The sequence below is a fragment of the Puma concolor genome, chromosome C1, assembly GCF_028749965.1.
Source record: "Puma concolor isolate L17-30 chromosome C1, mPumCon1.1.hap2, whole genome shotgun sequence".
NCBI classification, from domain to species: domain Eukaryota; kingdom Metazoa; phylum Chordata; class Mammalia; order Carnivora; family Felidae; genus Puma; species Puma concolor.
In genome coordinates this window covers 82,542,541-82,686,719 of record NC_141674.1, presented here as the reverse complement: position 1 = coordinate 82,686,719, position 144,179 = coordinate 82,542,541, and the positions used below count along the sequence as shown (strand labels likewise).

The 144,179-nt window shown below is 35.5% G+C and overlaps 1 protein-coding gene across 6 annotated transcripts; it reads right to left on the bottom strand.

The window, feature by feature from the left end:
- Nucleotides 1-37,370: 37,370 nt before the first annotated feature.
- PTBP2 (polypyrimidine tract binding protein 2) lies at nt 37,371-116,600 on the bottom strand. 6 transcript variants are annotated; one of them, XM_086717637.1, is made up of 14 exons: nt 116,453-116,600; nt 114,725-114,755; nt 91,108-91,183; nt 75,672-75,844; nt 74,662-74,805; nt 68,862-69,026; nt 68,659-68,769; nt 62,693-62,888; nt 48,120-48,274; nt 46,622-46,655; nt 46,112-46,204; nt 39,309-39,525; nt 39,132-39,209; nt 37,371-38,956 (listed from the first exon to the last, which is right to left on the bottom strand). In XM_086717637.1, exons 1-14 carry the CDS (start codon nt 116,458-116,460, stop codon nt 38,824-38,826), a joined length of 1,614 nt encoding a protein of 537 aa, XP_086573763.1. In that variant the 5' UTR covers nt 116,461-116,600; the 3' UTR covers nt 37,371-38,823. The 6 variants fall into 6 exon arrangements, with proteins under 6 accessions (XP_086573763.1, XP_086573765.1, XP_086573766.1 ...); XM_086717639.1 differs by having other exon boundaries at nt 37,371-38,953; XM_086717640.1 differs by having other exon boundaries at nt 48,120-48,259; nt 116,453-116,599.
- Nucleotides 116,601-144,179: the final 27,579 nt, after the last annotated feature.

Genomic DNA, 144,179 nt, shown 5'->3' with positions numbered 1-144,179 from the left:
ATGTAAAGTGTACATTGTGGTATCTTAATATACTTATACATTGTGACAAGATTCACCCCGCCTAGTTAATACTTCCATTACCTCACATTTTTCTTTTTTCTTCTTTTCTCCTCTTCTTATACTTCTCCTCCTCCTTCTGGTGAGAACATTTAAGTTCTATTCCCTTTGCAAATTTCTATTATACAATACAATGTTGTCAACTAACCATGCTTTATATTAGATCCTCAGACCTTATTCATCTTATAGCTAAAATTTTGTATCATTTACCACTCTCTCTCTCTCTCACACGCGCACACACACACACACACACACGTATGCATAGGTGTATCACATCTGTTTTATCGATTCATATGTTGATAGACACTTAGATTGTTTTTGTATTTTGTCTATACTGAATAATGCTGAACATAGGAGTGAAGATACCTCTTCAATACCCTATATTTGTTTTCTCTGGATATATACCCAGAAATTAAATTACAGGATTATATGGGATTTCTATTTTTAATAATTTCAGGAAGCTCCATATTGCTTTCCATAGTGGTTGCACCAATTTACATTTCCATCAATAATGCACTAGTGTTCCCTTTTCTCCACAATCTCATCAACACTTATATCTCTTGTCTTTCTCATGACATCTTGAAAAGGTGAGGTGGTGGGATGCATGGGTGGCTCAGGCAATTGAGTATCCCAATAGGGATAAGGGTTTATCGATTTTGTGTATTTTTCCAAGAACCACCATTTAATTTCATTGATCTATTCTACTGTTACTTTTTTATTTCGGTATCATTTATTTCTGCTCTAATCTTTATTATTTCCTTTCTGCTGGCTTTAGGCTTTATTTGCTGTTCCTTTTCTAGTTTCTTTAGGTGTAAGGTTAGGTTGTGTATTTGGAACCTTTCTTGCTTCTTGAGATAGGCCTAAATATATACTTTCCTCTTAGAAAAGCCTTTGCTGTAGCCCAAAGGGTTTGGACCGTCATGTTTTCATTTTAATTTGCTTCCATGGATTTTTTAAAATTTCTTCTTTAATTTTCTTGTTAACCCATTCATTATTTACTGGCTGTTACTTAACCTCCATGTATTTGAGGGTTTTCAAATTTTTTCTCGTGGTTGACTTCAAGTTTCATAGCATTATGATCCAAAAATATGCATGGTATGATCTCGATCTTTTTGTACCTGTTGAGGGCTGATTTGTGACCCAGTATATAATCTATTCTAAAGAATATTCCATGTGCACTCAAGCAGAATATGTATTCTGCTACATTAGGATGAAATGTTCTGCATGTGTCTGTTAAGTCCATCTGGTCCAGTGTATCATTCAAAGCTATTGTTTCCTGGTATATTCTCTGCTTAGATGATCTGCCCATTGTTGTAAGTGGGGTATTAAAGTCCCCTACTATTATGGTATTTTTATCAATGAGTTTCTTTATGTTTGTTATTAATTGATTTATATATTAGATTTATATATTAGTTTCTTTCAAGTTGGGGGCATAAATATTTACAATTTTTAGATATTCTTAATGGATAGACTCCTTAATTATGATATAATGCTCTTCATTTCATGTTACAGTCTTTGCTTTAAAATCTAGTTTGTCTTGGGGCGCCTGGGTGGCGCAGTCGGTTAAGCGTCCGACTTCAGCCAGGTCACGATCTCGCGGTCCGTGAGTTCGAGCCCCGCGTCGGGCTCTGGGCTGATGGCTCAGAGCCTGGAGCCTGTTTCCGATTCTGTGTCTCCCTCTCTCTCTGCCCCTTCCCCGTTCATGCTCTGTCTCTCTCTGTCCCAAAAATAAATAAACGTTGAAAAAAAAAATTTAAAAAAAAAAAAATAAAATCTAGTTTGTCTGAATAAGTGCAGTTACTTTGGCTTCCTTTTGACATCAATTAGCATGATAGATGGTTCTCCATCCCCTCACTTTCAATCTGCAGGTTTCTTGTATCTAAAATGAGTCTTGGGGTGCCTGCGTGGCTCAGTTGGTTGAGCGTCCGAATTCAGCTCAGGGCATGATCTCATAGTTTATGAGTTTGAGCCCCGTATCAGGCTCTGTGTGGACAGCTCAGAGCCTGGAGCCTGCTTCAGATTCTGTCTCTGTCTCTCTCTCTCTCTACCCCTACCCCCACTCTCTCTCTCTTTCTCTCTCAAAAATAAAAATAAATAAATAAACATTAAAAAAAATTAAATGAGTCTCTTGTAGGCAGCATATCGATGGATCTTGCTTTTTCAGCATTCTGATTCTCTATGTCTTTTGATTGGAGCATTTAGTCTGTTTACATTCAGAGTGATTACTGAAAGATATGAATTTAGTGACTTTGTGTTTTTTGTAAAGTTGGTGTTTCTGGTGATGTTCTCTGGTCCTTTGTAGTCTTTGCTGCTTTGGCCTTCTTTTTTTCCCTCAGTTAAAGAGTACCACTTACATTTTTGCAGGGCTGGCTTAGTGGTCACGAACTCCTTTAGTTTTTATTTCTCTGGGAAACCCTTGATCTCTCCTTCTACTCTGAATGACAGCCTTGCTGGATAAAGAATTCTTGGCTGCATATTTTTCCCCATTCAGCACATTGATTATTTCCCACCACTCCCTTCTGGCCTACCAAGTTTCAGTGGACAGGTCTGCTGCTAACATTATGTGTCTACCCTTGTAGGCTAAGGACTTTTGTCCCCAGGCACTTTCAGAATTCTCTCTTTATCTTTGTGTTTTGCAAGTTTCTCTATGATATGTTGTAGTGTTGACCTATTTTTGTTCATTTTGAGGGGAGTTCTCTGTGCTTCTTGGACTTGAATGTCTGTTTCTTTCCCCAGATTAGGGAAGTTCTCAGCTTTAATTTGTTCAAATAAACCTTCTGCCCCTTTTTCCCACTCTTCTTCTCTGGGACTCCTATGATACAGATATTGTTTCATTTCACAGAATCACTAAATTCCCTAATAATTCATGATCTAATAGTTTCCTTTCCCTCCTTTTTCAGCGTCATTATTTTCCATAATTTTATCTCCTATATCACCTATTCTCTCCTCTGCTTCTTCAATCCTTTCTGTGACTGTATCCAGTAGGTTTTGCATCTCAGTCATGGCATTTTTCATTTCTTCTTGACTGGTTTTTAGGTCTTTGATCTCTGCAGTAAGGGTTTTTTGTGGTGTCTTCTATACTTTTTTCAACCCCAGCCAGTAGTCTTATGACTTTCTAAATTCTTAATCAGATATATTGCTTGTATCTGTTTTGAGCAAGTCTCTGGATGTAATACTTTCTTGACCTTTCTTTTGGGAAGAATCCCTCCATCTTGTCATTTTGGCTAAGTTTCTGTCCTTTGCGTATTTTGAAAGCTTATGTTCCCTGTATCTGAGAGTCATCCTATATTAAAAAGGGGTCATGCACTGTCCAGGACCTGGCACTTCAGCAAGTGTTTTTGGTGTATACTGTGTACATTCTGCTGTTGTGGTTTTGGCTGCTCTTTCCCACTGGTCAGTCCTCTGCAGATCTCTTCCTTGCTTGCAGTGGGGGAGGGGGAAGGAAAGTTGACCTTTAACTTGTTGTGTTCTGATTTGTTTGTTAAAGTAACCCTGGAAAAAAGTGGGGGTGGGAACCTGATCCCGAAAAAAGTAAAGGGAACAATAAAAACAGAATCAAAAAACAAAGAGCCTGATTCCAAAGGAAAAGAAAGGGAAAAAAGGAAGAAAGAAAGAAAAGTAAAAGAATAAAAAAGGCTGATCCAGAAAGAGAGATATGGAAATGAAAAACAAACAAAAAAACCCAAAACAAACAAAGCAAAAAAATAAGAAACTATAAGCTTGATTCCAAAAGAAAAGAAGAAAGAAAGAAAGAAAGAAAGAGAAAGAAAGAAAGAACTTCAGGTGTCATTTTGAAGCACTCGATTTTCAGTGCACTTGGTACATTGGCGTGCTGGCTGTGCTGGTCTTCTGGAGGAGAGGCCTCTTGCATTGGCTCAGAGTCAGTCTTGCTCCAGTAAATAAGCAATTGCCAGGCATGGGGGTGTGGGGTTTGGTGTAAGTGGGTCCTGCCTCCACTGGGGGTCACTGTTTTGCTCTCAGAAATCCCACCTTGCTTGTATTCAGGGTGAAATGGGACCACCCACTCTCTCCTCCCTGGACCAGGGATCTCACACCCCTCACTGGCCTCACAGAATAGCAAGGGCAGTCAGCTCACCCTGCACCACAACTCTTCTGAATTTTTTCTTTGGCGCACAGTAGGGATTCAAAACCTGAAGTCTTAAAACCCAGCACTGCATGGATCTGTTCCCCTCTTCTAGAATATAGCCCCTCCATACTGTGTCTGAAAAACAGTTTTACACCTGCATAGTGGATGGAATCTATGGTATAGCACCACTAAAATCAGCAAATGTTATAGTCCCTCTGAGTGCAACTTTGTTCCATGCTGATGAAAGGCCTATTGGTGTCACCTGCATGATCTTTTGTCCTTGGGAGGCAATATACCTTCTTCTAAAAACACCAAGAAGGGTAATGTTCTCTCCCAGTGTGCTCCGTGTATCCCTACACCATGCTGTGCACTCTAAAGCCAGCTACCTCCTCCCAAGGAGTGCACACCACAGCTCCACTCCAGGAAAGTCACACACTGCCAAAACCTCAGAGTTTGAACTACAAAAGCAAGCAAACAAAAAACCGATGGCAGTATTTCTTGCTCCCAGTCCATGGTCCAGAGAGGTTTTCCTCTTGTGTGAACTCAGTGGCACATCTTTTAACCCCTTCCTCTTTCTCTCCTTTTTGTCTCTCCATGGAAAGTGTTCCCTCCCCTTCACAGCAACACCGTTTTTCTCTCCCCAATTCACTTCCGCCCACCGACACCAGTTGTCTCCCTCTAGCCATGGAGATCCTTCTTCCAGTCTTCAGATCAATTTCCTGGGTATTCCAAGTGATCTGACCTCAATATAGCTGTTTTTTGAGGGAGGAGGAAAGCCCAGGGCCGCCTACTTCACCATCTTAACTCCTCTCCTAAAGATTTTATTTTTAAGTAATCTCTACACCCAGTGTAAGGCTGAGACTTACACCCCAAGATCAAGAATCACATGCTCTGCCAACTGAGCCAGCCAGGTGCCCCGTGCACTTTATTCTTTTTGAAGAAGTTGTGAATGGGATAGTTTTCTTAATATCTCTTTCTTATAGTTCATTGTTACTGTTTAGAAGCACAACTGATTTTTGTATATTGATTTTCTATCCTTTACTGAATTTATTATTTCTAACCGTTTTGTTTTTGTTTTTGTTTTTGTTTTTGTTTTTGTTTTTGGTGGAGGCCTTAGGGTTTTCTCTATACAATGTCATGTCACCTGCAAATAGAGACAGTTTTACTTCTTCCTTTCCAATATGAATGCCTTCTGTTTCTTTTTTCTTGCCTAATTGCTTTATCCAGGACTTCTAATATAATGTTGAATAAAACTGGTAAGAGTGGACATCTTTGCTAGTTCCTAATCTTAGAGGAAAAGCTTTCAGCTTTTCACCATTGAGTATTATGTTAACCGTGTGTTTGTCATATATGGCCTTGTTATACAGAGGTATGTTCCCTTTATACCCAATTTGTTGAGAGTATATATTATGATTGGATATTAAATTTTGTCAAATGCTTATTCTGCATATATTGAGATGATATAATTTGTATCCTTTGGTTAATGTGGTGTGTCACATTGGTTGACTTGCAAATGCTGAACCACCCTTCCATCCCTGGAATAAATCCCACTTGATCATGGTGCTTGATTCTTTTAATATATTGTTGAATATCATTTGCTAATATTTTGTTGAAGATTTTTGCATGTATATTCATCAAGGATATTGGCCTGTAATTTTCTTTTCTTGTAGTGTCCTTATCAGGTTTCGTTACCAGATAATGCTGGCCTCATAAAATGAGGTTGGAAGGGATTCTTCATCTTTTATTTTTCAAAAAAGCTTGAAATCCAAACAGAAAACTAGGAGATAGAGGAAAGAAGATACTTCATAGAGGAGTTTCTAAAAGGGCATGAAGAAGAGTATGAAGAATTATCCTTAAATAGAATGGATTTCTCTGAGGCTGCAGAGAAGGGCATATGTGATGATACGTAGGCAGGGAATTGAGAATTTTCAGTAAGTGATTTCTATTTTGATTATAAAGTTGGGATAGGAAATGGGAGAGGTATTGTAAGATCACTTATTGAGTGAAATAGCACATGTATTAGGGCTGTGTATGTGTATATATACACTTATTTATTTACTAAGTGGGGGGCTTGAGTAAAATGTGTTGAGGACAAGGGGAGGAAGAGTTCATCAAGGTCAATTAAAATGACTGATAGGGAGCATTAAGGACCAAAGTGAGTCCAGAAAGCTAAAAATTGTGAAGGCCACAATCTGATAGTTGTAAGCCTGTCTTCATCTTTAAATCCTCAGCCCAGCTGTGTGAATAGAGAAATATGATTATAAGACTTCATTAACAGTGTAGGAAAACATACTATTAAACAACGGATATTTACAGTAAGTTTTGGAGAGACTTGCCATTTGGATTCTGTCTAATATACTCTTTAAAGAATCCCATGTCTCTGAAACAACTGTGTAGTAATGTTTCAAGGAACTCTCTATCATCATTTTGTATTTAATGTATTCTAGGCCTCTGATGATATTAAGTTATAGATGTTAGATCTTAAAGTCCTGTAGAGGTGATTCTTGTTTTTTGGGTTTTTTTGTTTTTTGTTTTTTTTTTCCTTAGGCCAATCATGATTTTAGAGATAAAAGCATAAATTCTCAGAGTCATTAAGCTAGTTAAGTGTAGAGCCCATTTTAGGGACTCAGTTCTTCCAATCTAGATCAGTATTTTTCCCATGATATTGTAATTGCTTTCTTCTATTTACTGAATCTTTTTAGCGCTTTTTTCTTCCCAGAGATCAAATCTCCAAATAATTAAAAGCATTATTTGTTTTCACAAAGTTTTTAAAACTGAGCAGCATTTCTTATTTTTCTAAGATAGAGTGATGTTTTAGCTTCTTGGCAACTGCATGAGTTAATTATAGTAATTGTATTCATAAGAAAATAGATCTCCTAAATGGTTAAATGATCTATTCAAAGTCAGACTTAAATCAGTGGCAATACTAGCTCACTCTCCAGGATTTTTAAATGTGTGTGTATATTTAATATGTATAATATATTAATATAATATGTATTATACACATGTATATACACATATATACACACATATAATATATGATATATACACATATATCAAGTTCCAGTTTTAAATCTAAGAATTTTTCCTGATAGAACAAACATTTTGTAGATGGAAAAAAAATATAATTGAAATAAATAAATGTAATAAATTAAAAGCCACAAAGTCTTCAGTTTATATAAATAGACTTCAGTATAGAATTAAACGTCTCAATAAATAAGCATTTAGTTAGGAAGTATTTATTTACTTTTAGGTTCAATTAATCATTTTTAATTATATCTTATTTAATCAGTTAAAAAAAAGAGTTTAGTTTAATACAATTATCTATGGGAGAAAAATGCCCTACGTTTTTACACTAAGTAAAATCCTTCCAGTTTGTCCTTTCTTCCCCATTGATTTTAGAAATTATATGTTCATTTTAAACTCTGTTATTTCAAACAAGTAGTCTTTTTAGGCCTCACAAAATTTTGCTACATCAAATATAAATGTAATGGAACTAACCTATACTTCATAAGAAAAGGTTTAGAATTTGACAAAAGAACTTGCACAGGCTTCTAGGAACAAAAACAACATTTAGGGGTGCCAGGGTGTCTCAGTAGGTTAAGCGTCCAACTCTTGATTTCAACTCAGGTCATGATCTCACAGTTTGTGAGATTGAGCCCCTCATTGGACTGTGTGCTGACAGCATGGAGCCTGCTTGGGATTCTCTCTCTCTCTCTCTCTCTCTCTCTCTCTCTCTCTCTCTCCCCCTCTCTCCCTGTGACCCTCCCCACTCATGCACACTCTTTCTCTCTCAAAACAAATAAGTAAATAACTTAAAACACACACACACACACACACACACACACACACACACACACACACCAGTTAGATAAATGCACAGAGAAATCCTGTTTTATTTTCAGTATTTTGGTGCATATTTTTGAAACAGGTCAGATTCCTCCATTTAAGAAAAGTACTTTAATAGTAATAAATAGCAGCATGTAAATTGTTTATATAATCATGCTTTTTTTTTGAAAAGTTGTTTCAGTTTGAGAAATTAACAGAAATGAAGAGATTTGGTGTATACAAAAGAATTTCTTTTTTTAAACAAAACAGTATATAAGATTTTGAGCTACCAGTGAACAGTTTTAAAAGAGATATGTGTTTGTTCTTATTTTAGTAAATATTTGTCCTAACATTTTCATGGATATATCAAGTATTAGACTTGGCATCAGTAAATCATGGTTGTTATGATAATGAAGTTAATTCCACACTGGAAAACATTTTTATACTGAATATAATATTATCTCTTACCTCCATTAAATGGCTGAAAATCATCCATAACCACAGATTTTTTTAGTTAATATGTATTATATTCAAATCTTTTTACTACCACAGCACAACCAAAATGTGTGATATGCAGGATGTGGTAAACTTCCTGATGTATCTATAGTTAAATAAATGAAGATAAACATTTGATAAAAGTAGCAATACACAGAGTACTTAGCCTCAGAGAATGTTAATTGAAATTTATATTAAAAATAAATATATAGGCAATAAAACTTCTGTGATTGACTGATAGGCATTCCCCAAGAGTAATGTGAATAAATTTGAACCCCAAAGTCAGAGCAGGATTTTAGCACTGAATGATTTCCTCTGATAAAGTAGGTTTCCTGAGATTTAACTTGAGAATAAATGAAATTTCCAGCAGCTTCATTATAGCAATAAGACAACTTTAAGACAGTGCTTCTTGAAATTATAATCATGTTTGTGAATTTCAAACAAAGCTCATGTTGAAAATGCCTCAAGGTCATGATTATATCTTTTCCTTTAAAGTAATTTTAAAGATTGCATGAAAACCTGAAAGTCTATAATCTGAATGTTGTTTTGATGCCATAATATATATCTTAAAATATACTATCCTCAGAAAAACAGAATGCTGAGTAGGACAACTGCAAAGTTTTCAAATATTTTATAAATCAAATCACTATTAATATCAATTACGCACTGTGAGTAGTCAATAATGGTAAGAAATGCACAGTTACTGGCCCTCTTTATTGGTTTGAAAAGTATGCAGTAACTAATGGTGAAATGCTTATTACAAACCTGATAGTTATACAGGTATATATTAAGAACTGGCACAAAAATGATAAACTGAAACATAGAAAAGAGATTTTGAAGCAATTACTAATCAGGAAAAGATTCTAATAAATCAATCAGCATTAAGGTTGCTCTTCATCAGCTAGATTCATGGTATTGAAAATTATTTACATTTTTAAATGGCTCACCTGGCTTAGCAATGATATTCAAATAATTTCCATAATATCTCCTGACAAGGACATCTTAGAAAATTGTTTATTTAATTCTAAGATTCTAATGGAACAAGGAGGGTGTGGGGGAAAAATAAAAGAAGGAAAAAAACAACCCCACCAAACCAGATAAGAGGAAAATATAAAGGGAAAAATACCAAATCTACAGGAATAAAATGTTAAGTATCAGCAAATATAGATTCAACCTATCTACACAGAATGTAGGTATAGATGTAGAATTGTGTAATTTCTTTATGGTAGAATATCTGTAATTTACATCACTACAGAGTAAACACTGGTAGTCGAAGCCCTTTTTCATACAGTTGGTGCAAACCATATAGTACATAAGCCTATTTGTATTTTTTAGCCTTTTTGATTAGGATATATTTAAGTCTCAAAGAAGAACAAGAGAAGTAACAATACATCATTAATATTGCTTTCCAAAAAAACTAGTAATTTTTCTATGTTCTTGAAAAGCCTCTAAGGTATAACTGTGTCTAGCATTGTATAGTAAGTTCTACAGAGCATTCAAATTTTTCCCTGTGGTGGAATTTCATTATATTATACACCTTGCCAGAAATTACTTTCCAAATTACTCTCTGTGCTGAATTGAACAGAGAGTACATAAGCAAAGCAAGATAAGTTCTTCCAAGATAAAAGATCAAAAAGGGGGAAAACTTCTTAAGTGAATACTCATACTGTTTTCTTCTGCTGGGCTCTCAGAAGCATATGAAATTTGACTTAATCCCAACCCCCAGTGGGCACATGATTTGCTTGGACAAGAGGACCAATAGAACAAATAAAAATAAAAATCTCTTCCAACTCTCTGTACATGATCTTATCCACTCCTATTGCTTAAACTGTTATATATAGGGTATGGCCAAAAGACTTCCAGAATAGTATCTATACTCCCGTGCTTCTTATACGCTTTTACAACCTAAGTGGGCATTTCAACAGTTCTTTCAACCAATAAAACCATAATACAAGAGCTAATTCGTTTCCTACTGTTTTCTTAATACAAATAATAGCACAACACACTGGTTGTCAACTCTTCCTTTTCCTTCACATCCTTTCATTTAATTGGTTCCCTAGCCCATCTCTGAAAATATCTTCAAATTCTCTCTACTTAAACTGTCAGGGGTCAGAGCATAATCTTTGGCTTACAATGTTCTAAGAATTTTCCCAACTGATCTCAATTACTCCATATATATATATATATATATATATATATATATATATATATCACATCTTCCTTGTTCACTCATCTATCCATGGATACTTATGTTGCTTCCATACCTTGGTTATTATAAATACTGCTTCAGTAAACACAGGGGCACATACACATTTTCAAAATAGTGTTTGCATTTCCTTGAGTAAAAACTCAGTAGTAGAATTGCTGAATTATGTATTTCTATGTTTATTTTTTATATATTTCTATGTTTATTTTGGGGGGAACTTCCTACTGTTTTCCACAGTGGTTGCACCAGTTTACATTTGCAATAATTCACAATAGTTCCTATCTCTCCACATCTTCACCAACACTTGTTATTTCTTGTCTTTTTGATACTATCCATTCTGACAGGTGTAAGATGATATGTCATTGTGGTTTATTTTTTTATTTAAGTTTTTATTTAAATTCTAGTTAATATATATTGTAACATTAGCTTCAGGAGTAGAATTTAGTGATCATCACTTACATATAACACCCAATGCTTATCACAAGTGTGCACCTTAATATCCATCACGAGTTTAGCCCATCACCACCCCACTCCTCTCTAGCAACCCTCAGTTTGTTCTCTATAGTCAAGAATCTCTTATGGTTTGCCTTTCTCTCTCTCTCTCTCTCTTTCCCTCTCTTCTCTCCTTTTTTCCCTTTCCCATATGATTCATCTGTTTTTTTTCTTAAATTTCACATGTAAGTAAAATCATATGGTATTTGTGTTTCTCTGACTCACCTATTTTGCTTAGCATAATACACTCTAGCTCTATCCACATCATTGCAAATGGCAAGATTTCATCCTTTTTGATGGCTGAGTAATATTCCATTATATATATATATATAATGTGATACTATATTACATAATTGTATTATATAGTTATATATATATGTATATATATATATATGTATGTATCTCACATCTTCTTTATTCATCAGTCAAGGGACATTTGGGTTCTTTCCATAATTTGGCTATGACTCATTGTGGTTTTGATTTGCATTTCCCTGAGGATTAGTGATATCGAGCATCTTTTCATGTGTCGGCCAACTGTATGTCTTCTATAGAAAAATGTCTGTTCAGATCCTCTACCTATTTTTTAATTGGATTATTTGGGTTTTTTTGTGTAGAGTTGTATAAATTCTTTATACATTTTCAATACTAATCCCTTATCAGATATATGATTTGCAAATATCTTCTGTATTCATCAGGTTGCCTTTTCATTTTGTTGATGGTTTCCTTTGAGGAGCAAAAGCTTTTTATTTTGGTTTAGTGTCAATAGTTTATTTTTGTTTTTATTTCCCTTGCCTAAAGAGACATACTTAGAAAAAATGTTGCTAAGACTGTTGTCAAAGAGGTTACTGCCTATGTTTTCCCTGAGGAGTTTTATGGCTTCAGATTTCACATTTAGTCTTTAATCCACTTAAAGTGGTCCCAGATTCATTCTTTTGCATGTAGCTCTCCAGTTTTTCCCACACCATTTGTTGAGACTGTATTTTCCCTATTGTATATTCTTGCCTCATTTGTTGTAGAGTAATTGAAATATAAGCATCAGATTATTTCTGGACTCATTATTCTGTTCAGTTCATCTACATGTCTTTGTGTCAGTACAATACTGTTTTGATTACTATAGCTTTGTAGTGTATCTTGAATTCAGAGATTATAATACTTCCTACTTTGTTCTTTTCAAGATTGCGTTGGCTGTTTGAGGTCTTTGGTGGTTCCATACAAAATTTAGGGTTATTTTTTCTGGTTTTGCAAAAAATCTTATTGGAATTGTGAAAGGGATTGCATTGAATCTGTATATTGCTTTGGGTGATGTGTTAATTTTAACAATATGAATACTTCCAACCCAAGAGCATGGTGTATCTTTCCATTTGTTAGTGCTGTCTTCAATTTCTTTCATCAGTGTTTTATAGTTTTCAGAGTACAGGTCTTTCACCTTCTTGGTTAAGTTTATTCCTAGATACTTTATTCTCAGTACAATTGTAAATGCAGTTGTTTTCTGAATTTTTCTTTCTGCTACCTTGTTATTAGTGTATAGAAACACAACAGATTTCTGAATATTAATTTTGCATCTGGCAACTGTACTGAATTTATTTATTACTTCCATCAGTTGTTGGGTAGAGTCTTTAGGATTTTCTATGTATATATCATGTCATTTACATATAGTGACAGTTTTATTTCTTTCTTGTAAAGTTCATTATGTTTATTTGTTTTACTTGTCTGACTACTGTGGCTAGGACTTCAAGTACTATGTTGAATAAAAGTGGTGAGAGTTGACATCCTTGTGTATTTCCTGACCTTAGAAGAACAGCTCTTAGTTTTTTACCTTTGAAAATGATGTAAGCTGGGTGTTCATCATATATGGACTTCATTATGTTGAGGTGCATTCCCTCTAAAAATATTTGTTGAGAGTTTTTATTACAAATGAATGTTGAATTTTGTGAAATGCTTTTGCTGCATCTATTGAGATGATCATATAATTTTTATCCTTCATATGGGTTAATGTATTATGTTGATTGAATTTGCATCCTTGCATCCTCAGAACAAATTCCACTGGATTGTGGTATTATGGTAAATGATCCTTTCAATGTATTGTTGAATGCGGTTTAGTAATATTTTGTTGATGATCCCTGCATCTTGTTTATCAGGTATATTGGCCTATGATTTTCTTTTTTTGTGGTATCATTGTCTGGGTTTGGTAGCAGAGTAATTCTGTCCTTGTAGAATATATATGAAAATTTTCCTTCCTCTTCTATGTATATTTTTAATAGTTTGGTGACAATAGGTATTAACTCTTCTTCAAATGTTTGTTAGAATTCACCTGTGAATCCATCTGGTCCTGGAATTTTGTTTTTTGGGAATTATTTTTATTACTGATTCAATTTTGTTACTAGTAATTGTTCTGCTCAGATTTCTATTTATTCCTGATTCAATTTTGGAAAATTATATTTTTCTAGGAATTTATCCATTTCTTCTAGGTTTTCCAATTAGTTGGCATATAATTTTTCATAGTAGTGTCATAATCTTTTGTATTTCTGTGGTGTTGGTTTTTACTTCTCCTCTTTCCTTTCTAATTTAATCTATTTAGTTTCTCTCTCTCTTTTTTTTTTTTCTTGATACGTCTGGCTAAAGTTTTACCAATTTTGTTTTTTGTTTCATTTTGTTTTGTTTTCAGAGAATGAGACCTTGGTTTCATTAATCTTTTCTACTTTTTTATTCTCTATGTCATTTTTCTGATCTGATATTCGCAATTTCATTCTCCTATTAACTTTGGGTTTTCTTTGTTTTTCTTTTTTTAGTTCCTTTAGGTGTAAGATTATATTATTTAATCAATATTTTTCTTTTTTCTTGATGTAGGCCTATAATGCTATAAATTTCCTTCTTAGAACTGATTTTGCTATGCCCCTATATTTCGGACAACTGTGTTTTCATTTTCATTTGCTTCCATGTATTTTTTTTCTTTTATTTATTGGTTGGCCCAATGATTGTTTTGTAGCATGTTGTGTAGCTCCATGTGTTTGTATTTTTCCAGTTTTTTTCTCTTATAATTGATTTTCTAGGTTTATACCATTGTGGTCAGAAAGATACTTGATATGGTTTCTATCTTCTCAAATTTATTGAGACTGACACTGTGGCCTAACATGTGATCTATCCTGGAGAATGTTCTGTGTGCACTTGAAAATGTGTATTCTGTTGTTTTTGGGTGGAATGTTCTGTATATATATCTTATGTCCATTTGTCCAGTGCATCATCCAAAGACACTGTTTCCTTATTGATTGTTTTTGCCTGGGTTATTTATCCATTCATGTAAGTGGGGTGTTAAAGTACTATCATTGTGTTATTTTCCATTTGTCCCTTTATGTCTGTTAATATTTGCTTTGTGCATTTAGGTGCTTCCATTTTGGGTACATATATATGTACAATTGTTCCATCTTATTGAAGTGATCCCTTTATCATCTTGTAATGCCATTCTTTGTCTCTTATTACAATTCTTATTTATTTGTTTATTTTTATTGTTTTAGAGAATGCATGCATGGGCGGGGGAGAGGGACAGAGAAAAAGAATCCAATGCTTAACACAGAGCCTGATGGAGGGCTAGATCCCACAACCTAGGGATCATGACCTGAGTTGAAATCAAGAGTTGGATGCTCAACCGAATGGGCCACCTAGGTGCTTCATAGCCATGTTTTAAGGTCTCTTTTGTCTGGGGAGGAGTTAAGATGGCAGAGAAGTAAGGGGATCCTGGGCTTTCCTCATCCCTCAAATATAGCTGTATTAATGTCAGATCACTTGGAACACCCAGGAAATTGATCTGAGGACTGGAGAAGGATATCCACAGCTGGAGGGAGACAGAGTGGCAGGTGCAAGGTGTGGAAATGAATTGGGGGAGAGAAAAATAGTGGTGAAGCAGAGGGAAGGAAGCTTTTCCATGGAGATATGAAAGGGAGGTAAGAGGAGTCTAGAGACTGTGGCATCAGGCTTGCACAAGAAGAAAACCTCTCTGGACCATGGACTAGGGAGTGAGAGGTATCGAGTGTCACAGGTTTTGGCAAACAGCATGTGGAGCTCAAACTCTGAGGTTTTGGAAGTGTACCACTTTCTCCAGAGCTGAGCTATGGCTCCCACTCTTGGGGAGAAGGAGGGCACTGGCCCTGAAGTACATAGTGTAGTGTAGGAATCTCCTGAGTCACACTGGGAGAGAACATTCCCCTTCTGGAATACATTTGGAAGAGAGTATAATGCCTCTCCAAGGACAAAAGACCCTGCAGGCACCAGCAAAAGGCCTTTCATTGGCAGGGGACAGAGATACAGAGGGCAGAAACCTGGTTGCTCCCTTTTTCAGTGCCTCACTATAGATTCCATGAACCTTTCAAGTGTAGGACTGTTTTTCTGGGACAAAGGACATAAGAAACAGCACAGAAAAGTCTCTAATATTGGGAGGGGGCAGGTCTGCCAGGTCCACTAAGATTTCAAGGTTTGAATCCTACCAGAGTGCTGAAGATAAAACTTAGGGGAACTGTGGTACAGGGTGGACTGGCAACCCTACTTTTCTGTGAGGGCTTCCAGAACAGCAAGGGGTGTGAGATCCCATTTTCCTCCTCAATACTAACATGGTGGGACTTCAGAAAGCAACACAGAGGCCCCCAGCGGAGGTGGGACCTGCTTATACCAAACCCACACGCTGTGCCTGGCAACTGCATATTTACTGGGGCAGGACTGACTGAGCCAGTACAATGGGTGTCTCCTCCAGAAGACCAGAAATGGCAGCACACTGCATGCACCAAGCATACTGATCGTAGAATGCTTCAAAGTGTCACATGCAGTTCTGGTGTGAATAGGACTGGGCTTACTTTTATTCTTCTTTCTTCTGCCTCCTTCCTCATTCCTTTCTCCTCCTCCATCCACTCCTCCTCCTCCTCTTCCTCCTTCTTCTTTTACTTTGGAATAGGATTATAGTTTTTTGTTAGTTTTTACATTTCATTTTCGCTTTTATTTCTAAGACCAGGTTTCTTTTTTCTTTTCTTTTTCTTTTTTTTTTCCTTTTTCTTCCTTTTTTTTCTTTGGAATAAGGCTTATAGTTGCTTGATTGTTTGGGTTTTTGTTGTTGTTCCTTTCCCTTTCCTCTGTCTCTCTCTCTCTCTCACTCTCTTTTGATCAGGCTTTCTTTTTCCTTTATTTCCAGGCATACTTTAAAAACAAATAAAAGCTAACCTAGTTAAAGGCTCAAATATTTCCCACTGCAAGCAAGGAGAAAATCTGCAGAGTACTGATCAGTGAGAAAGAGCAGCCAAAACACAACAGCAGAGTGCACACAGCATGCAGGGATTCTCCTCAAAAGAAAAGTCAAGAAAAAATCATAGCCAGAAACTTGTTCAAAACAGATAAAAGCAATATATCTGAATAAAAATTTAGAGCAACAATTTCGAACTACTATCTGGGCTTAAAAAAAGTATATAAGAAACCAGAGAACCCCTTGTTGAGCGGATCAAAGACCTAAACCCTAGTCAGGCTGAAATAAAATATCCCATAACTGAAATGCAAAACTGACTGGTTACATCACAACAAGGACTGAAGAAGCAGGGGAGAGAATAGGTGATATAGAAAATAAAATTATGGAAAATAATGAAGCTGAAAAAAGGAGGGAAAGGAAACTATTAGATAATGAAAGTAGACTTAGGGAACTCAGCCTTCCATAAAGTGAAACAATGTCGATATCATAGGAGTCCCAGAGAAGAAGAGTGGGAAAAAGGGCAGAAGGTTTATTTGAAAAAATTAAAGCTGAGAACTTCCCTAATCTGGGGAAAGAAACAGACATTCAAGTCTAAGAGGCACAGAGAACTCCCCTCAAAATGAACAAAAATAGGTCAACACTACAACATATCATAGAGAAACTTGCAAAACACAAAGATAAAGAGAGAATTCTGAAAGTGCCTGGGGACAAAAGTCCTTAGCCTACAAGGGTAGACACATAAGGTTAGCAGCAGACCTGTCCACTGAAACTTGGTAGGCCAGAAGGGAGTGGCGGGAAATAATCAATGTGCTGAATGGGGAAAATATGCAGCCAAGAATTCTTTATCCAGCAAGGCTGTCATTCAGAGTAGAAGGAGAGATCAAGGGTTTCCCAGAGAAATAAAAACTAAAGGAGTTCGTGACCACTAAGCCAGCCCTGCAAAAATGTAAGTGGTACTCTTTAACTGAGGGAAAAAAAGAAGGCCAAAGCAGCAAAGACTACAAAGGACCAGAGAACATCACCAGAAACACCAACTTTACAAAAAACACAAAGTCACTAAATTCATATCTTTCAGTAATCACTCTGAATGTAAACAGACTAAATGCTCCAATCAAAAGACATAGGGAATCAGAATGCCGAAAAAGCAAGATCCATGGATATGCTGCCTACGAGAGATTCATTTTAGACATAAGACACCTGCAGACTGACAGTGAGGGATGGAGAACTATCTATCATGCTAATGGATATCAAAAGAAAGCTAGAGTAGCCACACTTATTTCAGACAAACTAGATTTTACACCAAAGACTGTAACAAGAGATGCAGAACATTATATTATAATTAAGTGGTCTAGTCATTAATAATATCTAACAATTGTAAATACTTATGCCCCCAACTTGAAAGAAACTAATATATACATCAGTTAATAACAAACATAAAGAAACTCATTGATAAGAATACCATAACAGTCAGAGACTTTAATACACCACTTACAACAATGGAAAGATCATCTAAGCAAAAAATCACCAAGGAAACAATGGCTTTGAATGACACAATGGACCAGATGGACTTAACAGATATATGCAGAACACATTATCCTAAGCAGCAGGATATACATTCTTCTTAAGTGCACATGGAACATTCTCCAGAATAGATCGCATACTGGGTCATAAAACAGTCCTCAACAGGTACAAAAATATCGAGATCATACCGTGCATATTTTTGGATCGTAATGCTATGAAACTTAAAGTCAACAACGAGAAAAAATTTGGAAATCCTCAAATACATGGAGGTTAAGCCAGGAAATTAAAGAAGACATTAAAAAAATACATGGAAGCAAATGAAAATAAAAACAGGACAGTCTAAACTCTTTGGAATGCAGCAAAGGCAGTCCTAAGAGGCAAGTATATTGCATCTCAGGCCTATCTGAAGCAGGAAAGGTCCCAAATACACAACCTAATCTTACACCTAAAGGAGCTAGAAAAGGAGCAGTAAAAAAAAGCCTAAAGCTAGCAAAAGGGAAATAATAAAGACTAGAGCAGAAATAAATGATAGGAAAACAAAAACCAAAACGAGTAGAACAGATTAATGAAACTAAGAGCTGGTTCTTTGAAATAATAAACAAAATTGATAAACCCCTAGTCAGACTTCTCAAAAAGAAAAGGGAGAGGACCAAAATAGATAAAATCATGTAGGAAAAAGGAGAGATCACAACCAACACCACAGAAATACAATTATAAGAGAACAGTATAAAAAATTCTATGCCAACAAATTGGACAATCTGGAAGAAATGGACAAATTCCTAGAAACTCACGCACTACCAAAACTGAAACAGGAAAAGAAAATTGGCACAGATCCATGATCACAAAAAAAAAAAAAAAAAAAAAAAAAAAAAAAATCAGTAATCAAAAGTCTCCCTAGAAACAAGAGTACTGAGCCAGATGGCTTTCCAGAGGAATTCTACCAGACAAATAAAGAAGAGTTAATACCTATTCTTCTCAAATTGTTGAAAAAAAAAAAAAAAGAAAGAAATGGAAGGAAAATCTCCAAACTCATTCTATGAAAACATCATTACCTTGATTCAAAAACCAGACAAGACCCCACTAAAAATGAAAATTATACGCCAATATCCCTGATGAACATAGATGTAAAAATTCTCAACAAGATACAAACAAATCAAAATCAACACTACATTAAAGAATTATTCACCATGATCAAGCGGGATTTATTCCTGGGCAGCAGGACTGGATTAATATTTGCAAATCAATCAACGTGATACACCACATTAACAAAAGAAAGGATAAGGACTATATGATACTCTTAATAGGTGCAGAAGAAGCATCTGACAAGCATCCATGCTTGATAAAAAACCCTCAACAAGGTAGGGATAGATGGAACATACCTCAAAATCACAAAGGCCATATAATAAGACTCACAGCAAGTATCATCCACAATTGGGAAAAACTGAGAGCCTTTCCCATATGATCAGAAGCAAGACAAGGATGTCTACTCTCACCACGACTATTTAACATAGTACTGGAAGTCCTAGCCACAGCAATCAGACAACCAAAAGGAATAAAAGGCATAAATTGTCAAGGAACAAGTCAAATTTCCTATTTGCAGATGACATGATACTCTATGTACAAAACTCGAAGACTACACCAAAAAGTTGCTAGAATGAATATGTGAGTTCAGAAAAGTTGCATGATATAGAATTAATGTCCATAAACCTGTTGCATTTCTATACACCAATAATGAAGCAGCAGAAAAAGAAATCAAGGAATCGATTACACTTATTATTGCACCGAAAACAGATACCTAGCAATAAATCTAACCAAAGAGGCAAAAGATCTGTACTCTGAAAACTATAGAACACTTATGAAAGAAATTGAAGAGGACACAAAGAAATGGAAAAGCATTCATAGATTGGAAGAAACATTGCTAAAATGCCTACACTAACCAAATAATCTACACATTCAACGCAATCCCTGTGAAAATAATACCAGCATTTTTTCACAAAGCTAGAATAAACAATTCTAAAATTTTTATTTAACCACAAAAAAACCCCAAATAGGCAAAGCAATCCTGAAAAAGAAAAAAAAAAAAAAATGGAGGCATCACAATTCTGAATTTCAAGCTGTATTAAAGAGCTGTAGTCATCAAGACAGTATGGTACTGGCACAAAAACAGACACGTAGATCATGGAACAGAATAGAAAACCCAGAAACGGACCCACAAGTATATGGTCAACTAATCTTCAACAATGCAGGAAGGAGTATCTAATGGCAAAAAGAGTTTCTTCAACAAATGGTGTTGGGGAAATTGGACAATGACATGCAGAAGAATGAACCTGGACCACTTTCTTACACCATACACAAAAATAAATTCAAAATGGATGAAAGACCTAAAGGTGAGACAGGAAACCATCAAAATCCGAGAGGAGAACATGGGCAGCAACCTCTCTGACCTTGGCTGTAGCAAATTCTTACTAGACATGTCGCCTGAGGCAAGGGAAACAAAAGCGACAATAAACTATTGGGACTTCATCAAGATAAAAAGCTTCTGCACAGCAAAGGAAACAATAAACATAACTAAAAGGCAGCATACAGAATGGGAAAATATATTTACAAATGACATATTTGATAAAGGGTTAACATCCAAAATCTATAAAGAACTTATCAAACTCAACACCCAAAACCAAATAATTCAGATAAGAAATAAGTCATGAATAGACATTTTTGCAAAGAAGACCTACAGTGGCTAACAGACACATGAAAAGATGCTCAACATCACTCATCATCAGGAAAATACAAATCAAACCATGATGAGATACCACCTTAAACCTGTCAGAATGGCTAAAATTAACAACACAGGAAACAACAGATGTTGGTGAGGATGTGGAGAAAGGACACTTCTTGCACTTTTGGTGGGAATGCAAACTGGTGCAGCCACTCTGGAAAACAGTAGGGAGGTTCCTCAAAAAGTTAAAAATAGAACTGCCCTATGATCCAGCAACTGCACTACTATTTACCCAAAAGATACAAAATACTGATTAGAAGGGGCATGTGCACCCCAATGTGTAGAGCAGCATTATCAACAGTAATCAAACTATGGAAAGAGCCCAAATGTCCACTGACTGAGGAATGGGTAAAGAGGTGGTGTGTGTGTATAATGGAATATTATTCAGCCATCAAAAAGAATGAAATTTTGTCATTTGCAAGGACGTGGATGGAGTGAGAATGTACTATACTAAATGAAATAAGTCAATTAGAGAAAGAAAAATACCATATGATTTCAGTCATGTGGATTTTAAGAAACCAAACAGATGAACATATTGGAAGAGGGGGAAAAGAGAGAAGAAAGGGAAACAAACCACAAAAGACACTAGTGATAGAGAACAAACTGAGTGTTGATGGAGAGAGGTGTTTGGGAGATAGGCTAGAGGGGTGAGGGATATTAAGGAGGGCACTTGTGATGAGTACTGGGTGTTGTGTGTAAGTGAAGAATCAATGAATCCTACTCCTGAAACTCGTATGGCACTATATGTTAACTATACATTTTTTTTTAAGTCTATTTTGTCTGATACAAGTATTGCAACTCTGGCTTTTTTCTTTCTTCCTATTTACGTGGAATATCTTTTTCTCTTCATTCAATTTCAGTCTATATGTGTCTTTAGGTCACAAGTCAGTGTCTTATAGGTAGCATACAAATGGGTCTTGGTTTTTTTAATCCAATCTGTCATCCTCTATTTTGTGATTAGACCATTGATATTTAAAGTAATTACTGATAGGTATGTTTTTATTGCCACATCTGTCATTGTTTTCTGCTTGTTTTTGTTGTTCATCTCTATTCCTTTCTTTTGCTATTCTCTTATTATTCGATGGCCTTTTTTAGTGTTATATTTGTATTCCCTTCTCTTTATTGTTTGTATATCTATTATGGATTTTTGGATTTTGCTCACCATGAGGTTCATATATAACATCCTAAATATATAGCCGTCTGTATTGACAGTCATTGAGTTTCAAACACATTCTAAAAGAACTTGATTTTTATTTTCCCCTCCACATTTTATATATATGTTGTCATATTTTACATATTTGTATTTTTTGAGTCCCCTTAAGTAACTTTTTAGATATAATTGCTTTTACTGCTTTTTCTAACCTTCATACTAGCTTTATAAGTGCTACACTACCTTTCCTGTGTGTTTGCTTGTACTTATGACATTTTTTCCTTTCCTAATTTTCTTATTTCTAATTATGGCCTTTTCTTTTCTATTTTAGGAAGTTCCTTTAATATTTCTTGCAATAATGGTTTAGTGATAATAAACTCCTTTAACTTTTTTTGTCTGGGAAACTCTTCAACTCATCTTTAATTCTGAATGATAACCGTACCAGGTAGAATATTCTTGCTTTTAGTTTTTCCTACAGCACTTTGAAAATACCACAGAACTCTCTTCTGGGCTGCAGTTTCTACTGAAAAATCAGATTATTTTTTATGAGATTCCCTTGTATGTAACTAGTTGCTTCTCTCTTGCTCCTTTAAAAACTATGTTTAATCTTTGACATTTTAATGATTATGTGGTATGTGGACCTTCTTGAGTTCATCTTGTTTGGAGCTTTCTGTGTTTTCTGAACCTGGATATGTGTTTCCTACCCCAGATTAGAGTTTTCAGTTATTATTTCTTCAAGTAAGTTTTCTGCCCTTTCTCTTTTCTCCTTCTGGGATCTCTATAATGTGAATGTTTGCTTGATTGATGTTGTCCAAGAGATCCCTTATTTTATTCTCATTTTAAAAAAATTCTTCTTTTTGCTGTTCAGATTGGGTGCTTCCCATTATCTTGTTTTCCATATCGTTGATCCAAGGTTCTGCATTTCCTAACATACTATAGATCTTTTCTAGTGTATTTTTAATTTTGGTTATTGTATTCTTCAACTCTGATAGTTTTTTCTCTTTGTTGAAGTTCATCCAGTTTTCTCTCCAGTCTGGTGAGCATCTATATGACCATTACTTTGAACTATTTATCAGGTAGATTGCTTATCTTAGTTTTGTCTGGTTCTTTTTTTTTTTCCTGAGTTCTTATTCTTTCATTTGCATATCTTCTTTCATAGAGCATAGTTCTCTATCTACCCGTTTTGCTTGACTTTGTGTTTGTTTCTATGAATTATGTGGAACAGCTATGTCTCCTAAGCTTGAAGGAATGATCCTGTGTATGGTCGTCCCATGAGTAGACTATATGTGCCTGGTGACTTTGGGGAGATGTGGCTGACATGGGTTGGGTGTCCTAGGGCACTCTGTGCTGGAGTTTTCCTGGTGGAATGGCTGCAGCTGAAGCAGGCATGGGTTGTGGCACTCTCTATGCAGGGGACACACTGGCAGGACAGCTGAAGCTGAATTGGGTACAAGATGAGGGAGGGATCCTGTGGCTCTTCATACAGAGGGGGCCCTAGAAGGACAACTGAAGGTTAAGGGGACATGGGCTGGGGTGCTCCTAAGGCTTTCTGTGAAGAAAGCAACCTGGCAGGACAGCTGAAGCTTAACTGGGTACAAGACAGGGCTCCCTGAGGCCACAGAGCCCCTATTTAAATATTCACAATTTCTATCTATAGGGAAGATTAAAATCTTCAGCATGAAAGCAGAAACTTACCAACTTTCCTAGACTTATCTCTCACTACTCCCCACCTCTCATACTGTTTCATCAATACTGCACTATTCACATACGTGGAAAATAGCATGTCTTTGCATTACTCTGTGCCTCTACACAAATCTTTCATCATACCTAGGATTCCTTCTTTATTCATTTCTCCTGGCAAATGCTTACTTACCCTTTAATTCTCTAGTCAAATGTCACATCCCTTGTGACATTAACTTATCTTTCCCATGTGTTCTCACAGCACAATTATATATACATCTCTATTATAACCATGGCAATATGGTTGTTTCTTCTTCATTAGAGTGTGGGTCATTTTTGTAATTTTTGCTTAAATAGAACAAATCTGGCATGTGCAGTGATAAACGGTTAGGAGAGACAAAATACAAGTATGGGCTGAGAAATCAGGTAAGGATTTCAGTAGTACAATTCAGTTTTAAGAATAAATACAAGTCAGGGAGTCTGGCTGGCTCAGTCAGTAGAGCATGTGACTCTTGATTTCAGGGTCATCAGTCTGAGCCCCACATTGGGCATAGAGATTACTTTAAAAAATAAACACAAGTCCAGGCTAGGAACAAAGAAAGTTAGAATATCATGACAGGACAAATGTGTACCAAAAGTGAAGTTATGTTAAATGATCTCTCAGTATTTGCTGGAGGCAAAGTTGGAAATATGCAGAAAAAGAGAATTGACCTTGATCCATAAAATGATTAAAAGATGTTGCAAAGGACTCAGATAAGTTGAGCTATTATTTAAAGGTGTATGATTTTGTTCAACTATACTTGGTGAATAGAGCAATTTAGATTTTGATATGGATATGAACTGGGATTTGGGCAGGTATGGCATAAGTAGACAAGTATAAGGAAAATGAAGATTTTAGTGAGAGCAGTTCAGATGACAGTTCTTGGTTTCAGATGAGGTAGAACTGGGAAGAATCAAGGCACACAGGCTGTTTTCAAAAATCACATATACAGGGACTAAGAAATTAGAAGTTGCAATTTATGGATCTAATAGATATTTATTAAGCATTTACTATGTGCCAAATACTATTTCAGGTATTGGAGATACAGCAGATTTTTAAAAAGACAACAATCCCAAGATATTTGTTGAAGTTCAAATTTTCAGAGGTAGTTTTGAAGATTTAAAGATCAGACACATCATGGGAAGGGATGACTGAAATGTTGTGGTCTGAGTCACTAGAGTTTAGGGGAGCAAGAAACTCTAAGGAAAATATATTCCATACGTTATAAACATGGATAGGAAATCAATCAGGACAAGTCAGCACTTGGGAGGTAAGAAAAAAAGCCAGGTGCCAAGTCTTCAATGAATGTGAAGGAGTTAACAGGAGGCTGCTACACTGTAGAGATGGAAACAGGCAGAAGGCACAGTGAGATGCAGAAGTTTCATTAGAGTAGTCATGTTTACTTCAAAGTAGAACATGGAGAGAAGTGGAGGTTGAGAGAAAAGAGCATGCCCTACCTTCTGGCCCTGTGGAATACATGTAAAATGAGAAGAATCAGGTTTTAATTAAGGAAGTGGAAAAAGCATTATATGAACTCTCTAAGGCTTGTTGACCATGGATTGAGGAGTGAAGTGAGGGTTCGCACTGAAAAGAGCAAGCGCAGAAAACTATGAGGATGAGTGTATTGCAAACGATAAATGACATGAGGACTTTCACTTTGGGCAGTGTTCAAAGGATGGCCCTAGCAGACTCAAGTGTTTCAAAAAGCATAGGTACAATAGGTTGAGTCCAGGTGCTAGACAGAGACTTCCTAAGTTAGATTTCTAGCTTTACCACTTGTATATAAACTCTATATGACTTTGGAAATTATATACATTATGTAGAGCTTACACAGAGCAATTCTTAATTATTAGCTATTATTAGTGTTCTGAAGCCTGAGGAAGTTGTGGGAGGTTAGTGTGTGATATAGTCACAGGCCTGTTTTATAACTGGTATAGGCTGAGGCCCTAGAAAACAAAGGTCTGATCAATGTCAACAGACACTGAAATCAATCTAAGGTCCCTGGTGGAAATGGAGGCAAGGGTCTTGAGAAACTCACAGAAGACTTGAGGCCTCAGTACACTGATGTCAGTAAAAACAGAAATAGCCAGCTTCAAAACTTAGTAGCAAAGAATCCCATCACCTGGACTCTTAACATACTCTCACTGAAAAGTGAGCCTAGTTTTGGGTTTATTTGCCCCATCACCTGCCTCTGAACTCTAGAGCCTGAGGTAGCACAGTGACAAGACAGGCTTAAAAGTATATGGGTTGAAACGATTCATATTTATGGAGGCATATGATAGTTATCATCAAGGTCTGTAGGCCAAGATGATGGTGGATTAGCATTTAAAACAGTGGCTCACGGGGCGCCTGGGTGGCGCAGTCGGTTGGGCGTCCGACTTCAGCCAGGTCACGATCTCGCGGTCCATGAGTTCGAGCCCCGCGTCAGGCTCTGGGCTGATGGCTCAGAGCCTGGAGCCTGTTTCCGATTCTGTGTCTCCCTCTCTCTCTGCCCCTCCCCCGTTCATGCTCTGTCTCTCTGTCCCAAAAATAAATAAACGTTGAAAAAAAAAAAAAAAACAGTGGCTCAGGCTTTGCCATTTACTATGTGATTTTGGTAGTAACATCTGATCCTCACTTTCTCTAATGTGGAAATTATTTACTTCACACTGCTACCATAGGAATCAAATGTACAAATGTATAAAAATCATTTCATATGTAAATGTTACTAGAAAATCTTTTTTGAATTCTGCCGATGATTTACTACAGGACCACAAATCTAGACCTATTGGACGTTAGAATTGTGTTTTCTGTCACCACTGCTCCAACATTTCCTAAATGTGTACTATTTCCTAAAATCCCCCATTATCTGAAAAGGGAAAACAGAATGTTCTCATGCTTGACCTGTGGGAAAAAGATGGAGGACAGCTGAGAGAAAGTTCAGGCTATCTAGTGCAAAAATTCAGTTAGACCCTATGATAAAAAGATTTACATCCAAAGGACATAAAAAATGTTAATGTGTCAGGGGTAAGAGTTATACAGATAAATAACCAAGATGGATAGATTCAATAAAGATCTTTTCTTCATCTTTCTTTGAAGAGCTATCATACAGATAATTTGCTTTTTAGTTATGGTTGTATAGACAAATTAAAGAAATTTGTCTTCTTTTGGTGCTGTGAATCTAGCAGTTAGATTAGGTCCATGGTTAGCTCTGACCATGTCTTTGTCACAGGTTCTTAAAGAATACATAACATTTTCTCCCTTCCCCCAAAGGAAGAAAGGGCAAGAAAAGGCTCACACTGATTTCAGATCTCCATGCAGTAAAGTGTTGATTGTTGTGCATAGATACAAAACTGGAAAAAGACATACCTAACCATGTTTGTATTCTTTCAGAAGTTCTGTTACACGTTGTATGACTGCTGCCTCTGTATCTTTATAAGCTGGATTTCCTGTCATTTGCTTGCTCAATGAATTTATAAGGAACCATGTACTTCAGCTCTCCAAACCCATCATAAGACAAGATTCTAACTCTTGAAAAAACAAAAAATTCTTGTGCTAGCATATAGTACTTGTGTATATCATGTTCAGATTTAGAATTTAATAAAAAGTGAGATGGCAAATGAAAACAAAATTTGGATTAATTTTGCCAGTTATTATGCATTTACTAGGCCACATGTTAGACCAAGATGGTCTAACTTCTCCTTAGGTGAAACACTATTAAACTATTTACAACTAAATTACATCTGTTCAGTATGAAGTCATTTAAAATACATATCAAAAGTTTGACAGTCTTTTGGAGTTTCTAAACTGGAATTTGGCCTGGATATCAACTCTATACACCAATCCAATTAGGAATAAAATAAATAATACAATAAATAAATAATAAAATAAATAATAAAAACAAAGAGAAAAAGATACTTGAGGGAGAGAGCATATAGTAGTAAGGAACCTCTCTACAGAGTTCCAGGTTAAGTATGGTAACTCAGTGATCAGAAAGAAAGCAAATGCTGGGGCACTTGGGTGTCTCAGTCGGTTAAGCCTCCAACTTTGGCTCAAGTCATCATCTTGCAGTTGTGTGTTCGAGTCCTGCATCAGGCTCTGTGCTGACAGCTCAGAGCCTGGGGCCTGCCTTAGATACTGCATTTTGCTCTCCCTCAAGGGTGAATAAATGTTAAAAAAATAAAAGCAAGCAAATGCTAACACAAGTATTTCTGGCAATTCTCTTTATCATGAAGCTCAATATTCCCATAGACATCTTGTTTTCTTGATTTCAAATAATTTTCATTAAACTCAATTACATACAGCTTTTGTATACAAAATGATAAGCCAGAGTAGATAGCAAATTCAGAGGCACAAGTGGTAAAGAAAAGTATGTTGAATTTTCAATCATTAAACTGGCTTTGAGTATGGTTGTAAACTCAAGAATATAATGCAAGTATAATTTTACTTGAACTAGTTAAAAGATAAAGTATGGTTAACATACTTCTATTAGGAAATAATATTTAAATTTTCTGTGAGACTTCAATTCCTTTTTGATTAAAACACTTTTATTAAGGGGTATTTGTCTACACCAATTCTTTTGACAACAAAATTGGCATTTCAGATTTAAAACTTCTATATTACTTAAGAGTAGGGATTCTCAGAGTTCTTCAAACCAAATAGCAGTCTAAACAGCAAAGGAGAGTGAACCGATATTCCTGGATTATCGTGATGCACAACCTATAATGGTCCTTAAAGCATGGTGGCTAAAATACCATGGTTGCTTTGAAATTTCATTTTAAATCTTACGTTGTAATTTATAAGCTTTATATTTGCATTCTTCTAATGACAGAACATGATATGTCCATGTTTAATGGGAAAATATTTTTAATTACCATTTACAAAGACAATCCAAAAACTTGCAGCATCCCATGGCTTTGTCTAATCCTTATTATATAGAAAAAGCATGGGCATAGGGTTTAAACTGTCAGGATAATGCATTAGAGTAAGCGTCTTTTTAATTTATGATATTCAACAAAAAATACTTTTGGAAGCCTTAACTTTGTATTCTTTAATTCAGTATCATTTTGTTTGAGATTCTTAGATAGAACGGTTTAAATAAACTCAGTTTCTGTGTGACTTTTTTAGAATCAGAAAAAAAAAACTTCATATTTAAAAGAAGTATTTTTTAATAAACAGGGTAAATTTACCAGTTTTGTCACATCAACCCTCTCTCCTCTCTCAAATCCATTTTACCAATAATTGTGTTTAAAAATCACTGGTCTTAGATTCCAAATGCTTTATTTACCATGGCCCATAATCTGGCCTCTTACTATCATAACGCGTTTCTCTACTTCTTCTGTCTCATAATCTACAAACTAGTCGTGTTAAATTTATAATTTCTCTAGGGTGCCATAAACTTGATTCAGGTGTCTTTCTTTTAAACATACTATTTTGGGGCGCCTGGGTGGCGCAGTCGGTTAAGCGTCCGACTTCAGCCAGGTCACGATCTCGCGGTCCATGAGTTCGAGCCCCGCGTCAGGCTCTGGGCTGATGGCTCAGAGCCTGGAGCCTGTTTCCAATTCTGTGTCTCCCTCTCTGTCTGCCCCTCCCCCGTTCATGCTCTGTCTCTCTCTGTCCCAAAAATAAATAAAAAACGTTGAAAAAAAATAAAAAAAAATACACTATTTTGTCTTCAACCCTTCCCTTCCTCATTCCTCCCTCCAACCCACCTCTTAAGTATAATTACCTCCAAGAATCCTTACCTGATAAAAGTTGAGTACGATATATATGATAGCACCCAGTAGTTTCTCCATAAAACTCATTAAACTATGTAAGTGCTTATTTACTTATCTCACACCAGATTGAAAGCCCCATGATATGAAGGAACTGTGTTTTATGTGCTGTTTCACAGCATCTAAGATGGCACATGGTTAGCATGTAGTATTTGTTGAATGAAACAAATAAATGAATTCTCAAGAGGCAAAAAGATGTTAGCAGATAAAGTAGAAAATCCTTCTAAAATTGACTTATATTTCTAGTTGGTAGAAATCATAGTTTTGGGGGCTAGTATTTCATTTGAAAGCACAATACTGGATGTTTCATACTGACAATATTTAAAACTGGAATCTCTCTTTTCAGGTGCTCTCCTGTAGTTAAAGATAAATAAATTCAGTTATTTAAAAACACACAAGTGGTAATAACCACAGAAACTTACATACATTGTGTTATTACTCACTGTAAAGAGCATGGGCATTGAGGTTTAAAAATATCTCCATTAGCTCAGAAAATTTTTTATAATCACAACACCTTAAAATTGGCCCTTTTGGTAATCTTTATACCATAAGACATTCCCAAAGCTCTATTTCTACAGGAATTGGTATTTTATAAAGTGCTTGCATAAATTATCTTGGTTGGAACTAAAAACAACCCCCTGAAACAGAAAGAATATAGATGAGAAAATGGGCTCAGATAACTAACTGGCCTTGCTCAAGCTACCATGATCAGTAAATGGTGACGCCCAACATCAAGTCCTGTTTTCCAATGTCTATTGTCTAATATTTTGCCATATACTGTCTTGTCATAATGTGAATTAGACTAGAAGCTCCTTGAAAGTAGATAGTTCTACTATAACATAGCATAAACATTTCCAGAAACCTCCACATCATGCAAAATCACAAAATAAAAACTACAGGGCTATGGGAAAAAAGGGGTTTGGAGAACAATACTCAAAAACTTCATCAGAAACTTTGCCAGAAAAATGGCAGTTTTACATATGGTAAGTGATTAAAAAATATATACTGTTATAAATAGGACTTTATTTTGAAAAAGACTTTACATTGCTTTTGTTCAAGTGGGGATGGCAAGCAGTTTGGAGCTCGTGAGTTATTATTGTACAGTGTTGGTTACCTCGAATTGGACAAAAAGTTGACACCAGATATGGGTTAAGTGTGGTACCTAATACATGTGGAGAACTGAGGTATCCAATAGATAGATATCTGAGGAGTGTACATAAACACATTTTGTGTAAATTTCTACACAGATGGTTTAGCTGGGTGCAGCTTTTTGCTTTCATCAATGTTTCCCATGATGAAATTGCACACATGTAAATGTGAAATTCACGTAATGCTTAAATTATTCCCTAACACTTATCAGATATGTTGGAAAGTTGTTATAGAACTGACTGTATTGTGGTTCTATTTATTTTTGAATTCCCTGTAATGCACATAGCAAGTGTCCAATAAATGTGTTTTGAATAAGAAGTCCAATGTAATATTTAGGGGAAAAACTTCCATAAATGGAATGCAAAAAGTCTTTCCCAAGCAATGGAAAAGAAAAAACTATCAATAGGATGGAACTGTATTCCACATACATCCCCACAGTGAACATCTGAGGTAGATATTATCCCCACTTTACAGATGGGACAGTTAAGGCTTTTAAAGGTCTCACTGCTACTGGGTAGCAGAAGATAGCTTGAATACAGTTTAACTGAACATCAATGTCTACACCTTTCCCAGAATAAAATATAAATACCTCACATTATAAAATTCCAAACTTATGAGAGAACTACAGTAATGTTATTATCTCCCCTGGAGCTCTTTCACTTACATCTTTAAAAAATATAAGTAATTATGCCTTTGAACATACATGTTTTACTTTCTAGGTATCATGACTAAATGAACTGGAATCACCTTTTAGAATTTTACAAGTCTCCTTAAAAGAACTCTTTTAACAACAATTGACAAATTCCCCTCCACCAGAACTGAACAGTGATAAACACACCAATGCTTCCTTCGTGTTTCTGGAAGACTTCCTAGTGATTTGAATCATCTGGAATTGTTACGATCCCAAAAACTAAAAGAGCAAAATAAAATTAGTTTTAGGAGCAAAAGGAGTTTAAGCTGAACCAGACAAAAATAGGAAAACATCTAAATATTATATACAATGCACTATCATTTGTCGTTCATTAATCAGAAAAAGGAGTAATGTTAATTGGTTGGTTATGGTTATAAAAATGAAAGTCACAGGAGCAAGAAGCTTAATCACAAAGAAGAGAGGAGGGATGAAAAATCAGAGAAATGAACAGTGTAAATGACAGCTAAAGCAGCAACAAGGTTTAGAGACAGCAATAGGGGTGGTAAGCAGGAAATATTTAGCAAGACAGGACACTGTAGAAAACAGCTAGCCAAAAGAACACTAAAAACTATACTAAGGGTAATAGTCCCCGAGGGCATGCTATGACAAAGCTAAATCTCTGTTTGTACCACAGCTCTAACTATGGAGAGTACCAGCAATATCACTCAATGAGTGTTAGGTATTTCAACTATGAAACTGCTATCCAATTGGGAGTCGGGAAATGGATTGAAGCAGCATTCACTGAGTAGAAAAGCTGTCTATTTACTGAAATGACCCAAGGGCATCATTTTATTTTACCATTATTTTAATAGGGTCAACACTTAAAAGTGTTACTTTCTAATCATTTAAAATCAATTCACATGGAGTTTCTTTCCCTGTCCAGCTAAATTTGATGTTTAGTACTAAATTTAAAAAATTATATTGATTTCTACTATTAGCTTTTATTAGCTATTAACTTGTACATTATAGTTTTAATTAGCAGGCCTCTATGTCTTTTAATTGTTAGGACACACTGGAGAACTGGACTGGGAACCCAAGGACCTGTATTCTAAGTACAGGTAAGTCAATATAAATATGTTGCTAAACGATTCATTTGACCTCTCTATAAGTTTGTATTTAAAACAAGGTTAGAAATTATATACATTTGTATCTCTACATATAGATATATGTATACTACATGTGTACTATATACGCGCACAGACAGTCCTTTTCAGTTTTACAATTATTCCTTAGTGTTACTAACAATATGTATCTTTCAGCAACTTAAAATACCAAAAATGTTCAACAACTTTCACATCAGAAAAAAAACCACATATTTTAAGCTGATTTTTATGACTGAAAAAGTATATTCTAGAGTGCTTCTCAAACTTTAATGTCCAAATGGATCTCACCTGCCAATCTTGTCAAAATGTATTCAGCGGGTCAGGGACAGGGCCAGAGACAGTTTCTAATAAGCTCCCAGGTGATACTAATTGTTGCTGGTCTGGGGACTGCATTTTGAATGGCAAGGTTCTAGGATCTGAAGAAACTGTAATGCTGACTAGTGAGGCTAGCCCAGGTATTACAGACTAGCAACTATGACCAGGAATCAAACACTACAAGGAAAATATACCAGAGAGTCTCATGATGATATAGATATGGGATTTGTATTAGTATGGAAGGTGAGAAGTTGTGGAGGAACAAGAAAGGCTAAGTTGGCAAATGAAGCTCAATGATGGGGGCTAGTCTTCTTTTGTTTGTACATTTGAAATGTTTCACAATAAAGAGTTAAAATTCCTGGACTAAAAAATCTTATATAACAACACTAATGCCAATTAAGGGAATGAAAACAAAGATGCCAAGTACTCTTTCCATTGAAACAGGAGGGAGGCAGGAAGCTGCAAGGGTAGCTATAATGGGAAGCTAGAAAGGATGCATTTGTGTTTAAGACTCTTACACCTAATTTCAGCCTTTAAGATACTAACAACAGTTGTTTACTTTTTACATCTTTACATTAAGAGAAAGTTGAAACTCTAACAGCTTACTCAACATTTATTGAAAAAGAAGTGATTTAAAAGCCTTCAAAACTGGTTAAATGTCATGAGATTTTATAAGGGGAGTATCTGAATCTTAAAAAATTATAGTTTATGTGTTGGACAACAAAATATCATCCCAACATCATGAATAATGGGAGTATTTGCAGTATTTAGATAGAAAAATAAATTTAGGGGCGCCTGGGTGGCGCAGTCGGTTAAGCCTCCGACTTCAGCCAGGTCACGATCTTGCGGTCTGTGAGTTCGAGCCCCGCGTCAGGCTCTGAGCTGATGGCCCAGAGCCTGGAGCCTGTTTCCGATTCTGTGTCTCCCTCTCTCTCTGCCCCTCCCCCATTCATGCTCTGTCTCTCTCTGTCCCAAAAATAAATAAACGTTGAAAAAAAAAAAAAAAAAATTTAAAAAAAAAAAGAAAAATAAATTTAGGCCATAGAATACACAACAAATTCCCTTTGAAAAGCAACCACTGAGGGGCGCCTGGGTGGCGCAGTCGGTTAAGCGTCCGGCTTCAGCCAGGTCACGATCTCGCGGTCCGTGAGTTTGAGCCCCGCGTCAGGCTCTGGGCTGATGGCTCGGAGCGTGGAGCCTGTTTCCGATTCTGTGTCTCCCTCTCTCTCTGCCCCTCCCCCGTTCATGCTCTGTCTCTCTCTGTCCCAAAAATAAATAAAAACGTTGAAAAAAAAATTAAAAAAAAAAAAAAGCAACCACTGAATAAAAAAACACCACTAAATTCAAGGTAATGATTGAATTACCTTGTGTAATTGAATTATGTTGGGTAGGGACTAGATCAAGAAGAGGTAGTTCAATCTGTAATGTTTTATCTCAAATATTAAAATTATACATAAAGTATGGAAAATGTTGTCAAAAGAATCAAGTGCTAAATGCATAGGTGTTCAATACATTTTGTCTGTATTCTTCTGCAGATTTGAACACTTGTTTGTCCTTAATGTGAACAATCTGACACTTCAACATTTATGCTTTTATTCGCAAAACCTAAAATGCAAAAAAAAAAAAACCTGAAAAGGTGTATATTTAGGAGAATAAAGAACTGTAAAATTAAGATTTTTTTGATGGGGCGCCTGGGTGGCTCAAACGGCCAACTTCAGCTCAGGTCATGATCTTGCGGTTCATGGGTTTGAGCCCTGCATCGGGCTCTGTGCTGACAGCTCAAAAGCCTGGAGCCTTTGGTTTCTGTGTCTCCCTCTCTCTGCCCCTCCCCCACTTGCGTGTGTGTGCTCTCTCAAAAATAAACATTTAAGAAAATTTTTTTCTAATTAACTGATACACAGATTCCAATACTGTGGCTTAAAATCAAGATTTTCTAGAAACATTTAACTACAATAGTATACAATGTATACTCAATTTCACTAAACAATACTCAGGATTCATGAGATCAAGACCCCAGAGTTGGGCTTTGCACTGAAAGCACAGAGCCTGCTTGGGATTTTCTCTTCCTCTCTGCCCATCCCGTTCTCTCCCTCCCTCAAAATAAATAAGCTTTAAAAAACCCAAACCAAAACACTCAATACTATACCCTCTTTTCCTGAATGAACATGTTTCCAGATTTATGTTCTATTTAAAATATTAAATCAGTGAGGAAACTTTAAAGTCCTATGCTACTCATGAGAATATCCTTTCTTCCTTTCATAGGCTTTACGTGTTACAATTACCTCCACGTTTCACAGCAACGTTTAAAGTTGTACACATAAAAAAAAAGTTTTAAGCAGAGCCTATAATTATAAATACATATCTATGTTTTTTTTAATGTTCATTTATTTTTGCAAGAGAGAGAGAGGGGATGTGAATAGGGAATGAGAGAGAGAAGAGAATCCCAAAGATTCCACGCTGTCAGTGCAGCACCCAATGCAGTGCTCGAACTCAAACTGTGAGATCATGACCTGAGCTGAAATCGAGTTAGACGCTTAACCAAATGAGCCACCCAGGTACCCCTACATATCTATGTTCAATTACATAGATATTATTATAGTAATAATAATATTACTGGGATATTAAATAGTTCAAACAAAATACAAGGCTAATAATAATAAATCCAGTCTCCTTTCATTTGGCTTTGGGATGCATTATATATTTCCATTCTCCATTCTTTTGTTTTACCAGGCTGACACTTAAAAAATAATTTTAGATCATTAAAGATACTTCCCTGTGGCAAAAAAAAAGGCAGTAGGGTAAGATTTATTGTGGATAAAGTTTACTACTGGCAAATCTGGCAGTCCTAAAACTCTGGTAGTGTTACATTTTCTCCTATATAAGCAGTTTACCAATTACACAGTATTTCTGCTTTTGTTTGAACTTCACAATAACCCTGGTGAGGTGGGCAGAGCGGAATTACAGTCTCCACTTTATAAAGGCTACTGAGGCTTAGAAAGTAACTTGTCCCTCTAGAAACTATATGGTGATCCAAATAGAACTACAGGAACAAATTCAGTTTATTGTAATTTGATTAGACTAACCTTAAATCTTAAACTGCCTCAAAGAAGCATCAGTTAATATATTCCTAACGTAACTAATAGAATGATTTGTTACCCTTCCTGGTTAAGTCAAACTATTCTTAGCGACTTTCAAATGCTAAATTCCATTTCTATCGGTTAAATATAACATTAGATATACATATGAATCCATTCCTTTGAAACCCATTTCCAAATAAATATTAATATCAAAACCAAGTTTTTCTAGCTCAGTTACAGAAAAAAATTCTCTTCCTAAATCTTCAAGGTAAGGCCTCTATATTAACAAGCAGCTAAGTCTTAAGAACACTTCCCTGTTAGCCAGCAGTTCGCTGTAAAAGACTGCAGCATATAGTGGTACTACTAGTGATGACCATGACTGGGGTTAATTTAATGTACCAAATTTTAAATATTCTAGAATGTCAAAATTACCACTTCACGGACTTGGTGCTTTGGAAGGAAGCATGGATCACAGTGTACTCTTAAGAGACTGAAGAATCTGCCACTCCCTGGGTGGGAAGAACCTTGGTTGCTAGTCATGCCTGATCAGAGGTATTGTGAACTCCCCCAGCTCGGCAACTGGAGCAACCCAGTTCCTACGTGCATTTCAGGACTTCTCTTTCTTCTTCCAACTCAAACTTCTCTTCTCCAACCACAGAAAACTACTTGAAACGTGGCAAGTACTTACTATCAGCTGTTTCGACCACCACCCAATAATTCTGAGAAAAAGTTCAGAGAAACTTTGTTCAATTACGATTCATTAACCATGGTGTTGGGTTTTTTATACACTTTAGGCACATCTGTTGCTCAGAGTGCTTTGGTAACACAATCCTATTTTAGGAAGAAAAGACAGAAGGAGATCATCTAGCTTCTAAATAACCTCAATGTTGCTCACTCACATGTAACAATTATTTTTATTTACTATATTCTTATTTCTTGGAGAGGAGTGAATTGTTGTATTAATATAGCACATTTAAAGTTTCCTCCTACTCCAATTGTTTATTCTCCTAAAGTAGGAGTTTTGCATTAATTCTCAGTTACTTTATAACAAAACAAATCTATGCAACATGTATAACTCCAAAGTTACCTGACACCAACATACCTACTTTTTAAAAGTGGCCAAAAATATGCTGGGTAATACAAATAGCACCCTAACTGGACTCCTTTAAAAAGTGAAAATTGTAACATCACAAATTACCCTGAAGTTTTTAAATAACCGGGCAAAAGTAGACTATATGTTACTGTTTTTCCCAACAATATCTAGTACCTTTTGTTAAAATCTCACAAGGTAATCTAAAATTAGTAGGAAATCTTTAGCAGACACAAAAGATGAGAGATGAAACTGCAGCGAGAGAGCATGGCAAATCCAAAAGGTCTAGTAGTGCATAAATCTACTGGAAAAAAAACAACAACAACAAAAGAGATAGAGAGAATTAACAAGATACAATAATAAAAGTTATGTCTTTAAAGCAGATTATAACAGGGTGGGAAATGTTTAATATGTGTCCTCCTGAAAAGCAGTTACTATCTTTTAAATTAAAAAAAAAAAAAAAACAGCTGGTATATTTTCACAGCATCTAGATTTATTTATGGTATAAAGCCATAGAATTGTAATATTATTACTCCTTTCCCACCCTGGCAGAGAATAAACATGAATTCAGAAGCACAGTGGAGTGAAAACAAAGAAGAGGAGAGAGAAAAGGCAGCAGAGAAAGACAGAAAAGGTGAATACAGAGCTACAGAAGTGTTTATTGAGCATGCTACAGAGGTAAGCAGAGTACACACAAAAGGAAATTAAACAACCATCAAACCTCCCAACTTTGTTAGAAAATTAATTTTTAATTGTGCCGCTTTCAAACTATACTGAATTTTACATTTCTAAAGATGTAAAAACTCAACTAATAGAAAATATACATGACCATTCTGTCTACATAGATAACAGAATCTATGAATCTTGAAACTAAGTACATCAATTTCAAAAAGTATTGGTCATTTAAACAGAATCAACAATTCAGATTGACAAGAACTGTTCAAATTAATTTGACCTGTAGATTCTGAGCCATGTTTTTATTAAAGTCAGATCTATTCCTAAATACAAAATATTTTGAAGATTTATTAAAACTGAATATTACAATGCAAGGTAAATTAAGACTAAAGGCACATAAACTTTGGTCCCACCTGGTTGTCAGTTTTAGAAAACTGCCACAAAATTAATCTTCCTGCAAATTTTCGCAGTACACTTTCTTTATCTTTGAAAAATACATGCACCAGTTCCTGAACTAGCTAGACCAGTCTGCACATGCTCAGAAATCCACAACCATATTCCAAATCTTAATTACAAACTAAGGATGGCAATATATATTTAAATGCACGTAAGTCATGTCAACTTCAAAAACATCTACGAAAAATATTCAGCCACAAACAAGACATTACTTAGTGCTGACATTTATATGATACGTCCCACAAGAGTGTGTACAAAAAGGTTAAGATTCCACAATGCTTTCCACATAGGGCTCAAACTTACAGAAATCACTTTGTTGTCTTAAGAAATTAATACTCTGCATCTTGTTAATTTTAACTAATGCCTACATTCATAACTGAATCTAGACCAGAATTGTGAGATACAAAAGGCCAATGTTTTTTTAAAGCAATAAAGCCTAAGGTAGTAAAAACTAAAAAATGCTGCTTTAATTCTCTCAGTATCATGTATCTTATTTGAGTAAATAGAAAGAAATGTGACAAGCCAATAATTCAAAATAAGTTCCAAGCAGGAGAAACAAAAACTTAACCTTTTTACACACCCCTGCCTAAACATATGGTAATTCCCATATAACAATGTGCCCTAGACAACCAATTCCTTTTTCCTAGTAAATGCACAATAGCAACACTAGTTTTCCTTTTTAAGGCACGTATGTCAACTAAGTTGAAAAAGGAAAGTATAATTAAACTAAAAATTTAAACAGACAAAAATAATGGCTTCCCTATAGAACAGATGAAATATAGCAGTTAACACTCTGCCTTTATGTATGCCATTTCATTTTATAACCAAGGAATGATAACAGCATGAAAAAAAAAAAGGAAACAAAAAAAAAAAATCAAACTCTGGTCCCCACTTTTCTGAACAGTCAATAGGTGATGACACCAAACAATGTGATACACCCTCCATCTTCACCTCCCCCTTTTTAAATTGTTGACTTGGAGAAAGACACTCTCAGATGATGGTTTTCACCAAGGTTATAATTATGAAGATCAATCAAGGCCTGGATAGCTTCTTCCACTGTTGCCATCTGAAGAAGAGCCATTTTGTGATCTCTTCTGAAACAAAATTATAAAATTAGATACTTCATAAAAATTAGGAAGGGCTTAAATACTTGAATTTTTGCCCACTACAGAATCAAAAATTTCCATAAACAAAAAGAATAAAAACTACTTGAAGAAAATTTTTAACTTCTATCAAGTCACTAATTTAAAGATAAGAAAGCTTGCTTACTGAAAAAACTTAAATGCTTTCACAGTGCCCCCAGTGTTAGCAAACAGTGTTCGTAGATCCTCTTCTGCTACTGAAGGACTAGGAAAATTGGATGGAAAAAAGTAAAGATTAATAATAATTTTCAAATTTTATTTCTAAAATGTATACCCATTAAAAATCTCCAGCTGTAATACTTACGGGATATTGGATAGGTGTAGGGTTGCAGAAGGAGGAAAAATGTTCTGAAAATTTTTGGATCCAGGTTTCTTAAAACGATGCAATGGGGAATTACCAAAATCCTTTGTTAGCCCTTGATCATCAAGTCCCTCTCGAGGTAGTTGTACAGTCTGATGTTTAGACAGAGTAACACGAATAATTTTGCCATACATTTTCTGTCCATTAAGATGGTTCATGGCTATAAAAAGAAAAAAAAATGCCTATTAAAAAACAATATTAACAAAGTTCAAAACAAAAAGAATTCTTCTTTTGGAATAGCTGAAATAACTGAATTCCATGATTTTTAAATAAATCTTTTTTTTTTTTTTTTTTTTTGGTTAAGCTTATTTATGTTGAGAGAGAACATGAAAGGGTGAGGGGCAAAGAGAGGCTGGCTCCATGCTGACAGTGAGGGGCTGGGACTCACAAACCATGAGATCACAACCTGAATCAAAACCAAGACTTGGACACTTAACCTACTGAGCCACCTAGGCGCCCCATGATTTTTAAATAAATCTTGAGTTTTCAACAGTCACTGGTGACAAGATGATTTAAATTTATTTGCCCTAGACCATTTTGGCAAAAAAGCCAGCCTCTTTCACAGAATGCAAATCCTCATTATGAATCTTCTCTTCCTTGTCAATCCTGATAAATCATATACTTAGATGCCACAGAAAGAAACTTAGTACTCATCTGTAACAACTTCTCTCTCCTGCCCCATAACCTAACTGCCAAGTCCCACCATAATCTTTTCTTCCTAATTATCTCTCAATTCTCTACTTTTCACGGTCACAATTTTTTGATCTGCTAACTCTGTCTCCCAATTTGTCTTCCTGTTGGGATTTTTCCCTACTTTTTTCAAATGCATCCTATTACACAGAGCAGCTGGATGACCTCTATAAATTGCAAATCTCTTGTTATTACCTGCTTAAAATCCTTAGGGTCAGACTAGGAAAGGTATAAAGCCATGTTGAAGAAATGAATTTGGACTATATCCTGATCTCCCCAGCGTCTCTGAACATATTTATTGATGATATACAAAACCAATTACTTTGTTAGTGCTGAGAATCAAGTGGTAAGACAAGAACCATCTCACCCCTCATGGAACTTACAGTATTTTAGTACTGTACTCTTTGAACTTTACCCTCCAGCTATACAAAACCCTATCTTCCTTGAAGCGCCAATTTTTCTTACCTTTTAGCCCTGTGTGCATGCTGTTCTAGCTACAATAATTTTTCATCTGGTCATTATCCCTCCTAGTCTTTCTCACTGTTCTTCTCTGGAAAGGTTCATATTCCCCATGCAGCACTCTTTTCTTCTTCTTAAATTCATCACAATTTATTTTAATTATCTAACTACTCCTCCTTCCGACTGCAAAGGACATGAAGGTAGGAACCCCGGTCTCTATCCCAGCACAGTGCCTAACACAGAACATTATTACATGCCTACTTTCTGTGGTAGCACTTGGGTTATTTTTAAACTAAGCGAACTGGTCTGAGGTTACAGATAAGTTACATGTTTTATGTTTTACTCACTAGCCACAACAACTTACGACCATTTTATAAGTCACATACTTTAAACTGAAGGTCTGATTTGACTATTCCAAGTTTGTGTATTAACAGCAGAGAGATAAAGGCAAGGTGGAAGAAAAGGGAAATGAGGACAAAATCCTACTCACAACAGTACGTACACAGTCTGACACCAGAGATATGCCCAATTTATTAAATTCAAGCATCTTTTCCTACTTACTCACATAGAATATAAACCAGTTAAACCAGTTAAATATAAAACAGTTCTGAAAAGGAAAATGCTGTAGAAGTGTTAAGGTACCATTCAGAAAAGATTCAAAAGTAAATTCTTATTTCACTTACAGCTTCCCTAATTTGTAAAAACAAGTTTACTCTTCCCAATTATTTTACTGTGGTGTTATGTATTTGTAATTTTCTTTAGATTTGCAACTGAGGCTAACAGAAAAAAAAAAAAATCTCAGGCCTGAATTCTTTCTCACTTGTTTTACTGCATTTCACATATACTTCTAAATTTTCACTTACAAAATCAACTGCATTATTCAGAGATGGTACATAAACTCCTTTTATAAAACTTATTTGATTTAGAAAATATTTTCAAAGTTCTAGAATTCTATTGTTTTAAGTGAACAGTACTTTGCTTATGAAAAAGTGCTGCTACATCATATAAGGCATGGGTTATAAGGAATGAATCTGGGAATGAAGTGGTATAAAGAAGTAGACTAAGGTTGTTATAAGAAAGCTATCTTTGTTCATCTTCGAAAAGTCATGAAAAGACGGCATAAACAGCTGAGCTTTGAGATACTGAAAAGCAGATATAAGAAAACAATAAAAAGTCCTAGGAATAGCACCTGCATCAAGAGGAGATGGATAATAGACTAATGGGATTAAAATAAAGCAAAATAACCAAAAAGCTATCTCTAGAAGTAGTCAGGTAATGAGAAGTATGTCGAGTCAGCTGACCTGACAAAAGAATATGAAGTGGATGAGGGCCGAGGTTGAGGGGTAGAATATCAGGGTTTTTAAGTATTCAAAAAAAAAAAAGAAAAGAAAACCTTGTCAAATACTAAGGCATACATAATGATTAAGCAAAAAGCAGAAGAGTACTTGAATTACTAATTTAAGATGAATCAAGCTTAAATATTGGGACTCTGATATCTTGAAGCCTGTTACAAGAAATATGGCACAAATGGACAAAACAATCAATGAACGATAAAAGAGAAAAAAGCCAATGTCGCACAGTGGAAATGGCACTTTGGGTTGAGTATAATTTTCTACTTTTCTCTTAATCTCTGAAGAAGATATTAATGAACAATGAGAAGTTAAGATGGTTAAAAAAAAGTTTTATATATATATAGAGCGCGCGCGCGCGCCACAGGACAAGTTTATATGTGGAAATAGAGCTATGTCAACAATTATACCCTTTATAATTCAAAAAACTTAGGTGTGTTGCCTCTCTCGTTATTCCAAAAAATGAATCTTAACATCTATTTGTCTATTTTATTAATCTATTCAAAAACCCAGCTTCTAGCTTTTCTTTCTTTCTCTCAACTGTCTTCTATACCAGTGATTTCTAGTCTGGTCTTTATCTTCTTCTTTCCTTGGGTTTACACCATCATTCTTAAAGTTAACCTCCTGTCACAACACTGCTTTCACTGTACTACACATACCTAATTTTAGTATAGTAGTTTCAATATTTTAGTTTTAAGTATTCTAAATTCTTATTAAAGTAACTTCTTTGATCCATGAAATACTGGGAAATATAAGTGTATCTTTTTGTTATTAGCTCTAACTTGACTGTGCAACAGTGAATATGGTCTACATGATACTTCCTCTTTGCCTTATGGAGGGCTGCTTTAGTAAATGTTCCCTATGTACTTAAAAAGAATGTGTTACATGTATAATTCTATACATGCGTCATTTGTGTTGTACCATTTGTATCCTTGTTGATCATCATTTTGTATGCCTGAAATAATTCAGAAAGGTGTGTTGACAATTCTTCCTCCAGTTCTATTCATTTATGATTTACATATTTTGAGGATATTTCATTAGGGGCACACCCACATAAAACTGTTTTGTTTTCCTGGTGATCTAAATTAATCTAAATTTTCTATATCCCTTTACTTTCAATCTTTCCAATTCTTGTGCTTTATATGCTTCTTGTAAAGAACTTTTTAAAAATCAGATCTGACGACCTGTCTTTCGACTGATGCATTTACTACTTTACATTTGCTGTTGTTGTTATTATTGATGTATAGGGACTTAGATTCTATCATAATTTTAAAATTTACATTTTCCCCCATTATACTCCATACCATTTGCTATTTCCCTCCATTGGATGGGGGGAATCTCTTGAAATCTCAGCAATACCTCTAAGTGTGACTTAGAGTTCTTCACTATGCATGACAGTTCCTCTGTGAAAGCCAATATAGACATACACTTAAAAATTGCTCAAATATCATTAACACTAGAGTTACAGGATTTCCACGCACTTTACAGTACACTTTGACAGATGTAATATAGTGGCTAAAGGTCTGTTATAAAGAACTAAATAAGTTTACTTTTGAGATGGCAGTTGTATAAAAATACTCTTTGGTATTTTGTTAAAATTCTGTTAAAGTTCATTTAGGATAACACGTTACTCTTAAAACAACAATTTAAGAAAACGCTAAATTAAATAAGCCATGGTAGAAAGATTATTAAAGAAACACCTTAAAGTTTGCAAATTTTAAAACTCTGGTCTAAAATGATTTAGCATGGCCTCTGAGATTTGCAGCAATCTCGTTCACATTTAAACACTACTATCTCTTAATGTTCTTTATTTCCCCCATACTACTTCCTAAACATAAAAATATCTGCCTAGGGGCGCCTGGGTGGCTCAGTCAGTTGGGTGCCCGACTTCGGCTCAGGTCATGACCTTGCGGTCCCTGAGTTCGAGCCCCGCATCGGGCTCTGGGCTGACAGCTCAGAGTCTGGAGCCTGTTTCAGATTCTGTGTCTCCCTCTCTCTCTGACCCTCCCCTGCTCATGCTCTGTCTCAAAAATAAATAAATGTTAAAAAAAAATTAAAAAAAAATATACCTGCCTATACCATAAAACAATGAGTGTTTCCAAATAGAGTCCTATGAAAACCAAAGGGAGAACAGGGCCCCAAAACAAAGCATACTAAATTTTTTAAATTCTAATTTTTTTCAATAGCACACCTTAGTTTTCTGTGGGATTTGAGTATGTGGGTGTGTATTTTAAAGGCATTAATGGTGTGAATACATATTTTTCTGGTCATATACTTCAAAATCTACCCTAAAAGCAATGAGAAAAAATAAATTATTTGCTATTACATATGGTTTAAAAACTACAAATCATGCTATTAGACAGTCAAGGCTCTAGTAAAATATAAGTACTGTTACGCAATGAGCTGTATTCTCCAAAAATTCATATATTGAAGCTCTAAGGAGATAGTGAAGGTTAAATAAGGTCACAAGGATGAGGCCCTCATCCAGTAAGACCAGTGTCCTTAGAAGAAGAGGAAGAGAAACCCAGAGAGCTCAGAGGAAAGGCTATGTGAGGAGATGCAGAGAAGGTGGCCATTTGCAAGCCAGGAAGAAAGCCCTTATCAGAAACTCAATCTACTGGCACCTGAGAAAAAAAATTTCTGTTGTTTAAGCCACTCTGTGGTATTGTTTTAGCAGCACAAACTGATGTAAGTATAGTAAAAACTAAAATGCCACTTATTTAAAATAGTCATTTTATATATATATATAAAATATCCAGAAGAATTTGATTAAATTCTACCTGAGGTACTTCTTAACCATGATAACTGTAAATCCTTTACATGAGGGTAATGTCATCCACAGCTCACACAGTGATGAGAAAAAAATGAAACATTTGAGAAATATTTTTTTAAATGCTACTTACAATGTACATAAAAGCAATGCCCATGACTACCCTTACCAGAGTACAGAAGTATACACAGCAGAGGGAGAAAAAAAGATTTACGAGGACACCCAGAACCTGATTAGCACTTTTTTACAGATCTTTCATTAAAGACGGGTATCTCCATTTTAAAAAGCAGAGAGCCAGAGGTCTAGTTTTATACGTTGTCTGAGCTACCATGAAAGCTGGTAAGAAATAATAAAATTCAAATTTACTTCTATCTGATACCAAATGCCAAAAGGTCCATATGTCATGTTCAAGTTTATGACCTTCACTGGGCATAAGAGCAAAAATACACTAGTCATTACGTCGTAAGTGACAAATTTCGAAATTAACAACGTGAAAACAACCAACCTGAGGCACCGAATGTCAATAAACAGAATTACAAGCTAAAGATCATACTGATATTTACAGTCTTATCACACTGTGAATGTGTAGTTGTATTCCAGATTTGTGATCTGACTTTGTGTATGAAGGCAAATGATGTATTAATTTAATTAAAATACTTACCTAAGTTACGAATGTAAGTGTAATTTGACTACAGTACATTTTAAGATTCCAAAAGGGATTAACAATGGTGTATTGTATGTAGCACAAGGTTTTCATTTTGTAAAAACCTAGTACCCCTAAAATATGTTTTCCATGTGACTCTTTCTATTAAGTTTAGCAAAAATCTAGGAGAATTAAGATAACACCATATTAATCAGGACTCCATGGACTATATTTAGCATAGTAGTTAACTTCTATCACAGGGAGTAAGTAGGAATGAAAAACACTAGGGATCTTTAATACAAATGTCATAATTCTTTTTTTTTTTAATTTTTTTTTTCAACGTTTTTTTTTTATTTTTATTTTTGAGACAGAGAGAGACAGAGCATGAACGGGGGAGGGGCAGAGAGAGAGGGAGACACAGAATCGGAAACAGGCTCCAGGCTCCGAGCCAACAGCCCAGAGCCTGACGCGGGGCTCGAACTCACGGACCACAAGATCGTGACCTGGCTGAAGTCGGACGCTTAACTGACTGCGCCACCCAGGCGCCCCACAAATGTCATAATTCTTATGTGAAATTATTATTGCAATTCTGGAGCCTAAACCTTCTTCCACTGGATTGTACTTGAGGAATGGTAAGAGGACAGCAGAAAACCACAAACATATTCATCATGCATTAAAATACGAAAATTAACGTGCCATTTTGAGCCTTGGCTATCCAAAATAATAAATAAATGAATGAATGAATCAGTAAATAAAGGTTCTTACTGCCATAAAGGGGTTTGATTTTATTAACAGATTCAGATTTATAGACGTATGGGTAACTGTTTAACCTTACCAAGCTGTGATTGGTTTCCATCAGCCATCTGTATCAGAGCACTGTCTTTCTTATTGTACAAAATCTTCACACGCTGCACATCTCCATAAACACCTTTTTTGGAGCCACAGAGAGGTAATCCAAAAATGGAATTAATGTTACATGCAAGTCAGCTGAAGATTATCTTTCTGACATAATAATGAAACATTCAGACATCAACATGATCACTCATTCAAACTCATCATTCTCACAAATGAATAAAGAAGATCAAGATTTTGAACAGTGAATTTTGAAAAGAATAATTTTTGATAAACCCTCAAAGCTATGTGAATGATATTAAATTAAAGACCATGCAAAATAAATCAGCATGCATTAAAACAAATTTTGTGTCTATGGAGAGTTTTAAATAGCAAAGAAAAATAGCAAAAGATTTACTATTCAACTTTAAGCCAAAGTGCTAGCTACAAATAAGAATTAAGGTGAAACAAAAATCAAATCAATAATAAAAGTATAGTGCTAACAATAACATACCGAAGAGGGTAAACAGACTTTGGGGCGTAACCATCTTTAGAAGGAGAGAAGAGCAAGCAGCGTAAGACAAGAAGAGAGAAGAGTCGAGGAAGAGCGGAGATGAACAGATCATCCATAACGAAGGGTGGTTCCCGCAGAATGGTGAGGTGGTCATGGATCATGGTTCAAGGCGGTTAATTGGGGCAAGTTGGTCCGAGGAACATTTGTTCAAGCACAGAAGCATGAACATAGGGAATGGAGACAGGGAATGAAGACAAGGACAAGGAAAATAAAGGATAAGACAGGGAAGGGAATGGGCATTTGGGAAAAGACAAGGAAAGGGAAGGTGAACACACAAGGAAAAGGATGAAATGGGGAAGGGAAACAGCAATGCAGAAGAAAAAAATAAGGAATTGGGGAACAAAAAAAAAATAAAATATAGGTCAGTACATAGGAAATGCAGGAATTTGGTCAGAAAATGGTTGGTTTATGTACTGTACAAGAAAAACTGAGTAAAATGTAGTCATCCAAGACAAATATGGGTAAAGTACATCTATATCAAAGAGTAAATTACAGCATTTCATCTCAACATAGGGAAGGAAAGCATGCACAGGAATTTTAAACTTTGAACTTTAACTGCATAAGCATGGCTGGTTATGAAATGCAGGCAAAATTCTTAAAAGAAAAACAAAGGCACTCTGATTCAAACATTTTAGCATGCAGAACTGTGAATGACAATAGTATCAAATGATAAAATAAGCTTAATGTTCGTATTAACAGAGGCCAATTAAAAATGAAACAAATATTCAAATTAGACATTGTAAACTGATACACTGAGCTTCCCACATTTCATACCAGCTTTCATAGCAATCAAAATAAAATATACCAGACATAAAATGTACAACTAAAGAAAATAACTCAGCAATAAATTTTATTTAACAAGGGGGAGGGGGAATAAAGTTGGAAAATATTTTTAGAAGACAATGACTAATAACTGCAAAGAAAAAATTACTAAGAAAGACTGGAAGAGTGCCTCGTCAAGATCTTTGGAAGAACCTTCAAAGAAAAATGTATTAGAGTAGTTCACATAAAATAAGATTTAAAAAAATGCAATGACACATAAGCATGAAATGAACAAGCAAATAATTAGAAAAGGCAAAGAACAAAATTGTTTTACAGTTAAATCTGCAAATTAGATCACATTTGCCTTTGAGAACAACAGAAAGAAAAAGCCATACTACAGTACTTCACCATATTTTTCTTAGGAAAAATAGGTAGTTAGGTTAAAATAATAATATAATAATAATAAATATATATATATATAAAGAGATATGACTGCCTAGGGAAATATTACCTAAACAAATACATAGATTTTATTCAGAAATAGAAACGTACAGAAAATACTTTGACTAATGAATGTACATAAAAAGAAAGGCAAGTGCAAAATGAAATAAACATGAGAAACTTTCACAAATGAAATGGAGTTAAAGAATAAACATTACAAAATTATTTTACTAACCTCTTCATTTAAATTGCTAACCAACAGGACTGTATTGCCACCAGCTGAGACTCCAGGCATACCCACTCGGCCAGCAGCAGCTGCAGCAGCTGCTGCAGCAGCATTTGGAATAGCCAAAGGACTCAGAGCTCCTGGAACAGCTGCAACAGGAAGCCCTAATTTTAAAATAAAGCATATTTTACGAAACACACACAAGTCGTTTACAAAAACCAATTTAAGCACGATGGCTGCATGGCTTACGGCTGACCATTCCAAATGGTTCCTGAAAGTTAAGTTTTATAACATTTAGAAAAATGGTTTACTGATAATGCATCAGAGAAAATTAACTGGTTTCAACGAAATCATTAAATATTAGGGCTAAGGTACATACCTGTATGTTAAAAAATTAAATATACCATATTCCATCTCCTATGAAAAAGCAAACAAAGCATAAAGGATGTAATATTTCTAAATCAGAGATTTGAAAAATTCACTTCCACGGTTTATAGCAAGAAGCCACATCTAAAATAAATATCATCTTCAACAAAACAGTAACTCACACTTTTTTCTACAAGTGCTATCATCTTCATAAACTCATACTTGAAACCGGACAGCTACAGCTTATGAAACAAACCGTTAAGTCCTTCAGTTCTTGGAGACCTATCACCCTGAACATCATTATTTCATTCAAATGACTTAAAGAAAATCTTACAGAAGTTTGTTTGCCTTAATTCCATACTCAAGCAGTCATAATGAACACAACAAATTTCTCAAACACATTTCCCCAGTAGAAGGAATGAGAAAACGTCACCGTATCCACACAGGCTTTCTCCTTCAGTATTTTCCCACATTTTGCCTACCAGTTTTAACATTTCCTTCTCATTTCTATTGTTCTATTTTCCAGTCTTACTGTTGTTCTATCATCTTTAAGATATGCCAGTCTTCACTCTAGAGAGAATTCTCTTTTGTCTCAGCATCTTTTATCCACGTTCCAATTAAAAGAATGAACTCTAAATCCTTTCATCCCTGAAATTCTTACATACCAGCTGATTCCTCAATACATATTAGTTCACTAATGAAGTAAATTGTATGTTACTTTTATTCTTCCCATGAAAAAGGAAACATCCAACCTACATGAAGTTAATCCGTGACATACCTGGATCAAAATGGCCCTTTGTACTGTTGTCCCAAAAGTTCATGTTTTATTTCTCCTTTTCTCTTTCCATCAGCCTTCTTGTCTATGTCATAAGGATGTGCTGTTGCCTTTGGTTTCAGATCTCTCAATATTTTAGGCAAGTTTTTTTTTTTTTTTAAGTCTTTTTACGTTATAGAAACTATGATGGCCTTTCACTGACAGTCTAAAAGGTTAAGATTCACAATTCTTAATCTCTTCAGTTTCTGACTTCTAATTTTTCCCTCCAATTTCTTTGTATCTCTGCTAAGCACTCCAACAGTGGAAAGATATTTTTCTCAATCTTTCTGTGGATAAGCTTATTTTAGTGCTTTTTGCCCATTTTTTGAGATTTCCCCCTTTTTTATTTCTCCATCTTATTTTTTAGATTCTACTTTTTGTGATGGAAAATATCCAACACATAGAAAAAAGAGAGAGTCTACAATAACAAATCCCATATACCCATCACACTGGTTTACCAATTACCAACTTATGGCCAAACTTGTTCCATCCATTCACCCATTTTACTTTTAAAATAGAAACTTCTCATGTTCTTTGATTCCTTTTTGGATCCATCGGTGTGAATCTTTTTAACCAATTATTCTAAAGTGTTACAAACTTCCCTATGTCAAATACTATAGCCCTCTGATTACACTTCATAGGTTGTTTCCATTTAACATTCAATAGATATCTTAATTTGCTGCCAAAGGCAAGTATGAGGATACATTCCCAATTCTTAGATATGCACTGACAGTAATTTTGTTTTTGAATACTGTTAGAAAGTGACCCCTCATCCTTTCTTTAAATATAGTATTCCTTAAGTATTTTCAGATAGCTGTGGCTGAATGTACATACCATTCAACTAAAGTTGACAACACAATTATTTCACACTGGCAGAAACTCCAGATGCAGGCATTACACTGTCAAATTATTTCCTCATTTCCCTGACTTTAATTGGCTACTTTTCAGGGGAAAAAGTAACTTAAAATTCTGTTAAGATTCTTGGTCTTAATGGGATCCAGTCCATGGCCCAAAACAAATACTATCGAAAATACATGGTATGCAGAAGAGGTCAATATCAACCCTCAAATTCCCTTTTAGGAATAAAAGACTTTTTTTTTTTTTTAAATCCATCAAAGACATCTGAAAGCAGCTCCTTTCACAAAAAATTATATCACCTAAATTTCTGGTTTTTCAATTCTACCAGACAAGAAACAATTTTCAGGGCCCACTAAGCCAGAAAAATTTAACTGAAGAATTAGTTACCAACATTAATATAAAAATGACCTAATCCCTAGCATCTTCCCTGTACATCTCTACTCTTCACTGCCATCTTGTTCATTAAAATACTATTTATCTACTAGAATAGTCTTAAACTTTGTATCCCACAATGAAAATGTTCTTTTAGTCTCAGGACCCCTTTATACTCGTAAAATTTACTGAAGAATACAAACAGCTTTTAAATGAGTTGTATTTAACATATCAGAAATTAAAGCCAAGAACTGTTTTAAAAAGAACAAGTATACACGATCACATATTCTATTATCCTTTAAAGCAATGTATGCTAGTGAGAATAAGTCAAAAGACAACATTTTAGTAGTGTTATGGATATATAGTTTGGACTTTGTTAGAAACCCTAAGAGGCCTCCAGAGATCTCTAAACATTTTGTGAACCACTGCCATGTATTCTTGGTATGATGCTTTGTACATCTGTGGTTATCAATAAATAAGGAATTGGAAAAAAAAAAAAAAAAAGAATTCACTTCCAAAAAAGAAAATGCTGTAACATATGATAGACGTGCACACACACACACACACAAAAGAATGAGACATGCAATAGATTACACAGTACTGACACTTCCAGGATTAAGTTTGAAGTCCTCTATTACTCATCTTTCCTTGTTGACATTTGAAGCAATATTATTAATTCATGAAATATAAAATATCAATCTACCTAAATTCAATATATAAATCTAAACATGACAGTCTAAGCTTAATATTTCATTTTTTCAAAAAAGCTTCTTCTGAAATACACCTCTACAATGTCAATATACAATTCAATGATCTAATGAAAACTTCACCAATATACTCAAAGGTGATAGAAAATTTGTTCAAAGAAACTTCATTCAAGACATAATGGTTTTTGAAATACATTTCTTATTGAAATCTGGATGTTATAATGGAGTAACTTGGTGGCACATTATTTAAAACATGAAGACTTATCATGGAAAAATGATCACTGAGAATTAAAAGAGAACAGAAATTAATTTAAAATGGAAATTGAAAAAAAAAAGTCTAGTCTTTTTTTAGTGTGACAGATCTGAGAGACTTTTTAAATGCCAGGGAATGCCATCTTTTAACAAACAACATTACACTTTGGTGAAAATAAGACTGCTAATTTTCTAGTGAGAAAATGGGCTCAAAGGAGATGCAACTACCTCCTTCTAGTACGGAGGTAACAGGAAACAAAAAGTGGAATGTAAGCTGTTGAGATCTTCACTGCTGTTACTACTATCCAAATGATATGTCTCCCCACTTTTCTATTTATCACCAATCTGGGCCACTGTGCTATGGCAGGTGATAACGTTATTCTGCCAAATCATCTTTCTTCATTTTAGGTAGCCCAGGGTATGGCCTAAGAGTACTTTAAGAGATGAGGGCAGTCTGTCTTTAATGCCACTAGCAAGTAGTTCTCTTCCACTATATCCTCCCCCAGGCTGATACAAAAGCTTACTTAAGCCATCTTTACATAGTTCTAAAATCACTGGAATTAGTCTTGAGTTTTTACTGGACTTTTAAAGTCTCTAACGACAGATTCTACAATTAATTTCTCAGTACACTCTTCTCTGAAAAATTACTATCAGTCAGGAAAAAAAAATTTCGGTTTAACCTAAATATCTTCTACATTAAAAACAACCTACATTGGGGCGCCTGGGTGGCTCAGTCGGTTGAGCGGCTGACTTCGGCTCAGGTCATGATCTCACGGTCTGTGAGTTCGACCCCCACAATGGGCTCTGTGCTGACAGCTCAGAGCCTGGAGCCTGTTTCAGATTCTGTGTCTCCCTCTCTCTGACCCTCCCCCATTCATGCTCTGTCTTTCTCGGTCTCAAAAATAAATAAAAAAAATAAAACGTTAAAAAAAGTAAAAATAAAAATAAATAAAACCTACAAAATATTTCATGATGCACTATTTATTTACACAATAAATTCTGAAAAATAATTCTGTATATTTATATTAATGTTAACTCCTAGTTGTAAATCAACAAATTTACAATCTCCCCTTCATAAAAATTACATAAAACATGTTATATACATTGGCTCCAGCAAATTATTTCTAGTTGTAGAAATACTTTTAATTTTAATAATGTACATCTTTAGCTATGGCAGCAGGTATGCTGGAAAAAAATATTGACACATGTTCATGGTGAGACATAAAAATGCCTGTTCTACTTCTAGGATTGTTATAAGGATAAAATAATGTCAAAGAGCTTCATAAACTGCCACACAAAGGTGTAACAGGAATCCTTTTCATATAAAGTGATCTTCATCAGGTGGGTCACCCAGATATTTTGAGTTGACTCAGCAATTTTATAGATTTCTCATGTTAGTTCTGACACATTACTAACCCTTCCACCACTGAAATGGATGAACACACAGCCATGTATATGATACAGGTTCAAAGTCCAGTGGGATGAAGTGATATTACTTATTTATCTTAAGGTCACACAGACATCCTTAATCTTGCCCAGAAGAATTAAAAAACCTATTTTTTTATTTTTTATATTTAGTATGTATGTATGTATGTATGTATGTATTTATGAGAGAGACAGGGTGTGAGTGCGGTAGGGGCAGAGAGAGAGGGAGACACAGAATCTGAAGCAGGCTCCAGGCTCTGAGTTGTAAGCACAGAGCCTGATGTGGGGCTTGAACTCACGAACTGTGAGATCATGACCTGAGCTGAAGTCGGATGCTTACTGACTGAACCACCCAGCTGCCCCAAAAAACTAACCTTTTTGTTAACTTCCTTTAAATCATTTACAAATTTATCCATGGTTTTTAATAAGGTTTTTATTTTAGAACAGTTTTAGATTTACAGAAAAACTGAAGCTTCTACAGAGTCCCTATATAACCTGCACACTTCCTTTTCCCATTAACATTTTACGTTAGTATAATTATTGCAATTAATCAACTAATACTGATATATTATCAACTGAAGTCCATACTTTGTCAGATTTCCTTGGTGTGCATCTAATATTCTTTTTTGTTCCAAGATCCTCTAATACATTTAGTCATGTCTCATCCCCTTAGGCTTCTCTTGACTTGTCCTTAGGATTATTTTACCCATGATTTTTAAGGATGCACAATTTGTTTTATCCCTTTATTTCCCATTCTAAAACTTATATCCAAAGTCCATTAAATTATTTCTCTTGGTCTTACTTCTTTACCCTGTTTAGGACATCTGGTAGTTTTAAGTCTCACATACTACTGAACACAGTATATTGGAAGGGCCTTCTAATTCATAAAGTATTGGGTTTTCGGTGGGGAGGGAGGTTTTAGAACATTTTATTTCCTGATTTGAAACTAAAAATTTTGCTTTTGACAAAAATGAGAGACGCTATTCTATCCTCAATCCATGCCTCCTCTTCTACAAACCTACCCTTCAATTCCTTATTGTGCCTGCTGGAATCCATTCTTTTCTATCATTAACAATCAAATTTTTCTTTTTCAACGTGTTCCTTAGAGAAACTTTTTAATTAAAAGCTTGCTTTGTCCTCATGGAACTTCTCTTATAACCCTTTCAAAAAGTCATTTTTACCTCCCTAAACCCTGCCCCAAAGGAAAGAGAAAGGATTTATTATTCATCATTCTACCCCACCACCCAGTGTTTCTTTCAGACTGCTGTCCCACCACCATCAATTAAGACAGCTTCTGCATGAAATCATTTCTCATCAAAACAACCATCAGGTTACTGGGACATTTTCACTCATTATATAGACTTTTTAAGCACCTGGCTTTATTCCTCCTCCTCTCTCAGCCCCTATTATCACCCTGTGATATGTCAAACACTCTGGTCTCACAATTTCTTTAAAACTTCTACTTTGATAATTTTTACATCAATCCATTTCAGCAACTTCTCTTGCTACATCTTTTTTTCTTTTTGTTTTGCCATCCATTTCTAACATTTAAATCTCCTTTCCCGACTTCATTCTTCCATCTTTCTCAATTCTACCCCATACAACCACTGAATCCACTTGTGGCCTTTATTTATTTTAGCCCTTTCTATTCTTCCTGGACTTGACTTCACAATGTAGCCTAAATTTCTTTGATATTCTTCAATGCCAGACTTGGATAAATCCAATCTTGTACTCTGGCTAAACTTTCATGTGGTTAAGTATTAGAGTGAACACAGAACACATAACATACCCCAAAACTGATTCACAAACATTTTGTTATTTAACATCAGCCAACTTCATCTATTTTCAAGAGTTCTCTACAAATCCACTAGACTTAAGTTCAGAAAGTCTAAAATTGAGATCAGAATCCCCTCAGGTTTTCCAACCAATTTCAGAAGTCCTCCCTTCCTTCATCTGTTTCCCCTTTTCCTTTTTTTCATAAAAACACAATGGTGAGAGGGAAGAATATAGACTACACAAATGACAACTTCAGTTCTGGCTCTAGCTCTGCCCCTACATTGTTCCCTGCCCCCCCATTTCTGTGTGAGCTTGACAATAATCCCTTGTAGTTCTCACAGTGATCTAAACAAGTACCTCTTTATTTTTTAGGATCCAGCATTTTCACTATAATCTTGAGCCAATACACTACAATCAATTCTGGGACTTAATTCTATCTCAGCTCTCATTACTTCTTTTCTAAAAGAAACATCTTAAAGACTGAGAAATTAATATTTCAAAAATTCAGCCCTGAGAAAATAGAGGATAGTTCAATAATCCAAAGACTCAGGATCATTTTCTAAGAATGCACACATAGGGAGATAGGCATGTTCAACCGTAGTTTCTTACTTCTTAGATGTTAAGACAGAAATGAAATGAGAAAGCCAAAGATATGGGACAGTGAATTAGAACAGATATTCTCGTGTGATTTATGATTTATGTCTAATATGATAAAATACTGCTTTTCTAATTATATGGTTTTTAAAAAAATTTTGATGTCATGATATTCACCAATACACTTTAAAGATTTATGTAGTTTCATATTTCTGGGAAATATTTCTAGAATGTGTGTGTACTTGTAATTATCTTAGTCTTTGTTGGGTGATGACTTGCAAATGTGTCTGCAGTAAATGAGTTATTTGGCTTGATTTTATGACCAGAATCTTCTTTGCTATAATTCAGTCTTATAATGGAATATTATAGACAGGCTTTGCTAAAATTAAGATTCTGGTATTTAAGTTTTAATGTGTATTTTGTAAAAACATAAAAATAGAAATTCAGTTTGCTATATTTTGGATCCACTTTTGAACGGATATATGAACAATACTTTGGTTTTTGCAATCATATAATAACCAGGTTCAACACCTAATGGGCTGGGCAACAAAAAGCCAATGTCTTGGCAACACAAAACACCTTAGTATAGGAGGGACAAAAAGGAAATTAAAACTATAGGACTTACATATTTACTATATGTATGACATTATTCTATTTTAACTCCATGGGGGGGAGTTTAGTCAGACTAAGAGGCCCAACTAATCTACTGCATATTTTATTCAATTGTCTGTTAGGAGTATGAACTCTGGAGCCAGACTGCCAGCATCCCTGAATACCTCAGCCACCCACTAATTATAAGAATCTGAGCAAACTGCTCATCTTTTTGTATTCCAGTTTCTAAATCGATAAAGCAGGCGGACAGTTAAGGGTTAACTTCATTTACGGACAATGTGAGGACTAACTCACAAGGGTTAGGAACAATGCCTGGCACATAACGCATATTCAATTAATGGCTAGTGATTAGTATCCATATGCATCAGACAATTTCATTCTAAGCCATAGTATTTCAAATATTTTTGCTACAAAATAAATGAAATGAACTGCAGCAATATAGGTGGAATCTAAGTAACTACTTTTAAACTAATAATTTTCTAAATATTTATTCCTATCATGGGAATTACGCAAAAGATCTAGGCATTTTGACAGTGGAGCCATATTTTTCTAGGGAAAGCAAATAGTGTTAGGAAAAAAACAGCTGATCTCTTCTGTCAATACCCATCATCCAAAAAGACCCCACTTCTTAGAAAGTGGTATAAAGTATCCTAAAGACTCCTTTCCACAAGGATCTTTTTAAAAAAGTCTACTTAATGGCCTACATCATAATTAAATGAAATCAGACTAAGCTCTGAGGCTACTGAATGGTTCAGAAAAAAAAAAACACACACACACACACAAGAATTTCTAAATAGCATTCAACTTTGGAAGATACTGTAACAACCTAAATTTATTAAGTAATATCTAAAAGACAATAATGAGTATCTTATTTTAAAACCACACACGGGAAAACATGGGCATCACTTAAATATATTATAAGAAAATAGATGAGTATTGGTCTATTGCTCATTGAGACATACTAATTAATTTCCAATTTGTCTGGGTAGTTTTCCCCCTCATCACCCTAATGAAACAGCATATTGCAATGTTGCATAAAAGATGTTTGTTTTTACTGCATATCTTATAGAACCATATTAAAAATGTATAAACAGACAGACTGCACATACCCACAGATACAAGGAAAAGAACACCTAAGGGATGTTAATCCTTTGAGAAAACAACTCACACTCATATCTGCGGGTCTTTTTTCCCTCATAAGTAGCTGCAGGAGAAGTGATTTATATTCTTTTGGTATTTAGTAAGGAAACACTAATGCTTCCCAGTTCTTTATTTTAGGGTGACGTATTATTTTTGGGGAGAAACATATTTAAATTTTAATTAGTTCTGTTTAGTCCTTATCCACCACCACCCTTTTCTTTTTTTGGGCCACTGGCTACGACCAAAATAAAAAATTATTATTACATAAATAAAACTGCTCACCTCTGGGCTAAGGCCATTATCTCAAACCACTCTGGGGCTACCAGAACCTACAGTTTCTGAAGTTTAAAGCAGAAGCAACCTACAGTTTCTGAAGTTTAAAGCAGAAGTTGGGAAGAATCTAGGTTGTACCCATTCATAAACTGGTTTAAATAATTAACAAAAAACAAAAGCTGGGCATCAATTTCTTCCACCTAAAACTAGTAAATAAATGCAAGAATTTAACTGTCTAGAACAAACCAATTATAAGGTAAACAGCCTTAGTTGATGAAGGAAAATTCTACAAAGATTTTCAACTAATTAATGGAAAGGGATATGTGAATGGGGAGGAGGAAGGCAACATTTGCAACCCCCATATAGAATAAATTAAGGCAGCAATCACTGGTAGATTCTCAAACCATTAGATCAATATAATGAAGGATCATAACACCTAAACTACAATCTATTTTAAAACATGACTAAAAGTGGGATAACCAGATGTTTTATGCTTCCAATAGACATACAACATGAAACAAGAACACCTATGAAGTATTCCTATGAATATCCTTGAGAAATAGAAATAACAGAATCTAAATTTAATCAAGCTTTTGGAGTTAACTTCTGGTTCACATGGAAACAAGTTAAGATGACACTACAAAAAAGAGCCACACCAATCCAGACTGTAGGACTTTCTCAAAATAATTAGGTTTCCTCATTAAGTCAATGGATCTGAGGGTGGGCATGAAGGGAGAGTACTACTACAGATTACCAGGGTCTTAAGAGAAATAACCAGATGTCATGTATGGCCCCTGAGAGGATATTCTGAACAAAGCAACTCTTAAAATACATTTTTTGAGAAAACCGGGGAAATTTGAAGATGGATTGAGTACTCAATGACATTAAGAAGTCACTGTCAAATTTGATGGGTGTGATAATCATATTATGGTTTGGTAAGAAAATGTCATTATTTTAAAGATATTATGGTAATGTTTGAGATGGCATGACATGATGTCAAGGATTTGCTTCAAAATACAATAGAAAAAATGATGAACAGATAAAACAAGTGTGGAAACTATTGAATCAAGATGATGGGAATGTAGGATTCACTATACTGGTATATGATGACTGAAATCTTTGATAGTAAAAAGTTTTTAAAACCTACCATATGAATAACCCATTCGAAAATAACAAAAGCTTTCAGAAATTACTTAAAAATAATTTTAAAAGAATATTTTAAAGTTTACTTGTTGATTTTATGCATCACAAACAGGAAAAAAACCTCAATTTAACAGCTAGACAACATTCTAGCAGAAAAATGCCAAAATATATTTATTTGGCATGAATAAACAAAGTATTAAAATACTGTTCAATAGCTATAAAGAATTTTTTTTGAGAATTCTGTTAACTTTGCTAAAAAGCTAAATTTAGCATCTAAAAATTACTAACTTTTCTCTGTATTTATCAACTCCACTACACAGTAAAACCATCTTGGGATCTTGAAAAACCACAAACTACTGGGACACACTCCTCATTATTTTCAGTGTAAGGGTAGGGCTTGGTGATTTCGACATGCAGAAAAATTTGAGAGACACTGTCCTACAGAACTACAGATTTACCTTTATGAACAAATGTTTGTTAGATCGGTCCTCAATTATCAATTATTTTGACATCAACAGATTTCCTATAAAAAGTTTTGTATTGCCTTTTATTAAGGCCATATGAAGAAATGGATGACAATTACTTTATTCAACTCAAAACGCATGGAAAGCTCTAAAGTACTTTGTACACAGTACCTTCCCTAAATTTTTAAATGTAGACAACATGATCATGAAAAATTACTTCTAGCAATTTTTCTAAAAGTGATCCGCCCCTTAATAAATTAAATACACTTCTTAAACATGATAAAATGATCATAGTAACGACGTCTCAATTTATAATCTCAAGGATTTTTATCACCTTGTTCTTTGAAGTAGAATACGTGAATAACTAATAGTCTGCTGGACTTGTGATTATGTATTTAGATGTCAGATTTCTAATTATTTACAAAGCACTAGGTCTCCCTTCTTGAAAGAAGTACATTTTCTGAGACACTGAGACACTGTAAGCCCTAGCACTAAAAGAAAAAGAGAAGCCAAGTATAACTGCTAGTCTTAATAAACCATTATGTAAAATAAACCAATTAAAATGTATAATATTGATTCCAAATTCAGCCAAATCCTTAGATATAAAATTATACGAGGTAAAGTGAATTCCCTAAATATTTGCAGAAAATATTTAGTACTTGTGTTCTTACAGAATCTTCGAAATAAAGGGTCATCTATCAATTATTTCATTTTGAACAAGTACTGCTTGAGGAAGTCTCAGCAGGAAATGGATCAATACCATCAATACCAGTTTGTTGTATGTTGAAGTCACCTGACATTAAATATCATTGCAGGCAAATAAACATAGAAAAGATTTAGTTACCATTCCAGAGGGCATGACCTTACTAAAGTAATATTGGATGTTGCTATAAAGGGTGCCTGAAAGCTACTATAAAAGGCAAAATAGTAAGTGGCTCCTTATAAAGATGACAATATCCACCAATGTGGGGGAAAAAATTAACTTCATGTCCGATAAATAGATATCTTTGGACTGAGATAAATTTAAAAATAATTTTTCTATAAACTGGCTAGTGTAAAATACTGTGTGAATCAAGTTGAAGACTCAGCTTATATGAAATATGGATAACCTTAAAACACATTTTACATGTACATCCCAATAGAAAGAAACCAATTCAGAGACTTCTGTCTAGTAAGCATTTAAAAATTACAAGCTAGCTCATAATAAAAAATTAAAATAACCTGACACATTCTTATCAAATTAATATCCAGTAAATCAAAAAAATAATACTCAATTTAAAAAAAGTGGAACAGCCAGCCTCATGTACCATTCATATTAGTTTAATATCACCTTTCTAGAAAGAAATTTGCAGTAAGAATCAGGAGTCTTTAACACTTTTTTTGATTTAGTAATTCTAGCTCTAGGCATCTAGTTTAAGGGAATAATTTGAAAGACAAAAAGTTATGTACAGGGTATCTGTCACATGCCATATATACTAATAAAAAGTATAGAAGAAGATTCAATGTCCAACAAAGGTACTTTCAAAAATATTAAAATTAGTTTTCAAAAAAATTCTTACAAAATAACAATTAGAACATATCACAAAACTGCAGTGTGATTTTAATTTTGTACAAAAATACATATTTACATAGAAAATAAGAGCAAAAATATTAACAGTGGTTACCTCTTGTAAATGATCAAAACTATCAGAGTCCATTCCATTATCTGATTTTTGAATCTTGTAACTCCCCTAACATTCAAAAAATACCTGGGGATACTTAAACAAAACCCAGTTATAACAAAATGCAAAACCACTGAAATAGATAAACGATGAAATCATTTAGTAAAAGGTGAATTCACGTATTTCCACTACAAAACATTTCCTTTTTCCTTATCAAGCACGAGTGCAGAAACAAAGATATATTAAAATAGTCAAAACAGAGCGAAAGAGATGACACTAGCCACATTTATTAAGGAGTGAACTTTACTCATATGCTTTTAGTGCAAAAATACACAATACCTGAAAAATGGATAATGAAAGTACAGAGGAAGACACAAGTTAATTATGCTAGTGCTTCATATTTTTTATGAGAAAAATGTTTTACTATTACTTAAAAAAAAAATTTCATCAGGGCTATGAGGTTACAAGGAAAACAGTGATGAACTCCCTAGAAGAATCTTCATGACTTCTAACCTGTATTCCATCCAGAATCCAAACACAGAGGCACATCTAACTATACCCAAATGAGCACACACACAAACTCCTTAAGAGTCCAAGCAACTGATTGTTATGGTCCTATGCTTGTCACTAGCTGGAATTTCTTGGTATTTTACCCTTAAATTGTTCAACGAGTTCCATGTGAATTTTTAAACTTCTCAAAAAAGAGACGTCATCTGCTTTTGTTATTTTAAGGATTAAATAATGTGACTGTACAGTGCGCCTAGTAGAATGCCTAGGACCTAGAAGCTACTCGATAAATGTTGATGTTTTCTCTTCTGTAAAAATCATATCATTTCTATCAGTAAAGAATTGGAAGAATCTACAGTAAGGACTATAATCAAAGATCATGTATCACTCATTGTCTCACTCTTGCCTTTACCTTTAAAATGGTACATTACGAAATAATCAATTTAAGAAGCCAAGTTAAGGGAGTAAAGGCTTAAAGTAGGCCCACACTGTGATAGAGATTCTGTCAGAAAAAAATATTACCAACCTTAAGACTCTGTTAAAGTCATGATAGACAGTTAGGGCTTGTGCTAGATGTGTTAGAACATTAGAATAAAGGGTCAGTTTGGTCTGAAGTCACCAGAATTAATTTCAAATGTCAACTGCTTCTCTTGTGCATTAGGGTGTCTCTGTTCACAGATGTATCACTTATACTGCACTTTCAATGGAAAACACCATTGTTACATATCCACAATAAATATAAATCTATTTATAAGAATTACTTCATTATAATATGCTTTTTCTGACTGAGGGACACAAACTAAACTGTAAGAGCTAGTTTTTAACTCCTCAATCTTGGGTTCCATATGGACACACTCTGATTTAAAGAAAATCTTACAAATATCAAATGTCAAGAATTTCTGAAACACAGCAAATAAAACTAAAATTTCATCCTAAGTTATAAATCACTCATTTTACTTACAAAGTAACATTTTCCCTTATTCTTCATTCCCTATTATCTTCATCTTTACTCCATCAACTAGTTGTTGCAAATTTTTGCGTTTTTTTTTATGGGAGGTGACTCAAATCCATTGTAGAACAAGGTGAAATATAAATGATTGAGACAAAATGTGAATACCAGAATAAATTTTCATAGCGAATTCTTCGTTTAAATTGTTTTTTAAGAGACAGATTATAATATCATTGAAAAAACCCATATGACTAATCCCATTACATGTTTCACCTGTTCACTTTTCACCATTTCTGTGCAGTGCTAAATTAAAGCAATCAGAATTGCTAAAGACTAAAGAATATGCACAAAGACTCTAGACATAGACCAAGACAGTGTGTAATCAAGTTTAACGTGTAAATAACTCAACAGTATTTCTTTATTAGAGCTCTTCTTTTATTTTGACAGAGAAACTGAGGATGATGAAAGGAATATAGCTGATAGAACTGTAATTAACACTTTAAGCTTTTCTCCCAACAGCATTCATATACATCATAAAAAAAAAATAATAACCTAACACAATTTCTTAAATTCCAAAATGGAGGATTTATTATACTTACTGTAGTTTTAATAGGCACTTTCCCATTTGGCAAAATGGGAGAAAAGTGGTATAGACAATAAAAATCATACCTAAGAGAGAGGTCTCCTTGGCAAATGCTGCAGCAATAGCTGGGTCCAATGCAGGTTGTCCATCCCCAGATGGAAGATCAGGTCGAGTATAATCCCTACTTTTATCATTGTTGTATTTTACATTCAAATTCACAAGTTTGGAAAAATCAATCCTTAGTGTACAGCAAGCATTATAAATATTCTGACCATCTAGGGCCTGTAAAAGTGAATAAAGTATATCAGCAGTCTTAAGGAATGAAAATTAGCAAGAAATAGGATTTCGACAATAAAACCCAATATTGAAGACCTGCACATAAAAGCCACCAGGAAAGGGACCAAGTATCATGCATCATTCTTCGTTATCCCAGCTGTACATTATTTGTTTCCACAAATACTATCTTCTTTAAATAGAAAGTGCTACTTAAATCTAAAATACAACCAGTTGAACACATTTGCTAATGCTTTTAATTCAAAATATCTGCAAATAATTTAAAAAAATAAACAAGGATGACAGTCCTGTCAAAGTCATACCATAATAGTCTGCATAATACTTTAATTTTATTATACACATTTTTTGCTGGATGGCAGTACTTAGAAGAATTGTTAGAATTTTGTAAGGTAACTTTTGTTTGATGACACATTTTATGAAGTGCCTCAAGCCAAGTAAGTATCACTATACGGCATAATAGCAAGTCCCATAAAACGGGGCAAAAACTATTATTTCCGTAACTTGAGGTGTTCAACCTGAATCAAAATAACTTGAATTAGAAAATCCAACATCATCCCAGGAAAGCTCTGGAATAGAAGAGTACAGGCTCTAGAGCTGAAAGTCTACATTCAATTACGTCATACTGAGCAAGTTACTTAACCTCTCTGAGTATCAGGATCTTTCTTAATCTGGAAAACAAAGATGGTAATGGCTGCCATGATCCTCACAGGTTACTTTGAGGATTAAACAAAAGATCACATATGTGTAAGTATAATGTGAGTTATAAAAGACCATGCTGCTGTTATGATTATTATGGTTTTTTTTTCCTGCTCCTATATAATCACAATTGCTACTCCAGCTGGATGTAAGCCTAGAAGAAACTAAAGAACAAGGGAATATATTAATTTTTCATTAGAAGAATAAACATTTACTGTATAAAACAATAGTTCAGAAATGAAGAATGTTTAGCTAAATCATCATGAAAATGAAACAAGTTCTTCTGATAATAGATCAATAGAGTAAGCCTGATGTTTACATAGACCAAGATCCATTATATGTATACATCTAGAACTATAGTACTTTAGTAATAGACCAGCATTTTTTTTTTTTTTTTTTTTTTTTTTTTTTTTGCAGACTTTTGAAGACTGGACTGAAATATATATGAACCTTGGGACAAATTCAAGAGATTGTTGAATTTTTCCAACACTCACTAATGCTCCACTCTTAATCTGTTTTTTTATATAGGCTTCATTGTCTTAATAAGCATAAAAGTGTAGCAACTGAGGGGCGCCTGGGTGACTCAGTCCATTGAGTGCCTGACTTCAGCTCAGGTCATGATCTCATAGTTCATGAGTTCAAGCCCCATGTTGGGCTCTGTGCTGACAGCTCAGAGCTTGGAGCCTGCTTCAAATTCTGTGTCTCTCGCTCTCTCCCTGCCCCTCCCCTGCTCACACTCTGTCTTCCTCAAAAATAAATAAACATTAAAATGTGGCAACTGAACTACAAAGTTTAGAACCAATTCATTTTGTAGTATACTGAGATATACAAGGATGACTGCAAAACAGGAAGAGATCTGTAGCACAGCAGGTGATGTTCCCCGCAAGTGCTAGGAGAGTTGTGACACAGTATGAAAGTTCTAATACCTACAATGTGCTATACACCGTGCTATGTTCTAGGAATATATGTTCTAGGAACAAAGCAGAAGAGCCACCCACTCTTATAGAACTTATAGGAAAACAAAATATAGACATCTCACAAGTAATTACAAATTTGATGTGTGGTAGTGAGAATAAAGGAAGGGATGTGATGTAGCTGGAAGTTTACGGAAGACTTCTCAGAGACTTCTAAACCTGAAAGAGGAAGACAGGTAGAGGTGGACATAAAAAGACAAAGAGAAAGCAGTAGAAGGAAATGAAACATCAGGTTCTAAGCCTGAGAAATCAGAGAAAATACAGCATATGCAAGCTATTTTACAAAGTCCAATATAGTTGGGGTGCCTGGGTGGCTCAGTTACTTGAGTGTCCAACTCTTGATTTCAGCTTGGGTCATGATCCCAGGGTTGTGCAAATGAGTCCCGTGTTGAGCTCTGTGCTGAGCATGGAGCCTGCTTAGGATTCTCTGTCTCCTCCTCCTCCTTCTCCTCCTCCTCCTCCTCTGTCCCACTCCCCCACCTACGCACTCTAAAATAAATAAAAGGAAAAACTTTAAAAAAATTCCAATTTAGTTAAAAGAGGAGAGATGAGATTGGAAAGACAAACACTGAGGATTGCTTTAAAGTTCTGTAAGCCATGTTAAGGGCTGAGAAGTTTATACTAAGGACAAAAGCCAGTCACTGAAGGGCACTGAGAATGGAAGTAATAGGACTTTATGTTGAATCATCCTTAGTGCTCGGGAGAAAAATAAGTGTAGGGGAAGAACTCAAAGTGGTGAGGTGAGTCAGAGGCCTTCTGGGATTCTTGGACTAGCTGTCCAAATCACTCTGCATGAAAAGGAGTGTGTCAGAATCTGTATTAACAGCGCACTAAACACACTACTAGAAGTATGCTGACTTGTATTTTAGCAAACACTCCTGGTACCATCAGAGACCAGCACTTTGAATAACACCTGGTTTAGACGAGGGTGGTGTGCAAGAGAGCTGGGAGACAAAAGGATAGATTCAACAGAAATTTAGGATGAGAATAAGATTTGGTGGTAGGATGAAAGGAAGAGGAATAAAAGACATGTTTTCTGGCTTGTTACTGACATGGAATTCGAACCCTGAGCTTTTTACTGACACAGGTGAGGAAGGGTTTGGTTTTTTTTGGGGGGGGGGGGAAGAAAGGCTGAGTGGGTAGGTGACAGGAGCTGAACTGATCACACTAAGTCTGAAGGTGCTTAATGGTCCACTAAGTTCCTAGTCTGGGTCTCTCAGAAGAGATCTGAGCTAGAAAGAGCCACGTGGGCAAGTCAGAGTCATGAAGGTATAATTGAGCTATGGGAACAGGTGAAGTCCCCCAGGCAGAAAGAAGGGAAAGGGTATGATGAGACAAAGAGAGGTGGAACATATCTAGGCAAGAAGTGTTGAGACCAGAAGAGAAGATTTTAAGAAAGAGAATGGCTCACGCTGTATCAAAGGTACCTAAAGGGTAAAGACTGAATAAGGCTGGTGAGATTTACCTACTGTAGTGATCCTGGGGACACTGGGAAGAATAATTTGAGTAAATCGGGGCTGAAACCAAATTATAGTAGGTGAGGAAATAAAAAGGGAAAAAGTATACACAGCAAACAAAGAGAGCTTATTTAGTAGGTCTGGCTATAAATGAAAAGGGAGAAGAAAGGGTGATACATATGTGGAGTTCAGGGTAAATTCACTCAAATGAGAGAAATTTAATGATGCTTGTGACACTGGTGACAAGTAGCCAACACAGAGAAAAATGTAAGAGAAAGAGGGGATGAACGATAGTGCAAAGTCTCTTGAAGGGGAGAAGAAGACAGGATCTGGTGTTTACTTGTCCTAAAGTTATCTATGCCTTTTATTAGAAGAGAACGATAGGTGTGGTATAAGTGGATTTTGTGAGAAAAGCTGATGGGAGTTTCCATCTGATACTTTCTATTTTTTCTGAGAAATAGTAGGCAAGCTCATAAGGAGGAGTGAAGAGAGTTGGTAGACTAATTTTCTGATACAGTCTTTGTGAAAAATGGGACAGCATGCTGGAGAAATGTGGTGACATTTGTCAAGCAGAATAGAGGGCCTATTTGTAATTAATGCTGATAAACTTCAACTGGTATCAACTGCTAGATTACAGGATATTCTCTAGGTACACCCAACAGTCTGGATACAGGCATGAAGAAAGATTACTAGAGTCATCAAAAGTATATGTTTTAACAAGGAATCTGGATTACAAGATAATGGGGCAAGCAAGTTCGGGAAACGACCTCTTTTTTCCTTCTCTAATAAGTGAAACAATGTTCAGTTCAGATACCAGAATAGTTAAATAATGAATATTAAATAATTACTTAATAACTCCCTCGGAATTACAACTGTAGATCTTTGTAGAGAAGACATGATTGAGTGTAACCCTCACAAATACTTGATGCTTATTATCCTACACAGACGACTGGTTAAATTTAAACCTCAAATATCTGATAACATAATTAAAGTAGAATCTTTTGTTCTCATTACTATAAATTACCTCAGACAAAACACATAAACTACTTTCCCCATTGGATTATACCCCAAATGCAGTGTAATTTCAAATTAAATTCCATTCCATTGCCTTCTACCAAATACTCTCCCCTCTCCATCAGAAAGGATGACAAAAAATATTCCACATTAAGAAAAACATGCACTATATTTAAATATTTGGAAGTTGTGAGAAGTGCCATAAACATCCTGGCTTCTAGACCGTCTGCTACTGATCAAACCTCATACCACATGGATTTTGGTTACTCTTTAAATATAAAATATCTCCAAAGTTAGAGGTCAGGGACATGTAAAGAGAAATCAATATTTTTGGAAAAAAGAATCCCAAGTGTTAATGTATGCCTGAAAAGGAAAATATAATAACATTAGATCATGTAACTTAAGAACAAGTGAGTAGCAACATACTGGAGAAAATCAGACTGAAAATATGTCTACCTTACATATAGTGAACATTGTAAGTAATTTACCTCTTTAAATATTAGCATCCCCTTGTAACACAAGAATAATTCCTGTTCTGTTGACTACATATTAGGAAAAAAACGAGATAACAGCACTTGGTAAACATTTCAATTATGCCAATATAAACTGTATAGCAAAAATATCTGAAGCTATTTTTGCTCCCCAAATGACATGCTGAAGTTGGAAACACAATGAAACAATCAAAAATGGTCTGGGTTCAATACAATCTATCTTGATCTAGAGGAAGCACTGAAGTATTACAGACCATAATTATTTGAAAGTATGAGTAAAAGGGAAAAAAAAAGAGGTAAGACAGAAGGTAAAGGAAGAGAAGACAGCTGATGTAATGGTTTAATAATGAATATTTAATCGTTTAACAACAGAATAATAATCACAATGAGATAACACGGCACGAGACGTTAAAGAGCTAGAGCAAAGGTAGATTTAAATACGATACACAAATAGAAGATTAAGGCAGTTGGTAGCAAAGATATGATATGCAGTTTTCAATAGTGGTCATGATATGGGAAGATATTTTACTTCTTTTAGTAGTTTCTTATCCTCCATATATAACAACAAAAAAACGTAAATGATGTGACTAAAAAGCAGATCAGGAATCTATTCAAAAAAGCAGTCTTAAAAAAAAAAGGCTTTAAAGAGAGTATTAAATATACTGTAGTCTTAAATACACTGAGAACTTATCATAATATCTGAACCACATGTGTGATGATTATTTCAGCCCAAGTGTCTTGATAGCTAAATTAATTACTCTGAAACTCCCACTGGAAAACATTCAAAATCTTTACTGGTGTTCATGCACAATATATCCTGCCATATCCTCAGGAGCATAAAACTTTGGACCTAAATCAAAAACGGACAGTAATAGAAATCAATATTATAGATAACTATAAATAGAACTATCCTTAGAAATAAACATTTCTATCACAAATACTAAGCTTTTCTAATTGTACCTAAATGACACCAATTTGTGCCATCTACAATGCTACATGGTACTGCCAAGTTATGTTCATATTAGTAACATCAGCAATATATGTGTTTATGTGTACCCACCATTGAAAAAGATCACTATCTATAAAAAAAAAAAAAAAAAAAAAAAAAAGCAAGCTCCAGACTTACTAGTTTTGCTTGTTGAGCATTTACTGGATCACCATACTGGAGAAGAGCCTGAAACTGGTTATTTTTTGTAAATGTGATGATCTTTAATACAGCACCAAACTTTGAAAATATCTGTTAAAAAATTAAAATCAAAATATTATTTATCTACGGTTATCTTTATTTCTCCAATTTATAGGTAAACACGAAAATTAAGTTAAACTTACTTGGTGAAGAACATCAAGTGTTACAGGGTAGTACATATTGTCAATAATTATTCTAAGCACTGGACTCTGGGCTGGAGTCACTGCACTCTCACTAACTGTGGTGCCACTAAGAGGCGTATTTGCTGTCTGGACAGCTGTCACAGCTTGAAGAACTGCTTGAGCACGCTGAAAATTAAAAGATAAGCACTTTAGAAACACACTCCGTATTTTCATTTAAACTTTGCTACATGTTACACTATTAGTTCATTTTTTTCCACAACACACACAGATTAAACAAAATTTAACAATCATTCAATAAATACTTTGGAGCTCCTACCATGAGCCAGGTATTATCGGTTTATAATTCAAGTATCCTACTGGTATTTACTTCAAAACAATTATCTAAGGTTTGGGACCTAGATAATTGAACAAACGAAGAAAGGCAACGTAATTTATTTTCAAAAGAACAAAATATAGTTTGGCAGATTCATAACATCAGAAAATGTTTTAAACAGAAACTTTTAGAGAATAAAACTTCAACTTAACATTATTCACTCCATAAAAAAGGTACCCAGTAAACCTCAGCAAGGGGATTACCAGATTATCCAAAAGAACTCCTGTAAAGTTTATTATTTCTAATACAATCTTAGAGGAGGAATATTCAGGACATATATTAAGTCTTTTTCATAGTAGCATAACTTCTAAAATACTACTAATTAAACCAGACAAATCAACGACACTTAAGACACATCTTAATTTCTGAGATTTTAAAATGTGAAAAAATATACATACTAGAGTATTACTACTATGATAGATTCACCAGTAAGGAAATAGTATTTCTACCTATCTGGGGTCAAAAAACCTACATAAAGGCAAATAATTGTTAAGTAACAACAACAAATAGTACTACATTGTTTTACAGTTTGAAAAAGCTGTACTGGCAGATGAACAGGAATATAAACTGAGCATGATAAATGAAAAGGAAGGCGAACACAAAAGATAGGAGAATAAACAAAACTGGTAACTTTGAAAGCACATATACTATGGTAGAAATAATTTTGCAATCCGTGTGTCAAATCAACACAATATATACCTTAAACTTACACAATATATCAATTTTTATCTCAACAAAGCTGGAAACAAAAAAAAAAAGTCATTTCATTGACATGTCCCATAACCAGGAGATCACGCAGTTTGGAATTCAGAGACCACATGCCCATCTGGTCAAAAACCTCATTATTTAAATGCTAATTAAACAATAATATGACCTACAGATCTATATATTGGCTGAGGTGACTTCAAGTATTTTAAGTAGTGTACTGCAATATTACTTCCTTCACTAGTGAAGCATGTCCTTACATACATTTATGTTATTGCAAGCATGGAAATATCACAACTTAGGAAAATACTAACATCTCCTACTTCAAATAATGGAATGTCTTTTTAAAATAGGAATCACATGATATACTATCCAAATGGAACAAAAGGTTAAAAGTTTCCTCTGCAACCCTGTCACCCTGTATCCTTTCTCATACCCATTCCATACCGATATTATCATGGGTACCCTTCCATATATCACCTAGGTGTGTGTGTGCGATATGTCTATTACATACCTTTCCCCCCAGTACTATTCACTTTTCTCCATCTTCTCTTTTTAGCTTAGGTTTTCTACTATCATTAACAAATAACTTTCCATATTTTTTTTAACTGATGAAACAGAGTTGGCTTGCCAACAAAGATTTTAACTGAACTTAGTGAACTATTACATATACATATAAAAGGACACAGATCCTAAGAGTATACAGCTCAATAAAACATCACGAATTGGACATATCTGTAAAATGACTAGATAAAAATAGAGCATTGTCAAAACCCTAGAGGCCACATTCATGCTTTCTCCCAGTTATATAAAATGGCATCATATGTGTTCTACTTTGGTCTGGCTTCTTTCACTAAACATCATTTTTATGATATACATCCATGTTTTGCAAGTATAAGTAGCTTGATCATTCTTTTTGTATTCTAAGAAATTCCAACAAATGAATATGCCACGACATATTCTACTGCTGCTGAACATGTAGATGATTTCTAGTTTGGGACTATTATGTATTAGTGTTCCATGAACTTTCTCATACATATCTTCTGATGCACATATTACATATTTTCTCAGGTATGTAACTAGGATAGATTTACTAAGACAAAGATTATGTATATGCTCAGCTTTACTACATATTTCAAGTTTTTAAACAGAAGTCTACTAATTTACATTCTTAGCATGTATATATGAAAGTTCCAGCTTCCCAACCTTGTTACCAACATCTGGCATTACCCATCTTAATCATAGGCAATCTGACACAGTACATGGTAGTAGCTCAATGTGGTTTTAATTTATGTCAAAGTTTCTTTTTTTTTTTTTTTTAAGTTTATTTATTTATTGAGAGAGAGAGAAAGAGAGAAAGAGCATACACATTCACATGCTAGCAGGGAAGGGGCAGAGAGAGAGGGCGAGAATCTCAAGCAGGCTCTCCACTGGCAGTGCAAACCCCAACATGGGGCTCAAACTCCTGAACTGTGAAATCAGATCCTAAGCCAAAACCAAGAGTTGGATGCTTAACTGACTGAGCCACCCAGGCGCTGGTGTCAAAGTTTCTTAATGCAAACCTCACCCACACTGTGGATCAAAAGATGGCTTTCTAGAGGAAACTAAAGGGAGACCTGAAGATGTCTACCAACTGGCCATGTGAAGTGTGGGTTGGAAAAGTGGCACAAGGGTAGGCAGGCCTTAATATTCCAGGCAAGAGTGACATCACAGAAACATAGTGGCCTCAAAAGACTGGAAATAAGAGAAAGCATGCCAGGTTGGAGGATTTACAATTACTTTTGGGTAGAAGCACAGGGAAACATACAGCCGTAAGACAGAAATAGTAACCATCTCTTCTGAAGAGCTTTATCCTGAGCATGAAAAGGATATGGCTGCAGGAGAGTAACTAAAATCAGATTTGTCTGTTTTACAAAGGTATATACATACTTAGGGGCACCTGGGCGGCTCAGCTGGTTAAATACCTGACTCTTGATTTCGTCTCAGGTCATGATCTCACAGTTCATGACTTCGAGCACCACATGGAGCTCTGCACTGACAGTGTGGAGCCTGGTTGGGATATATATTCATTCATTCATTCATTCATTCATTCATTCATTCATTCTCTCTCTCTCTCCCCCCCCCGTCCCTCCCCTACTTGCACACACTCTCCCCCACTCTCAAAATAAATAAACCAACTATTAAAAAAAAGATATAAATATATATATTTAGAGAGAGGGACGGAGTGGGGGGAAAGAGACTAATAGGGAAGGGGAGAGGGGGAAGTGTAGGGGAAGGGGAGAGGAAGTAGGGAGGGAGAAAGAATTCAAGAGGGGAAAGCAAAAAAGCAGATCAATAAGACAGCTGTTACCACCGTACAGCCAAAAGGTAACTGTGTCTGAGCTACTAAAGTAGCAAGAAAGATGATGAAAACTAGGCAGATATTAACAAGGGTGAACTGGTAAGACTTGGTAATTTGAGGAAGGATCATGGAAGAATTCAAGGTTGACTCATATTTATTGGACTCTCTTCTATTTATGAAAGCCCAGAAAAATGCATATAAATGAGGTGATGGGGATTAAAGAGTACCCTTATCATGATAAGCACTGAGTAACATACAGAATTGCTGAATCACTATATTGTACACCTAAAACTAATTAACACTGTGTTACCTACACTGGAATTAAAATTAAAAATAAAAATGCCTATAAATTAATACAACATGGAATAAACCCAAACACTGAATAGAGAGAATGTTCTCATTAGCATAGAATACTTTTACCAAAATTCCTGGAATGCAGAAAATAAATGGAAACAAATGGGAACAAAGAAAGCTTAGTGAACACAGAACAAACAGGGTTTGCACTGTTAACCGCCACATTATGTCAGATTAGAAACTGGCAGAGTCCTAGGACGAAAATCAAAGGGTTAATGGAAAGTCTGCGTAATGAACAAATTCCTCTTTCTCCCATTTCCTCATCATCTCTCTCCCTTATCATTAAAAAAAAAAAAAAAAAAAATTCCTCCCTTAAAAGAAAGAAATTCTAAAGAGAGTTTTACAGGCCCAGAGTAAGGACCTCTTTGGTATTTATGGGATCCCAGCTCAGTGTCCAAACTCCTTATTTTACTCTAGAGGAAAGCATACCAGTCCAATAAAACCTAATTGTCCATTCTAAAATATATAAACACAACTGGGGGGAGGAAGACAGACAGATGGACAGAAGATAAACATTAACAGCTAACACTGAAAGAATGAGATAATTTAGATAGAGTGAGGTATTTTTAAAAATACTATTAATTAGTAGTATCCTTAAAAAAATTGTGAAATCACAAAACACTGACCAATTGTAACCTAAAAAGGATTATCAAAAAAGATTAAAGGGCTTCTGAAAATTAAAAATACGGCTGCAAAAACAATTGTTTTGTTTTGTTTTCCCAACACAAGCAACTGTTGCATTGATTGTTCCCTATGTCTGGAATAGTCCAGGCCAGAATAGTGTATTTATTTCCAAATCACTTTGAAGTTTGTTACTAAAATGTCACCTGTTCATGGGGTTTTCACTAAGTATTCTATTTAAAATTATAAATCCCCTTCCCTTACATGCATTTGTCTATAGATGCCTTATCTTTTTTCATGTTCCCTGCAATGGAATCTTTTAAAATGAGAATGCATTCACAAATTACTTTACTAAAAATACTAATATATAAATAAAATTGAAATACTGAATGCCATTTTAAATTCTGAGTAAAATAAATATAGAATATCTTCCTTTGGCATATTTCCTCATGATAAATTCCTAGAAGTACAATTTCTGGTTCAAAAGGAATGAAAATTATTACCAAATTAAAACAAAACCCAGCTGAAAATTCAGCCTTGTCTTTAGACAAAAAATTTTAAATATTTATTTATCAACTATCAAAATGATCTGGAAAGGTCAGTTTTTATGAAGGTTAAAATATATGAGGAATTATTTTCCATTACATTTTCAGTAAGACAAACAGCCAGTTTATATTTTACTGAAACATAAAACATATAATTAGCTAAAAACTGTATTAAAAGAGCTAAAAGACCGTTCCTTAAATGCTATGTTTTTAGGTCTAAAATCATTCCTATACTATTTAAAAAATATATACATATTAATTTTAAATAATTGGTATCTGCTACATCACACTGAAAAAAATTCAATATATTCATATATTCTCAATTCTTACATTCCCAAACACCCCCACTCCCACCAGAAAACCATTCACACATCTTCAATAAAAATATTTCCATAAGACCTATAGGTCTTAAGTTTCTTATAGAAATATTTTTATTTCTAACATTTTTATTTCTAATTTTAGTTATTAATAACTAAAGGTATTAAACATACCTTAAAACTCTAAGCAACAGACCTATACAGTTTACGCTAATAGTAAACCCAATCTCATGTACAGTTTCTATACAAAAATTTGAACTTGCAACATGAAAATGAACATTTTGACTAGAACCTTAAAGCTTTGAAAAAATATTATTTACTTCATCAAGCACCAATTTAAAACATGCACATAATAGACTTCACATATATTTTGTAAATTAACATAATATTTAATACTTAGGGACATACTGCAAGAAAATGTCTTTAAAATAACAAGAAAATGCCCATAGCTTCTGAATGGTTAAAAATTTTTACTTTCTGTTAATATGTTTCAGACTCTTAATATGTCCTAGGCCATTTTATTTGTATACCTACACATACTCACTTGGTTTAATGTATTATCTGTTTTTAGTTCTTTGTGATTGGAGTACTGGATATAAATTGGTTGGTTACGGAGATGAGGTGTCACAGCAGAATAGTAATTAACCATAGTAATAGCGGCTTCCTCTGTTGCTAGTTCCAAAAATGCCTGAAAATTTAAATAGCAAATATTTTAATACCATGAATTATATTCAAATAAACGTAAGTATCTGTGTAATATATTCAGTTAATGAGAAAAATCAGTACAAGACTATAACCTTCCCAGTTACATTTAGATATTCAATAAGTTATCCTTACTTATCCTTATTTTCCATATACCACAAATATAGTCCCCCAACAAAAGCTAAAGAAAATAAAATCTAAACGTTTTCTAACATCAGAATTTTACCACTCTTAGAGACATAAGAAATCTCAGTCATTTTTAAAGCAGTATAACTCAAGAGAGAAAGAAAAAAATTAAGAATTAAATATCAGATTAGTGACATTCATTATATTTAAGAGCATGTTAAATTTCATAAGTTCTTCTAAATGATATCATTAGAAATTTTAAAGCAAAATTTTAATATGCCAGGGCACCTCTGCAACAGATACATTTATTAAATGAAGAGTTATCTAGGATTAATGACTATTTTCTTCTAATGCTATCAGATAAACACTTCCATGAGATAAACTTAAAGAAGTTGCTACTAGTATCCACACTGTTTTCTGATATCAAAGCCACAATAAAAGAAATATTTCATTTGTATTTTCCACAATCTCATTATAACAACTGTTCAATTAGAGTCTAAAAGTGAATTCAAAAGGCGAAATTTAAAACTACAGTAATTCATTCATTTTGGCTCCCTAGTATTAATTTCCCAAACACCATTACCAGGAAAAGTCAAGAACTTCTGTCATGCTCTTTTACAAAAGTCAGGACCTACTATATTCTACCCTTTTATTAGGAGATAGCTAATTCACACACACAGGATAGCTTGGGGCTTAACAGTTTTCTAAGTCTTGAAAGAAGCATACCTGATTTTTTCCTTTCAGCATAAGGATGTTGGTCACTTTACCAAAAGGTAAGCCTAAAGCAATAACTTCAGTTTCTGTCACTTCACCAGGTAACTTTCGAATATGAAGTACACGAGAAGGAGCACCATCCATTTTATCTTCTCCTTTAAATTTTTTACTATCATTACCATTGGCTGAAAGACATTTAAAAAAAATAGTTTATTAATTTTCCCCATTTGTGTAAAAAAAAGAAACCCCACAAAACAAAGTTTAAAAAAGAACTTAATTGAGCCCTGGGTCACATTGGGCTCTGTGCTCACAGCTCAGAGCCTGGAGCCTGCTTCGCTTTCTGTGTCTCCCTCTTTCTCCACCCTTCCCCCGCTCATGCTCTGTCTCTCTCTGTCTCAAAAATAAACATAAACATTAAAAAAAAATTTTTAAAAGGGCGCCCGGGTGGCTCCGTCCGTTGAGCATCCGACTTCAGTTCAGGTCATGATCTCACGGTTCGTGGGTTTGAGCCCCATGTCGGGCTCTGTGCTCAGAGCTCAGAGCCTTGGAGCCTGCTTTGGATTCTGTTCTCCCTCTCTCTCTCTCTCTCTCTCTACCCCTCCCCTGCTGTGTCTCTCTCAAAAATAAACATTTAAAAAAAATTTTTTTTAATTAAAAAACATAGCTGAGTATACCTGAATAATTTCTAAAAATTAAAAAACTGGGCTTTCAAAGGGAGAGAGAAAAATCATATCCACCAATTATTATCAAATAAAATTATGTTACCAATTAAGGTAACTACTGGGTAAATGTTTCTGAACAGAGTGTGTGTATGTATACACACACACACACACACACACACACACACACACACACACGTAAAGAGTAATAAATGACAAGCAAAAATTAAAATGCAATTTCAGAAATTTTCCAATCGCTAAAGAACACAATTATCTTACAATTTAGTCATCTTATTACAGACTAACAGAAATACAAAAAGTGTGAAATATTGACTTAGCAAAAATTAGGGTGATAAGAAATTATTAATGGTTTAATTTGGAAAATATTGTACTCAAAAAGTGGAATCAAAGAAGGCAATGCTGTAAAAATAATCATGCAGTCAATCCACATGACAGCTTAACTACAATGAGTCTCTCCTAATTTACTAATATTATCACTTAATCCACCTAAGTATTTTGTCACCATCAACATCTATATAAAACACTCATGGACTTCATTAACTTACTGTTATTCTGACCTTTAAAATAAACTGATATATTTTTATCCAACAAATTAGTTACCTGCCTTTATTCCAAAGCCTCACCAAAAATAAAAGTCCTACTAAAGACCCAAAATTGGTGATATTTTATGTAAAACTGAAGGACTTGCTATCTATCCAATATTCCACAAGAGTAGTTCCTAATTATCTAAAGACTAAGGGATATTTCTGAAACTAACTAAAATGAAGGATCCTCAATCCACTGAGAAATATGTATACTCCACTTGTGTATAATTTTAGGTACTTCATGGTACTCCCCAAATCAACACTACCCATAAACATTATATGTGTGTGTTGTGTATGTATATATATTCAACAATATCTATAAAATTCTAAGATCAACTTGATCTCTAAGTGGCTTTAAAATTCACTTACACACTGATTCTTTAAGAGTTACTGAGTATCAAAAAAAACCAGTTACTGAGTGTCAAGAACATGTTTAGCACTGTTTGAGGCTCTGGGGGATACAGCAGTGAACAAAATGATCAGTAAGATCCCCAATGCTCTCTTACAGTCTAGTAGGAGAGGTGGACTAACTTACATGAACAAAATATCTCTTATAGTGATTAACTGCTATGAATAAAGCAAAGCAAAATGTTGTTGATTAAAATGGACTTAGCAGAGAACTAGAAGAAGGTGGTGTGATAGTGACTTTATTGGATGATTAAAGAATATCTCTAGGAAATAATATGTGAACTCACTCGATAATTAACTTATTAAGTTAAATTTAAGTCATATTTTATGCTAAGAGCTTTACTGAAGTTTATATACAGGAATGGCTAGCCAATGCCTTTAGAAATCCCCTTTGGATGGCTTTGTACAGAAAAGTAGTAGGCTCTGGCCTCTGGATATATTACCATGAAAATCTTGGTGGCTAGCTCCTAATCACTCCAGAAATAAGAAAAACTAAAGGAAGCCCTCTATACTTCATAACTAAGGATGGTTTGTACATGCACAAGCATCTGAATATATTAGAAAGAAGAAAGAGGCTGAATTTTCTCTTTTGTGGCATTTTATTGAACAAAATCATGACTGGGTCTGTTAGCCGAAAATGTAAGTAAAGCAGGAATTTAAGGAATTTAAGGATACATGTATACTTTAAGACTTATAATTGGCATACAAACATATACTCTTATGTAAGACTACAGCCATTTCTTGGCAAAGCAAACGGAGTACAGAATCCTGATAGTTTGTGTTCTCATTTGTTCATTTGTTGGAATAACAAGAACGAATACTTCATAATCCAATCTAGAGCCCCAGGAGTTATAGGTTATGGTATCAGTAAATTTCAGTTTTTTCCTAATTTAGTCTGTCCTTTTCTTTCTGGGGAAAAAAAAGCAAAAAAAAGTACATCACAATAAAGATACTATCTATTACTGCATACATAAAGGCTTCCCTTTTTAAATTATTTTTAGAATATGATCCTCAAAAGGTTAACAGCCTGCATTTTCCCATTATAAAGAAAATAGGATAGTTTATTGTTCTGGATTTGTGTTGGGTAATTCCTGGGCAGTGTGAATTGTGAACGTTAGTAAAACAGTTAAATAATATGGGAAGGTTGGAATCATTTTGAAAAGTCAAAGAAAATAACCTTATTTTTTGAAGCTACTTTTCTTCTACATCAATATTTAACATTCCCTGCAAATTAACTACATGCCAAACACTGTACAGCTCTATAGTACAATCCCATTTATGGATAAGAGCTAGTTAAGTCGACCAAGGTCAGACATTAAGTAGTAAAAGACAAGAAGTAATAGAAAAAGACTGAAACTCAGGAAATAGGACTCCATGGCCTGTGGTCTTAACCCACCACACTATACAAGGATCCCAAAGACAAATATTGCATTATACACAATTGCCAAGAGAGGATCTGTCCTTTTCTTCCAAAGACCATGTAACATCAAGACTTACACTTTTGTCACACTCTGATATTCCCTCAGTTAGTTAATAGTTTAGAAGGGGTAGCTATTAAATATTCATACTTTAGTACTAAATATTCATATTTTGGTGTGAAATATTATTAAAGTTTTCATTTTAGATAATGAGACTATGAGAACATGAAATTGGGAAATAAGGACTTCTTTAATCATATGACTAAAGCATACTTTCATCTATAAAAACACTCCAGCCCTAGAAAAGAAAAAGGGCACAAGAAAATATATAGCCCTTAGCTTATAAAACACATAGGCCATTTATTACCCTATCAGAGAAGTAAGGAAGATTGGGTCTCTCTGGGTTCCAGATCTAGGATTCTTCAAAGACAAAGAATAATTTGAACCTCTTTCCATGATCTTTTCCCTTCCACTCCTCAAGTAAATCCAGAAACTTCTGGTTTGTGTATGTAAAACCAGTAACAATTAAAATGATTTCTACGAACTGAGGCAACAACAATATAGTAATACTTTTATTTATGCATACAGGTTGTATATAAATTGCAGAAACCTTTAATATTATTTTCCATATATTATTCAGCCTTCTTAAAGCCTTTTGCTTAAGATGTTCTTCTCAAATTTGAAACAAAACAATATGTAAAAATATGCAAAAACTGTTTCTATTTGAATACTTCCTCTGCCAAATTCAAAAGTGGTTTTCTACCACAATTCTAAAGTGACCATGTTCATTCACCTTTAATCAGTCTCTTTTTCCCCTTGACTGACCTTTGCTTTTTACTGGTGTTTATCACAGTTTTCACGTAACAGTCTCACCAAGATTCTGGGTAATTTGTTAAATCCATCCATGGCCAAAATACTGTAAGCCCTTTCATACTTACCATATCTCTGTTCTCACAGCACCCCTAACAATTCACATCTAGTTTTTTTACTTCCCTGACTCACTGTATAGTTGTTTGAACTTTCTGTTAAGCACGCATTCCCAGTAATGGTGGGAATTCCTCAAGCTGTACTGGCCCCAAAGTCCTATCTTTACTTGCTCATGTAAAACCTGGGTCTCAAAAACCACCTGCTCATTTAATTTGTAAATCTATTACCTTAGTCCCACTCATTCACCAATTTTCTAATTCTATACTTTCAACTGCATCAGCCTGAAGTGCAACATTACAAAACTTTATACTTCCACTTATTTATACAGTAGAAACTATTTAACAAAAGATAAGTACATTCTCATTCTCTGAAGTCTTTCAGACCCAACCATGTATAAAAAAGCATTGGTAGCATCCTTATCGAATGTGAAACTGACAGGAAAAGCAGTTTCAATTCCAATCAGTTTTAGTTAAGGCTTCAGGGCAAAGCATGTTATAAAAGCTGTTGGCTTTAGAAAAATAAAAAATAAAAATAAACCTGAGTTACGAAAAATGAATGCTCATATTCTTTACATTCCTATCTGGGAAAACAGAAAACCCAAAGAAGAATTAACCAGAAATGCAGGTATATACAGAAAGACACTTCTGTTATTCTGCTAGCTGTTTAGTCAGGTCCAACAGCCACCACACAAAAAATCTTAGATTTAATGTAAAAACTGGCTATAACTCTGCATTTTCAAGAAGCTGCACTGCACAGCCTACTTGCCAGAAGTACCTTACGCATGAGCTAGGAAAAAATAGAAGGCTAAACTAGAAGACTCATGTGCTGGAATACTTCAAAGCATTATAGCAAAATGAAAATGAAATGGCATTATATAAAAATGTCTTCACATAAAAATTAAAATCTCAAAGAATTCTGAGTAACATATACCAGAATCTATGGGATGATTTCAGTTTTTTCACATAAAGCAAAATATATCACACTTTTAACAATATTTAAGTCCTACTATTATAGAATAACAATCAGGATTACTGGCAGAAATATGTATACTTTAAAGGGACAGTCCATATCCAGAGCTATGAAGAAATGACTCAAAAAATTAAAGAGACCATATTTTACAATTGTCAAACCTCCTCTCCAATGAAAAACTAGTTATTCTTTTCAATAAAAGCCAAATCCAATACTAGTCAGAGCCAGGGTTTTTTTATTTTTTTAATGTTTCACTTTTATTTCTGAAGGAATATATTACAAAATATTTTTTAAAAAAATTTTTTTAACATTTATTTATTTTTGAGACAGAGAGAGACAGAGCATGAACGGGGGAGGGTCAGAGAGAGAGAGGGAGACACAGAATCTGAAACAGGCTCCAGGTTCTGAGCTGTCAGCACAGAGCCCGATGCGGGGCTCAAACTCACGCACCGTGAGATCATGACCTGAGCTGAAGTCGGCTGCTTAACTGACTGAGCCACCCAGGTGCCTCTATTACAAAATATTCTTAATGCACGGACTTCTTATTTACCTGAGACTAAAATTCTAATGACTTTAACTTTTCTCACTTCTAAATTTTTTTTTTTCTGACACAAAAAACTGGCATGTATATAGAAAGAAAGTCTGGACAGATGAGGGAAAGGCCACTGAACAGACATTTTTAGAAACAGAATTCTATAGTAAAGTGATTTTGAGGAAACATTTTGGATAAAGCTGGAATAGAAGAATGAAATCCTCTTCTGTATCTGATAATCATAAAAGTTTCCTTGTAATACTGTCTGTAAAAGTACCTTTTTGAGACACTTGGATGACAATGGCATTTTTTTTTAATAAACTTTTTTAATGTTTTATTTATTTTTGAGAGAGGGAGGGAGGGAGGGACAGCATGAGTGGGGAGGGGCAGAAAGAGAGGGAGACACAGAATCCCAAGCAGGCTCTAGGCTCAGAGCTGTCAGCACAGAACCCAATGCGGGGCAAGAACCCACGAACTGTGAGATCATGACCTGAACTGAAGTCAGTTGCTTAACCGAGTCACCCAGGTGCCCTGACAATGGCATATTTTTCCAGGCAAGTAGAATTACAAGTTTTTAAAGGTCTTTAATGCTGTTTGCTCCTATAAGCAATCATATTCAAATTGGGGTCTGTGAGATCATATACAGACTCTCATCTTTTTTGTTAAGGAAAAAACATCTTAAAACTCAGGGTTTCCAATGTGAATGAAGGCAAAATAAATTGAAAGCATGTAAATTTCTTATGTTAAAACAAGGCTTTAAAGGGGCGCCTGGGTGGCGCAGGCGGTTAAGCGTCCGACTTCAGCCAGGTCACGATCTCGCGGCCCGTGAGTTCGAGCCCCGCGTCAGGCTCTGGGCTGATGGCTCGGAGCCTGGAGCCTGTTTCCGATTCTGTGTCTCCCTCTCTCTCTGCCCCTCCCCCGTTCATGCTCTGTCTCTCTCTGTCCCAAAAATAAAAAAAAAAAAAAAAAAAAAAAAACGTTGAAAAAAAAAACAAGGCTTTAAGGAATTTTATTCCATCAGAACACAAGACTCAATCATTCTTTAGTCACTGAAGTACACTGTCTTTCCTAAAGATACTTTTAAAAAGATAGTAACAAATTATTGTTTCTTTCCACCAAAACCCAATCTCCTTTTCCATGATCTTCCCTTTGTTAATGGGACTATCATCCATCAATCTAGTGATTATCTAAACCCAAACGAATACTTCTCCCAAACCAGTCTACTTCCAAATAACTCAGAAGTTCTAATTTCTTGATACATTATTTCTTCCATATTCTAAGAACCTAAAATTCAGAACACCTTAATATCTCTGGAGATGACAGTACAGTGTTTGTCTACCCTGTGTACAGTAGTAACCCTCACTCCATACCCCACGAAACACACATGGAAGAAAAATCTTTTCTAAAATGTAAATGTGGTAAAGTCCAAGCTCCCTAACATAACAAATCAAATCTTATATGCAAACCTCTACCTATCAGAACTCAACTTTAGTCACTCCCATCTCATATTTCACATTCCAGCAAGATAAAACTAGGACTAGCTCATAGTTCCCAGAAGTATTCTACAGTTTCAAACGAATTCTGGACTTGTTTGAAAACTCTGTAAATCCATATAGAACATGTCCAACACCACAGAGAATTAATTCCCTTGTACTTCCTGTTCATCCGAACACCCACAGGCAACCCTTATTCTGGCTACTATACTAAAACTTGATTATCTGTTCTTTATAAAAATGGAATCACACAGTGAGTACTCTTGTGTCTAGCTTCTTTTGGTTCATAGAAGGTCTACTAATATTCACTCATGTTTTTGTGTTAATAATCATTCTTTTGTTATGAGTAAGTAGTAATCTACTGTTTGATTATACTACAATTCACTGACATTTTCCTATTTACAGACATGTGGGTAATTTCAAGTTTGGGACCATCATAAATCAAGTTTTTTATACACATTTGTACAAGTCTTACAGTGAACATGTTTACACTGGGTAAAAACCTAGACCAGAAAGTACGAGGTCATAAGCTGTGTTCATGTTTAACTTTATAAAATACTGCCAAAGTTGTTTTCCAAACTATTTTACACTTTCACCAGCAATGGCAAGTTGTTCCAATTGCTCCACATCCTTCCTCATCAACATTTACATTGCCAATCCATTTAATTTTAGCTTAAATTCCAGTGGGTGTGACATACCTCACAGCAGTTATAACTTGTGTTTTCCTGATGACAAATATATTATTTTCGTGCATTTATCAACCATTCATATACCTTCTTTGGTCTATTTCAAAAAAAATTAGGCTGTTTGTGCTTACAGATGTGAAAGAATTCTTAAGCTATTTTGGATAGAAGTCCTTTGTCAGATATATGCACAAATAATGTGAATATTAGGATCTTTTCCCAACCCGTGCCTTGCCTGTTCATTGTCTTAACAGTGACTTTTGATGAGTTTTTCATTTAGATGAAATGTCTAGTTTATAAATTATTCTTTTATGGATAGTGGTTTTTGTGTGTTTTCTAAAAAAAAATCTTCATTTACCTGAAGGTTAGATATATACTCTATATTTTTTCAAAATGCTTTATGTGTTTAGTTTTTTAGGTTTAGATATACATCCATCTAACTTTTCTGTACAGTATCAGGTAGTTTGTTTCTTTTTTTCATATGTGTTTCTGTTTTCTGGCACCATTTCCCCAAATGAATGACCAAGGCACCTTTGTAAATAATCAGTTGATCATAAATATAGGAGCTTCTTTCTGCACACTATTCTATAAATACTAATCCTGCTAATATTAAACTGTTTGATTACCACAAATTTACAGTGAATCTTGAAATCAGATAGTGTCACTTTTTTTTTCTTTTGGAAAATGGTTTTAATCTAGGTCCTTTTTTATTTCCACATAAATTTTAGAATCAACTTGTCAATTTCAATGTAAAAGCCTGTTGAGCTTGACTGACTTATAGATTCAATTCCATCCAATTTGGGGGAAAATGACATTTTAACATATTGAGCCTTCTAATTCATGAACATGGTTTCTTCCTCATTCAGGTCTTTAATATCTCTTTGTAGCATCTTATATAGTTACTGGTATACTTGTCTCCCAAATTATTTGTTAAATGTATTCCTTGATATTTGTGTTTCTGGTATTTCTGTAAATGGATTTTTTTCATTTCATTTTCCAGTAATTTGCTAATAATATCAGGAAACAATTTTTGTATACTGAACTGGCATCATATAACCATTCTAAATTCACTGATCAGTTCTATGCACCATATTTTAGATTCCTTTGGGTTTTTTATTTTAAAAATTATGTTTTTTGAGAAGATAGTTTTACTTCTTCCTTTCTAATCTTTATGCTATTTTATTTGCCCTATGTAAACAAAAAGCAGGAGAAAATGTGAAAACAGACATTACTTCATTCCTGCTTTTAAAGAGAAAACATTCAATATTTCACCATTAAAGAATGGAATTTGTTTTAGGCTCTTACTAGATGTCCCTCACTCAATCTGTGGAAGTTCCCTTACCAGTTTTCTGAGTTTTATCATGAATGAATGCTGTATCTGTCCTATTGTATCTGTCCTATTCTCCTATTGACATTTTTTCCCCTTCATTCTATTATTGTGATAATTTACACTGAGTTCACTTTGAAATGTTAAACCTTACAATCCTTGGGTCCGCCTCAATTAATAATCATGAATTATCATTTAGAAACTGCTAGATATGATAATCTAACATTTTGTTAAGAATATCTGCATTTATGTTAATGAAAAATACTGGTTTGAAATCTCGATTTCTTATATCCTCTTTGTTAGGTTTTGGTATCAGTCATAGCAGCATCACAAAGTGAATTTGGAGTATTCTCTGCTTCTCTTTTTCTAAAAGCAGTATACTGAAGATGGCTATTATTTCCTACTTTGAAGTTTCATAAAATACAACAGTGAAACCACCCATATCTGAGTAAACTCACCTATGAGTGAAATCACCTATGCCTGGAGTAATCTTTGTGAGAAGATTACTAATCTAATTTTTATAATAGACATAGAGCTAATCTGTATATATTATGGAGTAACAGTTTATGTCAGTGTTTTGCTAACTTAGGTTTGTGAAGGATCTTGTCTATATCACCTAGGTTGCTGAATTTATTGGCATTACTACTCTTTGTAGTACTGCCTTATTTTCCTGTTAGTTTCTATAGGATCTGTAGTGGTACCTCTACTTTCATTCCTGATATTGGTAATATAGCTTTCTTTTCTTGACAGAGTAAACTTTTTAAAAAAATGCTTATTTGAGAGAGACAAGGAGAGCATACATATGTACAAGCAGCGGAGGGGCAGACAGACAGGGAGAGAGAGAATCTCAAGCAAGCTCCATCCACACTGTCAACGTAGAACCTGACACAAGGCTTGAACTCCTGAACCATGAGATCCTGACCTGAGCCAAAATCAAGAGTTTGATGCTTAACTGACTGAGCCACTCAGGCACCTCTAAAGCTTTTTCTAAAGTAGGTATTTTCTAATATGGGTATATACATAGACATATTTTCCCCATGTACTTTCTCAAATGAGCCAACAAATTTTAATATATTTTCACTTTCATTCAGTCAGATGCCCTTTATATCTTCATGTATTATTCAGAATTGTGTAGTTCAATTTTCAAATATTTGGTGATTCTTACTTAAATTCTACTATGATCAGATACTATATAAGCTTTCAGTCATTTGAAATCTATTATTTTATGTCCTAATATATAGTCGATCACGGTGCTATATACACTTGAGAAGTTTTTCTGCAGTTAGGGTATAGTTTTGTGAATGTGAGTTAAGCCCAGCTGAATGTTCAGCACTGTTCAAATCCTCTATTTATTTTAAAGATCTGTCTTATCAATTACTGTAAGAAATGTTAAAATATCCAACAATGATTACAGACTGGTTTCTCTCTTTAGTTTTACACATACATGTATTTTTTCATAAACTTTGAAGCTCTGTTATTACTGGTATAAAGTGTAGTGCCCTTTAAGCACTACAAAATATGATATTTTTATATCTGGTAATACTCCTGTCTTGAATTTTACTCTGAGGCTAATATAATCAGATGAACTTTCTTGTGCTTGTTGTTTGCACAGAATATTATTTTCAATCCTCTTTACTTTCAGCCTATCTGTGTACTTCAACCTGACTCTAGAAGATACTGCAGTCAGACCTTGCTTTTTAATCCAGTCTGACAATCTTTGCCTTTTAATTGGACTTCTTAGACCACTAATGTCCAAAGGAAATATTCTGCAAGTCATGTAATTTTAAATATTCTATTAACCACGTCAAAAAATGAGGAGTGAAATTAATTTTAAGAATAGATTTTAGATCAATGTATCTGAAATATTACCATATCAACATATAGTCAATATTTTAAAAAATGAAATATTTTACATTATTACTTTTGATACTATGTTTTTGAAACACAAAGGCATACATCTCCACACATACATCTCCATTAGGAACAGCACAGTTCATGGCCTCATACAGCTAGTGGTTACTACAGCAGATTAAAGGGTTTTTTGGGTTTTTTTGTTTTTTGGTTTTTTTTTGCTAATTTACATTTACACATTTATGTTTAACATCTGTTTATTTTCTTATTGCCTGGTGTTTTCGTGGTGTTCTTCTCTTGCACTGCACTAACAGAATATTTGATAATATTCCATTTTAATTCCTCCATGGGCTTTTTCCTTTTAAACAACCTTTCTGAGGTATTATTCACATGCAGTAAGCTGCATACATTTAAAGTATACAATTTGACAAGTTCTGACATATGCAAACATCCATGAAATCTTCACCCTAAGAGAGTATATATATCATTCACCCCTAAATTTCCTTGTACCCTTTGCAACCCATCCCCCTGGCTCCTCCCCACCCCCAAATCCAATCTGCTTCAGTTTGTATCTCCTTGGGTTTTATATAAATGAATTCATACAGAATGTACTCCCCCTCCCCCATCGATTTCTTTTACACAGTAGCATTATTTGGGTATTTATCCCTGCTATTACATGCATCAATATCTTATTCCAGGAGTGGCGGCTCAGTACAGCATAAGACTCTTGATGTTGGGGTCATGAATTCAAGCCCCACATTGGGCAGACAGCTTTCATAAAAGAAAAACAGCTTATTCTACATGTCTGAGTAGTATTTCATTGTATCCAAAGGAATACCAGGCCAAAATTGCAATCTATTTATCCATTCATCTGTTGATGGACATGTGGATTGTTTATGGCTTTGCTTATTACAAACAAGCTATTATGAACATTCAACTGAGTTTTTTAGTTTTTTGGGTTTTTTTTAAATGAACATATGCCTTCATTTTTCATGCATAAATGCCTAAGAGATAAACAGCTGACAAACGTCATTTGGTAGTTTAACTTTTTAAGAATCTGCAAGATTATTTTGTCCAAGTAGTTCTTCAAGTTTACATTCTCACCAACATGAGAGTTACAGTTCATCCACATCCTTTCCAACACTTAGTATGGTCAATCTCTTAAATATTAGCCATTATAACAGGTGCGTAATGTTATCTCACTTCAATTTGCATCTAATGATTAATGACATAGAGCATCTTTTTCATGTACTTATTTGCCATATGTTTTTGCTGAACTATCAAGTATTTTTGCCAATTTATTACACTAGGTTGTTTGTTGCCTTAAGTTTTAGCATTTATACAGTCTGAATTTATATATATTCTGGATCAAAGTTCCATATGCTCTGTAAAGATATTCTGCTACTCTATGGTTTGTGTTTTCATTCTACTATCAGTATCTGCAAAAGAACTTAAGAGTCTAAAAGCTGATGAAATCCCACTTGTTCTTTTATAGTACTTTTGGGGTCCTATCAAAGAAACGTCTGCCTAATCCAAGGTCACAAAATTTTTTTACTATGTTTCTTCTAGGTCCACTCAGAGTTAATTCTTCAATATGGTATGGGGTACACATCCAAGTGTGTTTTGGTGTTTTGTTTTTGGTTTTTGCATACAGATACCTTAATCAAAAACCAGTTGTCCATAATTATGTAGGTTTATTTCTGGATTCTATTCTGTTCTATTCATCTATTTATCTTTCTTTATACCACTATGATACTGTTTTGATTACTCAGCTTTATTGTAACTTGAAAACAGGGAATCAGTCCTCCCAACCTTTTCTCTATTCACTTTTAACTGTACTTCTTTGTATGTTTTTTTAATTATTTCAGTATGCAACCTTAATAGAATCTACTTTAAGTTAGAGTTAATATTCTATCACTTCATGTAAATAAAAACCTTACAACTGTAAAGTTCTATTTATCTTCACTTAGTGCTGTTGTCATATAAACATCAACACACAGTCTGTGTGTTCACTCACTAATATTTTCCTTTATAGCTTTAAAAATATCTATAATCCTTGTGTGTTAATTCCACTATCTAGGTCATTTTGGTGTCCGCTCCTGTTGAATGCTTCTCTATTAGATGGAATGTTTTCATGCTTCTTTCCATAATTTGTAATTTTTGATGGTACGGGGGATATTATGAATGATAGTTCACAAAAAAAGACTGAGTCATGTCTTCCTTAGGGGGTGTGGTTTTGTTTAGGCAAGAAATTAAATTACTGGTGATCCTTATTGTCTTTTCAGGCCAAACTATCTAGCTTCTTCACTCTTCGTTTTAAGGTTGGTGCTTAGTGTAAGGGGTGATCCATTCTCTTAAGGACTGGGCTTTTTGTAGTCTAAATTGAATGCCTGAGGTTCTCTCCAAGATGTCTGCATTCTGACTTCCCAGAACTCCCAAGATCTCAGAGCACTACAGAACCTTGGGAATCACCACTTTAGCTCTCAACCCCAGAACAGGTCCATTCTGACAGATCATGCAGAGTTCTCAACCTGTATACAGGCAGCCCAGCTATTATTCAAAATTCTGAATCAGGTGAATCAGGTGAATTCTGACCCCTGCAAAATGCCCAAACCCCTGGAGAGCTTCCTTTTTCAGGACCCTTCGCAAATCCCAGATGTCTGAGCAGCTTTGAATTCCAGTCTGTCTTTCCAGCTCAGTGAGACCTCCATGCTCTGCTTAGATTCTCCTTTCCTGTGCTACAAGAATAGGGTAGCCCAAGGCAGAAAGCCAAAGCGATCATTCAACTCCCCTCATGGATTTCCCTTCTCTCAGGGATCTTTATCTGGTACTGTCTGCTCATCAATTCAAGACAATATATTTTATACAGTTTTGTAGTTATTATTTTTTTTTGGAGGGCACATGGAAGGAGAAGGAAAGGGTGCTATCAGTTATTCTGTCATAGCCCTACATACTAATTTTTAAAACATTTCAACTATTCATCACTATATGAATTGTTTTAAAAAAATCAAAGTGGCAAAGCAGCGTTAGACATTTGAACCTATTTGTTCAATTATTTGTACACAGTATTTTGACTATCAAAATCATGGCCTAGTGATTTTGTTTTGTAATCACGGAAAAGTCAATAATAATGATGTGTGGGCAAATTCATTATCACATCATTATGACTATGTTAAGTACTTCATTATAGTTTTTACTTAACTGAACTGCCAGGCATATGTATGTGTGTGCCAAGGCGCACCTATACATAAGCAATGGCTACCTGAAATAAATCAAAATGCTTCTAGTTTTTTACAATCCTTTTACTACCCAAAACAATTAATTCCTCAAGCAAGTAATTCAGGAAAGGGTTCAGAAAAAAGGAACTTCGGTTTTAGGTAAACAGTGTAAAATGCAGGGGTACAGGCAGAATAATTAATTCATCGTCATTATCATCATTATCCCCATATCAAATTTTGATCCATAAAACAAGAGTCTAAAAATTAGTTTATATTTGTTTAGACAGACCTTACAAACAACCAACTTTATTTCAGACATATATACAATTTAAGAAAAATACCCTATGAAGATAATATGGAGAAAACATTAAAAAACCCAATTCAAAGAATTAAAATATTGTTATAGCAAAGAAAAAAAGGTTGAAAGCACACAGAAAAGAAAACTATCTAGCTCAATCTTTTGACTTTTATTTAGTTGGGCTTTAGAGCTTGTGGGATAGAGAATACTTCAAATATAGTAATTCCCTTTATCTGCTGTTTCACTTTCTATGGTTTCAGGTACCAGTAGTCAACCATGATCCAGAAGCAGATGACCCTCCTTCTAAAATACTGTCAAAAGGCCAACAGTACCCTAACACTGTATCACAATGCCTATATATCATTCACCTTGCTTCATCTCATCACACAGCCATTTTATAATCTCACACCATCACAGGAAGACAAAGGGTGAGTACAATACAATATTTTGAGAGACAGAGGGAGAGAGTATGCACATTCACATAGCTTTTATTACAGTTTATTGTTATCACTGTCCTATTTTTAGTTTTCGTTAATCTCTTAATGTGCCTAATTTATAAATTAAGCTTTATAGATATGTATGTACAGGAAAAAACACTGTATATATAGGGTTTTGTACCATCTACAGTTTCAGGCATCCACTGCAAATCTTGGAACACATGCCTAGGGCGGTGGGGGGAACTATTATAAAAAATTTTTCTGTAAGACACTCAAACACAAAAACTAAAAACAAAAGGATAAAAGGGGCAAGAATGAGGGGACTTTTAACATGAAAGGAAAAGGTTATATTTTTGTGATTAAAGAAAGGGCGAAAACACTTACTACTTGTCCACAAAAGTCACCAATTTTAGGTATTTTACTTGACACATATATACTCTAGTAAAACTTCCTCTGTAGTGTTTCAACAGAAACATTTTTTTTCTCCAACAGGAACATTTAAAACATTTAACATAAATTATAAAAGGCTATTCTGGTAAAGCAGACTAAATATTAGTTTTAATATTCTGACCCATAAAATGGCAAATAATTAAATTAAACACTGTTAAGAGAGTAACACTTACCTGTAACCACCATGCTGCTCATATTAGAGTTTGGACTACTGAGAACACTGCCTGAGAGTAGTTCGTCAGATCCTCTCTAGAAAAAACAAACACATTAACATAAGTTATCTTTAAATTTAAAAATATTAATCCATCACTTATCTGTATTTTCCAAGTATTCACTGAAAAACAAATGTCAGGTGTTACATACACTATTGGCAGTATTTTAAAATATTTTAAAAGTTTAACCACTAAAATAGAAAATTAACTTTCTTGTCAATCTCTCTCTTTTCCACAAAGCCAACAGGGCTTCCTTTCTTCCTTTCACCTAAGTATTGGCTCACTACCAATAATAAAAATGTTTCCAAGCTTTCTTTTTTTTCTTTTAATTTTTAAGAGCAGCTTTAGGTTTGCAAGAAAATTGAGAAGGCAGCCAACAGAGACTTCTATTTACTCCCTTCCCCCATACATACATAGCTTCCCTCATGATCAACAACTCCCACCACAGTGGTACAGTTTTTACCAAGGATCAACCCGCATGGACACATCATAATCACTGAAAGTCTGCAGTTTACCGGAGGGTATTGATGTTGTACATTCAGCAGGTTTGAACAAATGTGTTAGGATGTATTTCTATCATTATAATATCATATAGAGGATTTTCATTGACCTAAGAAATTCTCTGTGCTCTGCTTTATTCATCCTTCCCCAACCCCATCCCTGGTAACCACTTAAGCTTTTACGGTCTCTAGAGTTCTGCCTTTTCCAGGACGTCATATAGTTAGAATCATACAGTATGTAGACTTCTTAGAATGGCTTCTTTCATTTAGTAACATGGATTTAAGGCTCCCCCTTATCTTTTCTTGGCTTGATAGGTCATTTTCTTTTACTTCTGAAAATTATCCCAGTGTCTAGACATACCACAAACACTTTTGGATGCTCCCAAGTTTTGACTATAAGGCTGCTATAAATATCTGTGTGCAGGGTTTTGTGTGTACATTAAGTTTTCAACTCCTCTGGGTAAATACCAAGATGCACAATTGCTGGATTGTGTGGTAAGAGTACATTTAGTTTTATAAAACTGCCAAACTGTTTTTCAAAGTGATTATACCATTTTGCATTCCCACTAACAACATATGAAAATTCCTGTTGCTTCACATCCTCGTCAGCATTAAAGATTGTCAGTGCTCCACATTTTGGCAATTCTGATAGGTGTGTATCTTGTTTTAGTTTACATTTCCTCAATGACATATTTTGTGGAATATCTTTTCATATGCTCATTTGCCATCTGTACGTCGTCTTTGGTGAAGTGACTATTACGATCTTTGGTCCATTTTCTAATTGTTTTCCCACTGTTAAGTTCTAAGAGTTCTTGGTCTGTTTTGTCCTTTATCAGATGTATCTTTTGCAAATGCCTTCTCCAGTTTGGGGCTTAGCTTCTAATTCTCTTGATACTGTCTTTTAAAGAGAAGTTTTTAATTTTAATGTGGTCCAGCATATCAATTATATTTTCATGGACTGTGTCGTTGGTGTTATATCTAAAAAGGCATCATCATACCCAAGATCATACAGGTTTTCTCCTATATTCTAAGAATTTTACAGTTTTGCATTTTACATTTAGGTTTATGATATACTTTGAGTTAATTTTTCAGAAGAGTGTTAACTGCGTCTGGATTCATTCTTTTGCAAGTAGATGTCCAATTATTCCAGCAGCATTTGTTAAAACGCCATTATTTGCTCCACTGTCTTGCCTTTGCTCTGTCATCAAAGATAAGCTATGGTTACAGGGGGCTCTATACTAGGATCTCTATTCTGTTCCACTGACCTATTTGTCTATTCTTTCACCAAAACCACACTGTCTCAATTACAGTAGCTTCACAGTTAAGTGCTGAAATTGGGCAGGATCAGTCCTCCGATTCTGTTCTTCTTCAATATTGTGTTGACTATTCTGGGGTCTTCTGCCTCTCCACAGAAACTTTAGAATCTGTTTGTTGATATCCATAAAATAACTTGCTGTAATTTGGACTAGGATTGCACTAAATCTGTACGTCAACCTGGAAAGAACCGGTATCGTGACAATACTGAGTCTTACTATCCACAAACATGGAATATCTCTCCATTTATTTTGGTTTTTGGTTCATTAATCAGAGTTTTGCAGTTTTCCTCACATAGATCTTCTATATATTTTGTCAGATTTATACCTAGGTATTTCACTTTCTGCGGTTCTGTCAGTGATACTGTGTTTTTAATCTCAAATTGCACTTGTTCACCACTGATATATAGGAAAGCAGCTGATGTTTGTATATGAACCTTGAATCCTGCAACAGTGCAATTATTGCTTCTTAGTTCTAGATTTTTTTCAGTTCTTTCAGATTTTCTACATATACCATGTCACCTGTGAACAACAATTTTATTTCTTTCTTGATCTGTGTACCTTTTCTCTTTTCTTGCCCTACCACATTAGCAAAAGCTTCCAATAGGATGTTGAAAGGAAGTGATGAGATGGAATGTCCTTTCCTTGTACCTAATCTTAGAAAGTGTTGAGTTTCTCACCATTAAGTACGATGTTACCTGTAGGTTTTTTATTTTTTGTAGATATTTTTCATCAAGTTGAGGAAGTTCTCATCTATTTCTAGCCTTTGTCATAAGTGGATATTAGATTTGTCTGTCAAATGTGATTTTTCTTTTTTCAGTCTACTGATGTAATAGATTAACCTAGTTTTCATTGTTTTTATGACAAGTATGCAATATTGCATTAGGAAAAGGGGCTCTGTAGTCTAGTTTCCACCTACCAGCTATGTAACTAGTAAATAACTATCCTAAGTTTTAACTTCCTCATTTGTAATATGGAGAAAGTATTTACATTAAAATCCTTGGGATTAAATGCTGTAACACACAAACAGTGGTTACCAGACAGTGTGCCTAGCCCACCGCAGCAGTGTTCACTATAATATTCCGAAGTGTCAACCAAGCACAGGGTCCATATATAACTGTTGACTAATGAATGAATGCTGATTATTATTAACAGTTGCCCAAGTTCTCAGAAAACACAGACTCCCATACTTTTCAAAAGTATACTTGACCTGTTTTCATGTATATATATATTATTAGTTTACTTTTTAGATGTTTGCGGGAGTCATAATCCTTCCATACCAGTGGGGGTTCATAAGTAACTCTGGAGATAAGGGGTGAGGAATCTTAGGTCTTCTGAAGTATAAAAGCCTGTAATTCTGATGTGTGGTGTGCAGAACACTCTCCTTCCTACAATGTATGTTCATTAATGAATTTTTTTTTTAACATTCTATTTGTGGTCTTGTTTCTCCCTCAAATGATTTCACACATGCTGCTAAAATACAGTAGGTTTAACAGCCTTCATAACAGAGTCAGTAGAATATAAAATTATTTGCAATTCTTGATATTTTTACCAAAATTACTGAAAATATGTTTATAAACATTATTTTTAAAAAAAGTTATGGGGTGCCTGGGTGGCTCAGTCGGTTGAGCGTCCGACTTGGGCCCAGGTCATGATCTCACAGTCTGTGAGTTCAGGCTCCGCGTTGGGCTCCATGCTGACAGCTCAGAGCCTGGAGCCTGCTTCAGATTCTGTGTCTCCCTCTCTCTCTGCCCCTCCCCCGCTCATGCTCGCTCACGCTCTGTCAAAAATAAACATTAAAAAAAAAAATTTTTTTTTAAAGTTATGTTGGCTTTTCCACTGAATATAAAGCTTACCACTACTATGCCCAATATAAGTGATTCTATAGTACTAATAACGTTAATGTTTCCACATTAACTGATAGGACAATTTTATTTGCTATATCTTGACACTGATGCTTAACTTGGAAAAGATATAAAATCAAATGACTCAACAGAATCGTGATTGATGGTTGTTCCACAATACTGGCTATGGAAACAAACTAAATTAGAACTTAAATTCGGAATAACAATCTCTACTAAAAATACATATTTTTATAATTAATTCATCTAAGATGGATGTCAATTGATTTTAGATTCCGTTAAAAAAAGAAATGAAGTGTTAAGATACGCATTGATGTGCTTTTTAAAATCTGACCACAGAAACTTTTTCCTGTATAATGACCATTTCATGAGAAATTAGTATCCCACAAAAACAATCAGAAAAATGCTAACATGGAAAGATACAACTTATACGTCAAAGAAAAAATAAGCGTAAACATATAGGATAAGTATAAAAGCACATTTAAATGACATTTTACAATCATTCCAGTATTTGAAATTTTTTAAATTTTATTATTAGATATTATGTTCATCATAATAGTACAATCCAAGTACCATCCATCACTCCCAGGTGGAAGAGCTGCTGAAACTACCAGGAAGGCAAGCAGTAACTGGAGGCTGAGACTGACAAGAGTCCTGGACTCTGCCAGGTTTCAGGACTAAGAACTGCCCGAAGACTTTCTTTTCTGGAGAAGAAGGAACCACGACAGAAAGTCATGGGGCAAGGATGCCAACATCAAGTTCCTGAGAAAAACTAGATTTTCAGAAAGGAAGTAACTCACTCACATGACTATTCCTGGTGTCCTTGACAAACCTCAGGTTGAGAATGATCAAAGGAAAAAAATGAAACAAGACAGCACAATTATACATCACCAAACCATGCAGACAAGAACAAAAGCTTAGGAAATAATGAAGCCACAAGATGAAGCTGGCCTAGTGAATAACCTTTATGGAACAAACTGATACCATTTTAAGCCAGCAGGACTTTGGCTTATGAGAAATAAACTTGCCTATTTCTGCCACTATGTTCTGCATTTTATTACAGTAACTTAGCCTTCACCCTAACACATATTTACCTGTAATGTGAAGAAATGGCACTGCCATTTTTATTTAACTGGTTATCTCTATAAGGTCACAAAAATTGAAACTGATCCCTATCTAATACAATACACAAAAAATAGTAATTTTCTGATGGGTTACAGACAAATGTAAGAGGCGTTAATTTAAAAATTTCTGTAACGTATGAAGATATCTTTATGACCCTCAGGTCATGTAAGGACTTTTTAAGTTATAACACAAGAAAATGAACCGTGTGAGAAAATACTCCTACAGAGTGGCCACAAAATTTCTCTAAAAGAAACTGTATCCCAACAACAGATGAAAACATAAAAACTATTACTAGAGATGGCTTTAAAGATTTCCAACAATCAACAGCAAAGATATCAATAAGAACAAGGCAAAGATTCAAATGGTGGAAAAAGAACACATAAATAATTTTAATTATGATGGCAATGGGAACTCATGGCCATATTAAAACTCTATACATTAAAATTAGCAGTTTTTATTCATCAAAACACAGTATTAAGTGAAAAGGAAATCTACAAACTAGGAAATGATATGAGTAACATAAATAACAGAGAATCAATAGCAATACATAAAAAACTATAAAGTTGGTTAAATTCAAATTTTTATTAGGCAAAGACATAAATAGAGATTTCATAAAATTTCACAAAAGAAACACTAATGACCATAAATATGTCGGGAGAAAATAAAGATGTAACGCCTCATTAATAATTAGGGAAATATAAAGAAAGACCAAAGAAATTATTACATACCAAGATGGCAAAAACCAAGTAATTTAACACTTGACCAAGTGCTGATGAGAATCTGAAACAGTAAGAACTCTTGTATACTACTGTTAACATTAACTGGAGCAAAACACCGACAAATAATCTGTACTACCTTATGAAGTTTAACACACTGTACATCCTAGCAATACTTGTCCTTAGATATGTACCCTCAAAAACTTTTGCACACATGAACCAAGTAGTACAAGTATGTTCAGAGCAGCATTATTCTTAAAGTCAAAAACAGTAAATGACCCAGAGGAATTCCAACAAGAAAAGAGATAGATCAGGGTATTTTAAAAGATGAATACTACATTGCAAAGAGTTACTACATAACTATATACAAAAGCATGACTAATAATTAAAAACACTGTTAAAGTAAAACACAAGTGAGAGAAACAGAAAATAGGCATACCATTTTCACAAAACTAAAAATATAAAACAATACATTTTTGTCATTTACATGACAAAATATGAAAAAGATAAAGTAATTCTGGGCAGTCACTACTCATAGCAGGGTAGAGGGATATTAAAAGGAACACATAAGCATATAAAACAGCACTGAAAACATTCCATATTAATTAATTCCAAATATTAATTTAGAAACTTCAAGTCCAAAATGATGCAAACGTAAAGTTCTCCACAGTCCAAAATTTGTCCTTAAATTCAATACAATTCCTTTCCAAAAATGTATATATATCTACATTTTTATTATTCATACAAAACAGAATCACACCATACCTGCTGCTTAACACCATTCTCCTTTCATTTAATAAAACAGCTTAGAGATTTTTTAAAAAAAAGATCAACGCTACTAATCTAGTTCATTTTATCAACAGCTTCGTAGCATTCTAGTATATTAGTATACTACGGTTTTTTAAATTCTCCAACTGATATGTTTCAGTTATGTGCAATTCATCCTTGTATTTAAATACCTGTCAAAGTCTCAAAAGCAGATCATAATCTATGTAATGAGTAACTCAATAAATTCCATAAAGAAGAAATTGTGCAAACCATATTTGCTCAAACAGAATAAGATATTTTGAGGGGAAAAAAACTGAACAAAATTCAACTGTTTTATTTTACCTTTTTTTTTTTTTTTTCCAAATAGAGAGAGATACAGTGGGTAAGGGGCAGAAAGAGGCTCGATCTCCGGACCCTGAGATCATGACCTGAGCTGAAATCAAAGAGACACTTAACCAGCTGAGCTACCCAGGCAGCACTCTGAAAATTCAATGTTTTAATCAGATGAAATTTTGAAATAATTCCTATATAACTTGGATCAAAATGAGAATATAAACTTCAAATGCAGACGATTATAAAATTTTAGAAAGACTAGTTACCCCATTTAAAAAATTGGGCAAAAGATTAATATGAAAAGCTGTTTAACCCTGATCATAGAAGAAAACAAATTCAAATTAATACTACATTTAGGTGCCACCTCATCTATCAGACTGGCAAAACCCCAATCACTAAACAATATACTCTATTCAACAAGCTATCGGGAATGGAGGCACTCATATATTTTCTATACAGCAGTACAAAAAAAAAAAAAAAAAAAAGACAAAAATTTCCCTGTACAGCCATGGAGTGATCTCCAGGATAAACTTATCATTAAAAAGGAAGTTGTAGCTGTTATAACCTGTATACACTGTCACTCTCTCTACGGTGATGGGAAGGAGAATGTAGGAAGCAATTCACATTTGTTTACATTACACAAAAGAAGGATAAGCCAAAAAATGATGAAAATGACACCTATAATGGGATAGACAAAGCAAAGGAGAGTGGACAGGAAGTATTAACCAGACTTCTATAAATGTAGTTTATTTTACTTTTGATTTGTGAAAATTTAGCCAAAAATGTTAGGGGGGAAAAAATCCCTAAAAATCAAAACCAAATGAAAACATGAAACCTATCAGCTTGGTAGTAGAACCACACACAGAATTCTTTCAATAAACTTTGATATTCTGTTTTTATACTATAAGGACAAAAATAACTGCAAAGAAAGTTTAAACTGTATTCAGTAATTATAATGTCAGTGTAATACTGATGTTCCTTTTTAACTAGTGTATATATATGTACATATATTACAATTTTAATGTTAGCAAGCAAAATTATTCAATTTATACAAGAGGTAGAAATATAAAATCAGAAAAGTAAAAACTGTAAAGTTAAATTGGAAATAACAAATGAGCTCACAATACTATGTCTCCAAATTATTTGCTAGCTCTGTTCACTAAAAGGGCTTTGAAGTAATGACCACCTAACAGCAATTAGCACCTTTGCACCCACGTTACTGTGGTCTCTTAAGGACCACTACTCACCCAAAGAAACCAGGATTTTTTTTAAAGAAATGGCTAAGATCTAGAACAAGAAATGATACTTCAAGCAAGTAAGTATCATAGCTACTGGTGTTATAAGCTCTCAATAGCTCGAAATGAAAAATTAAAGACTTCTTAAAGAATGATCATTGCAATAAGACTGGGAAATAAATGTAGAAGCCTGTTTTCTTATAAAAAGGGAATTCCAGTATGACAAAATACTGACGTAAAAAGTTAACAGAAAAATCTAAAATAGGCGGGGGCGGGGGGAGGAGTGGATCACCATTTTTGCAATACCCAACGAAACTGCAATTATTAACTAATAAAATCAAGAAGGTATGAAAGGATAATGGGAGCACTATACTGGATACATCATGCTAACCAAACCTGAACCTCCTGATAAACGTTAACGTCACAAAAAGATAACGAGATATGTTCCTCCTGGTGTGATACAATAGGAAAAACACACAGTGCATCTACAAAATATTCCTGCTAAAAATTAAACCTGAATCTGATCAAGCCTCACCTCAGGAAATAGGACATGAGGAACATGTAAAACAATGACATGGAAGTATAATCACCAAAATCAACAAAGTGGAAAACCGTACAGAATAGGTGACGCAGTTTCTCTAATAAGCAATAAAAGAAAAAGCAATAAAGGGAATGGAAGGTAAACTGATTCATAGTTATCTTTATAGAGACTTAAAAGACGTTACCCAAACCAGCATACTGACTTTCCTTGGATCCTGATTTGAAAGAGGAAAAAAAGACATTTTTTTTTAAATGTTTATTTATTCAGAGAGACAGCACAAGCAGGAAAGGGGCAGAGAGAGAGAGGGAGACACAGAATCTGAAGCAGGTTCTAGGTTCTGAGCTGTCTGCGCAGAGCCTGACACAGGGCTCAAACCCACAAACTGTGCGATCATGACCTGAGCCAAAGTCAGACACTTAACTGACTGAGCCAACCAGGCACCAAGACATTTCTGAGGCAAATGGAAAATTCTTACTGCTGAAAATTAGATATTAAGAAATTATTTTAAATTTTATTAAGGTATAATAATGGTATCAATATCATCCTTAGGAGATTATTATGTTAGAGACACACGATAAAGTATTTAGTGAGGACATGAAATGATCTCTGAGATTTACTTTAATATTCTCCAACAGGAAGGATTTGTGTATTACTGTACCATTACCATTCACACTACTTTTTATGTATCTTGAAAGTTTAATAATGAAGTTTTAAAAAAATTTAAAAAGGGAAAAAAATTGACACAAATAAATGGAAAGACATTCTGTGCTCCTGGTTTGGAAAAAAATCAGTATCATTAAAATGTTCATACTACCCAAAGCAATCTACAAATTCAATGCAATCCCTATCAAAATTCCAACAGCGGGGCGCCTGGGTGGCGCAGTCGGTTGAGCGTCCGACTTCAGCCAGGTCAGGATCTCGCGGTCCGTGAGTTCGAGCCCCGCATCAGGCTCTGGGCTGATGGCTCGGAGCCTGGAGCCTGGAGCCTGTTTCTGATTCCGTGTCTCCCTCTCTCTCTGCCCCTCCCCCATTCATGCTCTGTCTCTCTCTGTCCCAAAAATAAATAAAAAACGTTGAAAAAAAAATAAAAAAAAAACAAAATTCCAACAGCATTTTTCACAGAAATAGAACACACAATCCTACTATTTGTACAGAACCACAAAGGACCCTGAAGAGTTAAAGCAATCTTGATAAAGAAGAACAAAGCTGAAGGCATCACACTCCCTGATTTCAAACTAGTAATCAAAACACGATGGTACTGGCCTAAAAACTAGATACATAGATCAATAGAAAAGAAATGCAACCATACATACATACATACACACACACACACACACACATACACACATATATGGTCAATTAATTTATGACAAAGGAGCCAAAAATATACAATGGGGAAACAGTCTCTTCAATAAATGGTGCTGGGAAAACTGAACAGCCACATATAAAAAGAATGAAACTAGACTACTATCTCAAACTATACACAAAAACTAACTCAAAATGAATTAAATACTTGAATATAAGATCTGAAAGCATAAAACTCAAAGAAAACATAGGTGCTAAGCTCCTTAACAAGAGTCTAGGCAATGATATTTTGGATTTGACACCAAAGGCAACCTGAGGACCTACAGAATGGGAGAAAATATTTTCAAGTCATATACAGTTGTCCCCTCTTACCTATAATTTCAGTTACTCATGGCCAACCATAGCCTGGAAGTAGATGATCCTTCTTCTGAGGTATTGTCAGAAGGTCAAGACTCTTCCTACAGCATAAACTCTAGAAATTCTTCACTGAGTCTGTTGATAAATTTCCTCAATTGCCTTTTTTGGGGGAGGGTGAAGGGAAAAGGGGTTTCTGAAATAACTATTTTGTTCTTCTCTTTAAGTGATAATTTAGCGGACTACAAAATAACAGGTAGGTAGTTATTTTCATTCAACACCTTGAAGATACTATTTCACCATCTTCTGGACCCCCATGTTGCTGAAGAAGCATATTGTATCTTTACAGTTGTTACTCCTTCTTGGGAAATCTGGTTTTTCTATGGCTGCTTTAAAGCTCTTCCGTGTGTCTAATGGCTTGCTCTTTCACTGTGATGTGGCTAGGTTTTCTTGTGCTTCCTAACTCTAAGAATTCATGAAGCTCATCAATTTTGGTAAATTAGGAGGTTTTTAAACTTTCATATTCCACTTCCCTGCAATCTTTAACTTTCACTTTCTGGTAGTCTAGATAATGTTATTAGAATTTCTCTTCCTTTCCTCTTTTAACCTCTGCTTTTTTGTTGCTCTGTGTTAAATTCTGAGTAATTTTTATGTTTTAATTTACTAATTCTCTCTGTAGGGTTATCTGCCCAGCTATTTTTAACCTGGACTCAAAGCTCTCTTAAAAACTTATGTACAGGGGCGCCTGGGTGGCTCAGTTGGTTAAGCGTCCGACTTCGGCTCAGGTCATAATCTCGCGGTCTGTGGGTTCGAGCCCCGCGTTGGGCTCTGTGCTGACAGCTCAGAGCCTGGAGCCTGTTTCAGATTCTGTGTCTCCCTCTTCCTCTGACCCTCCCCTGTTCATGCTCTCTCTCTCTCAAAGATAAATAAATGTTAAAAAAAAAAAAAAAAAAAAAAACTTATGTACACTTGAGGGGATACCTGGCTGGCTCAGCTTGGAAAAGCATGCGACTCCTTTGATTTCAGGGTCTTGAGATTACTAAAGATTACTTGAGATTACTAAAAAAAATTAGTAAGCTATTGAAAAAAATTATGTACACCTGAAACTAATACTATGTATGTCAACTATACTTCAATAAAAAATTTAATTTGGGGGCACCAGTGTGGTTCAGTCAGTTAAGCATTTGACTTCAGCTCAGATAATGATCTTGTGGCTCATGAGTTTGAGCCCTGCATCAGAGACTCTGCTGTCAGCGGGGAGCTGGCTTCAGATCGTCTCCCTCTCTCTCTGCCCCTCCCCTACCTGGCACATGTGTGCATACACTCTCTCTCAAAAATAAATAAACTTTTTAAAAATTTTAATTTTAATTTTTAAAGAAAAAATTTTGTCTCTAACAGCCAGTTAAAAAAGTTCATATCTGGGAGTCCACTGGGACTCCCAGTCCACTCCACTGGGAGTTCAAATCTGGGATTTGGGTATTCCTTCCAAATCAGGTGTACAGAGTAAAGAGCTACAGTAACAACCATGATCCTCATTTGAGCACTTATGTGCCATTCTGTGCTAAATCTTACATGTTATTTCATTTAATCTCCAAAATAACTTTTGAGGTAAGTCCTATTAAGACCATTTAAAAATTTGTTAAACTAAAGCTCAGAGATTACCTTCAATGTTATAGAGAGGCCATACTCTAGCCTGCTAGCAAATTCTAAATCACATACTCTTGACAAGACCTCCACTAAAAAATTCTTGTCTACCATCAATAACTACAATTTAACTTGAACTTTAATACTGTCTTTCCATCATACAAATTTTAAGTGAACTTTAAGATACATTTCTTTTACATATCCTTTAAGAATACTGATAACAGATGTCTACTGAACTATGCTGAGCAGACAATGATGAACACAAAAAAGGTGAAAGAAGTTATTATAAGAAATATTATTGGGAATAACATTACAGACACACACAAAAATCAAATATGTCTTCTAATGTAAAAACATACCACCACTTATAAAATATTACCAAAAACAAACAAAAAGAATATGATAGATCCAACACCAATTGACAGATACATGAACATTTTAAATTATAACATCAGAACACAATTAGTAGATGCAGACTCGGGGGGCAATTCTGTGGAATCAACAAGTTTTCTTCAAAAATAAAATGCAATGAGACGCCTGGGTGGCTTAGCTGGTTAAGCATCCGACTTCATCTCAGGTCATGATATTACTGCCTGTGATTTCCAGCCCCGCATCAGGCTCTGTGCAGCGCTCTGTGCTGATAGCTCAGAGCCTGAAGCCTGATTCAGATTCTTTGTCCCTCCCCTGCTCCCTCTCTGTCTCTCTCTGTCTCTCTCTCTCTCAAAAATAAAATAAAACATGAAAAAAAAATGTTTAATAAAATGCAATGTTAAAAAAAAACAAACTTCACGAAAGGATAACATGCAGATTAAAAAAAAAACTAAAAAAAGGCTTATCAACCTATTGAATTTGCTCATCTTGTTTCATCCTGATCTCTCCTTCTCACCAAAAAAACAAAACAAAAAAAAAAAAAACAAACCAACAAAAAACCCTGTAACAAATACTTTGACGTTTATGAGACAATTAAAATGTTTTTTTATTCAATTTTCTTTTTAGGTTTTTAATTTAGTTTTTGAGAGAGAGACACAGATCACAAGAGGTGGAGGGGCAGAGAGAGGGGGATCCACAGAATCAGAAGCAGACCTCAGGCTCTGAGCTGTCAGCACAGAACCGGACACATGACTCGAACTCACAGACCATGAGATCATGACCTAAGCTAAAGTCGGATGCTTAACTGACTGAGCCACCCAGGCACCCCAAAAATTAAAAATTTTAACATTAATTTGGCACTTGATAACATTAAGGAATGTTTTTTTTTTCTGTCCTTAACAGTATTCTGGTTATATCAAAAAAAAAAAAAAAAATTCTTATCTTTATGAGACACACCAAAACATTACAAGTAAAATACTGTATCTGCTACTCATCTCAAAATAACATAGACGAGGGGCACCTGGGAGGCTCAGTCAGTTAAGCATCCAACTTCGGCTCAGGTCATGATCTCGCAGTTCATGAGTTCGAGCCCCACGTCAGGCTCTGTGCTGACAGCTCAGAGCCTGGAGCCTGTTTCAGTTTCTGTGTCCCCCTTCCTCTCCGCCCCACCCCTGCTTGTGCTCTTTCTCTCTGTCTTTCAAAAATGAATAAACATAAAAAAAAATTTTTTTTAAATAACATAGGAGAAAAGTACAGTGAATATCACAAATTCTAGCAATGGTTTATTGATTATTGGGACTAAGTGACAAATAGTGGTTCATAACTATCAGGTCTTTTTCTATGTTCAAATTTCACAATAGGTATAAAAAAATCATTGCTCAAAAACACATCTTTCATGAGAAGTTTCTGTGATACTTTTACCACTTCTAAAGCAAAAATATTACTTAACCACCTTAAGCCCCTAATGCAGTATGTCCAAAACTAAATATTACACTTTAGCAACACAAAGAGACCACATAAGAGTTTAAATTTTAAATTTATAGAGACTCATGATTCTAATTTATAGCACCCCACGTAATACCAAAGCCAGTCTTCTTGGAGTTAATTCTCCAAATTCTAACAAGAGGATAATAATGAGCTACTTTTTACGTATGGGAACTTACCAGTATTTACAGAATAGTGCCTACCAGATGAAGTACAGATTTCATAACCTGCACTTGAGACCTTCTACAACCTATGTGCCATCTTTCTCTCAAATTCATATACAAATCTACTGACACAAAAGCTATTCAGTGGTTCTCAATTTGTGCCAGCCCATCAACACAACTCTGGCCATGTCATTCCCTCAACATACACTACTCACCTCCTCTCCCCAACTATTTTTTTTTTTAATTTTTTTTTTCAACGTTTATTTATTTTTGGGACAGAGAGAGACAGAGCATGAACGGGGGAGGAGCAGAGAGAGAGGGAGACACAGAATCGGAAACAGGCTCCAGGTTCTGAGCCATCAGCCCAGAGCCCGACGCGGGGCTCGAACTCACGGACCGCGAGATCGTGACCTGGCTGAAGTCGGACGCTTAACCGACTGCGCCACCCAGGCGCCCCTCCCCAACTATTTTTAATGTACAGGTCACAACTCACTACTTTCGTGAGGTCTACTCTGATCCTACCAAACCAGACTAATCTCTTTTATAACAGCCATAGGCACTTGCTTAAACCTTGTGTTATCTCTTTAGCCAGATGAGGTCCTAGAAGACACAGCTCTTTTGGATCTCCAGCAAAAAGGAAGAATGTTATGAAATAAAATTGATGTTTATCTTTTCACTGATAAGTGGCTTGAGATGATAAGCATACTGAAGCCAGACCCATTAGGAGTTATTAAATATTTAGTGTGTATGTACTACTTAACACATACTACTGATGATGGAAGAGCAATAAAACAAATAAGGTCCCTGCCTCTACCCTCAAAGAGCACATATTCTCAGTGTTTCTGAATTGCCAGTTAACAGTGTTGGCATTTTGTAGACACACTATAAATGTCTGTAACTTGCAATTCAAATATAAACACCTAAGCATGCATATGTAGCATTTTAAGAAAAATCACACTCTAAAAGCCCAAACAGAAGTTTTTAATAACATACTTACTATAAACAACCAGTTATATTCAATCGTTACAAAAAGTAACATCTAGCATTATTTCATTGCAATTATCTAAAAAGCCCATGTTGGTGAATTCACATCTCAAACAGTTAAGTTCAGCAATTTACAAACAGTGCTTTCTAAATACCAGTGAGATCCAACATGGAAAATGCTAATAACTTATTTTAACAAATATGTCCTCTATTGTCCAGTTTTAAAGGCTTCATTTAGTAGTTAATTTAGTATGAGAGCTAGCACCAATTTCACTGTTTAAAATATCCATCCAAAAAAAAAAAAAATAAAAAAATAAAATATCCATCCAAAAAGTTAACATTTTACCACAAGGAGTATAATCTTGAATTACTGTGCAATCACTTCATTCATTTCTGTTTTCCTCAGTAAAAGGCCGATTATACTGTGATTTCAGTGGCAAAATGGTTAAGAGTATAGAAATGAAACCATGAAGTTAATTACAAATTACAAAGAACAAAAAAACCATTTTACAGAAATGCAACAAATCTCTTCATTAAAAATTCACAAATTTCTGAGGCGCCTGGGTGGCTCAGTTGGTTAAGCACCCAACTTGTGATTTCAGCTCAGATCCTGATCTCCTGATCATGAGATTAAGCCCCTTGCCAGACTCTGTGCTGAGTGTGGAGCCTGCTAAGAATTCTCTCTCCCTCTCTTTCTGCCCCCACTCAGAATAAATAAATAAATTTTTTAAAAAATCTTTAAAAAAAAACTCACATATTTCTTTTTATACTCTCACTAAGCTAACCAAAAAGAAGTCTAAAATCAACTGAGTAGCTACATCAAATTTATAAGGGTAATGAAAAATGAAATTTCAACAAACCCTAAAGTTATAAAATTCAGATATTCTATATGTAGTGCAAATCAGTTAATATTAACTGAGGACCTGGTTTGTTAAAAATACTTTTTATGCATAATCACATTTAATCTTCAAAACTATTATAATCTCATCTAAAAAGTAAAGGACCTGAAGCTAAAAACATTTAAGATCAAATAAAAAAAAAACTATACTCCTTAATAATACAAATAAATCTATATGTCCAACACTACATGAAGAAATTTAAAGTAATAATCTGTAAGAACATGTACCTACAATGTGTACAGGAAATCAATTTTACACAGAAATGTAACAAAGATGATCATTAAAATAGGTCAGGTATACAAAAAGGCAGTTCACAGGACAAGATATATAAAGTCAAATTCTCAAAATCTCACCCATTTCAAAATATAAATTGTAAAACGACTTTTTAGCCTAAAATTAGGTGATACTCTAAATTGTTCAAAACCCAGAATTAATAAGGGTGTGGAGAAACAGGCATTCCCATACATAGTTGTGGAAAGAATCCTTTTGGCATTCTGGTTTTCATAAACTTTTAAACTGTAAATTTCATTTGACACAGGATTTTTACTTCCATTGTAAATATTTCCACATACTCTTTAACTGCAAACTAGAATCAAACTATGTCATCAACATAGAAACGACATTGTGGTGTAGCCATATAACAAAGAATGAGGCAGATCTAGAACTACAGACCACATTATGTAATTTTTTTTGAAAAAAGGAAAAAGTAGGTGGACTTGTACTTCCAGGCAAGACGGTGTAATATGCACGAGTTTCCCACTGAAACTTAAAAAAAAAAAAAAAAAAAAAAAAAAAATTACACAGGACATGTGTAACAATGGTTTTCAAGAACCAGACAATGATGGACAATGATCCCTGAAATTCAGAAAACAAGTAAGGTCAGTCCATGATTGCCCCAGCTTACTATCTTGAAAGACCAGGCCATGGCACAGCCCAGGTGGAGAAAATGGCCAAACTTCAAAAACTCCCTAAGAGGACATGAGTCCAAGGAGACCAAAGCAAGTAGGGTTTCTGCAGCAAAGTACCAAAGAGAGTTGCACAGAGGCAGCTCTGGGAATCTGTGGAAAATCCCCCCGAATATTCAATGCATGCACACAACTGTGTTGTGAGTAATATAGAAAATATTTTTCTTATTGTTTAAGTAGTATTTAAAAGATAATTGGCTGTTTCAACAAATAATATATGACTTGTAACATATACAAAAGTAAAATATATGATACCAATAGTACAGAGGCCAAGAGAGAAGAAATAAGTCTTGAAGGAAGACTGTAAGTTAGAGATGTATGATACAACTCCTAAAACCAGCCACCAATATAACCAGAGTTATAAGCTAATCAGTTAACAAGAGATATAATGGAATTAAAACAGTATCCATCCAAAAGATAGCAGAAAAAGGGAACAAAGAACACAAAGCACAAACAGAAAAACAGCAAAGTAGTAGTTTTAAAACTAATCTTATTAGTCAAAACAAGAGAGTGTAAGTTGGATGTAAAAATGGAATTCCAACTTTATGCTATCTACAAAAAACACATTTTAAATCTAAGGACACAAATAGGTTGAAAGTAAAAGAATGGAAAAAGATATACCATGTGAACACTATTCAAAAGAAAGCCAGAATGGCTATATCATAAAAGTAGATTTTAAAGCAAAGAGTATCACCAAGGATAAAATGGTCACTACATAATAAAAAAGGAGTCAATGCACAAAGAAGTCATAGTAATCCTAAACATTCATGTACTAATCATAAACTTAAAAAACATAAATAAACAAATAAATAAATAAATAAATAAATAAAAACTGGAACTGCAAGGAGAAACTTAGACATGCACAGGTAAGGGAGGAAATTTCAATATCCTTCTCTCAATGTGATAGCACAATACACAAAATCAAGAAGGACAGAGATCACTTCAACAACATTATCAATAAACAAATGACATTTATAAAACACTACCCAAGAGCAGAATACACATCTCTATCAAGTGCCCATAAAACTTAAGATATATGATATTTGGATCATAAAACAAGTCTCAACAAATTTACAAAGATTCAATTCTTACAATATGTTCTCTAGCCACAATGGAATTGAATTAAAATAATAAGACACATTGGGGCATCTGTTGGTTAAGTACCCAACTTCGGCCCAGGTCATTATCTCACAGTTCATGGATTCAAGCCCCGTATCAGGTTCTGTGCTGACAGCTTGGAGCCTGTTTCAGAGTGTGTCTCCCTCTCTCTCTGCCCCTCTCCCACGTGCGTGCGCACGTGTGCACGAGTGCGCGAGGGCTCTAGCTCTCTCAAAAACAAACTAAAAAAAAAATTAAACGAGAAAAGTAACAAACATCTATGGAACACTCATAATATTTGGCAATTAAATAAGTAACATACTTCTCATAACACATGGGGCAGAAAAATGTATTACAATGCATTTTGAACTGAATAAAAAGTATGCATGTCAAAATTAGAGAGATGCAGGGGTGCTTAGGTAACTCAGCTTGGGTAGCTCAGTCAGTTAAGTATGCATCTCTTGATTTCAGCTCGGGTCATGATTTCACGGTTCCCAAGTTCCAGCTCCGCATCCAGCTCCGCACTGACAGTGCAGAGCCTGCCTGGGGTTCTCTCTCTCTCTTTCTCTCGAAATGAATAAACTTAAAAAAAAAAAAAAAAAAATCTGAGAGAGGCCACGAAAGCCGTACTTAGGAGGGCAATATATAGGGGCACCTCGATGGCTTAGTCAGTGAAGCGTCCGACTTTGGCTCAGGTCATGATCTCTCAGTTCACAAGTTCAAGCCCAGCTGTGCTAACAGCTCAAAACCTGGAGCCTGCTTCAGATTCTGTGTCTCCCTCTCTCTGCCCCTCCCCTGCTCACGCTCTGTCTCTCCAAAATTTTAATTAAATAAAAAAAGGAAAATATATAGCACTAAACCTCTATGTTAGAAAAGTATCACGTCAACAATACCAGCTTCAACATAACTAAGTTGAAAAAGAACTAAATGCAAAGCAGAAGAAAATTAAAACAGTAGTTATCAATAAAATAGGAAATAGAAAACTCAATGAAACCAAAAGCTGATTTTTGGAGACTATTAATAAAATCAATAATCTCTAGCTAGACTGACAATGAAAAAAAGAGAAAAGACACAAATGATCAATATCAGGAATGAAAAAAGTGACAGCACTACAGATTCTACAGACATCAACAGTATAAAAAGGTAATTATCATAAACAACTCTATACAAATACACTCAGTAACTTGGATGAAATGGACTAATTCACACAGAAGGCACAAATCACCAAAGTTCACTTAAGAAGAAATAGATAACCTGAGTAGTCCTGGATCTATTAAATAGACTAAATGTGTCATTTAAAACCTCCACAAAGAAAACAACATCAGGCCCACACAACTTCACTGGTGAACTGCCCAAACATTTAAGAGAGAATAGCATTTAGGTGTTCACCCTAATATCATCACTTCTATTCAGCACTGTACTAAGATATCACAGGAAAAAAACGGCATCCAGATAGGAAAGAAAGGAAAAACTAAGACGGTCTATGTAGAAAACCTGATAGCGTCTACAAAAAAAACTATTATATCTTAACAAGTGAGTATGGCAAGAGTGAATAATACAAGAACAATACACAAAATATTTGTATTTTTCTCCACTACTAACTAGAAACTGAGATTTTAAAAATACCATTTATAACAGCACCAAAAAACACTGAAATAGGAATAAATCTGACAAAAATGTACAAAAACTGTACAATGAAAACTAAACACTGCTGGGGCGCCTGGGTGGCTCAGTGGGTTAAGCATCCAGTGCCTGATTTCGACTCAGATCATGATCTCACGGTTTGTGGGTTCGAGCCCTGCATCGGGCTTCTGTCAGTACAGAGCCTGCTTGGGATTCTCTCTCTCCCCTTCCCTCTGCCCCTCCCTCATTCCTGCACACATGTGCACTCTCACTCTCTCTCAAAATAAATTTTAAAAAACCTAAACACTGCTAAAAGAAATTAAAGAAGATCTAAGTAAATGGATAAATTGTGTTCATGAGTGGGAAACTTCAACATTGTCATGATGTCAATTTACCTCAAATTGCTTTTTACATTCAAGTTACTTCCAATAAAATCCCAGCAAGCTTTTCTGTAGAAACTGACTCCTATAAAAACATGAAGGACATAGAAGAGCCAAAACAACTTTAAAAAAAAAATAAAGAAAACCATGATTGCTTGATGTCAAGCCTTAACATAAAGTCACAGTAATTAAGACAGTATGTTTTTGGCATCTACATGGACAAAAATGGGTCAATGGAAAAGGATACAGTACAGAAATAGAACCACTCATACAGATAGCTGATTTTTGACAAAGGTGCAAAGCAATTCAATGAACAGAAGACAGCCTTTTCAACAGTGCTGGAAAAAGTTTAACTCCATACCCCCCAAAAAAGAAATGCACCATATTAAAAAAAGAAAAGAAAGAAAAAAAAAAACTCAAATGCAAAACCCAAAACTATGAAACTTCTATTACAAATCAAAGGAAAAAAATCTTTGTGACCTTGGGTTAGGCAAAGATGACTTAGACAAGACATGAACAGCACAAGCCATAAGAAGACAAAAATGGTAAAGGTCATCAGAATTAAAAATTGCTGTTCTTTAAAAGACACTACTGGGTGCCTGGGTGGCGCAGTCGGTTAAGTGTCCGACTTCAGCCAGGTCACGATCTCGCGATCCGTGAGTTCGAGCCCCGCGTCAGGCTTTGGGCTGATGGCTCAGAGCCTGGAGCCTATTTCCTATTCTGGGTCTCCCTCTCTCTCTGCCCCTCCCCCGTTCATGCTCTGTCTCTCTCTGTCCCAAAAATAAATAAACGTTGAAAAAAAAATTTTTTTAAATAAAAGACACTACAGGGGCGCCTGGGTGGCGCAGTCGGTTAAGCGTCCGACTTCAGCCAGGTCACGATCTCGCGGTCCGTGAGTTCGAGCCCCGCATCAGGCTCTGGGCTGATGGCTCAGAGCCTGGAGCCTGTTTCCGATTCTGTGTCTCCCTCTCTCTCTGCTCCTCCCCCGTTCATGCTCTGTCTCTCTCTGTCCCAAAAATAAATAAACGTTGAAAAAAAAAAAAATTTAAATAAAAGACACTACTGAGAGAATGAAATTACAAATGGCAAAAAAAAAAAAAAAAATCTATGAACCATATATCTGATAAAGGACTTATAACCAGAATGAAGGCTTCTTAAAACTCAATAGTAACCCAATTTAAAAAGTGGGCAGGCAATCTCAAGAGATACTTCAACAAAGATGATATGCAGCTGGCAAAAGAAAACACATGAAAAGATATTTAACATAACAGACATTAGTGAAATGCAAATTAAAACCACAAGATTACCACTTCACCCCCTCTAGAATGTCTAGAATCAGAAAGACAAGCATTGGAAAGGATGCAGAAGGACTGGAAATCTCATACCCTATTGGTGGCAATGTAAAATTATACAACCACTTTGGAAAATAGTCGGCAGTTTCTTAAAAAGTTAAGAACATATGTGTATCATATGATCTAACCATTCCCATCAAAGGTATTTCCCCAAGACAAACGAAAAGTTCACACAAAGACTTTTACAGGAATGTTCACAGCTTTATTTACAATAGTCAAAAACTGGAAAAAAACCAAATGTCCATCAAGAGTTGAATGATAAATTGCTGTATATCCATAAAATGTAATACTAGTAAGCAATAAAAAGGAATGGACTATTGACAGACAACACGGGTAAATTTCAAAATAATCACAGTGAAATAAAACCAAATAAAAGGGGAGTACATACGGATTCATTTAAAATTCTATAAAATGCCAACAACCTATAGTGACAGAAAGCAGATCAGTGGTTGGAGAAAGAAAGGCAGAAGGAAGGGTTACAAAAGGGCAAAATGATATGTTCATTATCTTGATTGTGATAATGGTCTCATAGATGCTGTATACTTAAAATATGTCCAGTTTATTTTATATCAAATTGAATCTCAATAAAGTTATGTTTTTAAAAGGTAAGATGTGGGCCAGTACATGTGTTATGAATTCATCTGTGTAAGCAAGGATGCTAATGTTTGATAATATACAAAATGGTAACACCTCAGAGGGAAAAAAAGCACCAAGAAAAATTTAACATAATTACCTACACCTGAGAAACAGGACTGGGATTTGGGGAGACCTACCTTCCACTTTGAATTTTTTTAAGGGCACACAGAAATATATATACAATGAGAACTTAACTACTTGTACATATGCATGACTCCAAAGCAAAAATTCTTAACCACTGCCTCAGAAAAGTTCATAAAACAAAACTTCGGTTATTCAAAATTTATATTAAACAAAGGATAAAAAAAAATGGTTGGCAATTATTTTTACATCATTTTCCATTTTTTTCTCCTCAAACCACTAATACAGAAACTGGTAGAACCAATAAACCATACCTGGACATCCAATCCTGAGTCTCCTCCTATCTCTGGGCCTACTCATGGTGGCTCCTGTCTGAATTCCTTCTCTCCTCACCCACTAACAGTGAACAACTCAGACTTGGGTCATTCATTCTTTTACAAAATTCCACAGGATACCTAACTATACATTTTACATCTTGCACTCTTGAGCTATTCCCGATTTCAAATCCTGCCACTACCTCAACTTACAAAATAACACTGCCAAATAAAAATGCCTTCCCCAGAAAAAGCTCTTTCTCCCCCAATGTACATAGTAGAAACTCAACAAATAAGCCTAAATATTAAAGCATGATAAGTGGGGAGCCTGGATGGCTTAGTTGGTTAAGCATCCAACTTTTACTCAGGTCATAACCTCAGGCTCAGGTCATGATCTCATAGTTCATAGGTTCAAGTCCCGTGTTAGGCTCTGTGCTGACAGCTCAGAGCCTGGAGCCTGCTTTAGATTCTGTCTGTCTGTCTGTCTCTCTCTCTGCCCCACACTCCAATGGTGCTCTGTCTCCCTCCCTCTCTCTCTCAAAAATAAATAAAACATTAAAAAAAAAAAATTTAAAGCATGGAAAAGTATCCAGTGTACTACAGGGCAGAGGACAGAAAATAAGCAAGGAAATACAAAATATTCCCTAAAGTATTCTAAAGACTATCACAAAAAATACTGTGAACAGTCACCATCACTATACTAAGGACACAGCCTCTCAAGACTACTCACATTTGAAAGGGGGAAATGTTACTGCATCCAACAAGTATTTGTATATCAGGTTTGGAGTATGTTGTGCCAGCCTTGAAAAATTAAAAAGACAGAAGACAAGGACCATGCCCAAACACGGCAGACAGGTTTGCAAACAAAAATTTTAACATATTATGCTGTTAAAATGTGCAACGATTCAAGGAAATCAAAGGCCTAAGTATTAGAACTAAGGTCTAAAGGAGTAGTTTTCCTGGCCAAAAAGTGAGGGAAAGATTCCAAATGATCTGTACCATAACAGCTATTTTCCTTTAATAGAAAGACAAACCAGCTCTTAACTTCTGACTCTAATTTGAAGCTAATTACTGAAACAAGTTTCGCTTGTTTTAAAGATCAAGATAACTGATTTCTAATGTGGCTCACTACTGACACATTTTAGTCTTCATAATCAAAAGTTAAAAAACACTTAGATTAATAAAATTATATGATTTATGTCAAATCACTTATCTGCCCACTTAAAACCCTAACTTCCCCTCAGAAAATTGGGATATCATTTTTATATTCACAAGTCATGTCTGAAAGCCTTTTTCATTCCCTGAACACCATTCATGCCTAGTTTAGAATGTTCTCACAGACTTTCTAGAAAAACTTAGTTTTGTCTATTTAGATTGTAAATTATATAACCCAACTTTTAAAATTAAATGAAACACTTTACACTTGGGTTTTGTTAACTCTAACTTTCAAAAGCTAACTTAAAAATTTCCACTGATGGTAATAGTAGATTCAGCCATTCTGTTTTCATTAGTTGCAAACAATTTTTTCCTACCTTGACGCCAACTGCAACCTCAGTGACAATTCTGTAAAGAAAAAAAAATAGTTTCAACCTCTTATTCTTTTAATGATCACTGTTGGTCTCTAAAACTTTAGGGTAGTTAACCATTCATAAATCTTCCACTAACCATGCAAATGGAAAACAGATACACAGATGGTCAGTGACAATTCTTTGTACTATTTTAAACTCAGTTTTCTAAAAATTGCTTTCAAACTTAAGATGAAATCACTAAACTCCTGGTATTTTTTAATAACCTATTAAATACCAAAAAGAACAAAACCCCAAGAAACTATAATGCCATTTCCACAAAGCTAGTATACTTAGATTAATAGTTTAAAACTTGAAACAATTCTTTAGTTATCCTGACAGAATCAGAAAACATGAATTCCAGTGCCAACTTTTGCCGTCAATTTTATGTTAACCTGGGGAAATAGCAAACTTCTTTAGATCTAGATTTCATGTGGAAAATTATCTCTAGATAACTTCTCGGACAACTTAAGTTTGGTGACTTTGTTCACTTTGATATGGTCTTCCCTTAATATCTTTTAAAAACACCAAACTCCAAACACTTAATTAAAATAAACTCATATCTTACAGGACTCTTCATATACTGCCACTGATTCTAATAGATGTACTTTTTAAATGATTCGTTTTTATACCCCCAAATGGGCCCAATACAGCTCTCTTTTCGCCCTCAAGGGTGCCTCCTTTCCAACAATTAAATCATTAAGAGTCTTTTCAGATGTAGAGCATTAAGTACCAGGGAGACCCCGGTCCCGGTCGTTTCCCAAAGCCCTTGCCCTCACCTCACTCAGCATTCTATCTGCACTAGGGCTCTCAAAGATGCAGCACGGTTCTGGCTTTTTGTTTTTCCCGAAACCGGTCAAAGTGGCTAAAAAAATGGCCCTGTGTTGACTATCTGCTCTTGTTTCTGCCATGGCTGTTGGCCTTTGCCCATGTGACTGATGCCGACCACAAACACTTGGGTTTTTCAGATGATTTAATTTCTGGGCCCTTTTGCCAAGCCTTGAACGTTTAGGCCCCCACAAAAAGGCATTTTTTTCGGTCTCCCGCCCCCACTACCAGACTCAAGTGAAAACAAAGGAGTATGACATCTGCCTTCCCCCTTCCTCCCGCCGCCGCACGCCCTCCCCGCCCCCCCCCCTTCCCCAGCGGCTCCCACTTAGCTTTCCCCCGAGCTCCCGCCACCGGCATCTCCCCCAGCCTGGGCCCGCCGGGCGAGGCCGGGCAGGTGGAGGACGGCTGGGGTGCACACAGACGCCTTTCTCCCATCCCCTAACAACCCCCACACAGGCCTCTCTCTTTGGCCACAACATTCGCTCCCACAGGCGCGGCTACCCAGGGTTCGGGTCCCAGGTTACGGATCGAAATGGCTCCTAGAGGGGGCAGGGACGGGCCAGACGTTCTGGGGTTCCCACCCCATCCCCCGCCGCCAAGTCCGTGCCCGCTCCCTCTCCGGGGTCGTCGCCCCCGCCATCGCCCCAATGCCTCTCCAGTCTACGAGCCCGCTTTCTTCTCATTTTCTCGACCAGAGCCCGCCGGGGGAAGCGAAGGGAGGGGTGTGTGCGATGGGGCGGGGGTTGGGTAACGGCAGCCCAGCCCTGGGAGGGGCCGCCGGAGGGTTTCTGGCCGACCCCGAACCGGGCCGAAGGAGGGTCCAAATCCCCTCTCACACACTTCCTTCCCGGCCCCATTACATACCCGTCCATTGCCGAACCGGACAAAGCTTCGCTCACAAGAACCGAGCCACGCAGCCAGGGAGACACACAAGCGGCTAGAAAATGGCGGCCAGGGCCCGACGGAAATTGCCGAAGGTGTCGGAGCGCACGGGGCAGCGCGCGGCAGCGGCGGCGGCGGAAAGAGCCGAGCGCGCCGGCGCCCGGCTGCGGGAGGCGAGCGGCGGGGCGCGGGGACGAGGGGGAGTGGGCGCCGTCGCCGCCGCCTCTTCCTCCGCGCGGCCGCGCGCCTGGGGCCCTCCGCCCTCCGCCCTCCGCCCTGTGGGCCCAGGCCTGCTGCGGTGGAGCAGGGCGGCCTAGCTTCTTTTTGCACGCGCCTCTGAGGAGTCCCTGATGTCTTTCTTGGGCAGCGTGGATGGAACACCTCTCAACCCTTCACACCCATTGCCCTGGATCTCACGGGGGTGGTCCCAGAACTGCACGACTGCCACCAAGCAGCCTCCACTTTTAACTCCAAACCAGGTCCCAACTTGGCCACCCTCGACCTACTTGGGCAAAGGAAAAACCATTTTATAGCTGTCCTCCTACGCCATCTTTTATTTGCAGACCCTCTCCATCCTCTCAAACACACACACACACACACACACACACACACACACAAAACCTTTACCCCACTAAATGAAACCATTGCTTTGTACAAATCAGACTGAACCTAGATTTTTGCTTCCAGACCCTTTTAGTTCCCTGCCAACTGGGAGAGAATGTAATTCTCACCTCAGCTAATGATAATGAGCACTTACAGGAAACACAGTACCTTGGATGGAAAAGAACACAGGTGGAGCCTTGTAATAAAGAGTAGGTATGAAAAATGCAGCGATAGTTAGGATCTACCATTTGGGAGCTCGAAAGGGAAAGTGGGGATGAGAGTGGTGCCTCAGTCTTCATTGGTTAGGGATGGAAGGAACATTGAAATGGGCCACACAAATTGACTCCCTTTTCTGTGTATCTCACAGTCTTCATTTTAATTCTAATAGTATATTGGACCTTTCCTTTAACATGTTTTTCAGGGGCTCGACAAAATTTGAACAAGCATCCATTTTGGGGAAATGTGCTTAGTGGGGTGACTCTGGCCAGCAACTTACCGTCTTCTCCATCCATCACCCCGAACTACAACACACACACACACACACACACACACACACACACACACACACACACACACAGGACAAGCATTCTCTGTATTTCTCCAGTTACTCTCAGTGCCCACTCTGGGTCTATACCTCCTACATGCAACCCTGTTACTCCTTTATTGATTGGTATTTCACTGCACTGACCGGTACGTTCTATACAATTCATAAAATAATACTATTTTTAAGGTGGACAGACCTTAAAGAGCATCTTGTCCAAATATTTTGCTATAGAACTCTTAAAAGTATACAAATGTTATTTACCTCAGCGATTGGCAATCCTTAAAAAAAAATCTATTTCGGGGGCGCCTGGGTGGCTCAGTCGGTGAAGTTGGGGTCATGATTCCGTTGGGGTCATGATCTCACGGTTTGTGGGTTTGAGCCCCGCATTGGGGTCTGTGCTGACAGCCCAGAGCCTGGACCCTGCTTTGAATTCTGTGTCTCCCTCTCTCTCTGCTCTTCCCCCGCTCATGTTCTGTCTCTCTCTCTCTCTCCTTCAAAAATAAATAAATATTAAAAAAAAAATCTATTTCCAACAATGTCTTTGCCTTCACCATTGACTTACAATATATAAAGGACCCATTATCAGTCCTATCACTTTTCATATATTTGTGGTGTTGTACATGTATTTTCCCTCAACAATTAAATATGTAAGCTCCCAAAGGACAGGAACTCTAGCATAATTTTCTGTATTCTCCATATTGACTCAATCAATATTGATGCATGGTCAAAGACAAACTGTCTCCATGAGGGGAAGCTTGTCCTTAAATGGCAAAAGATATTATAATATTCACAAAACCACGTTTTTCTCTATTTTTTCTCCTAATAAAGTACAAGAGTATGAACAAATAATACTCAATATGATTGTTTATTTAAGCCCTCCACTTTCTAGAAAAGATTTAAAGTTCTTTACAAGTCAAGACATATAAAATACTAGACGAAATATCAAAGTCAAATAAGAAGGAGTAAGACAAATGGACAAAAATATAACATGGAGTCAAAAAGAGGCTAATGTAACAATGTACATCACAAAAACATGTTGATTAAAAACTAGTTTCAGATTTGAGCTCTTTCATTTAGCAGCTGTGTGACATTAGGTATGTTCACTAACTCCTCCAGGAAAAAGTTTCTGTTACTGAAAATATGGGATTTATTACTGAAAATGAAAAAGGGATTTAAAATAGGGACTTCATCCTAGATGGTTGTGAGGTCTAAATGCCTTAATGTATGTAAAGTATCTCTCTAGTTCAGTGATGGGTTATGGTAAATATTCAATAAAGACTGCTATCATCATAGATCTTTTACTTATTATCTGTTATTCACTCGACAAGAAACCGGTAACAAATTTAGCTCTTGGATTGTTAACAATCAACAGTATTCATATAAATAAATCAATATAGAGATTTTCACAAAGGTTAAAGATGTCATTGAAGTAATTAGATTGGCTGGTATCTAGTGGAATAAATCTGGGAAAATGTCATAGATAAGTTTTGAAACCTCATCCAAATCTAAATTTACATGATTTTTATGAGTTAACCATGAGACAGATTATTAATCTCAACATTAGCACATGGCCAACCTTTGTAATATATGACAAGATTATATTAGTGTTTATGGATTCCTAAAAAAAAAAAAAAGGTAATAAAAAGTGAGTGCCTGTACAGTATTATTTTCATACCCATATCTTTTTTCAGTGTAACAATTTGTTCTTTCCCTTCTGAGTGGTAAATGTTTTGACCTTTTACAGAGATTTACACTTATGTGAACAATGATTAAATCTAAATTTCAGTGTATGCTAAGACAAAACGAGGTCTAATATGGATGCAATAAAAGTAGGAAATAGGATCTTGTTCATAATGTTCTGATTTTATTCCTGTCTCCTCTCATCTGCATATAGTACCAAAGGCTTCCTTTAACGTTTTCATAAAGCAGTTTCTTCTTATGAGAAGAGAGAATAATAATGTGATCAGTTAGATCATTTATTTTTTTGATATTTATCTTTGAATAGGTGATATAAATTCAAAATAGATAAAGTAAATTCCAAAGGTATAAAAGTATATACAAAATGCCCAGAAAGGGTAAATACCTACAGACAAAATGGGTAATAATTGTAAATTAACATAGGTTTCTTTTTAGGCTGATGGAAATGTTCTGAAACTAGATTGTAGTGATAGTTGTACATATAGCAAATATACTAAAATTTATTGAATTATATACTCAATATTGGTGAATTTCATATCATATAAATTATATATCAATAAAGCTGTTACAAAAAGAAAAAGCACCTATTTCTTCTCCCCAGCTGCTGTGTTACAGAAGCAACCCATCTTACCAGTTTATCGCATAATGTTCTAATGCATAAATTGATTAGATACATAGTATCTGTTTTTATTTCAAAGCAATAACTACAGTACACACTTCTGCAACTTATGTTTCAACTTTAAAAATATGTCATAGAAATCTTTCCTTATTGGTACATTTAGAACTGTCTCTCTCTTTGTATATGGCTGCATAATATTCCACCAAATGAGTAAATCATGATGTATTTCACTGGATGTCATTGATGAACATTTAGGTTGCCTCCAATTTTAGTATTTACAAATAATTCTGCAATCAATATTTGTGTTTCTAAGTCATTTTATACTACAAACTAAATTCCTGGGTAGAATGCATTTTTAAATTTTAAAAAATACTATCAAATTGTCTTTCAGGTTAGTGAGCCCTTGTGGGGAAATATTAGCAATTCCTATTGTAAGAAAGAGGGCTGATTTCCTTAATATATAAGGAGTTACTACAAATAAAAAAGTCAACAGCCAAATAGAAAAAATAAGTAAAGCATACAAATAGAATCTGAACAAATATTACAGAAAAATAAAAACAAAAATAAATGCTCAGTCCCACTTACAATAAGAGAAATTAGAGATAAAACTGTACTCAGGTACTCTTTTTCACCTGTCAATGCCCATCTATCTCCTTCCCTAGGAAACATAGCACAAAGCTTCCTGACTACTGAGAAAAAGGATTCCTTTCAAAACTATCAATCTGTGTGAAAATAGAATAAACATGCTTCTAAATACACTAAATTTATATGTCAAAAAGTTTGTTCCCTATGCATTTCTTCTTTGATATCTTCTGGAAGATGTATTTCCCAATGAGGGAATATATCAGTAAAGAAAATATGGTATCCTGGAAGCCAGACATCCAACGTGTAAGAGAGGAGAAATAAATTAGATATTGATCAAAGAACACTCAGGCCAACAGCTACACAGCTATATAGCAGTTCTTGGGTTCCAATATGATAGGAGACCAGAGGGCCCCAGGAAAGATGTCTCTAAGACAAAACAAAGAACTTATATAGACCAAAAATGTCTGACTATATTGAGCAGTTTTGTAATGCTGTTGGCAAGCATAGGGTAAGAAATTAACTCAGATAAATAAAAAGTTGTAAGGAAATAAGTCACAGTGCACTCTATGGATCAGTTGTAAAAAATAGCTATGTCTTCACACAATGCGAGCACTGAATATTAACAAAATTAATATTATGAAACACTATCATGAGAGGATAGAAGAGAAGTATGGATGTGTGCGTGTGTGTATGTGTGTGTGTGTGGTGGGAATATGAATTCTCATACTCCAAAGTAGAAAGTCAACAGATAATGTCTAGAATTGATAGGTGACAAAATAGCAAGTGAGTATATTATTCAGAAGCATAGAGGTAAATACCAGAAAAATCAGGGAAAAGAGTTCAAAGTGGTTGTTTCTGGGGCATGGTACTTGGGGATAAGGAAAGGGTGAGACAGAAGAGTATAGTTTTGGTTTTGTTTATTTTGTGATAAACCTTCCAGAACTATTTACTTGTTAAGCTTTGTGCATGTGTTACTTTGATAAAAATACATTTTACATTAAAAAACGAAAGGATTAGATGGCAGTGAGCAAAGGACTGTCTTTGCACAAACATTGCCTCTTTTGTATTCAGCAAAAGTGACTGCTTATCTACATGCTCACTGAAAAAAGCTCAGCATAGCTGGCTGTCCTTCCTATACTGTGCATATAATAGAGATTATTCTTGGAAGAGAACACAATAGTTTGAGTGGATCAGCAGTTTTTAGAATGATCATGCATAAAGAACTAAAGCAGGGAAGAGAATGAGAAAAGTAAAGAAAAATACACAGAAAAGTAAAAGGTGAAAAAACATGCTATATACAAAGGAAACAACATCATTTTGCTTTAAAATATTGTAAACTCTGAAATGTCATAAATATATTATAAAATCCGCATTATGATTCACGTAGCTTTATGTAAATAGCCACATAAATGATAACTGACAAGTGATTTGTAAATAAAAATGCAGGTTTTCAGCTCATTCCTGGAATGGGTAGCTCTTCCTGACTAAATTCTTCTTTGATAACTTCACAAAGAAAGAAACCAAATAACAGATGGAAACCATCGGCCTTTTCAAAATCTTTTAATATTTCTAAAGTTTTCTAAGTAGTTTGAATACCTTTGCTCCTTAACACTGGAAATGAAAAACTGAGAAATGAGAGCTGGAAATAGTTCAGATTTGGTTAAATATCTTAATTATTTTACAATAGATGTCTCTCTTGGAGCATTGTCACCTCCGTCCATGATCCCCGGACCCCCTACACCCACTTTCTATTAGAGAAACAAAGTGGCTTTTTAAGAAAAGAAAGAAGAATATGATTTTGTCCTTATTTAATATTCACAATGAAGTATGTTTACCAAATTTGCAAATGACAGATAACCTGTGTCAGGAAGATAGAACCCACATTCAAGATGATATTGAAAGGAATATAAGGTCTCATATTTAGGTTAAAAGAAACAGCTAAAGGGGTGCCTGGGTGGCTCAGTTAGTTAAGTGCCCGACTCTCAGTTTCGGCTCAGGTCCTGATCTCACGGTTCATGAGTTCAAGCCCCACATGCGGCTCTGCACTTACAGCGCAGAGCCTGCTTGGGATTCTCTCTCTCCCTCTCTCTGTGCCCCTCCCCTGCTTGCATTCTCTCTCTGTCTCTCTCAAAATAAATAAATAAACCTTAAAAAAAGTAAAGAAACAGCTGCAAAACACTCTACACATTAGAGGATATATGGTTTGATGACAGAACCTCTAAAGAAATCATAAAGCATCGAGCAAAAACAATTACGATCTTAGGATTTGTTAATGGAATGAAAGTATTCTACTCAAATTTTTCCCATAGATTATGTTTACTTAGAATAAGTGCTAAGAAAACAGTAATCATTAGACCGGTATATTTCTGGAGGGCATTATTGTTGGCAGCTCAATGTTCGTTCTGTTCTCTACTGTGGAGTAGTTGAGCCTTTATTTCCAGCTTCATGGAGAAGCCAATCAAGGTAATCATTGGCCTTCCATAGTGATAGTTTCGGGTAATTCTTAGTTAAGGCCAATCAGAATATGGCATTCCTTTGAGCCCAGGGATTGGTTCAGGAGTGGGTCTATCAGCATGAAATTTGCTATCATTTGATGAGGGTAATAATCATCATCTCCCTCTTGATGGACATAAATGCGGAGTTATGCAGCTCTGATCATTGCAAACAACCACACTATAATCACAAAATGAACTTACCTAAATGTAAAACCTACAGAAAGACAGAAAGAAACTTTTACCTCCCAACAATCTATTTTGAGTAGGAGATAGGAAGACTCTTTTTAAATGTAGGTAAGGTCGTGTCACTCTTGTGCTCAGACCCCTGAAATGGAACCTGATTTCATTCTGAGTAAAAGGCAGGATCCTTATAAAAACTTATAATCCTAGATGATCTGGTCCCCTGTCCTCTGTCTTCAATCCTGATGACTTTCCCCTTCGCTCGTTCTTTGCCATGTGCTAGCCTTTTTTGCTGTTCCTGGAACATGCCAAGCACTGTCTTTCCTTAGGGCCTTCATTTAAACTGTTTCTCTGCTCTTCCTGCAAATACTTTTGCCTACTTCCCATGCCTCCCCCAATTCTCTCTTCTTTAAGCCTGTATTCAAATCTCAGGGAGATGCACCCTGATCACACTACTAAATACAGCCACCTGCCACCCTGCTCCAATCATCTCAGTCCCCTTTTCCCTGCTCTACTCTTTTTATTAAAGGCACTTACCACATTCTAATGTACCATGTAGTTTATTTTTTTATATGTATTGCTTACCATCTGTCCCCCTCTCATTGGAATATAAGCTCTAGAATGGCAGTTTGTTTTGGCCTTGATGTATTTCAAGCACCTAATACAAATGTCTGGCACAGAGTAGATGCTTCTCAAGCATTTGCTGAAGAATGAATGAGGAAGGGATCTGCTGGATCACCTAGTTTCTGAAGACTGACTCTAGTAGACTTGCCAGTGATGTGAGCCAGGGTGATTCCTTTATTGCTTTATACATTTAGAGTAGGAACGTCTTTTTTAGACAATCAAAAGCAAACTAGCTATTAAAATAGCAAAGGATGGGGGATCCATATCAGAAAAAGAATGTTTGAAGGAGTTGGAGATGTTGACCCTGGGGAAAACCAGTGAAGAACATGTTAGTCGTCCTCAAATAAGTGAAGGGCTGTCATGTAAAAAGAGGACTTAAGCATATTATTTATTGTTCCACAAAGTAGAAGGGATTAAAGTTATAGAGAGGCAAATTTCAGCTCAGTGCAAGAATGAACCTTCTAACAATAAAACTGCCTCACAGTGGAATGAGTGGCCTCATGCTTTAGTCAGCTCTCTGTTATATGCTCAAGCAGAGGCTGAATGTATCCATCAGAGAGAGGATGTAAGAGATCACTGCACAGGGCAGTGGATTGAACTAGGTGATTTTTTGAGTCCCTTTCTACTATTGAATTTGGTATGAAGTGTTTTGATGGGGGCACTTATAGAATATTTGCTTAGCCCCAAAATACACGTTCTTTCTCTGTGAACGAACTCTCTCTCTCAATTCCTTGACTCTCTTCACATGATGGGCTTTCAGCAGCCATATTTGTAATGCGAGAGCCCAGTTCCTATGGCCATAGCTAATTAGGCCAAGAATGGGCAGCCTAGCAAAGTATGTCAATCAAATTCTTCCACCTAGAAACTTAGATACAGGAGGAAAAACTCTCAGTCAGTGTTCTTAAGTGATTAGAAAGGCAACACCCTAACTCAGAAGTACTGGACAACTATATTCTACCGTGTGAGTTAGGAGTGGAGATAACTGGTCTGCATGAAGGAATAAAAGATTGAAGCTGATACAAAGAGAGAGCAACACTAACAAAGGCTATATTGCCTGTCTATCAGGCTTTCCAGTTTCTAGGTCCAGTTCTTCCTAAGGTGTAATGATGTTCTCACCCATGAGTCTAACTAACTCTTTTCACTTTCTTTCTCTTTCTTTTCTGTAAGCCATTCAAGTTGTTTGTATTACTTGCAACCAAAGGGTTATAATCAGTAAACACTTTATTTTGTTTTTAACTACTGTATCTCTGTACAGGATCCCCATTTATAAACTAAATCTTCTATCATTTATATAAAATGGGTAAAAATAAGATTCTCTCTTATTACATATATACATATACATATTACTTATTAATTGAAACTGCATACACTGTCAATTAATTGAAAAAAACAAGTTGTATGACATTTCTTTTAATGTATCAGTTGCCTAACTATCATCTCTATCATGTTAATACTTGACATAAAGCTTTAAAAACTGTGATAACAGTTCTATTATGTTGAGTATTTTGGGACTTAACAAATGCACTGTATATTTCTATTTGGGTACCTTAACGTTATTATTGCTATTATTATGCCCTACTCACTTGGTAGTATTTTCTGTTCTTGTCCTTTACTTAGCTTTTTAATTCTTTCAGGTTTAGCTGTTGGTGGTACTGTGAACATGATAAAACAGGTGTTATCTAAACATTTTAAAAAAACTGGGAGTGACACATAAGTGCAAGAGTAGGGAGGGAGGAAGGGCTTTTTCATTGATGCCATTTACCAATAACTGGGAGCAGTGACTACTAAGGTTACTCCCCCGCCTCAAGTGTTGGGGTCCAGGAAGGGATACGTAAAGAAACAACCAGAACCTTTTGGCTAGGTCTCCACCAAGAGAACTGATCTCACAGAAGTCAGATTTGGCCCCTAAGTAAATGGTTTCACCTCTACCAGTCTCCCCTCCCTCAGTGCATGGGAACAGGGTCTCTTTGGGAGAAAAACTCTGATTTGTTATGTTTGTTGATTTTCATGACATAAATACTTCCACAAGGTCAATTTCAAGCTACAAATGTGACTAAACATGGAAAAAGTGAGCATAGTTGGCTCTTGAGGGCATGTTTAAGCTGGCTCTAGCACACCACTGAGATAGGCTGCCTTGTATCTAGAACCCACTGCCAAAGACAGTCAGCCTCAGGCAGTGTCTTCTGTCTTGAATGCTCTTCTTCACATTTTTTAACTTAATGTTTATTTACTTTTGAGACAGAGAGTGTAAGTTGGGGAGGGGCAGAGAGAGAGAGACAGAGAGAGACAGAGACAGACAGACAGACTCTAAAGCAGGCTCCAGGCTCTGAGCTGTCAGCACAGAGCCCAACGCAGGGCTTAAACTCACAAACCGTGAGATCATGACCTGAGCCACCCAAGCACCCCTCTTCTTTACATCTTTACAGGGTTTTCTCCTTTATTTCATTCAAGTCTTGCTCAGAAGACTTCATTCAAGTCTTGCTCAGGTAGGCCTTCTTGGAGAGTTCTATTTAAAATACCAACTCTAAATAAATAAATAAATAAATAGGCGGCTGTATCCCATCACTCCATTTCCTTCCTCATTTTCTCTTCTTAGGAATTAACAGCCTAACATATTGTGTATCTATATGTTTAGTTGATTATTATTTGTCTCATCTCCCAAAATGCAACTGACAAGAGAGCAGTGAATTTGCATTTTTTGTTCTTTGCTGCCCTCCCAACACCTAGAACAATGCCTGACACAAAGTACATAGTCAACAAATAATTATGGAATGAATTAATGGATAGACTTTGTTAAATCAAGTGGCAATCGTCTCTACATCCTAAGTGCTTAGCACAGTCCCTGGACCAGAATTGGCACTCAATAAAAATGTTTGAATATATGAATAAGTAATTACATAGATATATAAGACAAATGAGCAAGAGTGGGAAGTTAGAAGAAAGTTCATTTAGGAACACTATATTTCTAGTGATATGCCTGCATACCAGATGGCAAATCTGTTCTTCCTTATCCTGTTTCATAGCATGGAAGACTGACATACAGAAAAACAAGTTGACTTTACCTACATACACAAGATGTGCTGTGTTTCTATAAGGCTAGTAGGTCAACTCAGAAATGAAAGTTTGGATTTGAACCAGTCTGATGTAATGGAAAGAGCGATGGACTGATAATTTAGGAGAGTTTGCTCCTCCTCTAGCTGCCTAAACTGAGTAGGATGAATCATTTAACTTTTTTTCTTACATTAGGTAAAATATCCCATTCAAACAAAGTAATTATCTTTTCCAAAGGTTTTCATTCATGTTGTTGTTAGTGAGCTAAAGTTACTTAACTAATCCTAGTTTAAACATATATATAATATAGCTTACTATATGAAATATAAGATATTCATTCATTCATTGAACAAATATGTATTATTCAATAAACATTTATTTATTCATAAACATTTATTTGACCACCCTATTTAATAGCGTAAACTGTCCCCTTCACACACCTGATCCTTTTTACTCTACATTCATTTTCTCGTAACATCTTCCAAGCTAGGAAATATTTTCCTCATTTATTATGTTGATTTTTTATTTTTTTTCTTCCCCCACAACTTCCTCCCACTGGCAACTCACAAGGGAAAAAACTTACTTTGTTCACCAATGTATCCTAAGCACTTAGAAGAGTACCTGGCACTCAATAAATATTTATTAAATGAATGAAATTTATACTCTCTATGTTTCAGACATGATTTTGGGGACTAGAGATACAGTAGAGAACAAAACAAAGACTCTGCTCTCAAGGAACTTACATTCCAGGGGTAGAGACAGAAAAAAAAATTATATATATATGTGTATTTCAGAAAATAATAACTGCTATGTAGAAAACTAGCAAGGCAGGGTAGAACGAGGGTAACAGATGAGAATTGAGTGATATGTTTCAATAGGGAGATTAGGAAAGGCCATTCTGATAAGATGACATTTAAGCAGAGACTTAAAAGAAGATAAAGTTAGCAGAATTGAGCCTGTAGGCTTGGTAATCCAGACCCATAAAGATGCAGAAATACATTCACTGTGGCTGTTCAAAATTTTTGAAAATTAAGTTATCTAATGTGTGTTTATTAAAAAACTACCATGTTTCAATCTCTGTGCAAGCTACTGAAAACAAACAAGCAAACAAAAAAATCCAACTGTCCTCAGCCTCAAGTAATCAGACTTCTGGTAGAGAGAAGATATGAGGAAATCAGTCATTAAAATTCGGTGCAAAAAACCCCAAAAATTCAGTGCAGTACCAGCACAACTAGGTAAAGCACAAAGGAGGTCTCCACCACAATTTTTCCTTTTTAATGTAAACTGGAGAGGGTTGAAGATACACGATCAGGATTTCTGGGTGGTTGAAGCTTTAACTGTTAGGTTGCCAATAGATGAGGCTGGAAAGGCATCACTGATATAGAAACAGCATTTGCAAATCAGGGAGTCAGAAGAGAGAATAAAGTGCTCAGAACCGGTACACAGAGAGATGATAATAGTGTTGAAGATTTGGGTGTAAGAAATGGAGAGTGAAGAGGAAACCTGATCCTCAAATGTCTGTGTAAGACATGCTGATGAGTTTGAACCTTAAGGGAAATGCAGCAGGGAGTTGTTGGAAGGTTTTAAGCAGAGGAGGACATGAGGTCTTTATAAGATACTTGGGTAGAGATTTAGGGTACACATTGAAATTTTAACTTTTTGAAGTCATAAGACTTTCTTAAAATTGTTATCTATTTGCCACATTTGATATCTCAAAAGGGAAAAAAGCAAATACAAAGAATTTATAGTTTCTCTTTAACATTGAAATACATAAAGGATACTTAAGCTTCAAGATATTTATGTTAAAATTAATCTTTCAGGACACTTAGTATAGCCTGGAAACTATCTTTGATATGAAGCTTCTTTAATAGGCCAATAAGATATTTTCCCACCTATAGTATTCCTGATAATATGATAATATTGCCTTGATTTTACCTTGGTTAATGGGCTAATGGACTTGCTTTTGATATTAATTAGAAAAAGTTTATTTATATCTCATAAAAAGTTATCTTGTTCTCACATTTTCAAATGCAGAGAGTTTTGTTAAGTTTGGGGAGGAATAAGCAAAATCTTGTCCTTTGAAGGGTAGAAGACTTTGCCACCCAAAACATGCCACTTTGGCATAAGGATGATTTTGAGCTGAAGGCAATCGAAAAAAAGCAAATATGAAAAAAAGCTCTCCTCCTATTTATCTAAAAGCAAGACAGAAATTTACAAAGATGCCCTTCCTCCCCCTCTCCCAGGAAGAACACATAAAGAACAACTTTAGCCCCTTATCAGCCTGGAGACAGCACCTGAGGAATCTACATAACAAACTTTACTAACCAGCCTTTATCTACCATTAGTTTCCCAGATAGTTGTCTTCCCATGATTTCAGCCCTAGAATCTCGAGGTATTTTCCCTTTGTCTTGCAGCTGCTCTAAAAAAATTATTATTGCATTGTTATAATGCTATATAAACCCAAGGTCTAGCCACCCCTTTGAGTTACTAATCCCTGAGTTTCTCTCAGATACATGTGAAATATACATGTTAGTAAACTTCTGTTTGTTTTTCTCTTGTTAATCTGTCTTTTGTCTGTCTAATTTACTGGGTTCCAGTTGGAGAACTTATGGTAGGCAGGGGAAGTGGTTTTCTTTCTCTTTTTCTTTTCTTTTTCTTCTTCTTTCTTTCTTTCTTTTTTTAATCTTTCCCTGTATCCCATTGGGCACAGGATGTAGTTAAAAAGAAGATACCAATCTGGTCATTCAGATGTTATATGTGCTATGGAATGCTTTGTGACCAATTAGGGTATATTTTAAGATAGGTTTTAATAGTTTATACAATATATCTTTGGACTTTCTTGTACTCATGTCAAGTATGGCCACATCTTCTGGAACTCCTTCCCAATATCACTAAAAAGACAAAAAAAAAAAAAAAAAAAAGGAAAAAAAGAGAACTTAAAAACTACAATAAAACCTTTCAAAATATGCCTCACAATATTCCGATTTTGTGTGATTTAGAACTTCTGAGATTGAGTTAAATTGGAATAGAGTTCATCTTTGTCAAAAATAATTCCTTGCTTATGAACAGTACAATTTAATTGTATTAGTGTTAGCAGAATGTTTAAAATAATGTAGATTATCAGCTGTTTCTAAGCACCTTCAATACCCTCAAGTACTTTCAGAAGTAGTTAATTTGCATACAGTTGATATGCTAATTATAATTAATCTTTGAATAATTCTTATCTATTCGTTAAATCAGTCCCCCAAGGATTTTTATTAGTCAACATATTGTTAGCTGTAAGCTTGAGTTGCTTAAGACTTGATAGCTGAATGAGTACTGCAAAATTGTGACATGTTTTCTGCCCTTTATCTCTGTCAAATGAACTTGGATAATTTCTTTTTCTTTAGTTACTATTCCAACTTGTTTGGTACCTCTTTGTTTAGGATGCAACACCATTATGTCTGCTGAAAATATCCACCTCCAGTGTAATTTTAAAAAAAGTGTTTATTTGAGAGAGAGAGCATGAGTGAGGGAAAAGGCAGAGGGGTGGGGGCGGTGAAGAGAATCCCAAGCAGGACCCATGCTGCCGGCACAGAGCCCGACAAGGGGCTCAATCCCATGAACTGAGATCATGACCTGAGCTGAAATTAAGAGACGGCGTTCAACCAACTGAGCCACCCAGGCAGTGCTACGGTGTAATTTTTGAAGACATAATTATTAACAAAACTAACAAAAGTATGGTTTCCATCTTACAGGGTTCAGGACATGGTATCCCAAAATATGAGAATTCGGCATTTGAATGTCTTAAGCTGGAGGATTTTGAGAAAAGGGCAGAAGAAGGAAGATGACTTGCCACCATCGTCCTTACCCTTCTTCCCTGAAACAACTCGTGAAACTCCCATGTAAAAGATATTCTTCCTGTACAAGGAAGAAGGGTGACATTCTTATAACCAGAGATGGGGAATTTGAGGTCAAGAAATCTGTACAAACCTTGTTAAACTTATGCTTATCTTGTAGTTACTTCTTCACCACTTGCTACCTGAACCCAAACCCCTATATCTTACCAATTCTTCACGAATTCATTGTTTCATTCTTCAAAAAGGAACACCTTCCTACTCTGGTCTTTTCTTTAGGTCTTCATTCTCCTGTGAAGGCCCCCGTGTACACGTAAAATGTCAACAAAATGTGTATGCTTTTCTTCTGTTAATCTGTCTTTCTTTATCAGTTTAATTGTCAGACTCAGCCAGGGATCCTAACAAGGTTGAGGAAAACTTTCCTATTCACATCTCATCAGCTCCCAGTATAATCTAAAATTAAAAAATAAAAAACAAAACACAAACTAAACCTTGCCCAACACATTTTCCTATACTTGGAAGCATTTCATTGAAAAAAAAAAATGTGGTGCCCCAGCTTTGCTGTCATCTTAAACACAAATTTAATATGATTGGTTAATCCAGCATTAGCTCCAAAAGTGACCAACCTGACAAATTTTTTTCCAGATAAGGTTCTGGACCAGAGGAGAACTGAGAGCCAGCATTCACCTTTCAGAACAGATGCCTATCAGTTTTGGCACAGGGTTGTTACAAGGGTATGATAGTTCTGGAATGCACACATGTTTCTGGTTATACAGTCTCTCTTGGAAAATTTACATGTGCTATCACAGTACTCTAATGTTTGAAAATGTCGTGCCCTTGTTATTTGAAAATGACAGTGCTGAGCTGTGCTTTGTGTTGTTTATTTGAAGGCAGTGAAAGGTCAGAGATCCAGTCACTCTTTTCCTTCTGTTCTTCTTGTAAAAGGTAGCATTCATCCTTAAGGAGGATGACTCAGAATAGAGTTATCTATTGAATGCTTTGTATGTATAAGGCATATGATAGGCAGTCAGGAGATACAGAGGGATCAGTCTGAATCCTGCCCTTTAGAAGCTATCATGGGGCTTTCCTGCCTCTGAAGGTGAACTTGTCAGGGATCGCTAATGTCCAGTCCTAGAAACTGAAATTCTCATGATCTACTCTGCTTCCAGATCCTATGTCTGTATTTCCTGCATTTGTACATCTTGCATTAACCTGTATGTGAAATTCAGTCCCTTGTGTAGTTGACATGATAAATTAGTTTCCACTAAGTCTTTGTGAGAATGTCCCTGAATATTTAGCGATGACCGTGAGGAGTTGTTATATTGTATTGGGGTTAGACATCAGTAGCTCCTCTCTCTTCCTTCCTTCTTTCTTCTTGTTTTTGTACTCTTTCCTTCTCTGTTGAAGCAAACCAAAATTTCCTCCCTTTCTCATGCATATCATTTTAGTGAGCATCATTTATTGCCTCAATATACATTTGGGGGTCTCACTCACAACTCCAAGAAATAATTCTTCCAAATAATACTATACTTTGTTCTTCCCAAGAGAACCCTTGGGGGACTGATTTTACCTCTCCCCCTTATAGGAGATGAGAGAGAAGTTTTAAAAGGTGGATTTTGATTCTCTAAAGAAAGCTTTGAATTGCTACTCAGAAAAACTCTGAAACCCTACCCTCTCAACTCAGTGCAACAAAAACGGAATTAGAACTTCAAACTATCATCTTCTCTTTCCTACACCTGAGCGGTTGGACACCACTAGGCAAAAAATCTCCCAGTCTTACAGATGCTGCCGCCATAAAATCATAATTTCAAACTGCAGCCGGATCCTTGGCTTCTCCTACTAATCCCTTGAGCTTCCTTTCCCTCAACTACTACTCCAAATCTGTACAAATCTCATCCAATTCTCCACTCACTTTCAGCCCACTTTCATTGACAAAACTTAGGCCATTATGCAGAAATTCTCCGAATTTTCAGATCTCTCACCTACAAAATAATTTATATAAACCATTCACATGTATTCCTTTCCTCTAGTTTTGAGCATGAAGGGTGTCTCTTCCAGTTCCTTGATGCTATACCATCTGGGCCCTTGATCCATCAATTACTCCCTCACCTCTATCATTAAACTTTGTTTAGGGGTAGGCATCTTTTTTTTTTTTTTTTTTTTACTTTCATTCTTTTTTTTAATTAATTTTTTAAAAATTTGCATCCAAGTTAGTTAGCATATGGTGCAACAATGATTTCAGGAGTAGATTCCTTAATGCCCCTTACCCATTTAGCCCATCCCCCTTCCCACAATCCCTCCAGTAACCCTCTGTTTGTTCTCCATATTTATGAGTCTCTTCTGTTTTGTCCTCCTCCCTGTTTTTATATTATTTTTCTTTCCCTTCCCTTATGTTCATCTGTTTTGTCTCTTAAACTCTTCATATGAAGTCATATGATATTTGTCTTTGACTGACTAATTTCACTTAGCATAATACCCTCCAGTTCCATCCACATAGCTACAAATGGCAAGATTTCATTCTTTTTGATTGCCGAGTAATACTCCATTGTGTGTGTGTATATATATACCACATCTTTATCCATTCATCCATCGATGGACATTTGGGCTCTTTCCATGCTTTAGCTATTTTTGATAATGCTGCTATAAACATTGGGGTGCATGTGTCCCTTCAAGACAGCACACCTGTATCCCTTGGATAAATACCTAGTAGTGCAATTGCTGGGTTGTAGGGTAGTTCTGTTTTTAGTTTTTTGAGGAACCTCTATACTGTGTTCCAGAGTAGCTGCACCAGCTTGCATTCCCAGGCATATAAGTTTTTATTTCTTTGTTTGTTTGTGTGCTTGCTTTTTATTTTATGGTAACATTGTGCCCACCAGAATATGTTTACCTCACAATGGTTAAAATACAAAATGTGAACTTCATAATTCCAACATTTTATCCTTACTCTTAGCAAAACTGTTAATCTGTATTGTGAAATATTTCATACATACTGTATGCAGATGTTCATAAACAGTTTAGAGAATGTTAATGAAATTAAGACCTTCTGGGTTAACAAATAATGGCCAAGATCCTGAGTAAATCCCTGGTAGCAACAAGATTCACCAGTCTGGACATCTGGCTCAGCTATACTGGGGACATGATCCTTGAGCTACAGCAGAAATAATAGCCTCAGGAAGTAGGCCATGCTATGTTTTCTTTTTCTGAGATTTCAGCGTTCTATCTCCAGCTTTCAGGAGTACATCAGACTGAACATACTTCTGTACAGTGATATCAGGGTTCTCAACTAATATAGCAGCAGTACCTGGAGGGGAAAACAGAAACTTCCCTAACAAAGAGTCAAGACAGGTCAACCACGGTTAATAATCTGGGCTAGGCTCATGAGCATCCTTGGCCATTAAAGAGTAACTGGAACCTGACTTGCCCTCCTACCATTAAAAACAACAACAACAACAACAAACAGAAAACTTGAAAAAAATATATAAAGAAACAACTGTTTTCATATATTGGGCAACAGGCAGTGCATGACTGAGAAAAAAAATAAATGAGGCAAACCTTATGATCACTCCAGCTTTGTGCCTGAAGGCACTTTCTGGAATATGGTAAGGAGAAAGGTAAGCAAAACAGAAAATGACACTCTCAATAAGCTGAGGTGACAGATATGAGATTTAAGAGAGGCAAAACACCTGCAGTTTGAACTGATGAGAACTGGAAAGAAAGAAGAACAGAGAAAGAGCTCCAAAACACTTCAAGAGTTATCCTTGAGTCTACCAGTGAACACTGAGCTACACATGCATAGGGTTAAACTCCATAAGGCTGGTCAAAAATGATTGAGGATCTATAAGCTGAGCAATTCCCATTACTCACACAGGGCCAGGAGATTCACAGGACTGGGAGAGAGTTGAGTTGTAATAAGCTATAGCAGAGAGCCCTTGTTGAACTCCTTGGACATTCAACAGGAACCCCAGAAAGGTCATACCTTAACAGTAGGGCTCACTAGCACTAGTGTTAAGAATACTCTTGGGGCACGTGGGTGGCTCAGTTGGTTAAGTGTCCGACTCTTGATTTTGGCTTAGGTCATGATCTCATGGTTCATGAGTTTCAGTTCTGAGTTGGGCTCTGCATTGACAGCATGGAGCCTGCTTGGGATTCTCTCTCTCCATCTCTCTGTCTGCACTTCCTGTGCTTGTGTACACATGCACATACTCTCTCTCTCAAAAAAAAAAAGATCATCCCTGCCCAAGTTACCAAAAAAAAAAAAAAAAAAAAAGGAAGAGTTACACAGTTACACTGAGAGACACCTGGGTGGCTCAGTTGACTGAGCAACTAACTCTTGATTTTAGCTCAGGTCATGATCCCAGGGTTGTGGGATTGAGCCCCATATTGGGCTCTGTGCTGAGCATGGAGACTGAGATTTTCTTTTTCTCTCCCTCTACCCCTCTCCCCTGCTTGTGCTCCCTCTCTCTAAAATAAAGAAAAATCACATGAAAATTTTAGCACTGAAAAAGACAATATTTGAGATGAAAAAAAAACCTGATTTGTTGGGCTTAATGGAGTTTTTAGACACTGCAGAAGGAAAGATCAGTGAACTCGAAGACATAGAAATCAATAGAAACTCTCCCAGTTGATACACAAAAAGGAAGAAAAGACGAAAAAAAACCTGTAGAGTTTCAGTGACCTGTGGTACAATATTAAATAGTCTAAAACATGTGTAATTGAACTTTGCACTTAGAGGGGAAGACTGGGAATATTAATGACTAAAATTTTTTCCAAATTTAATAGAAACCATAAAACCACAAATCTGAAACTCAACAAACACAGCAGAACAAACACACAAAAACCATAAAGCCACATCATATGCAAGTTGCTAAAAATTAATGATAAGGACAAAATCTTAGAAGTATCCAGAGAAAATAAAGAATAATTGCAGATTTCTCATCAGAAAAAAATTGCAATTCAGAAATGTGATGACATCTTTAAAGTTTTGAAAAAATTGCCAAACTAGAATCTGGCTAAAAATTGTCAAACTAAGAATTCAATATCTAGGGAAAATATCTTCCAAAAATTAAAGAAAAGGAAATATTTTTTTTAGACAAACAGAGCTGATAATATCAGCAGATCTATACAACAAGAAAAAATGATTCTCAGATAAAAGGAAAATTAAATCTAGATGGAAATTAAATCTTAATAAAGGAATAAAAAGTGTTAGAAAAAGTAAGTATGTGGGTATATTTAAATTTTTATATTGTAAAATTTCTTCAAAAGACAATTGACTGCTTAAAGCAGAAATTAATAACATCTCACGGTGAGTTAAAAGAAAAGAAAGTCATTAATATTGGTTGAAATGTTATATAAAAATGATAAAATTTGTCTTTTCATGTCTTTTATTTTCAAAGTAAGATTGTTTTCCAGTGTTGCAATGATAAAAAATATCATATGTAGAAGTAAATGCATGATAACAATAACTTGTGGGGTGGAAGGGGAAGAATGGACTACAATGTAAGCATTTTACATTATGTGAGATATGGTATAATTTTTAAAGGGAGATTGTGATCAAAGATGCATATTGTAAAACCTACAGCCACCACTCTAAAGATATAACAAAGAATTATAGCCAAAAAGTCCATAGAAAAGATAAAATGGTATCATAAAAATAATCCAAAAGAAGGCAAGAAAACTGAAAGGTAACCTGTGTTATGGGAGAAGATATTTGCAAATGACATACATGATAAAGGGTTAATATCCAAAATATACAGGGGCGCCTGGGTGGCGCAGTCCGTTAAGCGTCTGACTTCAGCCAGGTCACGATCTCGCGATCCGGGAGTTCGAGCCCCGCGTCAGGCTCTGGGCTGATGGCTCAGAGCCTGGAGCCTGTTTCCGATTCTGTGTCTCCCTCTCTCTCTGCCCCTCCCCCGTTCATGCTCTGTCTCTCTCTGTCCCAAAAATAAATAAACGTTCAAAAAAAAAAAAAAAGAAAGAAAATTCAAAATATACAAAGAACTTATAAAACTCAACACCAAAACCCTGAGCAATCCAATGAAAAAATGGGCAGAAGACACAAATAGACATTTTTTTAAAGAAGACATATAGATGGCTAACAGATACATGAAAAGATACTCAACATCACTCTTCATCAGGGAGATACAAATCAAAACTGCAATGAGATATCACCTCACACCTGTCAGAATGGCTAAATTCAACAATACAAGAAACAACAGGGGCTGGAGAAGATGTGGAGTAAAGGAAACCCTCTTGCAGTGTTGGTGGGAATGTAAACTCGTGCAGCCACTCTGAAAACCAGTATGGAGGTTCCTCAAAAAGGCAAAATAGAACTACCCTTAGAATCCAGCAATTTCACTACTAGGTATTTACCCAAAGAACAAGCAAATGCTAATTTAAAGGGATAAATGCACCCCAATGTTTATAGCAGCATCATCTACAGTAGCCAAATTACGGAAACAGCCCAAATGTCCATGGGCGGATGAATAGATAAAGAAGATGTGGTATATATATATGCAATGGAATATCACCTAGCCATAAAAAGAATGAAATCTTGCCATTTGCGACACTGTGGATAAAGTTAGAGAGTATTATGCTATGTGAAATAAGTCAGTGAAAGAAAGACAAATACCATATGATTTCACTCATATGTGGAATTTAAGAAACAAGAGAAGAAGCAAAGGGGAAAGAGAGAGAGAGGGAGGCAACCCAAGACACAAACTCTTAACTATAGAGAACAAACTGATAGTTACCAGAGAGGAGGTGTGTGAAGATGGGTGAAATAGGTTACGGGGATTAAGGAGTGCACTTGTTATGATAAGCACTGGGTGTAGTACTGAATTGATGAATAACTTCATTGTACACCTGAAAGTAGTATTACACTGTATGTTAGCTAACTGGAATTTAAATAAAAACTTAAAAAAAAAAACAGAAGAAGGCAAGAGAAGAAAAAGGAAATGATGAAGCAGCTAGGATAAAGAAGAAACAAAACTAAGGTGATAGATTAAAACCCAATATTAACATTTTTAATGTTAATTTTAATTAATATTAATATTAAATTAATAATAATATTAATTAGCATTAATATTAATTAACATTAATATTAATATTAATTTTATCAATATTAACATTAAATATTAATGGCCTAAATAGTTCAGTTAAACGACAGATATTATCAGTTTCTGGATAAAAACAGAACCAACTATATACTGTCCACCAGAAATGCACTTTAAATATAAAGATACAGCTAGGTTCAGAAAGAAAAGAAAATAAAGTAGTTATTATACTACTAAAGCAGTAGTTGAAATGCTACATAAAATTGATAGTAGTTGATCTTTTCAAGGTCTATTTTATTTTCAAAGTAAAATTATTTCCAATGTTGTAATGAGAAAGTATAAACCACCATTATTATTGTCATAGTTAAAACTATCTTATTTTGTAAGCAAATTATCATTCACATAAATGAGAGATTATTTTTTTCTATTTTACTAGAATTAAAGAAATAGTATCTTCACAAAAGACTGCTAATTCTAGTAATAGAAGAGGCAAATTCTACCCTGTGTTTGAGTGGCTGTTAAAAGACATGGGTTTGTTTTTAGTCTGCAATATTTTATAGAGGTACTCTCCTGGTATCCTGATCTTTAATTCATCATTGCTCAATATCTTTTGAAGCTCTAGCCAGAGGAAACAATTATTTTTCGAAGAACTGACTGTTAGCTATATCATCCATTTCTTTCTTTATATACTATAAAATCTATCCCCGTAGTATGACAGGTAGCAGAAAGCATATACACCTGGACACATTGTGTTAGCCGCATGTTATGCTGTTAGTTTCTATTAAGGCACATTGTGGGTTATGTACACAGTGGCCATATAGCCTAGTTGGTCTGGGACAGTTCCTGATTCTACTTGTCCCATTGTGATTGTCATTAGTGCCCTTTCCACTCTCAAAAGTGCCTGTTTGGACAATAAATTATATGTTCATCCCAGTTACAGTCGACTTTGATTTTCCTCTTTCCTTTATTGTCAGTTTTCCTTAGTGCTCACATATGACTTTTGATGCAAGAAAAAGAGCTATAAATGCTACTTTAAAGAAGAAAAAAAATCTTTCATACCATTTGTATATCCTCACAAAATACCGAAATTCCCTCAGAATTTTTCATCCTTCCAGCAGAAATTACTGAATTACTTAAAATCATAGAATGTTAAAGTTAAGAGTTTGTTTAGATAACACTTTGTCTAATCACTTCATCAAATAGGTAAGGGATCTAACACTAGAAGGCTTCTATGACTGACCCATAGTCATTCAGCCAGCCTGGGGCATAGGTGAGATTACCAGTCAAGATGTGTGCTACAAGGCTAATCATTAGCCACCTGTGGCTATTTCAATATCAATTTAAAAAAAATTGAATACTAAAAAAAAATGAATACTATTAAAAGATTGTTATATATATTAGACACATTTCAGTGCTCAATAGTCACATATAACTAGTGGCTACTATTGGACAGTCCTGGTATGATGCTTCCTCTACTACAGTAGCTTAAAACAGTAAAATTTTCAGGCACCTAATAAGAGTAACTTTGAGGGACCTAAATGTGTATGTGACTCTCACTCTAGAGAAGCCCAAAATACAGCTACAAAGGGGAGGCAATCATTGTATCAGTTAAAACACTGAGAGATATGAGAGATAGAAAACTAGATTTAAATAAGGTTGATTAAAAAGTGAATTTATTGTTGGGTGGCTCAGTCGGTTGAGCGTCCGACTTTGGCTCAGGTCATGATCTCATGATTCATGGGTTCAAGCCCCCTGTCTGGCTCAGAACCTGGAGCCTGCTTCAGATTTTGTGTCTCCCTCTTTCTCTGCCCCATCCCATGCTTACACTCTGTCTCTCTCTCTGTCTCTCAAAAATGAATAAACATAAAAAAACCATTTAAAAAAGTGAATTTATTGCTTCACATAACTGCGACATCTAAGAGTAGAACTTAATTTAGGCCCGTGTGGTAGATTTATTTAAAAACCAATTCTTCATGCCTCCCTGCATCCACACTCTTTCCAATGGGACTTCCATCAAGACACAGAATCTATTCCCTCCCACTTGAATCTGGGCTTCCCTGTGACCTGCCAATAGCATTTGGCAGAAGTGATGGTCCTTATACAAGAGTAAACAGTCCTTATACACTCTCTGCTCCCTCCCTAAAACACTGTTATAGCCATGTGAGCAAGCATGGACTCTCCTGTCAGACAATGAAAGATCAATTATAGTTCTCTTTAGCCCCAGCCTACAGACAATTCACCACCATGTATGTAAATGAAGCTCTCATAGACCAGTCAGTCCCTAGATGACCACATACATATAAGTAAGCCTAGTCAAAATGAACTGGTCTGACCAGGTCAACATAGCTACTCAGTTGATGCATAGACTTGTGAGCAAATATAAATGCTTATTGTTTTAAGCCACTGAACTTATTTGTTTGTTTCACACACAGAAGCAGATAAATGATACAGAATAGGTGAAAACTTTGAGCACAGAACTTTAAATGATTATGTTAAGATCTGCTTTTCTTTAACTCTTAGCTTTGTTTCTTCTGTGTTGGTCCCATTCTCAGAGAGGACCTTCATCAATTATGTGAAGATGATTCTGGCCTGTATTCTTGCAACTTCATATCCAATGGAAAAAGCAAGCCTCTTCTGTATCTCCTATAAAAGTTTTGAGATTCACTCTGGATAGCTTGGGTCATATGTCCAACCCTGAACCAATCATTATGGTTATTGTAATTTGATGCGAGAATTAAATGAAAAAGTGCATGTCAAATCCTTAGGATTGCCTGGTATAACTAAAATGATAGCTAGTATTAAAAATAACACTCAGCAATTAAGTCAATATTTCTTGTATTCCTACTCGCCATGATCTTTGGTAGGTACTTTCAAATATGGTGCTTTTGGCTCCTCAAAAGAGGTATTTTAGCAAAATAAGGCACTCTGCAGTGAGTTTTCTTATTTTATCAGTTGACTGATTGTGGTTTAATTAAGATATTTTAACATAATATTCCCAAACCCAAGAACACTAAACACCAAACCCCAGAACACTAAATTCAATTGGCTTCAACAATAAATAGAACATACTCATTCATGAACTAAAAAGCCCAGAGGTAGACTATATTGATTAAAAATTAGACTTTACTTTTTCCTAATTTTCACAGCTTTGTCTTTCTCTATGTGTTGACTCTCTTCAGGCTGGCTTTCCTTATGGTAGCAAAATAGCTGCAGCAACTCCAGGTCATATAGCTGCCCACCACATCCATTCAGAAGGGCGATTTTTCTTTCTAAAACCATTGAGTGTTAAGTTCTGGTTTTCACTCTGGTTGGATCAACTAAGGCCGCACACCTATCCTTAAACTATCACTATGAGACAAGGATTTCAAGTGCTTAGAGTACCATAGTAGGAAGTAAGGTTGATTCTACTCAAAATGCCTGGCTAATTCAGTGTGGAGTTATAGATTTGGAAAAGGACAACAACAATGTCTACTATACAGTTAACAACAACAACAACAACAGTTAAATTTGAGAGCTATTTAAATTACCTCCACAATGAGAAATCTTGCTCGTAACTATTATGGTTTTTCAAGTGGGCCATCTACCTTATTATTATTATTTTTTTTAACATTTATTTATTTTTGAGACAGAGAGAGACAGAGCATGAACGGGGGAGGGGCAGAGAGAGAGGGAGACAGAATCAGAAGCAGGCTCCAGGCTCTGAGCCATCAGCGCAGAGCCCAACACGGGGCTCGAACTCACGGACCGTGAGATCGTGACCCGGGCTGAAGCCGGATGCTTAACCGACTGAGCCACCCAGGCGCCCCATGGGCCATCTACCCTAAAACTTGCAACTTCAGGCAAGACTCTTGTTCACAAGTGACGGAAAACTGAAACTCTTAAACAGTGAAAGTACAGAGAAGGTGAAAAGTACAGAGATAGAAAAGGTCAGGCAGAATTGGATTCAGGTACTCAAGGTTTGGCAGGAGGCCTCAGTCTTTCTCTTGGTCAGGTCTGCTGTCTCTATGTTGGCTTTACTGATAGGGAGACCACTCGTGACTCAGGGGAAAGAGGGCTTCTCTTTTTCTAGGAGTTACAGCAAAAATCCAAAATTGATTGTGATTTGGTCAAGTTTGGATCACGATGCCATTCCTGAGCTAATCACTCTCAGTGTGAGGGTCAGGATGATGGGTTATATCCATTTCCCAGTGCTAGATTGCCTGCATAACTGATTGTTGCTTCTAGAAGAAAGAAAAATCCTGGTAAAGTGGAGAAAAAGCAAAGAAGCTACTCTATTTGTCTAGCAAGTTTATTCCTTTATTTACTTAAACAAGAAGTGTTTATTGAGAGCCTACAGTAGACCTGAGTTTGTGTTAGGGAATTGAGGAGGGAACAAGAGGGAATACAATGCCATCCTTACTGTAAGATGTGGTAAGTGTCATGAGAGGCAAGGCATGGGGTGCCATGGTTGACTCACCTTGCATAGGAACAGAAGGAGACTTTGCAATATCTCTCTACTTTTTCAAGTGGGAAAAAAAACCCACTATTATCTCCCTCTGATCTCTCAAATTTAGCTCTTTGCCCTTTGAAGCACAAACCTGAATTACTTGATATTTACATTGAATAGTTCCCTAGCAACCATCTCATATATATGAAGAATGGTACAAAATTGCTTTAATGGAGCTGAAAATTAAGCAAATCTCAGCTGTATCAAAATATTGTTATATAAACATAAATTCAAAGATTTTTAAAAGTTTTACCATGGAATTAAATGTATAGTCACCAAACATCATTTCAAATGGCCAACAATGTGTCAGTGATTGTAAATTTTTCAAAATAATAAAAAAGAACTCAACTTATGCTAGCAAATATTCACTAAAACTGCTTACTGAACATATTGTAATGGGCTATCACCCCCAGTACAGAGTAGCCGTTGGGAAGAAGGTTGTTAGGGATCTATGGCTAGACAATCAGGAAATTCAGCTGAGCTAGAATGGTGGCTGGTCTGGAAGGATTGGGATGATAAGCTACAGAGTCCAGAAAAGGGAGAAGGTATGATTGCTGAAGGCAGCAACACCAAGGGACAGAAGAAGGGAATGAGTTTGTTGAATGATTCTGTTACAGGTGGTGTTGACCTCTGACCCCACTTTGTGTTCTTCCTGGGAATGGAAAGCTGTTGACTTGAAATAGGCAATAGGAAGAATCACAATTCTGGCTCTCAAAGTGCTGGAATTGGGGCAAAGCTTGAAAGGCTGTATGAGCATTACAGGGTGATCTTTATGCCAGCATCCTAAGAAGATGCTCTAATAAAAACGCATATATTCAGCCTTAAAAAGGAAGGAAATTCTAATACATAATACAACATACGTGAACCTTGAAAACATTATGCTAAGTGAAATAAGCCAGACACCAAACATAAATATTGCATAATTCCACTTATGTGAGTGATCTAGAATAGACAAATTCATAGAGACAGAAAGTGGAATAGTGATTACCAGAAACTGAGGGATGGGGTAATGGGGAGTTATTGTTTAATGGGTACAGAGGTTCAGTTTGGGATGGTGAACAAGTCTGGGGATGGATTGTGGTAATATTTGCACAACAATGGGAATGTACTAAATGCCACTGAATCCTACATTTAAAAGTGGTTAAAATGATACATTTTATGTTACATACATTGTATCACAATAAAAAAGACCACATACAAGCATTCACTCATTCCTTTAACATTAGTGAACATCTATTAGGGTTGCCAGATAAAATATTAAATTTAGATTTCATAAAAACAATGAACATGTAAATATGTACCATGTAATACAATGTTTGGGGCCTACTCAAAAAGTTATTTGTTGCTTATTTGAAATGTGGCATGTTTATACCAAAAAAGTTCATTGTTTATCTGCAATCCAAATTTCACTGGGATTTCTGTAGTTTTCTTTATCGAATATAGCAAAATTATCTACTATGCATCAGACGTTGTGCTTTGTACTGAAATCTAACGAAGCATAATATATGATTCTGGCCTTTGAGGGGTGTTCTCGAGTTATGGTAATTCTTAGACATATTAACAATATGAATTCTACCTCTATGTACAAATTACTAAATATAACAGTGATATAACTTTAAAAGAAGTCTCTGAGGGGAGCATGGGTGGCTCAATTGGTTAAGTGTCCTACTTCAGCTCAGGTCATGATCATGAGGTTTGTGAATTTGAGTCCCATATCTGGCTCTCTGCTGTCAACACAGAGCCCACTTTGGATCCTCTGTCTCCCTCTCTCTCCGCCTCTCCCCCACCTGTGCTTGCTGTCTCTGAAAAATAAACATTAAAATAAAATAAAAAGGGGGCGCCTGGGTGGCGCAGTCGGTTAGGCGTCCGACTTCAGCCAGGTCACGATCTCGCGGTCCGTGAGTTCGAGCCCGCGTCAGGCTCTGGGCTGATGGCT

Bases quoted from the DNA above. Each gene is read 5' to 3' on its own strand.
- PTBP2 (XM_086717637.1), bottom strand. The intron at 48,275-62,692 runs GTATGATTTTTA...TTTTAAAATTAG, and splicing joins CAAGGAGACCTCTCTCTTAG to GGCTTCCTGTTGCAGCTGTT. The intron at 46,656-48,119 runs GTTAGTAAAATA...CTCCTTCTAAAG, and splicing joins TTAGCAATTTAAATGAAGAG to ATGGTTACGCCCCAAAGTCT.